Source organism: Barbatula barbatula, assembly GCF_947034865.1.
Source record: "Barbatula barbatula genome assembly, chromosome: 21".
NCBI classification, from domain to species: domain Eukaryota; kingdom Metazoa; phylum Chordata; class Actinopteri; order Cypriniformes; family Nemacheilidae; genus Barbatula; species Barbatula barbatula.
In genome coordinates, this window is record NC_136784.1 from 10,245,399 (window position 1) to 10,389,577 (window position 144,179).

The window sequence follows — 144,179 nt, forward strand, 5'->3', positions numbered from 1 at the left end:
TCACATCATATTTATTAACGTTGCGGGGTGTTATATGTGGTACCAAAGACTATTCAGAAATAAACGTTTATCTGTAGATGTTTTGGAGTTCGCCGCTGTTTTGAGCGGGGTGTGAGTGATGCTCTGCTGCCCTCTTGTGTTCAGATTGCAACTCTTCGGTTTGTAGTTATGGAGTTGAGAATTGTAGGAAATGTAGGAAATGTGACATTGTCCAAACAAGTCAGTCTCTTGATTAAAAGTATTTATTTAGAATATAATTTATTCAAATTTAAAGAAATACATTGTCATCAATAAGCATATGTGAGACAAACTCAAGACTGTACTTAGAAAATATTTGGTGTGTTTGTGTGTATGTGTGGATGGTGGTGTTAACAATTTAGTGAACAATTTTCACATTATTAATCAAATTCAAACACAGTGGTATATATTAACTAGATTTGTTTTGAGTGTTGGAAACTCTTAATGGATTTTTATTACTATTAAAGATGAAATGTGAAAAACTATTCTTTTCTTCAGGCAAGCCAACAGCCCTGTACAGTATTTTAACTTCCGGCACAGAATCGACCGCTCACAGCAGCGTCTGTGATCCGCTTTAAACAGGGACAACTGCATCTGCATCATTCCCTTCCACGTGGAGCCGCAAGTACGTGAACACAATAAGATGACCCCGAGTACTGATGCTGGTGCAGTGACACAGCCCTCTCATGTTCATCTGTGTTCTCCTGCTCCCATCAGGAAATGTGCGTATTGCCTGTAAGAGACCTTTGCTTTTTCACACACACCCTTAAGGTTCACCTAATTTCCAAGGTTTCCAATTAAGAGAGCCCAACATCTCATTTCCTTCTGGGAAGATTTGTTCAGAAGGGAATATCAGAATACAAACCAACACAGAATTATAATCACAGTCATTTGCATAGAGAAATAATGTGGATAATTTTGGCATTAATGCTTCATTTCCCAGGATGTTTTACAGATGAGGGAGAACACCTCCATTCAAACACACGCACACACACACACACCGTTACACAAATGCAATTACGTACATTATGCTAATGATATAAACTAAAGATTCATGTAGATGTATGCGTTCATGAAAGATGCATTCAGTCATTAGTCTATTCTGGTTTATGCAAATATCTGTGATGTGTTTTAAAAATGCTACGCTCTCATCTGTTGGATAATCTGAACTGTGATAAACATCATGAAATATGTAACAGCAAGGCATCTGATGCAATGTAAATAACTTCGGCACCATGACTAAATATGCAGTATGCTTTGTGGTATTCGTATTCTCTTTAAGATCTTTAATAGGTATTATTGAAATGTTGAGTTCACACAATGCCATGAAAATCAATATAAATAGTTCATTTTAGAAATCACTATATACAATATATAAACAAGACCTGTGCTTATAAAATATCCTGCTCTTCCTCTTCAATGTGTCTAGGATTTCTGGGACAACAGCAACAGCATCGCCTTCTGATCCAGTGCAGTAATCTCCTCCTTCGTGAACCTAACCCAGCGACTGCCCCTCGGATCTGTGATTCTGCTCTCAGTCCTTCCTGTCTATTCTCTTCCCAGACGTCCAGAGTAAGCTCCGCCCTTCCAGTTCCTTCCACCTGCTGATCTCTACGAGTCGGTTCTTCTTCTTTCTCCATCATCAGTGTTTGAACGGCTCTGTCAGTCACCCGTCTCAATCTGTCCATCCTCCCAGCTCTATCACAGATGAGGTGCTCCATCCTCTCCAAGTGCTGTGTACTTGTTGCCGAACCTTCGCTGCTCAACTGATTTATTTCCATCAGCAAACATTCCCTTATTAGAATGATCTCCTTCTCTCTTTCCATGATTTTCAGTCTTTCTGTCTCGTGTTCACGCTGGAGGGCTTCATTATATCTCTCAATCTCTGCTTTTCTTAGCTCCAGCTCAATTCTTTCTCGTTGCATGCCAAGCTTCTCCAATTCACTCTTATGGATGTCTTTTAATCGGTTTTCTAGTTCTGTTTTCATATCCTGTATTCTCTTTTTCATTGAGTCGATTTCTTCTCTCCGAGGTAGAACACCTCTATCTATTGTTTCTGGCCGCTCTTTCTGATCTTCAGTTTGTGTCTCTTGACTTACTCCTTCGTCTTCATGTGTATCAGTGTCCAGTTGAGTCTTTACGGTCCTCATCTTCTGTTTTTGTATGGCGGCTTCTAATTGCACCAGTTCACACCTTTTGCCTTTACATGATTGTGTTAGATGATCTGACTCCTCTCTGAGTCTTTCGACCTCAGCATAAATATTCTCTAGACTCTTCCTACGCTTCTCGATGCTCTCTGTGATCTCTAACTTTGTTTCTTCTGCATCTCTACATTCATCCCTCGTTTTTTGCAGGTCTGCCTTTGCTTCATCAAGCTCAAGGATGTTGGTTTGTATCATTTTCATTTTCTTCTCGAGTATCACATCATCTGGACTTTGTGTAAATTGAAGTGCTTCATGTTGGGTGTAGTCAGGTTTGGAAGTTTGTGTCTCTGCATTCGATTGTGTTGCTCTCTTTCTTGTGGGACTGTGGTCAAGATCTGTCTTTTCTATGTCTGAGACGTCTTCAGTGTCTTGTACTTCTGAGAATGTTTCATGTATAATTTTTTGGGTTTCCTTCATCTTCTTTTCTCTCTCAATCTCGAGTATCTCCTGTTGTAGTTCAGTTTGCATTTGTTGAAGTGACTCATTTTCAGCCTCAACTTTTTCCTTTTCTTTGTTTATTGTCGCCATAGTCTTCTCCAGTTCCTCCATGTCTCTCTTGAATGTGATCTTAATAGTCTCTATTTCCTTATTTTTCTCCGCCAGGATGTTTAACAGCACCTCGTTGTCTTGTGTAAGTTTAAGCAGTTTTTCCTCATCTCTTGACCTCTCATACATGGCTTCTTTCATTGTTCTTTCAACATCATCTGTCTTCTTTTCAATCTCATCTGTTACATATGCCAGTTTCTCTATCTTCTCCATTGTGGTCTCCATTCTTAAATCTTCTATTTCCTTCTTTGAATATTGCCTACTTTCATGGCTCTCTGTTGGTATTTTAAACATACTTGAGTCTTCTGTCTTTTTTTCAATAGAATCAGTAGGTTGTGTGTCTGTGGCTGCAGTTTCTTTTTCTAATTCTTTTTGTCTTCTGTCCTCTTCTTTCTTCATGTCATCCAAAGATGTTTGTGTTTCAGCATGTATTAATATGGTCTTCATCTGTCCCTTTTGATACATCAGGAGAACATCTGTCTTTGGTTCCTGTACCATTTCTTTGTCTATTGGAACATCAGCATCACTCTCTTCTGCTAAGGGTTTCATGTGAGCAATCTGTTTCTTTTCTTTAACTTCCTTGTTTAACATCTCCAGTTCAGATATCTTTCTGTTTGTTTGCTCTGTGAGACTTTTCAATTCCATTTTATGCTCGAATATTTGGATAGCCATGACTTCTATTTCCTTCTTTGTTTTAATTTTTTCTTCTATCTTTTCTTTCATATCCTCATTTTCTTTCTGTATCAGATCCTTTTCCTGTTGCAGCAAATATCTATCATGTTGTAAGCTCTGTTTGCAGATTTCATTATTTTCCTTCAATGAGAATAATTCATCTCGATCTTTTATGATACAATCCTTTTCATTTTCAATGATCCGCTTGCTGTGTTCGATGTTCTCTCTGTCTTTTTGTAAATCATCTTTAAGCTTCTCAAGTTTTTGCTGTTCCCTCTGCACATTTTCGTTTAGGATCTGTTTGGTCTTATCAAGCTCAGACTTCTCTTTCTTAAGCTTCTCTCTGTCTCGTTCAATGACTGCCATGATGTCTTCTGCTACCTGTTGCTGTTCATCTAACATGGCTTTTCTTTTTTCAAGCTGGCATTTCTCTACATCGACTTTGTTTTTCAGTTCTTCTAATTCTTTCCTTTGTTTCTGTAGATCGACCTGTAATTCTAGTTTAACAGCTGTCTGGTCTGCTTCAGTGTCATCTTTTACTGTTTGTAGAGTAGCTTGGATCTGCTTTTCTTCCTCCATCATTGTACTTTCTACTTCTTTTCTCTTACTTTTAATCTTATCTTCAAATTCATCAAGCTCTGTCAACAAATCTGCCTTTTTCTGCTCCATTTTGTGCATCTCTTTTTCAAACATCTTTCTATTGTCTGACATTGCTTGTTTGATCCTTTCTATCTCAACATTTAGACTTTGCAGTTCTTCCTTACGTCTCTTGATTTCTTCACTTCGACTGTCAAGATCTTCTCTTTCCTTTTTAAAATGTTGTGCCATTTTTTCCACTCGCTCCTTTTCCATCTCAGTCCTGGTGGTTTGTAGAATTCTTTCCATCTCTTGTTTTTGCTCTCTCTCAAAATCACTTTGTTTTCTTTCTACAACGTTCTTCAGCTCCTCAGTCTCATCCTTCTGTTTCTGTACTTTTGTTTCCCACTTAGTTATCTTCTCTTTTTGGAGACGCATATCTTCTCTTTCCTTTTCCATTTCTGAGATTAGTCTCAATACCTCAAAATTCAATTGCTCCAAATCTTTTCTTTGACAATGAATGTCGCTCAATTTGATTTTAAACTCCTCTTGCTGTCTTCTGGTTAATTTTTCTAGTTCTTCCTTTTCAAATTTGATCTCTGTCTTCATCTCATTCCTCTCCTTTTCCAACCTGAACTTGGTGTTTTCTATGTCCTGTCGTTGTTTTTGAACCTCGTCTTCTGCAGTAACTTGTTTCCATTTGTTGTCCTCTGCTACTAAATCAATCTCTTCTTTTTCTTTTTGGAGTTGAATTGCTATAGAGTTCAACTTTTTTCTCTCTCTTTGTAATTCCTCTGTAATTTTCTCAAGATCAGTTTTCTTTTCTTCAATCTCAGTCTCTTTCTGCCTGAGTTCATTCCTCCTGTTTCCTAGTTTCTGATTTTCAAACTCAATCTCTTGGTTTCTTCCATCTAACTTGGAATGCATCTTATCAACATGCTCCATCTTTCTATCAATTCTCTCTTTCATGGTTTCAAAATCTTGTTTCTCTTTAAGTAAGTGATCCTTAAGGTCTGCAATCTCTTCTATTTCATTTTTCAGGATTTTTTTGAGTTTGTCTTCCTCGTCTTGTCTGGAAAATTCAGTGTCAACCTGTGCTTCATCCAACTTTTTGCTTTCTGGTTCTTTTAAGGTATTTTCCATTTGTTGTGTTTGCTCAACCTTGTGTTGTACCATTCCAGTCTTTTCCATTTCATTCTTCATTTTTTCTAAGACTCTTTTCTGAGTTTGAATTTCATGTTCCATATGCAGCAGCTCATCTCTTCTCATTCTCAAGTCTTCATTTTCTTTTTTAATTTTTATTATTTCATCCTTGGCTTCCCCCAGAGTTGTCTTATCTGCCTCTCTCTCCTCCATCTTGAACTTTTCAAGATCTTCTAAAGCCTTCAACCTAACATGCAGTTCATTCCCCACAGCCTGTAATGCAGACACAATTTTGTCTGCTTCTGTCTTTTCTCTTTCTAGAAGTTGGCAGTTGTTATCCAGTTCTGTGTTTTTTCTGATCAAATCAGCATTCATCCGTTCCAACTCTTCCTTCTGTCTCTTGGTTTCACTGAGGATTGATTCAGTCTTCATTGTTCCTTCCGTCATTCGCTGCATTTCTTCTTGTTTCTGTTTCAGCTGATCCTTGTCCTTTATTATCCCTTCCCTCATGTTCTCAATCTCTCTTTGCTTGTTCTTGAGGTCTGCATTGAACTTCTCTATTTCCTCTTCCTTTTTCTTCAACAAGTTCTGAGCTTCATCATACTGTTCATACTGCACCTCTGCATCGGTTTGCTGTGTTTTTGTTTTTCCAAATCTCAGCTGTTTCTCTTTATGTAAGTCTACTTTCATTTGCTCCAGTTCAATCCTGTCTTTCTCCAACCCTTCTTTTATTTTAACTATTTCTCCCCATTCAATGTCAGTTTGATTCCTCATTCTGCCAATTTCCTCTTTCTTCATCTCTACCTCATCCAGCTCTTTTTTTGTCAAACTTTTAACATATTCCAGTTGGTCTTGCTTTATTTTAATATCCTGATCCATCAGTTTGATCTCATCCATCCGTTTAGTCGTCTCCTCCACAATGTTTTTAAGCTCCTCCTGTCTTTTGAAAAGTTGGGTTGTCATTTCTTCTTCCCTTTCCTCTTCTTTTATGACTACTTCCAATATGTTCTTTGTGTCCTCTGCTCTTCTTAACATGGGTTTCTGCTCGTCTTTGTCAGTCTCAATGGTTGGTTGGATAAGCTCTAATTGCTGTTTTTGTGTTTCCAGATCAGCCCTCGTTTTATCCAGTTCATGTTTTTCTGAATCCAGTAGTGTCAGACGCATCTCCAATTCTTTTCGCTTATTGTGAATTTCATTGTGCATTTTTTCAACCTCCTCTCGCTCTATCTTTAATGCCTCCTTCTGGTTCTGCATTTCATCTTTGTCAACCGGCTGAAACTCAAACTTTATCTCTTTGGTGTCTTCCATGTCTCCCTTTCTTTGTATTTCTGTTTTAATCAAATCCAACTCCTTTCTTTTCATTTTTGTCTCATCTGAGATGGTTCTCATTTCTCCTAGCTTTGCTTGAAGTTTGACTTCTAGGTCCTTTATTTTCTCCTGTTTGCTCTTAGTCTGTGCATTAAATGTTTCAATATCTTTCTTCAACTTTGCTTTGGTTATTTCTAACTCAGATCTATCATTTTCTATATTTTGTCTGCAGATAGCCATCTCTTCACATTGTTTTACTAGAGCTGCTGTTTGTTGTTCCAGATGTTTTTTCTCTCTTTCAGTTCCATGTCTCATTTTCTCAACTTCTTTCTGCTCTCTCTGAAGATTAGTTCTTGTTTTTCCCAGTTCCATTTTCTCGATCTTTAGCATCTCAGTAAGAACATCAGTTTCTTCTGTCTCAAATGCCAACTTAAGTGTCACGTTGCTTTTCATTGTCGAAGGAGACAATGCAGTGTCCCCTCTGCTTGCCTCTATTTCTGCCGCTTGCTCAATTTGGAGCTCAATATTTTCTTTTTGTATGTTCAGGCTTTTTTCCATTTTCTGATGAGTTGTTGTCTCTACTGTTTCTTTTGTTGTGTATTCCTTATGTTGTTTTTCAGTAATCATTTCCTGAGGGAGTGAAATGTCTCCTGTCTCTTCTAAATCAGACAGTAAAGTTTGTGTCTTACTTACTAACATGACTTCCTGTCTCTTTGTCTGTAGTTTGCTCTCCATCTTTCGAAAAGCCTCACTCTGACTTTCTAGGATCTTTTTGTTTCTTTCTAGCTCCTCCCTTTCTCTTTCAATCTCAGATAGGTGTTTGCTTATATCACCTCTTTCCCTTTGCATCAGTTGTCTTGGAGAGACAAATTTGTCCTCCTGATGTGCAGTCGATCCAGGTATGTCAAGCTTCTCAAGATCAAGCTCCTCTCGCTCCAAGTTGGATTGAATTAATTTTTGTTCCTCCATTTGTTGTCTGTGTGTTTCAGATTCAATCTTCATCTTATCCAGATTACTGCTCTCCTCTTTTATGGCTCTTAAACGCTCCTCCAGTTTTTGCTTCTGTTGGTTGATGTCTGCCTTTTCAGTCTGTAACTCATCTTTGACTTTCTGCATTTCCTTTTGAAGAATTTCCAGTTCATTCAACTTCTTCATTATGTCCTCTCTTTCCTTCTCTAATTCGTCTCTTTGTCTTGAGATTTCTTCACTCTTCTGCTCAAGAACTTTCCTCTCTTTTTCAATTTCTATTTGACTCATCTCTTCGTTTTCTTTGAGTTTTAATATTTGAAGCTCCAAGTCTTCAGCTCTTCTCTCTAGTTCTGTCTGTTGTCTTTCAATGTCTCTTCTCTCTTTCTTCATGTTCTCCTCCAACATCTCTCTCAGAATCTCATCCAATCTTTGCTGTTGTTGGTTAATCTCAGCAGCTCTCATCTCAAGTGTGGCTGTTTCAGTAAAAACTTTGTTTCTACTTTCTTGAAGTTCCTCTTTCTCTTTATTTATTTGTTCTTGCAATAAGTCCAACTCTTGTCTCTTTAGGTTTATGTCATGTTGTTCCTCTTCAGCTTTGGTCTTCAGTTGCAGGATCTCAGTATTGAGCTGCTCTAAACCTTTTCTTTCTTCTTCTATTTTTGTCTGATTCATTGTTTCATCTTCTTTCTGTTTTCTGTCTTGAGCCTCAAATTCATCAATTCTCTTCTGTAACTCTGTCCATTTATCATGTATTTCTTTCCTCTCTCTTTCCAGAAGATCTCTGTTAGTCTTCATCTCCTGTTTTTGTTCTGTTATATCAGTACTCATATTTTCTAAATCCTCTTTTCTTCTCCTTGTTTCCTCAATGACACTCTGAATGTCCTTTTCTTCTTTTTGTAGATAGGCTTTTATTTCTTTCAGTGTTTCCCTCTCTGTCTTTATTTCCTCCTCCATGTATTTGATTTTTTCACTGTCTTTTTGCAGTTCAGTCTTTATTTGAGCCACCAATTCCTTTTCATCATTGATCTTTTTTCTCTCAAGTTCAATTTCATCTTGCTGGAGTTGTATATGAGTTCTCTGCTGTTCCACCTCATCCATTAACCTCTGTTCTGTTTCTTTCAGTTGCTCTTGTTGTGTCAGTATTTCAGACCTCATCTTCTCCAACTCCTTTCTTTCCTCTTCAGTCACATTTTTGTCATCATCCATTTTCTTCTGTTTAGTATCTAATTCATTGTTTAACTCTTCAAGCAGAGATTTCTCCATCATAAACTTGATTTTCATATTTTCATTGTCAGCTTTTTGTTTCATGTTTTCTATTTGCTGTTGGTCCAATTCATCTTTCATTCTCCGTATTTTCTCTTTTTCCTTTTCAGTGTCATCTTTTTCCCTCAAGATTTCATTTCTCTTTTCTTCCAGAGTTTGTCTCTCTGCCTGTATTTCAGCCCATTGTTTTTCCAGGTCTGCTCTCTTCTTCTTTGTTTCCTCTGTGATTTGATCAAGTTCAACTTTCTCACTTTCAAGTTGTGCTTTCATTTTAGCATTTGTATTTCTGTCTGTCTCTATGTCTTCCAGGACTTTCTTAATATTTACATTCATCTGCTCCATCTCATCTTTCCTTTTCTGTTGTTCACTGTCAAAATCCTCTTTCAGTTTATTCACCATGTCCTTATTCTTATCGTTTTCTTGTTTTTCTCTTTCTAGTTCCTTCTTTAGCAGATCAAGTTCTTCCCTCTCCATCTTTGCTTTAATTCTTATTTCCTCCATTTGTTCATTTTGTATTTCAGATTCAATCTTCATGTTATCCAGATTACTTCTCTGCTCTTTTATGGCTCTTAAACTTTCCTCCAGTTTTTGCTTCTGTTGGTTGATGTCTGTCTTTTCAGTCTGTAACTCATCTTTGACTTTCTGCATTTCCTTTAGAAGAATTTCCTGTTCACTCCACTTCTTCATTATTTCCTCTCTTTCCTTCTCTAATTTGTCTCTTTGTCTTGAGATTTCTTCACTCTTCTGCTCAAGAACTTTCCTCTCTTTTTCCATTTCTATTTGACTCATCTCTTCGTTTTTATTGAGTTTTAATATTTGAAGCTCCAGGTCTTCAGCTCTTCTCTGTAGTTCTGTCTGTTGTCTTTCAATGTCTCTTCTCTCCTTCTTCATGTTCTCCTCCAACATCTCTCTCAGAATCTCATCCAATCTTTGCTGTTGTTGGTTAATCTCAGCAGCTCTCATCTCAAGTGTGGCTGTTTCAGTAAAAACTTTGTTTCTACTTTCTTGAAGTTCCTCTTTCTCTTTATTTATTTGTTCTTGCAATAAGTCCAACTCTTGTCTCTTTAGGTTTATGTCGTGTTGTTCCTCTTCAGCTTTGGTCTTCAGTTGCAGGATCTCAGTATTGAGCTGCTCTAAACCTTTTCTTTCTTCTTCTTTTTTGGTCTGATTCATTGTTTCATCTTCTTTCTGTTTTCTGTTTTGAGCTTCAAATTCATTAATTCTCTTCTGTAACTCTGTCCATTTATCATGTATTTCTTTCCTCTCTCTTTCCAGAAGATCTCTGTTAGTCTTCATCTCCTGTTTTTGTTCTGTTATATCAGTACTCATATTTTCTAAATCCTCTTTTCTTCTCCTTGTTTCCTCAATGACACTCTGAATGTCCTTTTCTTCTTTTTGTAGATGGGCTTTTATTTCTTTCAGTGTTTCCCTCTCTGTCTTTATTTCCTCCTCCGTGTATTTGATTTTTTCACTGTCTTTTTGCAGTTCAGTCTTTATTTGAGCCACCACTTCCTTTTCATCATTGATCTTTTTTCTCTCAAGTTCAATTTCATCTTGCTGGAGTTGTATATGAGTTCTCTGCTGTTCCACCTCATCCATTAACCTCTGTTCTGTTTCTTTCAGTTGCTCTTGTTGTGTCAGTATTTCAGACCTCATCTTCTCCAACTCCTTTCTTTCTTCTTCAGTCACATTTTTGTCATCATCCATTTTCTTCTGTTTAGTATCTAATTCATTGTTTAACTCTTCAAGCAGAGATTTCTCCATCATAAACTTGATTTTCATATTTTCATTGTCAGCTTTTTGTTTCATGTTTTCTATTTGCTGTTGGTCCATTTCATCTTTCATTCTCCGTATTATCTCATTTTCCTTTAAGATTTGAATTCTCTCTTCTTCCAGAGTTTGTCTCTCTGCCTGTATTTCAGCCCATTGTTTTTCCAGGTCTGCTCTCTTCTTCTTTGTTTCCTCTGTGATTTGATCAAGTTCCTCTTTCTCACTTTCAAGTTGTGCTTTCATTTCAGCATTTGTATTTCTGTCTGTCTCTATGTCTTCCAGGACTTTCTTAATATTTACATTCATCTGCTCCATCTCATCTTTCCTTTTCTGTTGTTCACTGTAAAAATCCTCTTTCAGTTTATTCACCATGTCCTTATTCTCATCGTTTTCTTGTTTTTCTCTTTCTAGTTCATTCTTTAGCAGATCAAGTTCTTCCCTCTCCATCTTTGCTTTAATTCTTATTTCCTCCATTTGTTCATTTTGTATTTCAGATTCAATCTTCATGTTATCCAGATTACTTCTCTCCTCTTTTATGGCTCTTAAACTTTCCTCCAGTTTTTGCTTCTGTTGGTTGATGTCTGTCTTTTCAGTCTGTAACTCATCTTTGACTTTCTGCATTTCCTTTGGAAGAATTTCCAGTTCACTCCACTTCTTCATTATTTCCTCTCTTTCCTTCTCTAATTCGTCTCTTTGTCTTGAGATTTCTTCACTCTTCTGCTCAAGAACTTTCCTCTCTTTTTCTATTTCTATTTGACTCATCTCTTCGTTTTTATTGAGTTTTAATATTTGAAGCTCCAGGTCTTCAGCTCTTCTCTGTAGTTCTGTCTGTTGTCTTTCAATGTCTCTTCTCTCCTTCTTCATGTTCTCCTCCAACATCTCTCTCAGAATCTCATCCAATCTTTGCTGTTGTTGGTTAATCTCAGCAGCTCTCATCTCAAGTGTGGCTGTTTCAGTAAAAACTTTATTTCTACTTTCTTGAAGTTCCTCTTTCTCTTTATTTATTTGTTCTTGCAATAAGTCCAACTCTTGTCTCTTTAGGTTTATGTCATGTTGTTCCTCTTCAGCTTTGGTCTTCAGTTGCAGGATCTCAGTATTGAGCTGCTCTAAACCTTTTCTTTCTTCTTCTATTTTGGTCTGATTCATTGTTTCATCTTCTTTCTGTTTTCTGTTTTGAGCTTCAAATTCATTAATTCTCTTCTGTAACTCTGTCCATTTATCATGTATTTCTTTCCTCTCTCTTTCCAGAAGATCTCTGTTAGTCTTCATCTCCTGTTTTTGTTCTGTTATATCAGTACTCATATTTTCTAAATCCTCTTTTCTTCTCCTTGTTTCCTCAATGACACTCTGAATGTCATTTTCTTCTTTTTGTAGATGGGCTTTTATTTCTTTCAGTGTTTCCCTCTCTGTCTTTATTTCCTCCTCCGTGTATTTGATTTTTTCACTGTCTTTTTGCAGTTCAGTCTTTATTTGAGCCACCACTTCCTTTTCATCATTGATCTTTTTTCTCTCAAGTTCAATTTCATCTTGCTGGAGTTGTATATGAGTTCTCTGCTGTTCCACCTCATCCATTAACCTCTGTTCTGTTTCTTTCAGTTGCTCTTGTTGTGTCAGTATTTCAGACCTCATCTTCTCCAACTCCTTTCTTTCTTCTTCAGTCACATTTTTGTCATCATCCATTTTCTTCTGTTTAGTATCTAATTCATTGTTTAACTCTTCAAGTAGAGATTTCTCCATCATAAACTTGATTTTCATATTTTCATTGTCAGCTTTTTGTTTCATGTTTTCATTTCTCTTTTCTTCCAGAGTTTGTCTCTCTGCCTGTATTTCAGCCCATTGTTTTTCCAGGTTTGCTCTCTTCTTCTTTGTTTCCTCTGTGATTTGATCAAGTTCCTCTTTCTCACTTTCAAGTTGTGCTTTCATTTCAGCATTTGTATTTCTGTCTGTCTCTATGTCTTCCAGAACCTTCTTAATATTTACATTCATCTGCTCCATCTCATCTTTTCTTTTCTGTTGTTCACAATCAAAATCCTCTTTCAGTTTATTCACCATGTCCTTATTCTTATCGTTTTCTTGTTTTTCTCTTTCTAGTTCCTTCTTTAGCAGATCAAGTTCTTCCCTCTTCATCTTTGCTTTAAGTCTTATTTCCTCCATTTGTTCATTTTGTTTTTCAGATTCAATCTTCATTTTATCCAGATTACTTCTCTCCTCATTTACGACTCTTAAACTTTCCGCCAGTTTTTGCTTCTGTTGGTTGATGTCTGTCTTTTCAGTCTGTAACTCATCTTTGACTTTCTGCATTTCCTTTAGAAGAATTTCCAGTTCACTCCACTTCTTCATTATTTCCTCTCTTTCCTTCTCTAATTCGTCTCTTTGTCTTGAGATTTCTTCACTCTTCTGCTCAAGAACTTTCCTCTCTTTTTCAATTTCTATTTGACTCATCTCTTTGTTTTCTTTGAGTTTTAATATTTGAAGCTCCAGGTCTTCAGCTCTTCTCTGTAGTTCTGTCTGTTGTCTTTCAATGTCTCTTCTCTCCTTATTCATGTTCTCCTCCAACATCTCTCTCAGAATCTCATCCAATCTTTGCTGTTGTTGGTTAATCTCAGCAGCTCTCATCTCAAGTGTGGCTGTTTCAGTAAAAACTTTGTTTCTACTTTCTTGAAGTTCCTCTTTCTCTTTATTTATTTGTTCTTGCAATAAGTCCAACTCTTTTCTCTTTAGGTTTATGTCATGTTGTTCCTCTTCAGCTTTGGTCTTCAGTTGCAGGATCTCAGTATTGAGCTGCTCTAAACCTTTTCTTTCTTCTTCTTTTTTGGTCTGATTCATTGTTTCATCTTCTTTCTGTTTTCTGTTTTGAGCCTCAAATTCATCAATTCTCTTCTGTAACTCTGTCCATTTATCATGTATTTCTTTCCTCTCTCTTTCCAGAAGATCTCTGTTAGTCTTCATCTCCTGTTTTTGTTCTGTTATATCAGTACTCATATTTTCTAAATCCTCTTTTCTTCTCCTTGTTTCCTCAATGACACTCTGAATGTCCTTTTCTTCTTTTTGTAGATGGGCTTTTATTTCTTTCAGTGTTTCCCTCTCTGTCTTTATTTCCTCCTCCATGTATTTGATTTTTTCACTGTCTTTTTGCAGTTCAGTCTTTATTTGAGCCACCACTTCCTTTTCATCATTGATCTTTTTTCTCTCAAGTTCAATTCCATCTTGCTGGAGTTGTATATGAGTTCTCTGCTGTTCCACCTCATCCATTATCCTCTGTTTTGTTTCTTTCAGTTGCTCTTGTTGTGTCAGTATTTCAGACGTCATCTTCTCCAACTCCTTTCTTTCTTCTTCAGTCACATTTTTGTCATCATCCATTTTCTTCTGTTTAGTATCTAATTCATTGTTTAACTCTTCAAGCAGAGATTTCTCCATCATAAACTTGATTTTCATATTTTCATTGTCAGCTTTTTGTTTCATGTTTTCTATTTGCTGTTGGTCCAATTCATCTTTCATTCTCCGTATTTTCTCATTTTCCTTTAAGATTTTAATTCTCTCTTCTTCCAGAGTTTGTCTCTCTGCCTGTATTTCAGCCCATTGTTTTTCCAGGTCTGCTCTCTTCTTCTTTGTTTCCTCTGTGATTTGATCAAGTTCCTCTTTCTCACTTTCAAGTTGTGCTTTCATTTTAGCATTTGTATTTCTGTCTGTCTCTATGTCTTCCAGGACTTTCTTAATATTTACATTCATCTGCTCCATCTCATCTTTCCTTTTCTGTTGTTCACTGTCAAAATCCTCTTTCAGTTTATTCACCATGTCCTTATTCTTATCGTTTTCTTGTTTTTCTCGTTCCAGTTCCTTCTTTAGGAGATCAAGTTCTTCCCTCTCCATCTTTGCTTTAATTCTTATTTCCTCCATTTGTTCATTTTGTATTTCAGATTCAATCTTCATGTTATCCAGATTACTTCTCTCCTCTTTTATGGCTCTTAAACTTTCCTCCAGTTTTTGCTTCTGTTGGTTGATGTCTGTCTTTTCAGTCTGTAACTCATCTTTGACTTTCTGAATTTCCTTTTGAAGAATTTCCAGTTCATTCCACTTCTCCATTATGTCCTCTCTTTCCTTCTCTAATTCGTCTCTTTGTCTTGAGATTTCTTCACTCTTCTGCTCAAGAACTTTCCTCTCTTTTTCCATTTCTATTTGACTCATCTCTTTGTTTTCTTTGAGTTTTAATATTTGAAGCTCCAGGTCTTCAGCTCTTCTCTGTAGTTCTGTCTGTTGTCTTTCAATGTCTCTTCTCTCTTTCTTCATGTTCTCCTCCAACATCTCTCTCAGAATCTCATCCAATCTTTGCTGTTGTTGGTTAATCTCAGCAGCTCTCATCTCAAGTGTGGCTGTTTCAGTAAAAACTTTGTTTCTGCTTTCTTGAAGTTCCTCTTTCTCTTTATTTATTTGTTCTTGCAATAAGTCCAACTCTTTTCTCTTTAGGTTTATGTCATGTTGTTCCTCTTCAGCTTTGGTCTTCAGTTGCAGGATCTCAGTATTGAGCTGCTCTAAACCTTTTCTTTCTTCTTCTATTTTTGTCTGATTCATTGTTTCATCTTCTTTCTGTTTTCTGTCTTGAGCCTCAAATTCATCAATTCTCTTCTGTAACTCTGTCCATTTATCATGTATTTCTTTCCTCTCTCTTTCCAGAAGATCTCTGTAAGTCTTCGTCTCCTGTTTTTGTTCTGTTATATCAGTACTCATATTTTCTAAATCCTCTTTTCTTCTCCTTGTTTCCTCAATGACACTCTGAATGTCCTTTTCTTCTTTTTGTAGATAGGCTTTTATTTCTTTCAGTGTTTCCCTCTCTGTCTTTATTTCCTCCTCCATGTATTTGATTTTTTCACTGTCCTTTTGCAGTTCAGTCTTTATTTGAGCCACCACTTCCTTTTCATCATTGATCTTTTTTCTCTCAAGTTCAATTTCATCTTGCTGGAGTTGTATATGAGTTCTCTGCTGTTCCACCTCATCCATTAACCTCTGTTCTGTTTCTTTCAGTTGCTCTTGTTGTGTCAGTATTTCAGACCTCATCTTCTCCAACTCCTTTCTTTCCTCTTCAGTCACATTTTTGTCATCATCCATTTTCTTCTGTTTAGTATCTAATTCATTGTTTAACTCTTCAAGCAGAGATTTCTCTATCATAAACTTGATTTTCATATTTTCATTGTCAGCTTTTTGTTTCATGTTTTCTATTTGTTGTTGGCCCATTTCATCTTTCATTCTCCATATTTTCTCTTTTTCCTTTTCAGTGTCATCTTTTTCTTTCAAGATTTCATTTCTCTTTTCTTCCAGAGTTTGTCTCTCTGCCTGTATTTCAGCCCATTGTTTTTCCAGGTCTGCTCTCTTCTTCTTTGTTTCCTCTGTGATTTGATCAAGTTCAACTTTCTCACTTTCAAGTTGTGCTTTCATTTCAGCATTTGTATTTCTGTCTGTCTCTATGTCTTCCAGAACTTTCTTAATATTTACATTCATCTGCTCCATCTCATCTTTCCTTTTCTGTTGTTCACTGTCAAACTCCTCTTTCAGTTTATTCACCATGTCCTTATTATTATAGTTTTCTTGTTTTTCTCGTTCTAGTTCCTTCTTTTGCAGATCAACTTCTTCCCTCTCCATCTTTGCTTTAATTCTTATTTCCTCCATTTGTTCATTTTGTATTTCAGATTCAATCTTCATGTTATCCAGATTACTTCTCTCCTCTTTTATGGCTCTTAAACTTTCCTCCAGTTTTTGCTTCTGTTGGTTGATGTCTGTCTTTTCAGTCTGTAACTCATCTGTGACTTTCTGCATTTCCTTTTGAAGAATTTCCAGTTCATTCCACTTCTTCATTATGTCCTCTCTTTCCTTCTCTAATTCGTCTCTTTGTCTTGAGATTTCTTCACTCTTCTGCTCAAGAACTTTCCTCTCTTTTTCCATTTCTATTTGACTCATCTCTTTGTTTTCTTTGAGTTTTAATATTTGAAGCTCCAGGTCTTCAGCTCTTCTCTGTAGTTCTGTCTGTTGTCTTTCAATGTCTCTTCTCTCCTTCTTCATGTTCTCTTCCAACATCTCTCTCAGAATCTCATCCAATCTTTGCTGTTGTTGGTTAATCTCAGCAGCTCTCATCTCAAGTGTGGCTGTTTCAGTAAAAACTTTGTTTCTGCTTTCTTGAAGTTCCTCTTTCTCTTTATTTATTTGTTCTTGCAATAAGTCCAACTCTTTTCTCTTTAGGTTTATGTCATGTTGTTCCTCTTCAGCTTTGGTCTTCAGTTGCAGGATCTCAGTATTGAGCTGCTCTAAACCTTTTCTTTCTTCTTCTATTTTGGTCTGATTCATTGTTTCATCTTCTTTCTGTTTTCTGTCTTGAGCCTCAAATTCATCAATTCTCTTCTGTAACTCTGTCCATTTATCATGTATTTCTTTCCTCTCTCTTTCCAGAAGATCTCTGTTAGTCTTCATCTCCTGTTTTTGTTCTGTTATATCAGTACTCATATTTTCTAAATCCTCTTTTCTTCTCCTTGTTTCCTCAATGACACTCTGAATGTCCTTTTCTTCTTTTTGTAGATGGGCTTTTATTTCTTTCAGTGTTTCCCTCTCTGTCTTTATTTCCTCCTCCATGTATTTGATTTTTTCACTGTCTTTTTGCAGTTCAGTCTTTATTTGAGCCACCAATTCCTTTTCATCATTGATCTTTTTTCTCTCAAGTTCAATTTCATCTTGCTGGAGTTGTATATGAGTTCTCTGCTGTTCCACCTCATCCATTAACCTCTGTTCTGTTTCTTTCAGTTGCTCTTGTTGTGTCAGTATTTCAGACCTCATCTTCTCCAACTCCTTTCTTTCTTCTTCAGTCACATTTTTGTCATCATCCATTTTCTTCTGTTTAGTATCTAATTCATTGTTTAACTCTTCAAGCAGAGATTTCTCCATCATAAACTTGATTTTCATATTTTCATTGTCAGCTTTTTGTTTCATGTTTTCTATTTGTTGTTGGTCCATTTCATCTTTCATTCTCCATATTTTCTCTTTTTCCTTTTCAGTGTCATCTTTTTCCTTCAAGATTTCATTTCTCTTTTCTTCCAGAGTTTGTCTCTCTGCCTGTATTTCAGCCCATTGTTTTTCCAGGTCTGCTCTCTTCTTCTTTGTTTCCTCTGTGATTTGATCAAGTTCCTCTTTCTCACTTTCAAGTTGTGCTTTCATTTCAGCATTTGTATTTCTGTCTGTCTCTATGTCTTCCAGAACTTTCTTAATATTTACATTCATCTGCACCATCTCATCTTTCCTTTTCTGTTGTTCACTGTCAAACTCCTCTTTCAGTTTATTCACCATGTCCTTATTCTTATCGTTTTCTTGTTTTTCTCGTTCTAGTTCCTTCTTTTGCAGATCAACTTCTTCCCTCTCCATCTTTGCTTTAATTCTTATTTCCTCCATTTGTTCATTTTGTATTTCAGATTCAATCTTCATGTTATCCAGATTACTTCTCTCCTCTTTTATGGCTCTTAAACTTTCCTCCAGTTTTTGCTTCTGTTGGTTGATGTCTGTCTTTTCAGTCTGTAACTCATCTGTGACTTTCTGCATTTCCTTTTGAAGAATTTCCAGTTCATTCCACTTCTTCATTATGTCCTCTCTTTCCTTCTCTAATTCGTCTCTTTGTCTTGAGATTTCTTCACTCTTCTGCTCAAGAACTTTCCTCTCTTTTTCCATTTCTATTTGACTCATCTCTTCGTTTTCTTTGAGTTTTAATATTTGAAGCTCCAGGTCTTCAGCTCTTCTCTGTAGTTCTGTCTGTTGTCTTTCAATGTCTCTTCTCTCTTTCTTCATTTTCTCTACCAACATCTCTCTCAGAATCTCATCCAATCTTTGCTGTTGTTGGTTAATCTCAGCAGCTCTCATCTCAAGTGTGGCTGTTTCAGTAAAAACTGTGTTTCTACTTTCTTGAAGTTCCTCTTTCTCTTTATTTATTTGTTCTTGCAATAAGTCCAACTCTTGTCTCTTTAGGTTTATGTCATGTTGTTCCTCTTCAGCTTTGGTCTTCAGTTGCAGGATCTCAGTATTGAGCTGCTCTAAACCTTTTCTTTCTTCTTCAATTTTGGTCTGATTCATTGTTTCATCTTCTTTCTGTTTTCTGCCTTGAGCCTCAAATTCATCAATTCTCGTCTGTAACTCTGTCCATTTATCATGTATTTCTTTCCTCTCTCTTTCCAGAAGATCTCTGTTAGTCTTCATCTCCTGTTTTTGTTCTGTTATATCAGTACTCATATTTTCGAAATCCTCTTTTCTTCTCCTTGTTTCCTCAATGACACTCTGAATGTCCTTTTCTTCTTTTTGTAGATGGGCTTTTATTTCTTTCAGTGTTTCCCTCTCTGTCTTTATTTCCTCCTCCATGTATTTGATTTTTTCACTGTCTTTTTGCAGTTCAGTCTTTATTTGAGCCACCACTTCCTTTTCATCATTGATCTTTTTTCTCTCAAGTTCAATTTCATCTTGCTGGAGTTGTATATGAGTTCTCTGCTGTTCCACCTCATCCATTAACCTCTGTTCTGTTTCTTTCAGTTGCTCTTGTTGTGTCAGTATTTCAGACCTCATCTTCTCCAACTCTTTTCTTTCCTCTTCAGTCACATTTTTGTCATCATCCATTTTCTTCTGTTTAGTATCTAATTCATTGTTTAACTCTTCAAGAAGAGATTTCTCCATCATAAAGTTGATTTTCATATTTTCATTGTCAGCTTTCTGTTTCATGTTTTCTATTTGTTGTTGGTCCATTTCATCTTTCATTCTCCATATTTTCTCTTTTTCCTTTTCAGTGTCATCTTTTTGCTTTAAGAAGGAATTTCTACTTTCTTCCAGAGTTTGTCGCTCTGCCTGTATTTCAGCCCATTGTTTTTCCAGGTCTGCTCTCTTCTTCTTTGTTTCCTCTGTGATTTGATCAAGTTCAACTTTCTCACTTTCAAGTTGTGCTTTCATTTTAGCATTTGTATTTCTGTCTGTCTCTATGTCTTCCAGGACTTTCTTAATATTTACATTCATCTGCTCCATCTCATCTTTCCTTTTCTGTTGTTCACTGTCAAACTCCTCTTTCAGTTTATTCACCATGTCCTTATTCTTATCGTTTTCTTGTTTTTCTCTTTCTAGTTCCTTCTTTAGCAGATCAAGTTCTTCCCTCTCCATCTTTGCTTTAATTCTTATTTCCTCCATTTGTTCATTTTGTATTTCAGATTCAATCTTCATGTTATCCAGATTACTTCTCTCCTCTTTCATGGCTCTTAAACTCTCCTCCAGTTTTTGCTTCTGTTGGTTGATGTCTGTCTTTTCAGTCTGTAACTCATCTTTGACCTTCTGCATTAGTTGCACCTCCAGGTCTTTTATTCTTTTTTGTAACTCTGATTTTTCTTTTTCAATATCCTTTCTCATTTTCTCCAGAAGATTTTTTTCGGCATCAATCTTTTGATTTTGCATTTCCATCTCAAGGACAGTCTTTTCCAGCTCACTCCTCTTCTTGTGTATGTCCTCCATAGTAGCATCACACTGTTCCTTCATTAGTTTTAAGTGGGACTCCATCTTATCAATTGTCTCTCGCTCCTTCCTGATCTCCTCAAAGGCAAACTTTATTCTGTCGGCATCATTTTGTACCTCATCCTTCACCTGGTCAACCAGGTTTCTCTCTTCTTGGAGTTTGTCCATTTCAGTTTGGATGTCTTGCTGTTTTTCATCTAACTCAGCTTTTATGAGTTCTAGCTCTCTTGTTAATGTATTGATCATGTTCTGCTTTCCCTCTACGTGTTGTTTTTCTTCCTCAAGTTTACTCCTCATCTCATTTAACTCACTTCTTACTTTTTGTGTCTCTTTTATACTTTGATCTATTCTTTGCTGCAGCTTGGCTTTCTCACTGATCATTGTTTGTTTTGTGGTCTTCATTTCATCACGTTCTGTCATTATTTCAGCTTTAAACAGGTCCAAGTTATTCCTCTGAAGTGTCACATTTATTTTCTCTTTTTCAACACTTTTCATCTGAGTAAGGAGCTCTCCCTTCATGTTCTCCAGATATTCTCTTTCTTTCTCTATCTGACCTAATTGACCTTGAATCTCACCTTTCTTTAGTTCTATCCAAATCTGCAGATCATCTTTTTTCTGCTTCATTTCTTCCTTTTCATTATCAATTTCTCTACGGATCTTCTCAAGCAACTCTAGGTCACTATCATGCATTTGTTTTTGAAAATCTAAATCAGTTTGCATTTGTTGGAGTTCGCTCTTTTTCCTATTGGTTTCCTCAAGAACATTATCTATTTGTTTTTGTTTAATCATAAGCTGCGAAGCAATTTCATCCACGTCCATTTGTTTCATTTCAGTTTCTCTCATAAGCTTCTTCACTTCCTCTTCTTTGTTTTGTATGCTTACCTCTTTTATCTTAAGAGCATTCTGCATGTCTTGCAGGACTCGTCTTTCAAGGTCAATTGACTGAATCTGATTATGCATTTGATCTTGCAGTTGTTTAATCTCTTCCTTGGATTTCTGCAGTTCTTCTGCTAAATTAAGTTCCTGTTTATTTTTCAACATTTTTGTCATGTTCAACTCCAACATCTGTTTTTGTTCTTCTATTTCAGCCCTCTTTTTTTCCAGATTTTCTCTCTCTTTAGCATTTTCTTCCCTGGTCTTATCATTGTCCTGCCATTGGTTAAGTATATCAATCTGCTGTTTCTCAATGTTGGATTTCTCAATAATTAAGTTTTTCTTTATATTCTCATTTTCACCTCGCTCATTTTTTAGCTCTGATCTTAACATTTCTATTTGTTGCATAGTTGTGATCAAGTAATTTTTTTCCTTCTCTATTGCTTCTTTTTCTGCAAGACATTCATCCTTCATATACTCAAAAGCCAGCCTTTCTCTTTGTACCTCTCTCTTCATTACTGAATCAAGCTCTTTTTGGTCTAACCTTTGCATTTCCAGGTCTTTCTTTTCCAACTCAATTTCATTTTTAATACTTTCCATCTCTCTCTTTTCCTTTTCAAACTTCATTTTAGTATTTTCATTTTCTTGCATTTGTTCTTTCACCTCCTTCATCATTATATCAAGGTCCCTATTTTTCATCTCACTTTCTTCAGACAACCGGTACACTTCTTCTCGTTCCTTTTGGAGTTGGGTTTTAATATCTTTAACTTTTTCTTTCTCTATCAGGTTAACCTCTGTTATGTCCTTCATTTTCTCTGTTTCCATCAGCATCTCAGCTTTTGTTTTTTGAAGCTCATCTATGGCAAATTGAATGTTTTGGTTTTCCACTTCTATTTCTTCTTTTTTGTGGTCCAGTTCAACCCTGATTCGGAGTAGCTCTTCCATTTCTGTGTCAATCAGATATTTCCTTGTTTCAAGTTCTCTGTGCAGTCTGTCGATCTCATCCCTCTTTTGCTCTAAAAGTCTTACTTCATTTTTCATTCTCTGCTTTTCCCCCTCAATTTCCAGCCAACATTTCTCCTGATCTTCTCTCTCCCTCTTGATCATATTCTTGATCTCTTTGGATTCTGCTTTGATCTGTTCAAGCATTTTCTGTTCATCTTGTAGATTTTGCTTTTCATATCTTAGGTTTTGAAGTTGCTCCTCAATATATGTTTTTATTTTTTCTATATCTTTATTTTCTCGATCAATCAACTCTTTTTCTTTCTGTACTTCTTCGATTAGCTTTCTAAAGTCATTCCTTTCTTTCTTCAGTGTTTCGCCCATTTCAATTAATTGTTGTTCTTGTTCTTTAATTTCAGCTTCCTTTATTTCCAGTTTCATTTTATTCTCTTTCTCCGTGTTCTGAATTCTATCTTGAGTCTGTTTCAGCTGTTGTTTTTCATTCATAAGCGTTTGCATTTTGTTGTCAAACTCATTTTCCTTTCCCTGTAGTTCTGTTTTAAGTTTGTCGAGTTTCTGTCTTTCTGAGTGCAGCAGTTCCTTCTCTTTGTCAACTTCATTTCTCTTGTTAAGAATATCCATCATCATGCGGTCTTGAGCCACTTTTTGATTTTCGCACTCTTGTATTGCCATATCCTCATTTTCTCTATGTTGCAAGATTTTTCTTTCCAGTTCCTCCGTTTCCCTCAGCAACTCTTCTTTCCTTAGCAGCAGGTCAACCTTTTCCATTTTAAAAGCATCTTTGTGATTTATTAGTTGTATTTTGTCATCTTGTAATTTTGCATTCATTTCATCAAGATCTTTCTTCTTGTTCACTATATCTGTAAGATTCTTCTCTATATGCTCCCTTTGAATCTGAAGTGTCAGACTGAGGTGTGTTAATCTATACGTCTCACTGTTGGCTTCTTTTAAGATGCTGTCAGCGATGTCTGATTTCTTCTGAAGCTCAGCACGGGCATCTTCAAGCTGTGTGTTTTCATTTTCAATGCTTTTCTTCATGATATCTAACTCTTTTGTTTGTTTTCTCACATCAATTGTTTCTCGTTCAATCAAATCTCTGTCTTTGCTGACCTTCTGCCTCATTTCTTCTAGTTGTTCTTTCTCTCTGTTTAGATTACTCCTCATCTGCTCTAGTTTCTTCTCAGTTTTTGTGGCATTTTCGAAGTTTTCTTCAAGTTCACTCCTCTGCTTTTCAAGGTCAGACCTTATTTTCTCTAGAGTTTTACGTTCTGTCTCATTGGCTTTCGTGGCATTCCTCACCTCATTCATTTGTTGACTGATTTCAGCTTGTTTGTCTTCTAACCAAACCTTCTCTAATATCAAAGTTTGTCTTACAGATTCAACATCATCTCTCTGTCTTTGTAATTCACCTCTTTGGATCTGTATCTCTTGCATTTCATTTTCATTAACTTTTTCTATGTCTTCCATTTCACTATGTATTTCCATATTAATCTTCTGCAAAGTTTGATCTCTCTCTTCTAGCTCATTCCCCTGTTCCTTCAGTATCTGATCATTTTCCTTTATTTCATAAGTCAATGCTTCTAGTTCAGTCTTTTTCTGTTCAAGGAGGGATTTTATTTCTTCCAAAGTTTGTCTTTGGTAAAATATATCTTTCCCCACCTGTTCCAGATCTGTGTTTTTTCTAAATAGTTCCTCTTTGACCCTTTGGAGCTCATGCTTTGATTCCTGAAGTGCTACTTCTTCAGCGTTCTTAAACTCTTTAATTCCTTCTTTGCCCATGTCCACCTTAACCAACTCTCTCTTTGTCTCTGTATATTCCCTTTCCAGTTCTTCTCTTTCTTTCTTCAACATTACCATCATCTTTTCTTCATCTTGTTGCTCCTGTATAAATTCTTCTCTCAGCTTCTCCAATTCATGTTTGTCCCTTCTCATGGTTTCTATCTCTTCTCTAAGGCTTCCTAGATTTTTCCGTATTTGTCCAATATCTTGAATAAGCCTCTGTATCTCAGATTTGAGTTTTTCCTTTTCATCTGTCTCAGACTCACTTTCCTCCATCCTTCTCTCCATGTCAACCTTCAGGCTCCACACCATCTCCCTGATTTTCACGACCTCTAAAATCAATCTTTGGATGTCAGCGTTTGTACTTTCCTCATCTTGTACATTTGTAGTTCTCTTCACCAAGAGTTCCAAATCATTTCTTGCACTTTGAACATCGGTCCTTAGTACTTCCAGCTCTTGTCTCTCTCTGTTAATCTCCTCTCTAACCTTTTCTATCTCACCCTTTATTCTTTCCATTTCATCCCTTTTTCTTATTACTTGTTTCATTTTCTGATCCAGATTCCTTTTTTCCAGGACCATCTCAGACTTAAGGACCTCCAGCTCTGCTTTCTCATGGGTCATCTTATGAATAATTTTTTCAAATTCTTCTCTCTGTCTCTTTATTTCCATCAGCTCAACCTCTCCCAATGACTTTTCGGTGTCCATTTGATGTTTTAAAATGTCAGATCTTATTTTTTCCAACTCTTCCTTCTGATGTATAATGTCTGATATGCTCCTATCAAGTTCAACCTGCTGTTGAATCAACTCTGTCTTTATCTCTGTGAGTTTGTCTGTTTGTCTCTTAACTTCTTCTGCCTTTCGTTCAGTCTTATCAGTAGTACCATCTTGTGGTTCATCCATACTCAATGTTTCCATTTTCCTCCTTACTGCTTCTGCTTTCTCTGTGGTTTCTAGAATCTCTGACTTTTTCTGCACGTCTTTTTCACTATTTGATCTGATCTGCTCGAATTTAACCATTTCCCTTTTAATCTCTCTCAATTTTTCTTCACTTGCTTCTCTTTCTAGTGCTAATTCAGCTTTTAATGCAGTGATTTTGTCCCTCTCACTTTGCAACTCATCCATCTGTTGACTCTGTTCCGCTGCTTGTACCTGTAGCTTCCTTTGCTCATCTTGGATTTCTTGCCCTGTTTTATCTCTCAGGTTTTTCATCTCTTCTTTCTGTTTCTCTCTTTCTGCCAATAGAAGTTGTAGTTCATCAAATTTCACTGTTACTTCTTTCTTTTCCTTTTCAATGGCCTCTTCCTGTTTAAGCAAAGTCTTTTTGACATCCTCAATATTATCTTTTTCTTTTTGTACATGATCCTCCATCTGTTGTGTTGCCTGTCGTAAAGCCTGTCTGACTTTTTCTATCTCAGCTCTTGCCTCCTCTAGATCTAGTCTAGATTTTTCAAGCTCAGCGGCATAGCTTTCCAACTCATCTTTTTGTTGTTGAATCTTGGTATGTGCTTTATCAATATCTGATCTTATGTTGCTCTCATCGGATTTCCTTTGAGGTGCATCTTTCTCTCTCTCACTCAGTATCTCCTCCATTGACGTTTCCATGTCATCAGTTTTCCTTTGAAGTTTCGCTTTAACTTGCTCAAATTGATCTCTTTCATCTTGCATAGTGTTTTGTTGGTATTTTATCGCTTCTAGTTCTTTGCCCAGATTGGATTTATTTTCTTCAATATAGTCTATTTCTTCTTTCAGCTGCTTTCTGGTTTTCTCAGGCATTTCCTTCTCATCCACAAGCTCTTTCGTAAGCTGCTCCACATTTTCCATGTCTTTCTTTAACGTTGCCCTCAGATTAACCTCCAACAGCTGTCTCTGCTCCAACTGCTCAGTCCTCCAGCTATCCAGATCTAGCTGTTGTCTTAAGATCTCCAAATTCATCTGATCAAGTGTTTCTCTCTCTTTTTGCTGCTCTCTCCGTATGGTGTCATTCTTCTCAGATTGGATAATGCACTGTCTGTTAAAATCTTCTTTGGCTTTTTCCAGATCCAACCTTTCCCTTATAATCATCTCTTTGTCTGCAGCAGTGACTTGTTTTTGTCTTTCTGTCTCAGCTTGAATTTCAGACATGATGTCGCTTTTCATTTTGGTTTCTTCAGCTAGACGTTGTCTCTCTTTTTCCAACTGTCTCTGAATTTCTAGCTTTAACTTTTCCATATCTTCTTTCTCATTTTGCACCTCATCGTTCTCATTCTCAAAAGCTTCTTTCTTGATTCTAAAATTTTCTAAATCTCTAACCAACTCTGCTCTTTTTTGCTCCATATTGATTCTTTCTAGCGTTATACTGTTTTTGATGTCATCCATTTCCTTTTGTTGATCTTCAAGTTCCATTCTCACTTTATGTAGTTTATTCTCTTTGTATCTTATAATTTCCCTCTCATTTTCAATATAAGATATTTGTTGCATGTTATTTGTATTCATCTGCTGAAGAATTTCTTTCTCACTCAGTATCTCAGCTTTTCTTCTATCTAGATCTCCCATGGCTTTGCATATTTCTTCCTTGGTTTTTTCCAGCTGAGATTTTTCTTTTTGAAGCAGGTCTTTGTCAGTCTGAATTGCTTTCCTTTGCTTTTCTATCTCATCATATGTTCCATCTGGGATCTCTTTACTTATCTGTTCAACAGGACTAATTTCATCTCTTTGTTTTTGTGGTTTGCCTGTCATCTCTGTTAGCTGCAATCGTTCTTTCTTTGTCTCCTCAGTTAGTTCCTCAGGATCTTCAGTTTGTCTTTGGAGGACAGTTCTCATTTTCTTTAGCTCTTCCTTCTCATTTTGAATTAATTGTTTCTCCATTTTTATCTTCTTAAATTCATTTTCTATATGTGCCTTCTTTGTCTCCATAATTTCAAGATCTCTGGCCACCAGCTCTTTGTTTTTGTCAATGAGATGTTGTTCCTCAAGTAACTTTATTTTCAGTTGTTTGTTATTCTCCTTCTCTGTCTCTAGAATGGCAATGTCACTCTCCATATTTCTCTTTTGTTCCATCAGTTCAACTCTTTCTTTTTCAGTGTTGGTCATTTCTGTCTTTGTGAAGTCCATGAGCTCATCGACCTCTCTCTGTAAATGATCAATGTCTGTCTGTCTTTGGTCAAGCTGATCCATTTCCATCACAATGATGTTCTTCAGTTCATCCATGTCCTGTTGTTGTTTGAGAACACATCCCTGTAGTTGTGTGAGTTCACTTTCTCTGCGTGACAGATTTTGGTTTTCGTTTGTAATTGTCTCCATTTGTTGTGAGACTGTCCCCCTCATTACCTCAAGATTGTCCTTTCGCTTCTGTATCTCTACCATTGTCATCTCATTCTTTCGACCTTCTTCTGCAAAACATTCAAGTGCTTTAGCAATTTCAGTTTTGGCGTTTTCAAGATCAGCCTTCTCCATTTCACACTCTTCTGCTTGTCTTTGTTGATTGTATTTCTGTATATTCATCTCCTCACTGTGACGCTGTATGCTCCTCATCTCTTCTTGAAATTGAGCTTTCATTTCTTCTAGATTCTGTTTTGCAATCTGAATATCTTGCTTTTGCTGTTCAATGTGATCGGCTTCTCTTTGTATGGTAGCTCTCATCTGTTCCAACCTGGCCCTCTCTTCTTCAACAAACTGCTTCTCTATGTCATACTTGCTATCGAGTGAGCCGAGTCTTTGGCTTTCAGTGTCTGTACTTGATGCATCCTTAAAAAGGAGGTCAGTTTCCTGCATTTGCTCCATCGTGGCTCCTTGTCTATCAGGATAATAAACTGCCTTTGCAGCCTCCACTTCACTCTGATGAAGAACCAGCACTGCCTCTGACTTCACAAGAAGTCTATCTTCTGATGTCAGCTGATTTTGTTCTTTTACACCCCTTTCTCTCATTCTCTCAAGTTCATCCTTCTCCATCGTTAACTTCTCCCTTTCTTGGTCAATGTTCATACATTCTCTTGATATTTTCTCTCTAATCTGCTCAATATTTTTTCTCTCTTGCTGTGTCCTTTTCAGTGTGATCTCATTTTGTGCATGCTGTTTTTCAAGATCTTCCTCAGCGTGAGACATCTCAGCTTTCTTCTTTTCCAGTTCAGACCTTTGCCTTTGTAGTAAACTTTGTTGCTTTTGTATTTCAATAAATGTGAAATCCAAAACGTCTCTCTTTCTTTTTGTTTCCTCAGTTAGATTGTTGATATTTTCTCTCTCTTTGTGAAGTTGAGCTGCTTTTTCTTCCAACTTCTGTCTCCCATGTTGTATCTCCAGTTTTAACTTCTCAAATTCGTTTTCCTTTCTTTGCATCTCAGTTTTCATTTGTTCCATCACTTCCTTGTTATTCTCAAAAGCTTCTCTCTCAAGTTTGATGTTCTCTAAATATCTGTCAGCATGAGCTCTTTTTTGTTGAAGATCTTCAACTTGTCTTGTCAACATTTGCCTGTCATTTTCGAGTGATGTCTTTTCAGTCAATACATCTTTCATGTGGAGATCAAGATTTTCACTCTTCTTTTTCAGTTCATCCATCATATTCTGTTTTTCCCGGACCATTGAGGCTCTTTCATGTTCAACACTCTTTCTTTCATTAACTGTGAATTGTACAACATCATCTTTCTCTTTTTGAAGTTGTGTGGCCATTTCTTCCAACTTTTGTTTTTTATTTAGCATTTCTCCTTGACGCTTTTTGATGTCATCAACTTGTTTTTGCAGATCTAATTCCATTTGTGTTAATTTGTTCTTCTGGTCTTCAAAAAGTTGTTTCTGAAGTGATATCATCTCTATCTCTTGAGCTAGATTAATTCTACTTTGGTCTATATGATATCTTTCTTTCTGAAGCAAGGTTTTGTTACTTTCAATTAATTCCTTTTCTCTTAGCAAGTCTTGCTTTAGAAGCTCTAAGTTGTCAGTCTCAATCTTCTGAGAATCTTTGAGATTTTCCACCATTTTCAACTTCTCTTCTTCAACCTCTTCTTTATCTTTATCCAGTTGGCTTCTTTCATTTCTCATTGATTCCATAATGTCATTCACTTCAGTCTGTTGTTTATCTAGCTCAAGCTGTCTTAGATTAAGCTGACTTCTTTCCTTTATTATACTGGCTCTGTCATGATTTATTTCTCTTTGCTGATTCAGAATTTCAGCTTGTAGTTGCTCAAGTTCATTTTCTTTTTGTTTTAATTGTTCCTCTTGATTTTTAATGTCATGTATTTGTCTTGAGATGTTCACACTCATCTCCTCTAGAGTGTCTTTTTCTTTCTGCATCTCTGAAAGTGTGATCTTATTATTTTCTCTTTGCGCTGCAAGTTTCTTTTCAAGATCCTTTTTGGATCTTGCAATTTCTTTTTTAGTTTCCTCTAAGTCTTTTAGTTCTTTGTCAAGCTTGTCTTTATCACATTCAAAGATTTTCCTTTTCTCTTCAATATTAGTGTTAATTTCATCCCAGACCATTCGTTTTCTGTTTGTTTCCACCACAAGTTTATTGATTTCATCTTTTTCTTTTTGGAGCTGAGCTGTCATTTTCTCCATTTTCTGTCTTTCATTTTGGGTTTCTTGTTTGAACTTCTCAATCTCCCTTTTCATCTCAGTTTTCTCCTGTTCCATGAGTTTTTTCTCGTTCTCAATAGATTCCCTCTCCAGTTTGAGACTCTCCAAATCTTTTTCAATACTGGCTCTTTTTTCTTCTATATCCTTCATATCATTCTTCAGCACTTTTTGGTCAGAAGTGATTATTTGTTTGAGGTTTTCCATTTCACTTTGTTGATCATAAATCTCTTTGCGCAGTTTTTCTAATTCATCTTTTCTGAGTCTTATATTTTCTTTCTCATTTTCAACATGGTCTTTTTCTATCCAGATGTTCACTCTCATTTGCTCAAAAGTGTTTTTTTCCCTATATAGATCTTCCAGTGCAGACTCGTGTGCAGCTTGCATTTCATTCAGAATCTCATTCTTTCTCTTTGTCTCTTCGGTGAGCATGACAATATCATCTCTTTCTTTCTGAAGTTGTGCAGACATCTTTTCTAAGTTCTTTCTTTCATTCTGTGCATCTTTTTTTAGCTTTCTGATACAATCAGATTCTATTTGGAACTCGTTCTTCATCTCTTGAAAATCATCTTGAACAGCTTGTTTTTGATTTTCCAGATTATGTATCTCTCTTTCTAAAGCTGCTTGTTTTTCTTCCACATCAGTTGCATCTGCTTTTAGCATTTGTTTCTTTATCTCAATTAATTCTTTTTCATTATTTAGTTCACCGACCAAGAGCTTCATATTTTCCATTTCAGTCTCCAGTTGAAGATGTTGTACCATCATTTCAGACTTCTCTTTTTCAAGATTGGCCTTTTCAACTGTAAAAGATTCCATGATTTCATTCTGCTTTCTCTGTTTTTGATCAATATCAATTTGCTTTTCTACAATCCTATCTTTTTCCATTGTCAATGTTTTCCTCATGGCCTCTATTTCTTCTTGCTGTTTGTAAATGAGGGCTTGGCGTTCTTTCAATTCATTTTCCTTGAGTGTCATTTTTTCCTTGTCATTTGCAATGTCATCCTGTTGTTCTGAAATACTGTCTTGCAGTAGATGAAGCATGTCTCTTTCTTTCTGGAATTCTGCAATTGTGATCCTGTTCATCTCTCTTTCTTGAGCAAGCTGGTTTTCGAGATCCTCCTTTGCTTTGCTTATTTCTGTCAAAGTTTTCTTCAGATCCAGCAGAGCTCTCTCTTGCATGTGTTTATCAGTCTCATTCGCTTTCCTATGGATTTCTATTTCCTGATTCATGTTTTGTAGGTCCACATTTTTCTTATCAATTTCCTCAGTCATTCTGTTCACATATTCTCTGTCATTTTTAAGTCTGGTAGCTGTTTCTTCAAGCTTTTGTCTTTCTATTTGTGCCTCTAGTTTCATTTTCTCAATCTCATCGGCTTCTCTTTTTAGCTCAGCTTTTTCCTGCACTAACTTGTTTTTTTCATCTTCAATCATTTGTTTTTTAAGTGTAATGCTCTCCAACTGTTTAACTAAATCCAGCTTCATTTGCTCTAAATCATCCATATCGCTTTTCATCTTTTTCATGCTGTTCTCAATTACTTCCTTTTCATGACAAAGCTTCTTTTGTAGAAGATCTACCTTTTCACTCTCCTTTTTCAGCTCGTTCCTAAAATCTATCTCCATCTGAGCCCTTATTTCATTTTTTTCCTTCTCAAAATCCACCTTTTCCTTCCTTAAATGTTCCTTTGTATCATCTGCGTCTTTTTTCTCTTGATATATTTGGGCCTGTGTGTCTTTGAGTTTGCTTTTCTCCATTGCAATAATAATCTTCTGATCATCTATCTCTGTTTGTTGGTGCTGTATTTCCATCTGCAGTCTTTGCAGCGCTGCTTGTTTGTGTCCTACTTGTTCCTTATGTTTTTCTAATTCATATTTTTGTCTTGAGACGTCCACCTTAAGCTGCTCAAGTCTGTCCCTCTCTTTCTGTATTTCTGCCAATGTAATTACATTATTTTCTTTCTGAGATTCAAGCTGCTTCTCAAGATCTTTGGCTCTTGTAGTCTCTGTCTTTGTTCTCTCCAGTTCTTTTACTAGAATGTCTTTATCAGATTCAAGAATTTCTCTTTGTTTTCTTAAATCTGCTTCCTCTTCTCTGATCCTTGCGACACTCGTCTCAACATTTTCTTTTTCTTTTTGTAGTTTGTTTGCCATTATGAAAGCACTTCTCCTATCATTATTTATCTCCTGCTTCATTTTCTCAATCATTTCCGTTTCTTTCAAGAGCTCAGCTTTCATCCCTAGCAATTCCTGCTTTTCATTGTCAACAGTTTGCTTCTGAACGTATACGGTTTCAAACTCCTGTGCCAAGATGCTTCTCTTATGCTTAAGGTCCTTTAAATCTCCATTCAATATTGTCCTGTTCTTTTCAATTGTTTCCCTTTCTCTAAGAACATCTTGTTTCATCAGCTCATTTTCCCTCTTCAGTTGCATTTGCATGTCATTCAACATTTGTCTTTCCTCCATGATCGTAGTTTTCTCTTTCTCAAGTCCGTCCCTGTCTCTCATGATTTCATTCTGAATCTCTTCAAATTTTTGTTGTTCTTCATACATTTGTAAGGTGCACATATTCAGTTCATTTTCTTTGACTCGTAATGCATTTTTCTCTGTGTTAATATCATTTTTCTGTTGTGAGATGTTTATCTTCATTTCTTCAAAAGACTTTCGTTCAGTTTCTAGATCTTCTTTTGCTCTATCGATCTCTGTTTTGTTTTTCTCCAATACAGACTTCTGTTTTTCAACTATATGTTTTTCAGTCTCAATAGCTTGATTTTGTTTTTCGAGTGCTAGGTACATCTTATCCATTGCCTCTTTTCTTTCAACTTCTTTTTTTTTAGTTTGGTCTGCCATGTTTTTTACTTTCTGTTTTTCATCCAGCAACTCTTTCTTTAATTTTTCAATTTCTTCAGCCTGTTTTTGAAGCTCAGCTCTCATCTGCTGCATATCTCTCTCAAAAGATTGCCTCTGAAATGTTACGTTTTTCAATTCATCGAGTATTTTTGATTTATTCTGCTCAATTTCTTCTCTTTCCATTTCCAGTGATTTGATTTGGCTCTTAAATAATTCATTTTGATCAGTTAACCTTTTCCTTTGGAGCTCCAGATCTTCACAGTTCCTTTTAATCTCTTCTCTCAAGTTTTTCTCCATTTCTTGTCTCTCCACATCCGAATATTTCTGGGATTCATCTATTGTACCTTGCAACCTCTCAACTTGTCTCTTTTCTATCCCCAAACGGTTCTTCGAGTAATCTGTTTCTTTTCGTTGATTTTCAGTCTCTGCTTCATTTTGTTGTAGTTCATTTTCCCTCAGTCTTAATGCTTCTTTCTCATCTTCAAGACTTTGTCTTTGTTTTGAGATGGTTTCTTTAATCTCCTCAAGTTTTTCTCTTTCGTTATGTATCTCTGCCAGTGTAATATTGTTTGCTTCTTTTTGCTTAGCAACTTTTTGTTCTTCAAGATCTTTAAGTCTAGACATCTCTGCCTTTGATTTTTCCAGTTCAGACTTTTCCTGTTCTAGCATATCTTTTTCAGACTTAATTGCCCACCTCTCTTTCTGAATCTCTGATTGTATCTCATCCATTGCTTCAGACCTTCTTTCGATCTCCTCAACAAGTCTATTGTTATGTCTGTCATTTTGAAGTTGGTTTTCCATGTCTTTTACTTTCTGTTTGTCACTCTGAACAGCTCGCCTTAAATTTTCAATCTCACCTGCTTCTTTTTGCAGGTCGGCTTTCATTTCCTTCAGCATCTCTGTTGCTTTTGTCTGCTTTTCTATATCAGCTTGCATTCTGTCTAGTTCTTCTCTTTTTCTCGTTGTCTCTTCTACAAGACTGACAATGACGTCTCTTTCTTTTTGAAGTTCTGCTGCAGTCTTCTCAAGTTTCTTTCTTTCAGCTATTGTATCTTGTCTAAGCTTTTCAGTATCTTCAGCTGCTCGTTGCAGGGCAGCTTTCATGTTCTCCAACTTTCCTCTCTCATCCTTGATACTTTGTCTCTGTAATTTTATCTCATCAGTCTCCATCTTCAAATAGATTTTCTTTTGTTCCAGATCTTCTATATCTCTCCTTAAAGTTATTCTCCAATTATCAATAAGTTGCTTCTCATCAAGTACCTCTTTTTTTAAAAGTTCCACAGTTTCAAGTTCTTTGTTTAATGCATCTCTCATATTGCTCTCTTTTTGATCTTTGTGTTTCATTAAAGCAGTTCTCTCTCTGTCAAGATTGTCCCTTTCATTTTGTGTGATTTCCACGATGTCATCTACTTTTTTCTGCTTCTCTGCTATTTCTGCTCTGCTTTTCACAAGCTCACTGTTTTGTATGGAGATAATGTCCTTCAAGTCTTCAATCTCATTTTGTTGTTTCTTTAGTTCGGTCTGCATTTGCTGCAGGCTTATATCTCTTTGCTCAGTTTCTCTTTTTTCGTTCTCAATAGCATCCATTTGTTTTGAAATGATTTGCTGCATCTTCTCTAGAGCTTCTTGTTCTGTTTTAATATCCTTTAATGTAAACTCATTCTTTTCTCTCAGGTTTTTGACATGCTTCTTTTCATTTTCAATATCTGTTTGTATTTTTTCGATATTGCACCTTTGTTTTTCTAACATGTCTTTTTCATTTTGTATTTCCTGTCTTTGCTTATCTATTTCAAGCTGCAGTTTCTCTAATATCTCAGACCTTCTGTTTGTCTCTTCTGTAAGATGTACAATATTCTCCTTCTCTTGTTTAAGCTGCACTGCCATTTTTTTCACCGTCTGCTGTTCTTCCTGTGTCTCTTGTTTTAATCTCTGAATATCATCGGTTTGTTTTTGCTGCTCAAATTTCATGTTTTCCAATCTTCTCTTTTCTTCGTCAACCATTTGCCTTTGAGAGTCTATGTCCCCTGGATCTCTTGCCAAACTGGCTTTTAGATCAGCCTCCATGGTTTGCTTCTGTTCTTCAATGTTCAGTTTAATTTGCTTTAGGACATCTCTTTCTTTTTCTAATTGTATTGTTATGATCTCCTCTTTTTCTCTATTTCTTAAAACTTGAGTTTGTAGGTCATCCCATCCCTTCTGTATACTTATCTTTGTCTTCTCGAGCTCGTCTTGTTCTCTGCCGAGGGCATCTTTTATTCGATCCAGCTCTTGTTTTGTCAGCTCTTGTTGTATCTGTGTGTCTGCTGTGCTTTTAGTAGCGTTTTTTAATATAGCTTCTCTGTGCAAAAGTTCATCCTCTCTCAATCTTAATTCTGCCACTTGTCTCTCTATTGAACTTTTTTGTGCAAGTATGTCTTCTCTAATATCTCCCAGAGCTTGTCGCTCTTTATGCAGCTGCTCCATGGTCAAAATGATATCATATTCTTGAGTTTCAACAGTCTCTTTTATTTGTGGTTTATGAACACCGTCTAGTCCATCAGTTTGGACTTGAACATCAACATGTCTAGTCTCCTTCATTGTTGTACATTCATATTTCTCTCTCTGTATATTTACTTTAATCCCATCCAGTTCTTGTTTTCTTTGATTCAAATCTTGCTTCTCTTTCCATATTGTATCTAAGTTTCTTTTGCTCTCTTCCTTTTCTGATTGTAGTTTCTTCTCCCAGTTTTCTAGATTGGCTTGTTTCTTTTCCATCTCTTTTTCTTGCTCTCGCAGTTTGGACATCTGCTCTTCAACGTCATCCTTCAATGCTTGTATTTTTTCTTTTGACTTCTCTAGTTCATATTTCTCTATTAAAATTATTTCTTTATACTGTTCTAGTTCTGTTCTTTTTGTCTGTATACCAGTCAAGTTGGGTTCAGGGTCATCTGATGTGAATGCTTTAATAGTCCTCAGATTTTCTGTTGCTGTGGCCTCTTGGCTTTCGAATGTGGTGATGGCTAAATGAATCTGAAATACATTTTGCTGATTGAATCTCTGTATCCCTGTGTCAGTTTTGAGAGACTTCAAAAAGTAGTTTAAAACCACTCAGCCATTAACTACATGTTTTTGTTTGTTATATTTAAAGTTTCAAAATGCTTGGTCACATACAGTAGTACATATAATTCAGTGCATGGTATTTCCAAAAATCGAACGTTTTTGATTGTAATTTTTTAAATTACTTGACAATAACACTCATGTTATTTCTCCAAACCACATTTCACTCTGCAATTTGTCACATTACAGAGCTAAAAGTGCTTAAACTTAAACATGAAAGTTATAATTTCACCTTGACTTTAAGAAAGATACCATAGTTGCTGATAATGTTGATAAAAGAAAACATATTATGAACCATTTGCCCCCAAGTGAATGTAAGTAATAACTTACCGCCTTTTCTCGAGCAAGCTGTTCTTTCTCTTTCTTTATTTCTTCTTTTGCCTGTTCTATGTCCTTCAATTTCTTTTCCGTACCCTCTTTCATCTGTTCCACCCTATCATTCTCTTTAATGATCTCCTCCAACCTCCTCTCCAGCTCATCTCTTTGTCTCTGAATCATAGATTTCAAGAGTTCAACTTCATCTCGTTCCCTCAGTATTTTTTCTTCCCTGTATTCTATTTCTCTTTTCCTTCTTTGAACTTCAAACTTCAGCAGCCTCATCTCCTCCTTATCCCTCTTCATTATTTCCTTGTTTTGCTCCACCTCTTTTGTAAGACCTCGCAGCATTTCTCGAATGTGTTCGATTTCCAAAATGAGCCTTTGAATCTCAGCATTCATCTCCTCCTGGTCTGCTGTCTCCATCTGACTGCCTGCCATCTTGTGTTCGATCTGAAATTTGGTATTTCTCACCATTTCTCTCGTTGCCTCGATCTGTTGTATCAGGTTGATTAGTGTCATGTTCGTTTGTTCTGAATCTCCCTCCTCCATCCTAAATTTAAACTCCTCTCTCCCTCTTTGGATTTCAGCTTTGACCTGTTCCATTTCATACTTCTGCCTCTGTGTCTCCCTCCTTTTACATTCCATCTCTTCTTTGGCTTGTTTTATCTCCAACTTCAGTCGTTCCATCTCGTCTTTCTTTCTCATGGTGAGTTTCATTCTTTGGTCAAGTTCTCTCTTTTTCCCCTCCATTTCTCTTTTGATCAGCTCCATTTCTCCAATCTCACGTTTGGACCTTTGCATCCTTTCCTCCAGCTCCTGTCTTTGTCTTTGTATTTCATCTTTGACCCGCTGCATTTTGTACATCTCTAATTTGGCAAGCTCCATTTTCTGTTCAACATCCTCTTTTTGTTTCAAGATCTCTGCCCTCATCAGTTCCATCTGATCCCTTTCGTTCTTTGCTTCGGCCATCTTGTTCTCAATCTCGTCCTTCTGTCTTTGCAGGTCTGCTTTCATTGTTTCCAGTTTATTTATTTCCGTCCTCGCCTTTTCTATCTTTCCATCAATGTTGCCCTTCTGTTTCTTAAGCTCCACCTTCATGTCTTCAATCTCCACCATCTCCTTCTTCATTGCCTCCATTTTCATCATCATCTCCTCTTTCTCTCGGTTTACTTTCTCTCGTTCCTCCTGTTCTCCATTTTCAGCCTCATCCCACAATCTCTCAATCTCAGCCCTTACTCTGTTAATCTCATTCTTGACTTCCTCATACGTATCCATGCGGATCTTCTCTAGATCTTCTCTATCGTGCTCCATGTCCTCTCTCATACGTCTCAATGTGTCCTCTGCTCGCTTTGTCTCCTCCAACCTTTTATTGAGATCCTCTCTCTGTTTCTGGATCTCGTTCATGAGAAGCTCGGCTTTCTCTCTGTCTTGTTGTGCTATCTCTTTGGTTTTGTTTGTGGTTTCTTTATCTGTAACTAGCTTCTGTGTGATTGACTCAAGTTCTTCTTTTTGTCTCTCCAACTGAGCACTCTGTTCAACATTATATCTCATCGCCTCATACCTTATTTTCTCAACATCATTCTTCTCATTCTGGACCTGAAATTGAGTCTGTTTGAGCTCTGCTCTTTCTAAGTCTATCTCAGCTGAACGTTTCTCTTGATTCGCCTTCTCTTTCTGCAGAACTGTTTTCATTTGCTCTATCATTTCTCTCTCTATCTTTGCTTCCTCCAGCATCTTCTGCAAAGAGTGTTTTTCAGAATATCTCATCTCTTCAAGCTCAAGTTTGGTTCTTTGTAGCTCTGTATTCAGTTGCTCTAACTCATCTGCTTTTTTATGAATTTCATTTCTCTGCTCCAATGTCTCTGTTATGGTTTCATACTTTCTTTTTTCTAAATCTTCTATTTGCTTTTTTAAGATTAATTCAGCCTCCTGGACTGCAAGTTTGGCTTGATTCACCTCGTCTTTTTCTTTTTTTGCTGCCATGATCTGGTTTTCAATTTCAGCCCTTAAGTTTTCGATTTCATCTGCTTCCTGCTTAGCCTCATTCTTGTTTTTCTGAATCTCTTCTCTCTCTTTTTCCACTGTTTCTTTTATTTTTGCTAACTCCTCTTGTTTAGCTGTAGCTTCAGCCATCTTTATATTCACAGCCTCTCTTTCCTCCTCTGTCTGAACTTTCATTTTGTCAAGATTCAGATTCCAATGCATTAGCTCCACTCGGCTCTCCTCAATATTTTGTTGGGCTCTCTGGATCTCTTCTCTTAGTAGTTCCAATCTTTCCATCTCATGCTGGGTTTTTACTCGAACTTTTACTTCCTCTCTCTCTGTTTCCTGCCACCTGCTCTCCATTTGCTCCTTAACCCTTACGATTTCACCTCTAATAAACTTGCACTCTTCCATCTCACTTCTCACCATTTCTCTCTTTCTTTCCAACTCCTCCCTCTCCCTCTCTAACTCAGCCTTCATCTCCTCCATTTTCTCCTTTGCTTTTTGGGTCTCTGCAACACTTTTCTCAATATTCTCAATTTGCCCTTGAATGTCAGCTTTCATTTTTTCCATTTTCTCATTTTCCTGCATTGTGACCTCCTGGCTATTCTCAATCTCCTCTTTGGCTCTAATGATCTCATGTCTAATTCTCTCGAGCTCCTGCCTCTCCCTTAGCATTTCATCTTGTCGTCTACATAAGCTGTTTTTTTCAGCCTCTATTTCTGCTTTGATTCTTTCTGTCATGTTCACGTCTCGTCTGGCCTCATCTCTCATCTGAATGCTTTCTTCCTTCTCTTTTAGAATCTTTGCTTTTTGTATATCACTTGCTCTTTGTATCTCTACTCTCAACCTCTGCAGATCATCTCTTTCTCTCTCAAGTCCAGCTCTTTGCTCTAACTCCTCAGTAACTATCTCATATCTCCTTTTCTCCATTTCCTCTGTAGCTCTCCTAGTACTATCCCTTTGTTTCTCAAGAATCTCCTTTTCTCTCTGCATCTCCATTTTTATATGCTTCAGTCTTTCAGTGTCTCTTTTTGTATCCTCAGCCCTGGTTTCCATTGAGCTGATGTGAGCTTGAAGGTCTAACTTCGCCTGTTCTATCTTCTCCCATTCCTTTTTGACCAGCTGTCCATTCATGACTAACTCCTCTCTGTCAATCTCAACCTTATGCTTCAACTCTTCCAAATCTTTCTCTTTTTTCAACACCTCTTGGCATTTCTGCTCAATGAGGTCCTTTTCTTCAAGAGCCTGAGCTCTCAGCTGTCCCAGTCTTTCGTTCTCTTGCCTTGACACTGCTTTATTTCTTTCAACCTCATCTTTTGCTCTTTGAATCTCATCTTGCAAATATTTCAGCTCATCTTTCTCTCCCTGTATTATAGCTCTCTGTTCCAGCCCTTCCTTTTCTGTTTCATGCCACCTTTGCTCCATTTCCCCCTTCATTTGCTGTATGTCAAGTTTAATCTGCTCGAATTGTTCTCTTTGTCTCTTGATATCACCCTTTCTTCTCTCTAGCTCATTTTTCTCCTTTTCTATTTCTGCCTTCATGCGCTCCATCTGACTTTTTGCCTGCTTTGTTTCCTCAATCTTCATTTCTATCTCATTAATCTGAACCAGTATGGCGCTTTTCATTTGTTCAGTATGTTCTATTTCCGACTTTGTGCTTGTACGGTTGCTCTCCAGCTCCTCCTTCTCTCTCAGAGCTTCGTATCTGAGCATCTCCAAATTCTGTTTCTCCCTCATGATTTCATCACGCTTTTGTTCCAGGGTGATTTTTTCTATTTGGAGATCAGACCTCATTTTCTCTATATGTTCCCGTTCTCCGTCTATCTCTTCTTTACTCTGACTCATTCTTTTGTGGGTGTAGTCCAACTCACCTTTCATGTCACTAATACATCTCTCAAGTCGTCTTTTCTCCATGGTCATCCTGGCTATTTCATCTTGCTGTCTCTGCATTCTCTGCCTCATGTTGTCTATCTCGCTTCTTTCTTTCTTGGTTCCTTCCCAGAGTTTCTCTATCTGTTCGATGGCACGCATTGTTTCCAGTCTTCGTCTCTTCAGCGAGTCTTTTCTCTTCTGGATGTCACTTGCATGTCCGTTTTTGTCATCATGTCTTCTTTTTTCTCCGGGAGAACTGGGTGGACTACCCATCTCTGTTTGAGTGTGCTTGCTGTTGCGTTGTATCCACTCTGCAAAAATAAAATTATTTATATGTTAATATATTAAAACAAAAACATCTTCATATAGTAAAAATCTTATTGTATTGTGTTGCATGGAAAAATATGGTAACACTTTACAATAAGGTTGTATTTGTTAAAGTGGCTGTATCTCAGACAGTTTCTGCATATCTCATGTTAATCTCTTGAGTACTTACAGAATAGTATCCCACCCTTCAAATATCAGTAGATATATGATCACATTTATAAAAGACAGATACAGCTGTACAATTATTTCCCAAAACATACAACGTGTGTGGAGGGGGGGTAGGTGTAACTAAAGCATGTGCGCACCCATTGCCAACAAAACACAGACATCTGGGGCATGTTCAAGCTCAAACCGGTGCGCAACGTTTTGCCTACGAACGACACGTTTGCAATGGTGATTAAAGGGTTTGAGATACGTTTTCTCTTGTTTTGCGGGTGTGTCAAGAATGTCAGCCCAATCAGCAGTAACCTGTATATAACCCACGCGGTATTAAGGATACAGCTAGCACAATGGGTCCAAGTAAAGTCGTTTAAATGTTTCACTGCAGCTCGGTATATGCAACAATTGAAGATATTAGAGGACATGTTTTTTTTGCAGTATTTATACCGATTTCATCAGGCTCCGCAAATCTTTTAAAAAGAACACAAAGAATGGCCTTCTCAGCTGCCATAGTTCAAATCTTGCGTCATCACAACAGGGTTTTCAACCGCACCACAGTCTACGTTTAAAAAACATTTTGCAACGTTTTGTCGGGGGTGAATGCAGCCCAGTTTCACTTCATGTCCGGCATCTTTTAGTGCTGTGACCACTCCAGCTATCAGTAATAAACCAGTGTCAGCAATCTCCAAATCCAGTGTTATGTCCACCGTTTATATAACATCCATCACCCAAATGTGGTGAACAAACAAACACAGCTGAACTTCTCGAACATAGTGCTCTCTCTCTCTCTTTCTCTCTCTCTCTCTCTCCTGCACATAAGTGAAAGTGACTTGTGCGCATGCTCCTTCTCCCACTCACCTTGGTTAACGCGTGGGTGTGCTGCATGCTTTTCCGGGAGAATTGTCCAATAAGGGACTACAAAAAGGTTTTACGAAACAGATTTTCATGTTCGAAAATACATTTCTGAAACTATACGAACGCTGGGCGAGTGTATCGAGCACAGAAATACTTCGTCATACGTCCAACTAATTTTTTGACAAGTTGACCATGTCAAGCATGAGAAGACAGCACGTTTAACATTGTAAATAAGTTGGAATGCATGACACACTGTTGCACGGCAGCTTTAACAATTAGTGAATGCATAAGCTAACTGTAATAAAGTTCGTAAGAAGGGAAGGAAGGAGGCGGGAACCGGCGAACATTCAAACATGAAAACTTTAATTAAATAAACAATAAACACTGACGTAACTGACCGACAGCCACCTCACGGTAGACTGCCGGCCATAAAACATACACAAACTAAACACAGTTTCGGGCCCGGTCCTCTCTCGTCAACAGTCCTGCCGAACATCCTTTTAAGCTCCCAATCTCCTCCGTGATAAGATGCGGGACCGGTGCGCGCACAGCTGCTTCCACTTATCACTCACGCCACCGGCCCCGCGTCACGGCTCTCGTCCCGCCTTCCTCACCACACTAACATGCTAATAATGAACAACTTTTATATAATTTGTTAATCTTAATTGATGTTAATTTCAGCTTTTACTAATACATTTTTCATTAATTCGAAATAGCATAAGAGTGAATCAATGATGTAAGAAAAATATTTTGAAGTTCCCTGTTAATGATCACGTTTGCTTTAAGTTCACCAAAAAAATCTAACCTAGTTCTTGAATCAGCTCAGGTTCCGTCATTCTCAGGATCAGATGGAAGGATACTCTGTGTCGGGGTGGTTCTCTATCCAGAGCCTCAAACAGGAGCCGCATCGCTTGCTGCTGGGTTGGAGCACCCTGCACTTGTCGAGCTGCGCCTTCATGGATCAGACTTTGGGAAATAACCGCCTCTGCAATTTCACTGACCCGTGTTGCCCTCACAATTATCACATCCTTAAATTCTGTCAGGAAGTCCCCAACTGTTGAGTGAGAGAGCATATGCAGAACGTATTTATAAAAAGTGCATCACAATCACAATACATAAACTTTTATTATGTATGGCAGAACACTTTACCATAGTCTCTAGTTTCTGCCATGGCTGCTTGCTACATGTGTTTTGCTGGAAGTGTGATCTAAAATGTATACAAATAAATTATTGTATTTATTTTATAATGAAGAGAATCAAATGCAGTGTATAGTATACAACCATATTTTTTTTTTAAATAAATGTTAATTTAAAAAAACTTTTTATTTTGTGTAAAAAAAATATTCTACATAAGCATCTTCCGAAAACTATCCTGCTGTATTCTTAAACCTTGAGAAAATAAGTTTGTATGATAACATGTAAAAAGTATAGTTATGTTTTTAGTTATTTTATTTTATTTTACCCATGATTTCTGGAACTTGAATGGTTTGAGCTTTTTGTTTTTAAGCTCTAGGAGAATAAAAAAATTTTTGTGGTCGCTGCAGGAACTCTGCGATCAAATGTACAAATAATATATATATATATATATATTATACAAATTACAAATTTAGGTTTTGTCCTAATATTTTATCTACAATAATGAGCGAAAAAAACAAAAGTAAAAAAATATTTGTATAATTTATTGTAGGCCTATATTAAACATGTGTAACACAGCACAATAAATCATTGCAAAAATTGCACATAATGAGGGTTAAATACAGGCTTTATAATCTTAATTCTGTTAACTTTTATATTTGCATTTCTTTCTCAGGCAAGTAGGATATGAACAGTATAGCTTGGAAATATTATTTGTAGAAGTGAAATGTTATAAAAATGAATTTACCTTATGTGGCGGATTATTTCTGTGTTCTGATGGTGGAGTCACTTTGAAGTGATGACAGAAAGTGTGAGCCGTATGAATTTGTTCATAAACAATTTTATCTTCTTTTCGCACATGTGTCACATAGTCTACGTGAAATGCCTCAGCTTTAGGTTTCCTTGCATTTGATTGGCTGTATGAATTTGTCTGGTCTTCTCTGATAAAAGCGTTGCACAGGTCCACCCGTAATATGGCGTCATATCAAAACCCTACTGCAACACACTGTACTAACTTGTTTGGCATATGTAATGTACAACCCTGGCATGGAATGCAACTTGTAAAAAAACAAATTAAAAACAATTATTATAGGCTCTTAAGAGTTCGATAAATCGCAAACACAATATTTAAAAACTATGTTAAAATAGGTTTTATTAAAAGATAAATGCAGATAAAGCCATATTAAACGCGTATAATATTAAAATATGCCCATTAAAATGCAAACGAACAAATAGCAATCTAAAACAGTCATATGTGTTTTGTTGGGCAGAGACTGTTATTATGCATTGTTCTTATGGACTTTTATATTGACTCTCTTCCGGTCTAGAGAAACGCAGAGCCGGTGGAAGGTGCAGGCTGTGATAGATCATTTCTCACTAGCGCGTGTCTTTAAAAACTGCCAAAACGTCTTACGCAATGAGGTAAACATGTTTCTACGTCTACTCGATTAACATTAAACCCTAAACTGATAACGCTATATGCAAATGTTTGTAGCAATCGTGGCTTGATTTTTGTTACTATGTTAGCCAGCCTGATTCATTGCATGTTAGCATATTGCTCTGTTAGCCGTTGTGGTATTGGTTGAAATAAGATGCAGCGTATTTGATAATGAATGCATGCGTTATAATCTGTTCGAGGGTACGTCACGATTAAATTCTGTTTATTCGTTGCTTGTAAAATACTGTGTAACTATGTCGAATCTGTAGTTGTAACGATAATTATTTTAATGATCAAAAGAGCGAGTGAAGCAGGCAATGAATGAGCATTGATATATTAGCAGTGATGGTTCAGTAGTAGTAAACATTTGGAATTCCTAAAATATCAATTTATAATTATGTTTGTCTATATTGAATTAATATGTGTAAGTTTGACCATAATTTGCTTGTAAACGTTGTATGCTTGCTGTAATCTTCCTTTATTTATTTTTCTTTCTCCAGAGGAGATCGTGGCAGGGGGAGGGGCGGGCGGTTCGGCTCCCGTGGAGGATTGGTCCAAGGGTGAGCTGTCTAGCATATATATATATATATATATATATTTGTATGTTTACGCAAAATGATTTAGCCTAACATCACTGCCTGTGACTTTTGCACATGCAGTTACCGGCCGTTTGTTCCTCACATCCCTTTTGACTTCTATGTTGTAAGTGTATTTCTTCATTCTTTCATGTCATTTGACTTAAAAGTGGTGTCATTCAATATAGTCTGTAGTTTGTTATAGTATTGTTATTTATTATAGTGTGAGATGGCCTTCCCCCGAGTAAAACCCGCCCCTGATGAGACTGCTTTCAGCGAGTGTCTGCTGAAAAGAAACCAAGATCTCTCTCCTACCTCTTCTGAACAGGTACATTTACCAGTGAATAAACGAAATGGCCAAACGATAAATCCAGTGAGTTCTGTCCAAGCAAACTAAATTATATATCATGAGGAGGATTTTATGGCTCTGTAGGCTTTTCACAATCACCTCCCATGCCTATTTCGGCGAATAATATATATATATATATATATATAAAACAAAGAATTTACATTTTATCTTTTCTATCATTTCTATCCTGCAGGCTTCCATTTTGTCCTTGGTCACGAAGATTAACAACGTCATTGACAACCTAATTGTGGCTCCTGGAAACTTTGAAGTGGTAAAAAACATTTTCAGCAAGACAGTACAATAAATCAGTTTTTGGAAAAAACTTTTTTTTAATCAATGTCTATGATCCCATTTACAGCAAATTGAGGAAGTAAGGCAAGTGGGCTCTTATAAAAAAGGCACTATGACAGCAGGACACAACGTAGCAGATCTTGTGGTTATCCTGAAGATCTTGCCAACATGTAAGTCTCATCATAGCTAGTATAAGTCAAGTATATGGTGATTTGTGGTGCAGTAAGGGTAATTTGTGAAATCTTTAATGCTCTTAACTTTTATTTTGCAGTGGAAGCTGTTGCTGCCCTCGGAAATAAAGTAGTTGAGACCCTGCGTACACAGGACCCTTCTGAGGGTGAGTGTGGAATGTATCCTGTTTTGTTAATCTTCAAAATCGTGTTACAGCTTTTCTCACTGAAATCTTCACCAACCAGTGCTCTCCATGCTGACCAATGAGACTGGTTTTGAGATCAGCTCTGCAGATGCCACTGTGAAAATTCTCATCACCACAGTCCCACCAAACCTGCGCAAGCTGGACGCAGACCTACACCGTATGGCAACCTTTAAACACACATATGTTTTGTGATCCTTGAAGCATGTAGCTTGTTAATCAGTCTCTTCTACTTTAATAGTGGACATCAAGGTTCTGCAAAGTGCTCTGGCTGCCATCCGTCACGCTCGCTGGTTTGAGGAGAATGCCTCCCATTCAACGTAAGCACCCACTGCTTGACCTAATGTCAAATGTTAATTGCACATCCCTTGACCTGTGACTCAACTGTTGTTTGTTTATTAGCGTGAAAGTTTTGATCCGTTTACTGAAAGATCTGCAAGTCCGATTCGCTGGATTTGAACCACTCACGCCCTGGATTCTGGATCTGCTGGTGAGCATCAGTATAAGAATTAAACTCCTACTTGCTGTCTCTTCTGCATTGTACCGGATGATTAACTACTGCAACACTACTTTGTTTGTTCGTAGGGACATTCAGCTGTCATGAACAACCCGTCCAGACAGCCCTTGCCACTCAACGTTGCCTACAGGTAAGCCTGTGTGTTTTTGCTTTAAATTGATTTATTGTCGTTTCTTGTATGTACGTACATCAACCTTATTGTAGGTTGAGGTAAAGCCATTGTGGGTATTGCAGGCGATGTCTTCAGATGCTTGCTGCAGGACTTTTCTTGCCTGGTTCCGTCGGAATCACAGATCCATGTGAGAGTGGAAACTTCCGTGTGCACACTGTCATGACTTTGGAACAACAGGTATTGTAGATGTGCACTATTGCATATTTTTAAAAATAGGTTTTCTAATTGATATTTGCCCGCAGGACATGGTGTGCTTTACCGCTCAAACACTGGTTAGAGTTCTGTCTCATGGAGGATACCGCAAAATCTTGGGATTTGAAGGAGATGCTAGTTGTAAGTGTGTGAATATGTTTCTGGATTTCTAGTATCCCTCTAGTAATTCTGCTGCTAAGATCTGATGTTTTTGTCGGTGCAGATCTCACCACCGAGATGTCGACCTGGGACGGAGTAATTGTTACACCTTCGGAAAAAGCTTATGAGAAACCTCCCGAGCGCAAAGAAGAGGAAGATGAAGCTTTGGAGGAAGGAGGAGAAGGGGAAGATGAAACCATGGAGACCCAGGAGTGATCCTGTTGTCTAAATGCTTTGGCCACTTTGTATTTAATTAGTTTTTCTTACAGATCCTTTGTCATCTCTTACCGTCAAGTCCCCATTAAATCTACTTTTGATTTTCCCCTCTGGTCATGCCATGCTAAAATGAAGTCTATGGTAATTGTCACCAAAAGGCCATTGATTGTCCCTTTTTTTTTCCTCACTTTGCCTATTCTAATACGGTTATGACTACAAAGGGGACCGAAAGATACTTCAATTTGGTTTCATGTTTTGTACCTGTGGTTTGTTGTTTTTATCAGTGAATTAAATTTTTATTTCCTCTTACTGTCTGATTTATCATGTGGTCTGAACACACCCCACACTTAAGCCCTAATTTAAATTAACACTGCTATGAAGAAACTGATGTAAAGATTAGATTCAATATTGTACGTTTTCCATAAATAAAGTAAAACTGAATAATTATTTTGGCATTCATAAGAGGTTAAGGTTTGCTAAGGTTTGATTATTGACAAAAAATGAAATAATTCGGAAACTGCAATTATTTTACCTTGCTAAAATAGCTTTATAATTGTTTATAGAAAATGTTTACAACTGTTGACAATATTACATTCTGTGTTTAGTTTTTACCACATCACAGTGTGCCATCTCTCTGATGTAATGCTAGCAGACATTGAGCTGTATAGTGGCAAGAAACAAAAACAAACTATAGACTAAACATTTGATCAATCTACATATCACCTCTGGCCTCCAGCCTTTGTTTCAACAAATCAGTAAATGTTTGATTTTTTACAAATTTAGAAATAAAATGCCAAAAAGGGTGAAGTTAATTTAAGCTATTGCAGTAAGCTCTGCCTGGTAAAATAAAAAGCATAGATACAAAATTAACATTTAACCTTGGCACTGTATCAAACATATGTGTTTACAAAAACAGGCAAATAACAATTACGCCCTTGAAAACAAACTCTAACTTTTTCATTTTGTTTTCTTTCCTGGCATGTGATTGATCGCAACTGCTTAACATTAGTGGCTCTTTTTAGAAATGTCCCGTTATCCTCCGGTCTATTTTCTACATTAGCAGCAATAACAAACAGAATCTAAACAGGGTGACTTTTATACATTATTAACACCCTTGAGAATACAGAATAGATTTTCTCAAAATAATAATCGCAATATTTTCTCACTGTATCTGAAATCAATAATAATACCAGCAATCATAATAACAATCCATGGAATATTAATAGGCTATTAATAACTTAAATCGCAACAGATATATTTACTGTAAATAAAAGACAGAATGTGAGAAGGTATTTGTAATTACACAGTAATTGTTTGTAAGTCTATGACCCATGTAATATCCAGTGATCAGTTATGCGGAAGTTTAGAATCCAATGTAAGGTCTACATCACAGTGCCCCAATAACACACACAGCTACAAGCTCCTCTGTGCAACTAAGATAATTATTTATCACTTATTCTAGTTAAATCTGGTTGCGGCATATGTATAAAGGCTACACATCATGTTCGCCAACGTATATCAGACTTGTTTTTTTATAGATTTGTTTTGTTTAAGCCATCCATACTTATCTATAGAGACTGTTGACAATCCACATACCTGGGTCGTGTTGACATGGGGTTCAACACATCCCAGAGTTACATCGAAAAGAAAATGTGAGTTAAAATATCGCAGTAGACCTTCAAATGTTGATTCCTGTATCAGCAGGTGCCTGAAAAGGTAAACAACTCACCCATCAAAAAACTTGAAAATGGGGAAAATGTTCAGTCTTTCTTGAAATGTCCTGTTGGTGTATCAAAAACATATGGCCCTGATAAAAGATACTAGAAATTCCAACTCCACATCACAAACAGTCTGCAAGTGTTTTGAGAAGGCAGGCGTCCTTCACAGTGGAAGAAATAGTCTGTTGTGCTTTTCTGTCTTAATAGACTTGCTGCATCTACAAAATGGGACATTTGAGCATAATTACAACTGTTTTGAAGCTTCAAATGGACCTGGCTCTACAAAGGAGTTCAGAAAAAGCTATGGATAGACAAAAAAGAAATGCAAAGAAAGTGAGATGTGAGAGGTACAGTCTATTTACTGCATACATATGAATGACAGTCTGCATAGTTGACTGTCATGTCTTAAGAAAAACCAGTGTGATACAGAAATGTGTGTGTAGTCATTCTAAATAAATATTATAGATAAATACGCCTGTCCTCTTTCTAGACACGGGATAAGAATCTACAGTTTTGATAGAGTTTGTTCTTTTATATGGATTAATAACAGCATGCAGGTTACATTGAAACATCCAGTGTGAGGTGGTTATTAGCTGGATTAGGTGGAACAAATTATATTAACAACACATATTGTGTGTCATATTTCATATTGAATATAATACTGAACAGGTTTTGAAAAAAAGCCACACATAGTGCTCATGTTAGGCACATGTAGATAATCAAGATTTAGAAAAGAGATTATATATGTTTTGCCCGTGGACAACATGGCAAGTAGTCAACTATCTCTTGTTTTAAAATATCATCCAGTCTATTTCAACAAGCTCACAATTCTGCCCAAAGTCCAACTACAACACTTAAGTCCACAGAGCTACAATCTCTCTCTCTTTCTTAAGACTCTTTCATAAATATTATTATATTTAACACCACTTTAGCCTATTTCTAATCTAAAAATGTACTTCATAAAATATACATATCCCAATAAAATATTTCTCATCTTCTTCCATGGTTAGACATACCCAAATATTTCATTCTTTTACGTTGTATGTCTATAAATGTTTCTGTTCTATATGAGCATATACAAATCTCCACACAAAAACTAACACTGTTTTAGTAATATTCAACAAATTCATTCTCTTTTGGTGTAAATAGGCTATTTATCACAATTCAAATATATATGAACCCCTGTGTGAGAGAGAAGGAAACAAATATAATGGAAAAAGTGATTTTGTTTGAGTAATTTCATCCTTCTTCCAACAAAAATTGACAAAGAGTAAAAAAAGAAATTAAAGCACTCATCCGAAGTGCCGAAGCTACATTGATTTCACGGATGATGGTTTTCATCTGTTACAAAAAAAGGCAGAGGGGTGAAATGAACAAGACGCTTAACCTCCTCTCTGAATGAGCATTCTTCAGTGTACAGGTCATGTGTGAAATTTAAGATTGTCTTCTTCACCCCCTGGATCCATCCTGCTGCTGTTTTGCTGTTTGTGAACAGTCTTGTGATGGAGACTGTCCTGTTTTAAATAGCTTCACTGCATGTTTTTTCTTTCATATTTTTATAAGTTTGCCAGTTTTCCAAGGGGTGTCAAGAAGCCTGAATGCATTTGTAAAATTGCAATTGTAAAATGATATTGCAGTATAGGCTACAGGAGATGAATCTTTCCCTGTTAGAAAATACTTTTTCATCGGACACGTGCGCCTTGCCCGAAGTAAACTTTCCGGTCTGTGTGTTTGGCAACACAATCAAATATTTTATATTAAATTTTTATATAAATATTAATTTATATTGTTGTATATTGATTGTATTAAATTAAAACGACTCAACCATTATGTATTCTTAGGAGAGGTCTATCGGAAGTTAAGTTTGGGCAACATAACATTTGTTTATGTTGTTGTCACTGAAGCCGTCTATACTGAAAACGTTGCCTTCAAGAGTTTTACAACTGCACTGCTATGACATTCAGTAACAGACCTCCAAATTTACAGATCTAGCCTGAGCTTTCAGGATGCATTACTCTACTCTGGCCACAAGGGTGGGCTCGTGTCACAGTGAAAGGGCGACGTTTACTAGACGTTCGCCAAACTGTGGAAACGATTAGGAAACACGTACAGTACACAACAGTTACGAGTTTTCTAAAAATATCAAAAGGTCTATTATTTAAAATAATACCGTAGTTTAAAGATCCTCTCAATAAATGATATTGCACCCGTATGTGTGTTAGTGTGTTAAACAGTCCTAAAGATATATTATGTTGACGTAGAAAAGTCTCAATCTTTAGCCACGTGGTTGTGCTGGATGAGCCCTTTTAAAATATTAACATTTGCTCAAAATAAACGAATAAATAAAAAGTGTGCAACTTCACATCCAAAGAGAGAGATCTTCATCTTTCCATTTGAAAACTGGCCCCTGCACTCTTTTGTGACGTCTGTGCAAAGGTGTGAGGCAGGAAAGAGTTGCTCTGGTTGTCCAGGGGCATCTCAGAGTCTCGTCTGCGCCTCTGTGATGTAGATCTCGATACTGTCTGCACTCTCCGTAGCAGAATTCTGACGAAAAGAGGCGGAGCGCTTGGTCTGGAGCAACCTGCGTCGTGTCTCCAATTTCTGACGGTCTCCTATGTCCAACGATTTCTCCCGTTCAGGAACGCTACGCCCTCGTGAGACCACCAGCATGCCTGCGCTGCCCCCAACCACGGCATCGGAGGCGCTGTCGGCCCGCAGGCTAGCCGTCACACCACCAACCGGTTTCTTTGGTAATGGAGGTGGAACTTTCTTGTCCTCCTAGGAGGAAGAGTGGGGAAGTGGCATGACAATATGGAGGACCAGGGAAGGATGCAGGGAGGCACACACGAATAAGCAGACGATGTGTCGGAAAAAGGATGGAGACCATGACAGGTGCAGCGTTTAGGACAGCGCCATGAAGATGCAAAGTGATATTGGATTTGTGTATTTAGGATGTGACACAACATTGTGGAAGCAGCGGACAGTGAAAAGGAAAGAAAACAGAAAAATTAGTAATTACACCACAACAGAGGTTAAATAGTCGTTAGGTTTTAATATTCAAAAGCAAACAGCTCTCTTGGCAGTAAATCAGCTGTTGGTTGGTTTTTCAGAACATGCATGTCTTTGTTTTCTCTACAGTTTAGTTTCTTTTGTGGCTCTGGTGTTTAGTTGATGAGAGAGAGTTGTGGGGGGCCAACACATGAGGAGATCTTCTGTTCACTGCTGTTTTGGCACTGGAGTGGAACTGTGCAATGACCGGAGCAGAGCGCATGTCCACTCTCACCTTCTTCTCTGGGAGCAACCTCCAGCCAGAGTCCTTCAGCCGCTGAAGGTCCTGAAACTTCACCCTAACATCCTCAATGGCCAACTGCAGGAGGTCCCAGTAACTGGCCAGATCCTGTGTGAAGGGCTGAGGGTACGACGAGGGATCCTACACGTAGAGAGAAAGATATATAGAAATCTTGAGAGTAAGGAAGTCAGATTCATTCTGGTGAATGACCTTGATCAGATGATTCATTTTATAGAACTGGTTGTTTTGTGTTGTGTTTCGTAGCACAGTAAATAAATAAAACTGTCTATTGTCTATTGCAATGTTTATGAGACCGCATTTACTTCTGCATTTTGACATTTCATTAAAATGTTGAAAAAGGAAAAATAAAGAAATATAAACGGCTTGGCTTGATTTGCCTTTTTATTAATAATTATAGAACGTAGATATAGATAGATTAATAGAGAATACTACTACTACCACTAATACTACTATTAATAATAATTATAATAATAATAATAGCAATGATTATTATTAGTAGTAGTAGTAGTATTAGTAGTAATAGCAGTACAATTACTATTGTAATATTTTTTCTTATAGATAAATAAACAGATAATAAAGATAATAATCTAGTATCTATAAATTAATAAAATAAATGGTAACACTTTAGTATAGGTGGCAATTCTCACTATTAACTAGTTGTTATTAGCATACCTATTATTGGCATATTGGCTGTTTATTAGTAATTATAAAGCACATATGCTGCATGACCATATTCTACATCCCTAATCCTACCCAATACCTAAACCTAACTACTACCTTAATAACTATTAATAAGCAAAACATTAAGCGTTTATCGGAGGAATGGTCATAGTAAATGGTTTGTTAATAGCAAGAATTGCCCCCTACTGTATACTTAACTGTGACCGTAATGTGTTCATGTGTGCTAAAAAAGAAAATAGGTTATATTTAGATTTCTTGTGGACCTTAAGTTGAATGTAATGTCTATATGGATATTTCACAACACAACACTACACCAAGGTAAAAAATATAATTAAAATCTGGTGAACCATCTAATACCTTTGCACAGATAAATATACATTTTAAAGCACTCACCACACTCTGTTGGCACATCCTGAAGAACTGTTGAACTCTCTGAGACATGAGCATCTGTGCACTGCCAACAGCGCCTCTGATGAGCTCCAGCACTGAACCAAACAAACACACAAATCAGAGGAAAGAGGGAGGAGTAAAAACACAGTCAGTATATGTATCAGCAGTCAGACAGAAGAAACAAAGAACTGTACTGGGAACAAATCTTACAAACAACCGATTAACACAGGTGTTATTTCTCATCACGCCTTACACCTGAGAAATCAGCAGGCTAACCTGACATCAATGCATAATAGAAACCAACGTCTTTATTTCCCACGCTGACGTCCCCAAAGCCGTCTCTTCTGTTCCTCCTCACTCACCTTCCTCTGGCAGCTCGTTTGTTTCTGCCTCTCTTTCCATGTTCTGGCACCATCCCTCCATCCTCTCCACCTCCGTCTGCAGAAGACGGAGGAAAAACTCCCCATCCCGTAAGCAGGGTGAAGCTCGGCCCGAATCTGGGAGACTCCGCGGGCCCTCGTTCCATCCTACAACTGCTCGGTCGGGGGCCAGTGGCAAGGGGGAGTGTGAGCGGGGTAAGGCCCTCAGTTCTGGGGGTCCAGACTCAGTGGTGGTGTAACCGCTGTGGTAATCATCACGGTAAGCCCACTGGCCCTGCGTGTGCACCGTACGGTACTCTGCAAACTGACCGGCTGACTCTGGTTCGGATGAGTGGCGCTGAAATGAGCAGCCGAACTGCAGGCCTTTGTCCTGAGTGGGGACGGTGAGCACACCGAAACCCTCGGTTTCAAGGTCAGCCTGGACACTTGCGGTTACACTGTTGGAGCGCTTGAATCGGGCTCGTCTGGAACAGATAACACCAAGATGATAGTTGACATTTTGGGATTAGCAAAAGCGGTGATAAGCAATGTCTGCTGGCTTTACTGTAATATGAACTTTAAACTTTTTTCGGAATATTTTGAAATAATTCAAAAGTTTAGGTACACTTGACTGAATTTATGTTTCTCATGATCATAAAACCCTTGTACTAAGTACCCTTGAATGTTTTGCAGACAAACATTGTAGTAGCGTAAAGCTAACATGTAGTAGCCTACTCATATACAATGATTGTGCCTGAAGAGTAAAGAAGGTTTCTTTGGACACGCACGCTGGCCCCAAGGTCTGTGTTTGGTTAAAATATAACTAATTATTATTTTTTTATTTTATTTATATTAATATTTATTCATATAAATATTTGACTGTATATTAATTAGGGCTGTAAACTATGACTTTGTTACGTTTATTTTGTCATCCTTTGTCTAGCATGACATTATATAATCACTCTTATTCATGTAAAACCTTTAAACCATTTAAGCTTTGTTTGAAACACTTGCTTTGACGCATTCAGTATATAGATAGACAGCTTCCAGCTTGGGACGCAGCACAACCCAACAGCAGTCCCGTCTAGTGTATACAGCGGTGCCGTTAAAGAAATCGGTTGTTTCTACATTAAGTTGAAGATTAAATGTGAAATTATTAGAATGTAAAATATTAGTTAAAAACATGAATGCAATGTGCCATTAATCGTGATTTATCACACACAAAACTACTGAACAGTTATTGATTCTTTGCAAAGGTCTACTGGAAGATAGGATTGGGCGACATAATGTTTGTTTATGTTGTTGCCGCTGAAACTGTCTATATTCAGAAATATAAATTTCTTCTACTAATAATAATTATTAAAATTATATTTTCCAATACATAATATGTCAACATTTTTAGTGGTCTTAAAGGTAACATATTTTTATGTAGCTTTTTAAATAACTATACATTTCCCATGCATTCAGTTGTGATATTGTATTTATTTCATAGCATACTTTGCTATTTTCTTTAATGTGGGGAAACACATAAAGAAGTTACCAAGTAGATGTGTCCAATTTGAGATTACACCAACCATTAGCCACTCTGTTGGTCTGTTTGAGCCCAGATTATTGAAATATAGGCAAGTATTAATGAGAGAAAAGAGAACGAACGAACAAATTTAAAACTAATTATGGAAAGTCACAGTACAACCTGGCAGACATTGCACCACAGTTAACAACACATGATTCAGATCATTTTGCTTATTATTTGTGTCAGTATAATAAATAAAAATAGTCAAACATTTTTTGGATGATATATGATCCCAATGAAACTCAGTGAAGCTCTGTAGCGGCCCAAAAAATAGACATGGCTAATTAATGATCACAAGACACAAATACGTTATGTGCATTTGTGGATGAATGACATCATTTCACAAGTGGTGCCGTGTTGCGTAATCACTGCCTAATTATACCCTCTCACCTCACACACTGTTCCCAGCACATACACCCCCTGTGTGTGTGAACCTTCCACCTGCACCTTTTACTCATCTAACACTTTGACACATTCACACCCCATCCGCCTCAGAAATAAATCCATGACTGCTGTTTCACCAATTAGAAGAACAAAGTGAAAATCTATAAGATTTAGGATATTAGTTTTGAGGCAGTGCTTATCTACTCCAAAAAGTTGGAATATTATATTATAATATTAGCACTGTGCTTCCGAAACCTTGCATGTTTAAATTTGCAGTCTCTCCGGTTTCAGAGCATTGATGTACTGTATACAATGCATTTTCTTTTTCTTCCCGCACATGCTATTTTTGTAGCTCAGTTGGTAGAGCGTCATGATAGAAGCACAAAAGACATGCAATTGATTCAGGTTGATGTACGGGAAATGCACCGAAAATTGTTTGGGGTTAAAGTGCCTGCCAAATGCATATAAAAATGCAAATATTGATGTTTGGCCTAAAATTCTCTCTAAGTATAAAAAGCTCTCTGCCACACCATTAGAAAGATAGTTATCACAAATGTCTCTTTGGAGTTTCAGAAAAGATCATAAAACAATGGCTACGTTTATATTCACCCTCATAATGTGATTATAATAGGATTTTGGCAATTTTGCGATTACACTACCTCATGTAAACGCAATCATTCGAACTAAATAATGCGATTAAGCTCATAATCTCAGTAAGCATAATCGAAGTAACTTATGTGGCACGTTAACATGCGCCACAATAATGTGATTATTTCCAATAATTAGAATAAGGACTTAATTGCAGCAACATGTTTACATGACACACCTCTTTGCCTCCCGTTTACATGAAAGGTTTTGTGGTGAGCAGGGCAGGACGAGAGCCGTGTGGGAAAGGCAAGAGGGTCCTCTCTCGCACTTCACTGTTGTCGCTCCTCTCTTATGCTTCCTGAGCTCCTCCGTGAGAGATGCGAGACCGGTATCACTCACGTGATCGGCCTCTCGCCTTTCCCTCACTGCTCTCGTCTGGACGTTAATTTATGTTTTATTATGTTTGTGTGAATAATGCTTGCGTTTTATTGTTTGTTTTACATATTAAATCTTACGTTACGTTCGCCGGTTCCCGCCTCCTTTCCTTTTATGGATCCGCATTACAGTTTTATTAGTCTCTTTATTTGCAATAATACATGTTACTGGCTATCGTTTTAATATATTTGCATTCTGTATGAAGGTAAGGAGCAGAGACTGCCGACAGCAAGTTTTGTTGACGGTAAAACATTGACAGCCATGCATGAATTTGCGCTTAAGGTGCGTGACAGAAGTACATGCGCACCTTGGTCAGATCAGCACAAATGCGATCAAAGTGTTTACATGCCTTCTTATTATAATTAAAACTGGCGTACGCCACATATGTTTCTTCGATTATGCCTACTGCGATTATGAGCTTAATCGCATTATTAAGATAGAACGATTGCGTTTACATGATATTGCCAAAATCCTATTATTATCGCATTATGAGGGTCCATGTAAATGTAGCTATTGTCACAAACTGACCTCAGATGTGCCAAGTCTGCAATGAAAAGTCAAAACCATTTAAGATTAAATTAAATTAAAGCAATTACAAATTCATCTGGGACAGATGAACAGTATAGAAAATGCACAGTACACATATTGAAGTAAAAAAACCTGCACAAACATCATGTTTTAAAATGCAATGTCACAAAAATAAACAAAATTCTAAACGATCTTCAAACATTGATAATAAACAAACAAAAGATATCAACCTCTTGTCATCTTCCACTTGTACTCCAATAGAATGAACCTCTCTCAGGACTTTGCCTTCTGGGTCTGAATCTGACAATGTCTCTGAGCTGTCCACCTGGAAAACACACAGAGAGACATTTAACAAAACATGGAATGGCGCGCAGAGTGATGCTCTGAGCAGTGCTCCCGGCACAGTGCCCTGTCATACCTGTACTGCGATAGAGGGTCTCCACTTCCTCCCTCTCCCTTCCTGTTTGAACTCCTCTCCCCCAGTTAAAGCTTTAGCCAGGGACATACTGTTTTGCGGCAGGGAGACAGATTTTCCCAGGCTGCCTCCAGTCCGTTCTCTGGATCCCCTGGGTCCCTCCAGCAGGTTATCAGCTGAGCTGCTGTGTCTGGGTTTCAATGGAATGGGGCCACCAGGATAGCTGATGTTCTGAAGCGCCCTGCCATTCAGGCTCTCTGCAGAGTTACTGCTCTGTCTGACCCGTGCTGAGCCCCCGTACAAATAGTGCATGCCCCTGGAAGTACGGCCACCGGTGCTCTCCGTCAGGTCAACTGAGTTGCTGTGCTGCCTTGGACGAACCAAAGCAGGCTGGCCTGTGCTCTGAAAGTAAGCATCCTGGGTGGATTCAGTGCTGCTCTGGGCGGTCACAGAGATCATTGGTTTGGACATACGTGGGGGCAGAGGAGGTGGGCCTTTCCTGTATGGGAACACTAGACAGACGAAGGCAGACATTGTTGACACCAGTTGTTTCAAAGATAAAGGGCTGTTCTGTGACATTCATTACAGTAAGAATAAAACAAGCCTTTGAGATAACTGAGGTCTGTGCTGAGTAAGGTAAATTGTTAGCTTTAATAGCAGGCAAGGAGAACAAACAGGGGGGGGGGGGAATTATGATGTACAGATTAAAAAAAATCACAAAAATTGCCTGAGGACTCAAGAGCTATCATTTATGTAGCCTAGACAAAAGGTGGGCACACAAAACACATAGAGATGGATTTATTTTGAAATGTTCACTTATATGCTGCTGTCCTTCTGAAACCTTGCATCTCCATACTTCACAATTAAAATGTTTTGCCATAAATCATTATTATTAGTCACCCTTTATGTGTTTCAATGGGTTTTGCAAATTTCTAATCAATAAAATAAGTATTAAAAATTGCTTGTCAACTTTGACTTTTTCCATTTCCTGAAAAACAACGAATTTTGACATACAGTATGATTTTTCGGAAGAACAGCGACAATATACTATTTTACTATTTTATAGTTTGATTGATTGATTGCAGTGTTTACAACTTCAAATTATTTAAGAGACTAGAGATATAAAAAATTATTGATTACAAATCTAGAACATTTTAAATCAACTTTTCATTTCAATAAAGTCAAATATAATTAAAAATTAATATTATATAGTTTTGCTTATACGTTCACATAAATTGCAATGTTATGTTTATAAAAATGTGTCTATAAACATGATATGCATAAACCACCTATTAGCAAACTTTCATGTTAAAAGTTTCTAGTTCTGGATGAAGGTCATATCACATATTCCATTTTCATGAGCAAAGCTGACAGATTTTAGCATTGTGAATAATCACTCTAGTACCCCTGGAGATAGTACAGAGAACTGCAAAATGGGAAACAATTAGGAGAAATTGTAAGTGTGCATCGAAACATACGTAATGTCTATATATCATGTCTATATAGAGACGATAGAAATGTACACTGTGTATACATTAAAGCTTAAAATCCCACAATGAGAATTATCATTCCAAAGCTTGGGAGACATCCTTATGGCTTAAGTAACATCCACATGGGCACGCTCACAAGCTCTTGAAAGCAGACACATTAAATTCGGTGGGACACACTGTGAGATTAAAGGAGTTTCAAAAAAGCAAGCCTAAGCTCTCCTTCCATCTCTCTCCTCATCCCTCTCCAGAATGTCATGAGTGTTGCCTTGGGAAGCTGCAGATGGATGCTTTTGACACTTCACAAGGGCTTTAAAAAATCTCCTGTGAGATTCTTTGCTATAAATGAGGGAACAAGAGACAATGGAAAATGACAGAAAAGCCATTCACATGATACAGAGGGAGTGAGAAGGAATAAAATATAATTGCAATCACGACCGCTGCGTTGAGATAAAATGCCCTCGTGGGGATTCAAGCGTTTTACAGTGTTCACAACATAACACTTGTTTACAGTCTTCATATAGTGAAAGATGAAAGATATAAACAAAGCTGTTTGGATCCAAATCCCTTGGCGGAAATCTGTTTCTCCGGTAATTCTTAGAGACTCATCCAAAAACTCATTAAGCCACTGAACTAATTACTGTGACAACAACTCTGATGACTCACCTGCCTCGCCCTTCAGGCTGCCCAGTGGGCCAGACATTGAGAAGACAGAAAGGCAATCGTCGTCTTGGGAGCAGCCGGCCTGAATGGCCCGCACATAGCTGTGACTGCGGGTTCGAAAGCATCCGGGCAGATCTAGAGCCTCGACAGCCTGTGATTCCATCTCTCCAAATAGGTTCAACGTATCTCCCAGCTGATGCACACATACACAGCTGGTATCAAGGTTATACTCTACATATAGACCATGATGTTGATAAATTGAATACACACAGTAATTTTAATATGGAACATTGTTATTTGTGGTGCTTGCTTAAGAAAGCATTGCTATTGTTCACACTTATGATTAGTCATTATTCTTTGTTTGTCAGTCCGATTCGGATTGTACAGCTAATTGAGGAGTGGTGTACCTCTACTATATAAAAAGCAAAAATAATGATGATCTCAGTCATTTACATTCATGCATTTGACAGACGACATTATCCGTAGTAATTTATAGTACAATGCATTCCAGTTATACATTTTCACAAGTTGTGAGTTTCTGGCAAATCAAACTATGACTGTGTTGTCGAAGATAAACAAGAGACAGGAGGTGAGCATGCTATACCTGAGAGCTGGTCAGTGAGCGGGTGTAACTGCGAGAGCGGGCATGGCCTTTAGGTGTGGTGCGGCTGTTCGGGTAACCATCTGTACACTGTTTACAGGAATACCTGAGGAGAGAATTGCTCCATTAAACATCCAGTGAATATAGCACAGTAAGCATATTATTATTATTATTAATGTGGGTAATACTAAGCATATTGTGGGTATTTTTGTCTAGCCATCATAGGAACATTTTTGGTTTACCAAGGTTCGATTTTGCCACTGTTGAAAGTATTTGACATATCAGTTTTTAATATTAATATAATTGCTTGGGCATTAATTGTAGTTTACAATTTTATTGCAGTATTCAATATTTTTTTATTGTTATTCCTAATAATGTTTAGTACAGGGGCGTAGCAGTCATTTTAAAAGTGGGGGGACAGCTGTCAGGTGATGTGACCCTCAAAGCCATATTAACATATTATGCACATCATTTACAAAGTAAGTGCATTCATGTTCGTTTAATACATTTTAAATAGAATACTAATTGGTGTTTTGCGGCACCCTTGTGGCAATTAGGGAAATACCATAATAGCTTACAGGAACCTGTACGGCCCTGCTGAACGGAACTACAATATCGGTAACTGAGGGTTGCTGGCAGTTCGTCTGGCCTTGGGTGAGTGGTGTCACTGGTTGGAGAGATCAGCGCAGCCCTTCTTGGTCTGGATGGATCATAAGAATCTGGAGTATGTCAGTTGGCCAAGAGGTCCTCTTCCCATCCCCTTCTGCCCATGGTCACACATTACTATGGACTTTGTAACTGGCTTTCCCCCTTCCAGGAAACTGGTGGATGTACGTCACCGGGGCAGGGGTTTTCAGTGCCTGGTAGACTGGGAAGGTAATGGTACATAGGAGTGGTGCTGGGTGCCTTCTCGTGACATGTTGGTCCGGTTGTTGATTGTGGACTTCCACCTGAGACGAGATGAGCCCCCTCCCTAGCGCCCGGTGGAAACCGGTGGGGGGGTACTGTTGTGATATCGGTCACGTGGGTTCTCTTTCTGTCACTGTGTCTGTGTTTCAGTGTAAACCCTCTGATCCCTGTGCTCTGCTGTTTTGGCAATAGTCTAGTGCTACAAACTACCTTGACTTGTCTAGTAGTATTCTTGGTAATTGCTATGATTCCCAGAAAGCATTTTGTCAGTGTTTTCCGTAGTTGATCTGTCCTGTTTCTTCTCTCTGCATCTCTCCATTTCCCGTTGCCATCCTGGCTTGCATCATTCTCCACCAACTGACATCACTTTCTCCACAGAGGATTTGACCTCCTGCTGGGTTTCCTCAACCGAGGTTCTGAGCCGTCCTACGCTGGGCATTGTCCGGTTGAGCATCCCTCCCTTTGCTCTGCTACATTCGTCTCTCCGGTGGGTCGAGCTTCTCCCCATTGGTTGTCCTGCTCCCACCGTTCCAGTGGAATTTACTCTCTTGGACTAAAACGAACTGTGGTGTGTGTGTGCCTAATAAAGATCCTGTATTTTCCCTGCATATCATCACATTGATATACTCAAATTTGGAAAAAAACTGCATGACTTAGGACTTTGAGACCACTGTGGACATCTATACTTTATAGTTGTGAAATAAATATATTTTATTTGAACATATAATTATTTCTGTTGCTCTACACATGAACAATAACTTTTATCTTAATTTTTCACATTTGGACAAAAAAGGGTCTTTCAGAAACAACAAACAGAGGAAACAGAGGAGGTTAAATGAGTATGCAGATTGCATTGAAACACTTTTATACAATGGACATTTGATAAAAATATATAAATAAAACCACAATCAATGTATTTACAATGTCTAAATACTATCAAAATTGAAAAGTTAATCAAAACTTCCAAACTGAATTTTTTGGCTTCGGCCTTACAATCGAAAATGCTCCCTTTTTCTGACAAATCTCACCCATGTACATTCTGGAGAGGTCGAGCAACTGTCCTACCCTCTCTCTGTAATATAAACGCATGGTAAGATAAGTATTCGGCACAAACAACTGCTTTATTGGGAAAGGATAATTCTACTCCCGACAGGAGGCGACAAAAGACTACATAACCGAATATCAGTTGTTTCATTTAGCAGATGATTTAATCAAAGTTGGAGAACATTTAACATACTGTACATTTGATGGTGAGTGACGTGACAAGGTTCTTAACAGGTTCTAATGGCTTTTGTCGCTTGGCATAATTGCACCCGCTGCAGTAGGTCAAACGTCATCATAATGTGAAAATTCCATCGCATGATTCATTTAATCGCGACATAACACATATGTGTTTGAAAAAAGGACGTAATCGTCCTTTTTTTATTTCTTTGGATAATTTTGCTTCCGAACAGAGGAATGACAGAAATAAGATTTGTATCTCATGACAGAGGCGCCAGAGGGCTTGTGATTGGATGAATGTTACTTCACTGAAATCTAAGTAACAAGCCAGAGAACAAGTGCGGAAATATTGGCGATTGGTCAAAACATTTTTGTCTTTGTGAAGTCCATGAGCTCATCGACCTCTATCTGTAAATGATCAATATCTGTCTGTCTTTGGTCAAGCTGATCCATTTCCATCACAATGATGGGGACCCGAAATTACGGGGGACAGAATCACCTGTTTCTAAAAGTGAGGGGGACACGTCCCCCGCGGCTGCTACGCCCCTGGTTTAGAAGTTACTTATTGATTTTAAGTAGTTCTTTTAAAAAAGGTAAAATGGTTATGTAAAACAATGGAAAATATATAAATATAAAAAGAAAAGCATCTTCACAATTTAAGAAAATAAATGAACATTTTAAATAAATATATAAAAATAAATTTATATTTAATCAAAGAATTAATTATTTAAGTATTTTACTTTGTAAGCTAATGTGATTTACTGTACTGTAACAAACAAATATGCTGATATGTCATAAAGAATTATTTACAGTATTTTAAATTGCCCATTGTAACAATATTGTACAAATTATTTTACCAGAATATACCATATTATTGAATACCGGCATAAAACTAAGTGTAAAATCACAGCGCACATGCATGCAATCCATTGGCTTTTTCATTAGTCTTTGCATATGCCTTTGGATGCTTGATTGTGTTTCATTAAGTTTTCCATTCAAGTTTAAAATGAACTGAATCAGAAAATGAAAGAGACTGACTTAGATGTGGTGGAGGAGCGCTGGTCCATGCTGATGGAACGGCGGAAGGCTTCTCTCTGGGCGATGAGTACTGATTTTGGTGAAGCTTTGGGGCTGGTGTCAGACTCGCCGCTGTCATCGTCCCCCATGGCCTTGATGTAGCTGCCACTGCGCATACGTCTGCAGGGAATCTCTCCACCACTGTCACACAGGCCGCCACCACCCCATTCATCCGAGGGCACCTGCAAGAGTTAAGAGTCTAAGCATCATTTTTTTGGGCCGCTGTATACATACACCTCACAGATATTGGAGGAAATACAATAATAATGTATATAAAGATTTATGTACGTCTGAAATATTAGAGCTGTCTTATTGGCAGGTGTGGTAGCCAGGGGGAATACAGGGTTGAATTGAGGCCAGCTGAGAAAAGTGAAATGTGACTGGCTGATGGGATGAAAGGCACCAGCTGCACATTTAGACCTGTCATCATTCTCAAGCTTCGCCCCACGGCAGGGGCACGAACCGAGCACAGATGTGCAGAGATAGCAGGTTATGGAGGAGAGAGGTGAAATTACTTATTTTCATGAACTTTACTCTCCAGAGCCATGTCCTTTTTTTGATAGTATCGCTGTGTAGTAGTTCTCTCCTATCGTATTGGCTTTCTATCACATGTTTTGTACACATACAATAATAAACGGTGTCTTACAAGCAATTGTGGGCTGTCCAGCTACTATAAGGGGGCTAGACATTTCATATCACCACAAATAACTCTTTCAGTCTACAATGAATTGGGATATTGGTGAGAAGCCAGTATTGACAGCTGAATGTGCACTCTTAATACTTGCTGTACTCTACACTGTTTTATCACATATTCACAGTTTGCTTAATATTCGGCTCTCATGGTGAAGAGATAAGCGTATTGAATTTCTCAATTAAATGTCAAAAGTTGATAAAAGGTACAAGCACAAATGCTAGGTCTTCAATGAGCTCAAAACGCATGGGTGGACTTGACAAGTTGTAAAAATATCCATAGACATAATGATTTTATTATGTATAAACTTTATATGCTATCCCTTAACCCTCACCCTAAACCTAACCCTCACACAAACCTTGCATCATTTTTAAAATCATAAACATAATTTTAGTTTGATTTGTATGCTGTTTTTCTTATGGGAACAACAAACCAAAATGTCAAAAACTACTAGTATTACTATATTTGTGTTGGTCCCCCCCACCGTATGATTTACCAGGAACACACACACACACGCACAAACCATGCCTTATCTTTCAAATGACAACTCAGTGGGTATTTAAAGGTCATCTCTTTCAAAGGATGCGTCTTGATCTCTCTATCCATCTCTGTTTTTTAAGCTCCGCCCCATCATCCTCTTTCCAATACACACATGCACTTACACACACACTGACAAACCCATACACAAAATTCTGTAAATTAACTGGTTTCGTTTGAAGCATCTAAACATCCAATATATCTATATTACCTGTCTCCACAGTGCTTATATTTTATTTTGAGACTCTTTCATTGCTTCAAGTAAAAAAGGAAATTCGTGTAAAAATAATTTAAGAAAATAATAAAATATTTTTTATTTAATTTCAAACATTTCCTTTAAGATTACCAAATAACCTTTATCCCTCACAACCTGAGATATTTTATCCTCTTTAACTCCCTATAGCCTGCGCATACACTCATTATATCGACACATTTCACTTCCTTTGCCCCCCTGCTAATTGCGACACAGATCGGTTGACGTGTTACAGAGTATTCATCTGGTTCATCCCCTGTCTTCAGATTAAATCATGTCTGCTCTCCCATGATGAGTCCCTGACCAAGCTGAAACCCAGCTGGGGTTTTTTGTCTCCCGGGGCTCAGGGGAGATGAGTCAGCTGCTCTGCCTTCAGCTATAACTGTTGCAGATTACACAGAATCCTCAGGACAATATGAGCATTATTCACCATCTTACACAAAAATCATTGAAATTCTCAATTAAGGTGGCAGCCATTAATTTAAAGGGATAGTTCACCCAAAATTGTAAATTCTGTCATTGTTTACTCACCATTTTCAAACCTGTAGCATTTCTTTCTTCTGCAGAACACAAAAGAAGATATTTTGAAGAGTGTTGGTAACCAAACCACAGCCGTACCCATTGTTAGGTTACCAACATAATATTAACATAAAATACCCTAAGACGTCAAACATTATGCAAAATAATATGACAGATAAAGTGATTGATTGTCAGGTCACGCACCCCTTTCTGGAAAAGCGACACTGTTTTGAAAACAGCTGAGCTACTGTCACGCTACTTACAAAGGTTCAGTCGGTGAGCTGTCATAAGTTACTTTCCAAACACTGCTGTCTATAATATTGTCCATTGAAAGTAACTGGTAATAGAACATAGTGTGTAGGAAGTGAATGCAAGTTGACTGGTTGTCTTGCTATGACAAATTAGCAAAACAACAGTGGTGACAGACCAAATGTGTGTGTATCACGGTGAAGCTGATGTTCTGTGTAATTGGACCTCTCAAGCGCTAATATTACAGGAAGTTAAATTAGTGTAGGGACGAGACCTCCCTGCATGCTTATGTCGCCCTGGGCAACAATTGCACAGATTGCCAGAGACGGCACAGTTAGTGATGTCCATCAAACAACACAGATTCCTCTTTCTCCCATTTAGGAGGCCCCGAGGACGGAGCGACCATGAGGTGGTGTGCACCTGATGCTTATTATGTAGTTTGAAGCTATTAAGCAAGCTACATCACATTCAGATCATAGTTTTATTCCCTAAGTTCAGAGGATAAAGGATAGTGTATAGGAATGAAATTAAAGATATTTTCGACTTCACGTTCACGTCTCCTGAAGAGGTCTATATTAGCACCATCAATAAAAATAAAATAAATTATGCTATTAAAACTTTTAAAACTCAAAATTACTTTTAAAATGACAGAGATCAATCCAACCAATGAATCTTAGAACTCCCTAAGTAACAACTGTGTCAGTTGAAACCTACAAAAAATTAATTTCAATGGGAATTTTATGCTACGACGTGAGACCAGTCCTCGTTGCATTACCAAGAGGTCTAGACATGATACAGCTAGCAAATTTCTTTTTAATAACCACTATTCAGCAAGCCATTGGAAATACCACTTTCCCCTACGCAGCATTACATTTACCTTCCATGACATGATAACAGAACCCTATTTTAGGCCCCCCCAGACACTTTTCTTCCTTTGTATGTGATTTTTTTCAAAAAGCTGCCCAAGTCATTTCATTGCGGACACTGATTTCACTTCGCAGGTTAAACAGGTGACATTTCTTTGTTGCAAAACACAACGGGATGCACACAAAACTGTAACTCTGTAGTCTGTATTTTACGAGTGGCGATAAACTGCATCTAACCATTATACCTGTGCCGCACAACCTCGTTGAGCTCCATCCTGTTACCTTAGAAACCATACGTTGACACTTGGTAGGAGAGCTCATGGGTGGTACTCGGTATGACCTGGCCGAAGAAAATAATCCTCATTTAACCTACTATCAGGTCAGATAAAGTCTCCCCCCACATTCATGAGTGTTTGCTTCCACAAATGTGGACGGATGTCCTCAGCGGGTGAGTCTGAGAAGTGTATATGTGAGAAGAAAGACAAGACACAAACGTTTCTGATTATGTGCTTTTCGGTCATTACATTTTAGTTTTTTGACTTTCGATATCGCTAACATCGTTCACTGTTTCATGCAGGCCAAAGGCTAATATGTTGTTTTCCAATATTCTTTCCTGCTTTTATCACCTTCTAACAAAGATTCGACTGAGGCTGAAAGTGGCGTCAGCCTCTCATTCTTCACAGCCAGCAGCTGATAACAAACATAATCATCAGGTTATTTTTTTCTCTCACAGTGAGAAATTGTTATTTAGCGCATAGCTCCATCTCCGCAAACAGAGTAATTCTTTTGAAAATGAAATGAATCTGCAAGTCAATAAGGGGTGGATTGATTGTATTTGAGAACATAGACTCCACATAAATTTTGAAATCTCAGTGGAAGCCATGTTGGGGTCATTGCGTTTTATAATGGGCTTGCTTGTTGTAAAGGTCTCTCTCTCTTGCTTCCTCTCTCTGTTTTTCTTGCACTCTTGATGATTTTCCATTCCTGCTATTGTTTTAATACTGAGCAAATAAAAAATGTGTCCTAAACCTAATAAATTCTGCGTTTTTAATTAAAACATGATTCAGTATGTTTATTTAGCCTCCACCAATGAGATCCCCACAGATTAGGTTATTTCAGATTTTTCTATCGTTGTGAGAATCCTGTTTCCAGACTAAACCTGACTAAACCTGACCTACATATCTTTGCTGTCCTTCCGAAAACCTTGGATGTCCGAATTTGCTGTTTTTCAGGAAATAGAAAAACACTGTATTTTGTAAATTATTAAATATTCTATTGTCAAAACATTTTATTGTCAAGATATTTTCAAAACGCAGTGACAAACATATGAGTGACTAATAAAAACGATTTATGCTCAAAAAATCTAATTGCAAAATATATAAACACAAGGTTTCAGAAGGACAGCAGCGATACACTGTACACACAAGCTTACCTGTAGATAGTGGAGTGATCGTTCCTTCATTTTCGGATCCATGGGAACCAATGCCTTTTCGTATCCTCCTCCTGCGCCTCCTCCACGAGAAGATGCATAGGCCTCTCTGGCCTGACTGACCATCATGGCCGACCACGTGCTTCTCTTCAGAGAGTGTCCGCTGTCCCCTGCAGACATGGCTATGTTGGTGCAAGCCTGGCACTCTCCTGGAGGGGGTCCCTTAGATTTCCTTAAGGTAAGCTCTTGGATGGCCGCATCCAGGGTCTCATGTCCGGTGGGATATCCCCGTGCTCCCCTACCCGCTCCCACCAGAAAACTGCTGTCGCTGTCCAGGTTGTCATCGGAGCTCCACCAACCAGCCGTTTTGCTGCGATGGCGGGAGCCACGTGACTCATGGCGAGAGTCTCCGCTTTTGCTGCGTTCCCGGCTCTTGTTACGCCGAGCAGAACGAGACTGGTGTGTTCCGGAATAATGGTGCCCGCCACCGTCCTCCCCTCCACTGCGCTGCCCCCTTTCTCTATATTCTCCCCCACGAGTGCCATTGAACTCTCGTTTGGATGGAGTCTCCAGCGAATGAGACTTGGCGAAGAGACGTTGAACCGAGTTGACCAGATGGCGTATGCGACTTGGACTCTCGCTGCGTTGCTCTCCGCTGGCTGCGCGTTGGTACTGTAGAGTATGGAAGCCATCAGGGTGGAAGGGCAGCTGTTTTTCAAACTGGTCCAGGAGGTTGGGTGGAATGCGGTGCATCTTTCCCCCATGGCCATGTCCTGTAGAGGATAGGCACTCCTCACATGTGGAGTCATAGGGTGGGATTGGTTGACTAGGGTGTGAGCGGGGGAAAGTACCTCCACCAGATGGAACCATCGCCAGGGGTTCAGGGGGTCCACCAGGCGGGTAGTAGGGGTGGTCGTTGTGCCCCTGGTAGTGGTCGGGATGGTGCATGTAGTCCCGTGAAGTTTCGCAGTCCTCGGGCATGCAGTAGCATGGCCCAGAAGAGTGTTGTGATAGACTACGGCTCACCTGGTTGCTCTTAATGGCCGGGGCATGGTGGGCCGCCCGGGCCGAGAGGGGGCGCTGTGGGCGCGACAGGGCTGCGCCGGAGTCAACTACAAAAAGAGAGATACAGAGAAAGCATTGATGAGACAACTGAACAAAAACTTTCAACATTCATACCGAATTATACTAATTCCTGGCTCATGTGAATTCTAACAATGTGACAACCACAACTCAGTTAGCTGACGATGCAGAACAAGCACGCTTTTAAACGCCTGAATGTAGATGATGGAGGATGGGCAAACACTGTGTAAAATGACTCTATCAATTTATCATTCAATTCACCCTTAATGCTGTGCTGGAGTGAGTCATTGTGTCACTATCTCTCAAAATCTGTTCATTTGGCAAAGCAGGATAATCTCTGCTGTTTCAACCCATAATCTAGTTTATGTTCATAGCTGATAAACCTCCTCACTGTTTCACAATTAAATTAATGCCCATGCTGTGATTTCGATAAAACAGAAAAAAACTGCCTGAAAGGGAAAAAGCTTTTGCTAGTCTAGCAGGGCTTGTCAGCTGGTTGCTTTCGGTTTGGTCTGGTCTTTGAAGCAGGTGGTGCTATGGCAGATAGATGTTGAGGTAATCATTAGATGAAATTAGCCTTTTACTTTCAATGATCTAAATTTGCACAGCTAGCCTGGTCCTTTGTGTCATGATATCATACTGTACAGTAGCTCAAAGTTATTGTTAAATACAGGCAAGTGCTTGTGATCTGGTAATGACACAACAGATCAAAATGAAACATACAAATATTAACATTATAAACATTACAAAATAGTGCCCAATAATAGAGATGTTGTGGAAAATATATCCCTCACTAATTACTAATTAAAGGGATAGTTCACCTAAAAATCATCACGTACCCACCCTCTTGTCATTTTAAATCTGTATGACTTTCTTTGTCCTGCAGAACACAAAAGAAGACATTTGAAGAATGTTGGTAACCAAACAAGAAAGTCATACAAGTTTTTGAAATAACAAGATGGTTAGTAAATTAATTTAAATGTTTGCGTCCTTATTAAAAAATCGCCCATATCCGTGTGTGTTTGAGGTTGCAAGAGAAACAATAACTTGCATTCAAAAGCTATATGTTGCATGGTGCTGTCACATCTTACAGCAGGAATAACATAGAGTCTGGATTTTCTTGTAATTTAGTAGAGCCTGCGGACAATCAGTGTCACTCATTGCCACTTCAGGTGCCAGTTGGCCTCCATTTGCCTCCTTGAACCTGACATGAAAATGGAGATTACTGGAAACAAAAAAAGGGCATGAAACCTCATCATTTCCAATCTGCCGGTCTTCAGCAGCTTAGAGTCTCTCCAGACTTTGTCTCTCTTCATTTCTCCCTTTTCCTCTCTCGTCCTCTATCTAGATCTTGCTTCTGACCTACTTCTTTCACTCTAGTTTATAAGACTGTCTGTATATTTCATCGGCAGCTGTTTAAATGCCATTAGGCGTTTCTTGAGTTGTCTCTCCATCCGTGACTTCATGCCAATCTTTATTTCTGATTTGCATACTCACAGAATTTTGGTACAGCGTTGCCAACACATAAACATCGCCTAGCCATACAGAGCGATCATAAAAACATTCATTCATACACGATTCTATTCTATTCCATTCTATTATTTCATATTGTCTGAATGTGTCACCAGTAGCCTACTATAAAATCTGGTTTTGGTTTCCTCTTGCCTTTTCCTCCTTAATGGCTCATGGTAACAGCATCTCATTCAGGTCAAAAACACGAGGGCTGTCACACCAAACTGGCTTGAGTATTGACTTACCAAAGAGAAAAAAACTACAAAGCCAAAAATACAGTTTAATGGTCAACAGTCATGAGAAAATGACAATAATATCAGGCAGTAGCACATTGGTCTTTATTACGAGTAAGCGGACGCATTCCAAGCCCTGTTGTCTGTTCTGGCAAATGGTATTTAAATGAAACTCTTTCACTGCTGAAACAATGCTGCTGATGTGAGACTTCCGCACCGCCAGCTATGGACGCATACAGTGCCTTCATAATGGCGCTGGACCTGCATTTCCAACAGTGCTAAATAAAGCTGGGTAATACAAAGAAGCAGATGCATTCCAGGCTATTATAAAATATTATCTTATTCTCACATAACCTTACACACAAGTGATGAGCTATTCAGCCCAACGAGCTTGCAGAGATATCTCTCTTTAAATATTTAGAACTGTTGAACAGATAGAGTAGGGCTTTGTTAATTTTCTGTAATTGGATTGGGAGGTTGTCATGATGGAGGTGAGAACATTGCAGAGCCGATAAGAGAAAATTGAACAATTCACTTTAGAACTATTTAACAGTAGGGGGAGAATTGTTGACCTAGATGAGGTATTATGCATTGTAATTCTCCGTTTTCACCCAAGAGATATTTTAAACAGAAGCAGATATCTGCATTAAACATTCCACAATATTTTATCTAAACATTGTACCCTGCACATCAAGTGTCGAGTTTTGCATGAAAAGACCATTTCCAGCGTTATGGATTTTACATTTTCCGTCAAAATCTGAAATATAAATTCTCAGAGAAGGTATACCAATATTGAACCATCTGTTTATATTTTACCAAACTCCAGATGACAGAGTCCACACAAGTTTTCTATTTTAAAAGAGGAAAAAGGAACATGCGTTAAGGATGTGGCAGAAAAGGTGCATGTTTTTAAGAGACAACATACTTATGTATTATTTCTGTGAATTAAAATGCGCAAACCAGAGCAATAAATGGAGAAGGGATGGCTCTTTTAGAACATAAAATAATTACTATATTTACATTTTCGTGTGCCCATTTATGAGAAAGATGGATGTGACAATTCACTTACCTGACTATGGAAAACTATGCTTTAAAATCTTTAAGAGTGACTTCATATGGGTGTTTAGACCATCCAATATTGATATCAGTATGGTGAAAACCTATGTTAAAACTAGATTTATGTATTCTAAAGTCTATATTTACATATATAGGATTTCCCTTTTCAGTTCAACAGAAATTATTTAAGGTTATCTTTAAATTAGCTTCCCCATTGGTTGAAGAGAATTGTTACTCCAGCCATTGGATAAGAAATGTGTCACGGATCGTGGAAGGGAAGAACCCAGGTGCAGGCAGACACGGGGATGAAGGGGTTAACAAAAGACTTTAATAAATAATAAAACAGAAAACAAACACCCACGAGGGGTAAAAGACAGTACACAATAACGAACACTACAAACTGAAGACTAACACTCGACAGGACTAGCAAATACAAACACTAAGACTTGACTTGAGACGGCTTCAGGTACACGGTAACAAGACTGGCATATGAGTACATCCCAGGAAACACGTACCACATACAATGAACGAGCACAGGACAATGAACACGAGGATGTTTTATAGGGAGACAGACAAAGGATAATTAACAATGGGCAGGTGTGGGTAATGAGACACAGGAGGAAAGCAATACTAGGAACGAGAAGGGCGGGGCCAATGACGAGACTGGAGAGAACACATATCATGTCCTGATTGAACATATGTTTCTCTCCACATAAAACACGTGGGTCTGTCATGATTCTGCCCCTAGACCAGAAAACCAAGACAAGATTAGGCAGAATCATGACAAAATGCATGATGAATTTAATGGCTTATTGGTTTAAAAATATTTGCATTTTTCTTTCCTGTTACAAGCATGCAGTAATAGTGAGGCTTTCATTGTGAACTTGATTTTCTCAGAAGAATAATACTTTTTATTCCAGTTCCAGCATGTGAAGGTTAAACGACGGCAACGACATCAGCAACAACATCAGCAACAACGATGAGAGTTGCTGGCCACATGGTGCACTGACAATAACTTGCTCCTTAACACCAAAATGAAGAATCTTATTGTGGACTTCAGGAAAGAGTCAAGATGCACACATCAATGGTATGGCTGTTGAGCTTGTCTCCAGTCTCAAGTTTCTGGGGATCCACATCTCGGCGGACCTGTCCTGGACAACCAACACCTCCAGCCAGGTACTAAATATGCAATAACTTCTCCACTGCACTTTCTTATATAGCTTTTGTCCATAATTTATTTGCAGTACTCTATATACATTAAACTACTTTTATAACTGCTATAACGTATCATTGTATATACCCATTAGAAAATTGGGTTTATATTTCCTATTATAGTAACTGCCACCTGTATATTATGTTCATTTTACATACCCATCGGTACTCAACTACTTCCATAATACAGTTTTTTTCCTGCACTTATGCAACCACTGTATATCCTGCACTTGCTGCTATTGCACTTCTGGTTAGACAAAACTACATTTCGTTGCCCTGTACTTGTAGTTGAATCGAATCGAATCTAAACAGGAAGCTAGAATACGGTTTTAGAGAGATAGCAAAGAAAGAAAGGGGGATATCAAATGTCATCTGCTACATTCAAGCAGTTTTTGCTATAAAATGGTTTGAATTTGTTGACTTTTAAGTGCAGGTAGCAATCCTGATTCTTCTAGGTGAAAGGCACTGATGTCTTTTTATGTTTTTCGGAATTCTTCTCAAAAAAAAATTGCCCACAAAAATTCAGATGTACCTGTATAGTCTGGCTTTGTGTACAAAGTTAGAGCATTACACACATTCCCTCCACATGAAGGGTTTTGATATAAGTCCCTCTCTTTCAAAGAGATAAGCTCCTGCCTCATCCCTTCCATACTCTGCTCTGGCCTTCACATCAGCATGGACTGGAGCAGATAAATTGGAATTCACACCCTGAGACCAGACTCTCTCTTTCTCTCTCCCTCTCCCTTCCCACACTTTATTACCCTTCTCTGCTCTCTGCAGGTGAGACTGAATGTTCTTGAGAAGGATCTTTGAGATCCTGTGCATCTTAGAAAGAGAAGTACCCCAACAGGGCAGGATCGTGAACAATCAAACCAGACATGTGACATATGGCAAAATGTTCTCAGGATCAAGGAGATGAATCGACCTATCCAGCCCATAGCATAAGTTCTGTTCTCCATTGTGCATCAAATGGTTTGAATTAAAGTACACAGATTATATAGAGCATTTTAATGATGCAAAGATGCAATGGTAATCTATAACAATATGTTTTTGTTTGAACAATTTAAATAACTGTTTTAAAGCAGCTCTATCTCTCTCTCTTTCAATACCTCTAGACATTGGCAGCCCAGGGTCCAATATGAAAGAGGTTGGAGCAAGTTATCAATCGTTCTCCAGGCAGACGATCAAAGTCAGACAGAAAGCTGACAGAAAAAAAGTCAGATCTGCATTACAAAGCAAACTTTGCTCCTGCTCTGAAGTTTCTACCACCTCATCCATTTCAAATGAGTGTAACTCTGTTCCTTACTCTCTAATACACTGTATGTACACCTACAAGCGTCTTCTCCTTTCAACACAGAAAACGGGAACAAAGGGTAGAAGGGATAAGCGAACACACCCAATCCCCCTAGCCCTTCACCCGGTGAGGCAGATAGAAGAGTCAACGCTGTCGAAGACAAATGGAAAGTGCTAATAGATTTAAGTTCAAAGTGAAGGTCAAAAACTAGGCAAAATGGAGGGAGAATATGCGTTGGGAATTGGAGGGAAGGGTTATGTTTGAAACAGCATTATAAACAGAATAAAAAAAGATCTAGACTTCATTTGTCAAATACGTTCACTGAGTAAAATGCTGTATCCCACAATGCAATGCTCTAGACCTGACTTTTCATTTCCAGTATGCCAAATAAAAATCAAATGAACCAAAAATAATCTTGATTCATTATTTGATTCAAGACATTTTACACAAAAATAGATCAAAATGCAAAATAACCTTTAAAGTTATTTCTGGCTGGATGCCTATGACTGAATTAAAATGCATTATGAAGTGAGATCATGTGACAAAAATGTATCATACTGATGTTTAAATATAACGCCTGCAGTTTCACTTCAAACAGAAATGATACGCAACCACTTAAAAACATCCTCTACAAACTGCATGATGTGACAAACCCATAACCACGTGACCGGCCCGTTTTGCTCACTTTGATCTTTTCGCCTGTTCTAGGCTCGTGCTTTGGTGTAGACGTGTTTAATATTCATACACACACCCTCTTTCTTCTTCTCTGTCATTCGTTTTCTTTCGATCCCACACACACACGCTGTTATGAGAGCACAATGAGCCCAGGTGCTCCTGTGTTAATGGATGTTTTGCTCATTATTCATGCTATGGGCATGTGCACTATTAGCGGTGTGAGTGGGATGGAGGGTTGAGAGGGTTTTAAACAGCCCTCTGCTCTTTTTTACTGACTGCTTTACTGAGCAAACACTCATTCAGTAGTGTCGATACAAGGACGCTAAGCCACGTCCCCTCTCTGAGGTGGATTGAATTGTCCTATCCTGTGGTATTCAGATTTACTCCATCCAAGCCACTCGGTCTCCTGAAGTCCAGCATGTCCCTGCTCACACACAAAAACGTGTGTTCGCTCACGTACAAATCATCTCTGTGTTGCTAGGCTACACACTTAACTAGGTTAGTTAATGTACAACAGGGACCATTTTCATAATGATTTCATGTTGGGTTTTGCAATTCAGAGATTTCCAGTAGTCCTGTAATTGACCAAGAACTGACAAGTCGATGAGATTTCTGCTTATGTTTCCTAAATGTCGCAGTTGTTTCTCACATTTTTTCATGATCATTCTTTTCATTGAGTATTGCCGTGAATGTTCCCTAAAAACAAGCTTTTAGTCAGGTGAACCTGAAACCAGTGACACAAGTGTATTTAAGTTTCCCTTAAACCCTTATATCTGAACATCAGATATTTGCATACTTTGATATTTGCTTATACATCCTGTTTTAGTGATAGTTCACCCAAAATTAACTTTCTGTCATCATTTCCTCAACCTCTTCTCATTTCAAACCTGTATGACTTTCTTGCTTCTGCATAACACAAAAGAAGATGTTTTGAAGAATGTTGGTAACCGAACCACGGTGGTTACCATTGATTTGCATTTGGTTTTGTGTTCATACAATAGAAGTGAATGGGTACCTACATTCTTCAAAACATCTTCTATTGTATTTTGCAGAAGAAAGAATGTCATACAGTTTGAAATGACAAGAGCCTAAAATAAGATATACTGTGTATAAATATCTATCAGAAATCCGATACTTACAGAAATCTGTTCTCGTGTGTTTACATGTTCAATAAACCAGCTGCGCAAAAAACAAAAACAACCTGTTTTACAGAAAAGTGACATGTTTTTCACACGTATACAACATTTGTTTAACATGTGCAAAAACATCAGTGAACATGTGCATGTTGTAATAAGCGAAGAAGGTGATCACATATGGAGACGTATCACCACATGTTGCACATGCGATCCCATGGGTTTTTACATGTGATCCCTTGGGTTTCACAGAAATTCACATGAGATTCACACAAATATGTTCCAAAAACACATTTCACATATGATCACATGTTTTTTTGCAAATGTGATTTTCGTGTGTTTTTTCTGTAAGGTTGCAGAATTTTGTTATTTATCAGGTTTCTCTCATGAATTTATGTCACTGCCTACAGTCTATCTATCTATCTTTCTTTTTGCAATTCATCCATCAAATGGTTGAAAGAGATTTTGAACTTGACAGATTGAATCTATTGCTTTGGATTAAAGCTATTTATGACATTTCCCTAATAATAAAAGAAAATGGTTACATGTTTACATGACCATACACATCACCAGCTTACTAAGCATAATCGAAGTAAGTCTGTGCATGTAAACACATTATCAATTCGACAGGCAACAACCAAGAAATGTCCAAGAACTGAATCCGAGTGTCTGTCTATGCATTAAATTGTATCTTAAATCAGAATCCTTTGATGTATATACACTGGCAGTAAAGTAGGTTAAAGGGTAGGTAAATGTTAGTTATGTTCTCTGTGCACGGAAGCTGAAATGTGAAAATGTATTGTATGTGAGCTAGAACCACACTTTACATCCAAATTCTTACAAATGATAATGGCATTATTGTATTCACACAAAGACACCCATGGCATGCACAACAATGTGCCAGTAGTGTATAATAACCAATAATTGTATTACAATAATTGCCACACAGTTTGCCCATACAGCTGACATACCACATTACTGGTGGTTGTAGCTTGGAAAAGCCAACCAAATAAAAATAAATTGCGACAACTGGCACAACTGGCTTATGACCAGACTGACAGTGTCAGCATTTTGGACTGCTGTTTCCTTAGTTCTGCCACTAGAGGTCATGTCACTCACCTGTGGTCACTCGTTTGTGTAATTATCTTCACCTGCACCTTGTTTCCTCTGTGTATTTAGGTTCTGTCTTTGTTATACTTTGTTGCTTGGTCTTTGTATGAGATGTCTGCCTGGTGCATTGAGTTTAAGGATTGTTTGAGAAGTGACAAATTGTAAGATTATTTTTTGTTTAAGTTATTTAAAGAAGTGCTTTGCATCTGTCTTTTGTTTTTCTCCCCTCGCGGAGATTTTGTTTTCCTTTTTATACCTCATGTGGAGAAGAACCTTTGTTGGCGTTTTGTCGTCTTTCACTTATTAAACATTTTTATTGAGACATCGTATCCGGTGTTTCTATTGGATCCTACCCCTGCTTTCTGGTGGCTCAATTGTATTACCGCCTAGCGATTACACCAGAGACCCGCGTTCTAGGCCGGGTTCTGACAGACAGATGACCTGTGTAATCATTCTTGTTTATATCAATCTGTTGTCTACATGCACGGGACATCAAATATCTGCCTGTATTGTGTTTCCAAGTTAAGCGTGTAACACGGTTGTGTTTACATTCTAAAAAATTCCGTTATCAGCCCTGCGGTGGAAAATGAAACCATTTACGTACCGGGTGGCATGAAACAGCACAGAGTGGAACGATTAAGCAATGAGAACGATTCGGTTCGATGGTGGAAAAGCGATCAGTGTTTGCAACTTGCTGACAGATTAAAGAACTGTTAAACCATGTGCAAATATACAATGCTCTGCATTAAGGCAGACAAGCCATTCTGGATGTTGGGTGGGCAACTAAAGCAATATAATAAACAACTCAAATACAATTTTCCAAGGACAAATCTCATTTTGCTATTTTAAATGTGTGAAAGCAACCACTGCAACACACAGTAGTTCACTCAAATATGTTTACCAAAGCTGTCAACCTTAAGTATGTAAACTTACAAATCAAGTTTCTTTAGTGGCTCGTATGAAAGCAACGAAGGGTTTTAAATACACACAGCAGGAAGAACGGGGTGTTTCAGAGCTAATCTGTGTTTAGCAATGTGTAATTACTACACACACACACTCTGTTCATTCGGTGATAAGAGACTCACTGGAAGTCCACTAACAGAACACAGATAACATACAGATCACTGTCACTGACAGACTAAAGACAAGCAAGGCTATTAGACAGAATCTCTCTTAAGCTTCACTCAAGGACGACAATAAACTCGATCTAATTACCAGCATAATGAGCCAGTTTACCAGAACACATCTGTACCTTAACATCCCTTTAAACATGCACACCATCAAGATGTTTCCAATGTATTGAATCATATTTTAATAAAGTACATTGATAATCTCGTCCCTCTCTTTTTCTTCCAGTGTGTTGTCTTAAGTTAAAAAATGGAGAAGTGTCTCATTTGTACAACATTTTACACCTCAAATTGACTTGGCACTTGAATGAAATGTCTTTTACGATTTTTTTAATCTTTTAATCTAAAAGGTGTATGGCTTCATAACCAACATAGTAAAATATTTTATTTGAAAACTTTTATATTGAAAAAATCTGAAAAAGCAACCAATAACAGCCCATAATAGATGGGAACTCCTTTAATGCCATTTAAAAAGCTTTCCATTTCAAGAAGCTGCTTGAAAAAGTCTAGGCAAAGGATGGCTACTTTTTAGATGTTAAAATAAACGTAGTTCGTAATTCACAACAATGTTGAAAGTTCTGTTATTATATAGTTTTGATGTGATTACTATTATTCTAAAATGTAAAATAAAGAATGAGTAGCCTAAATGATTAAAACCCTTTGAACCGTAATGTCTACACTGCATATATAGTAGCCTATATAACTGTAACTGCATATAAAGAACAGGCTCACAAATATATTGGTGTTCTTGACTGTGGCTCTTATCTTTCAGATTACTTAGTGCTACTTATTTCCGTGCACAAGATTTCTGACAGCTTCAGTTCCGTAGTGAAAATCAATAGACATACAGATGTACTCTAGTTGAAATGCTATCCATTCATTACATCGGATTCAATAAATCTCTAGCTCTTTCTCTCCACACATTTTGAGTCCTCTGCATTCTTTTTGAGTACGCAGAGTAATATAAAAAAATGTGAGGCTTAGAGAAAAGATGGCTGAAGGTAAGTGAGAATATAAAGTCTTATTAATGGACGCATGCAGGCAGTCCGATGTCATATCTCTTTTGGACAGCTCCCACATGACAGTATAAAACATTCTGTCACAATCTATGCACTCGAGTTTGGGATTATAAGAAAAGGCTTGTATGAGTGAATGCTTTACTGAATCTACTGTGTGGCACATGGCCAAATGTATATGTGGGCACCTCTTAACACCTTTTGGGTGAATGCCGACATCAGTGTCAGACTTGGTGCTGATAAGCCATTGTCCAGCATCGAGCAGAAAGTCCTCCCAAGGAAGAACCAACTTCATATTAACAGATGTAAAAATTTTAAAAGAGTATGATGCCTTTATACAAGCACACATACAGTCTTTGAACTGCATGGTAATTCTGCGCATTTCCACACCCGCACGCATACACAGCAGCACACACCCTACAGTTCTATATCAGAACTAGGTCACTGCTTCTCTGGCACACTCAAGTATGAATTTCTGCATAATAGCTCTGCGTGCTCCACTTTTCATCGCTTGTCCTTTTCCCCTCCATTTCAGTGTGATAGTTTTACCTCCCCTGATGCAGATACACAGACATACACAAAAGCATATTAACAGACAAACATGTAATAACCCCCTTTAAGTGACTAGCTGCCCCTGTAAAAGCTCTCTTCTCAAGTTTCTAATGAAAGATTACAATATTATGCTCAGGAGTCAAAAGGATCGATTCTATCATGAATAAATAAACAGAACCGCTTCATCTGGGTATTTCTGGAGCGCTTGTATGAGCCGGGTTCTGCAGGACTGAATGGCCTTTCTGTTGTGGCCTTTCAAATGTATAAATAAAAAGAGTTGGAGCTGAAAGCATTTGTCAAACTATTAATCGGCAGGGGTCCAAACGTGTGGAAATGAAAGGGCATTGAAAAGGGAAGCATTAGTGCTTAAAGTGGGTGAAAAATCAGTGCTGGCAACCCCTTTGTTGTCCAAGTATATGTAAGCAATAAGGTATGATGGTCTGTGCTTTCTCGTGAGTAAATCATGTCTGTGGGGTGTTGTTAGGCCAGTGTGAAGTTTTTATAAAATGGTTACAACACTATACAAATATTAAAGCAAAACAAAACAAAAAATCAATGCAACTTTCATGCATTGAAATGACTGGAAGCCTTCCTTCAGCTGGAAAAAAGCAAAAAACTATTAAAAAAAGGTTTTAAGAGCTTGGTTCAAAAATAACGCATTACTCTAATTAAAAAAATCATGTTTTTATTGTGTTTTATTGTGTAAGTTAGCTGTATTTTTTCATTATGGCTCAAATCAATACATTCCAAATGCAGTTTGATTGATATTAATTGGACTGTTTTCTAATCTTGGAACCAAACTCAAAAATGTTCTTACATATATAAATACATCTTAAAGATATTTGTTTAATATTTTAATTCAGCTATACATGTTCTGGTGGTTGTATTTTGTTTAAACATTTGTGTAGTGGAACAGACTAAAATTGAAGGAAGCTCTTCTGGACCAGCGTTGGATCAGGGTTGCTTACGTCTTCCAAAGTGGTCTGTAAACACAGATAAAATATATATAGAAATGTGTTTTATTCAAATAATAATAAAAAATCTAAAATAATGCCAATATGTTGTTGTTTTCTTTACTTTAGGAACTGCAGAACAAATTTCACATAAAAACTAATTATATTATTATAGATGTTATTATTTTCATATTAATCACAAACAAAAAAACATTCAAGACAAACTATCTTCGTCTAGTAAGAGCTATACAGTGCAGACTTGATACATACAGCACTTGCAATTGATATGAGAGCTCTTTACATTCAAATATTTCGCACTATTGAACAGCCAGTATCCTCCGTACCCAGCCCAACTGAATAAACAGTAAGAACTGTTTTCCCCTGTCGTTCACGCAATTCCAACCCGCATCCCTATCTCCTCTGCTCTTAATGAGCGTTTATGTGATATCACAGATGTGCCATAATAGGTTTAAGCGTGAAAAGCGAGAGAACCCAAGAGATTTCTTATTACCAGATCCGCTCTAGAGAGATATCCAGCTTAGCTGCCACTCACCAGCTAAAGAGCTGCAATCTAAATTCACCGCAGCAATGAGGGTCACAGGTAAAAAGAGCTTGCATTTTAGAGACAGGGATGCATTTACAGGCACACGTGAGTGTGTATATGTGTGAAAGAGACAGAAAGGTGTTGAGATAGAAGTGATTTAGTGTGTGTGTGTGTGGTTGTGTGTGATTGAGCTGTGTTAGCACCACAGCTCTATGTTTAATGCCAGTGTCGCGCTGTGTCTGGATCTTGTGCTTTATAGATCTGTGTGCCTAAGCAGGAGGAAGCTGTCAATCACAAAGTCAACACAGAAATGCTAAAGGCTTTTAAGCGTCACACGCAACAGAGAGACACAGGAGGAGTCGATCTTTTCTTGCTTCTCTGCTGGAGCCCAAATGGTAGGAAAATGGCGTAGAAAATAAGAACAGAATCTGAGCATATAAAGCTCTAACACCGACAGATGAACTCAAGGTACATACAGATAAAACACATGTAGTGGATTGCTTTTAGCAGATAGAATAACACCATTCTGTAAAAAAATGTTTCATACAGGTAACTAAATATGAAAATACGGTTTTATTGCTGTCAAATGATATATATATATATATTTGAGAAATAATTCGATGTATTCATTTATATTTACCAATAATTGAAATTATATATAAACTTTAATAAATTGTTACATTTTTCTTAAATATATGTATGTGTATGTGTTTATAAATACAAAATGAATATGCACAGTACACATACTGTATATTATGTAAACACTTTTATTCTGGACGCGATTCATTGTTTGACAGCCCTAGATTTCTATTTTGTGAGATTACTCTATGATTCCTAGACTTTTTATAACAACTTTTAAGAAATCTCCTAATCTGTCTCACACTACGAAGACAGCCGCAGAGGTGAAGCAGAACCAAACGGGACAAAGCTTCATTTTCTCAAGCAATCACATTGCCCTTGGTTTGAGAAATTCAGATATAAAAGGAATGATCGTAATGATCACTGGCCAGCATATTGGAGCTTTATGCCTCCGTCAACAAAATGTAACACACCTTGGCGGTCTGAACTGAATCTTAATGAGCAGACGGTATATGAAGAGGATGAACGTGGTAATGTAAGCTAAAAGGTTGTTGGTAATGGGGAGGATATTCAAGAAGGGGAGAGGCGGAAATATATTTGGATGCTGTCTCGGACCACAGGGCTGTTAAGTTGTGTCTTTCACGGGGGAGTGAATTCTAATCAAACCAAACAGCTTGTCATCGCACACTCATCATAATCTAATTAATTGCAATCGAAATAATGATGACATTAGCCTTCTGATTGCATGGGTATAAATTCTCAGAAAAGCGCCGACCTCAAGTCGCGAGGGGCTTCGCCGCCATCTCTCTAGATTTGAAGTGGCTGGCCGTGACGTGTTTCCTTTTCTTGAACTATCCCCCAAAACAAACTTTTGCAGAACGATTACACGTGCCCATTTAAGATTGAAAAATTGTCATTTTAATTCAAGGCTGTTCCATATCGTGCCATACACTGTAGGTCTTGAAGCTCTAAGAAGCACATACATCCATAATAGTAATGCACCGATATATCGGCCAATAATCGGTAGCAGTCGATAAAAGCAATATTTCACAGTATCGGCTATCAGATGATAGTTAAAAAACAGCTGCTGAACAGCGCCAATATATCCTGTCAATCAAAAGTGGATGGGAAAATCCAATGAATTTGTGATAAGGAAATGTTAAGAAACATCACCCGTTTGATGTTCAATATTAATAGTCATTACATGAATTGATGACATTCAGAAAGTTAAGAAATAGTATTTTAATCTTTAAAACCGGTATCAGTATCGGCAGATATCACTGGCTTTCGGTATCAGTGGAGAAATTTAGCATTACCATAAATAATACATAATTCATGTGGTAACACTTCAGTATAGGTGGCAATTCTCACTATGAACTAGTTGTTATTAGCATACTAGCCTATTATTGGCATATTGGCTGTTTATTAGTACTTATAAAGCACATATTCTGCATGAACATACTCTACATCCCTAATCCCACCCAATACCTAAACCTAACAACTACCTTAATAACTATTAATAAGTAACAAATTAAGGGTTTATTGAGGAAAATACCATAATTAAGGGTTTGTTAATAGCAAGAATTGCCCCTGTACTTAAGTGTTACCATATGTGTCTTTTGAAGTGGAACAATATGCTTGTAATAGAAAAGGATTACAATTTTGAGCTTTTTTAGCGAATTATACATTTCATATTCATAGAGATAAATGCAGTGAGTTCAAATAAGCTGTGTCTTGTGACTAGTTGTCATTTGCCTGTTTTGTCACATGATACCCAAGATTTGACATTAACATAAAATTATAAAATACAAATGTATTAATTTGTTTTAAAGTGAAATAAGCAAGTCTTACACATCTAACATGCCATGTGAGGGTGAGTAAAATCTGAGAGAATTTCAAAATTTTGGTTCCTTTATATCTTATTTCTTTGAGCATGTTTTAAGGTGCTGAGAAATAAGAATAAGTCTTCTTATGGCTTTTTCAGAGTGAAAGGGATGACCTCACCTTTCCAGTGATTGAATTTATCCTAGTCTTCACAACATCACTACTAACACACTTAATGATTCCACTAATGTGGCAAAAATCTCGGCTGTCAGTTGGAACCACTGCAGGAAATTATTTCTTTTCAAGCCCTTCATTCGCAAAATGCTCTATAATGCCATTCCACTGCCTTACTACTAAAGGTAATTTTATATAATGACTAGTGTATTCAGTGGCGTGGAGTGGTGCACGAAGCAGGGGAGCGTTTCCCAAACAACGACATAACTCGCTGGTTAACCACTATAGTACGATGCATCGTTGGGGGAATTAACAAATATTTCCCGAAACCGTAGTAATTCTGTCGGAGATCAATTATTTAAACCAAGTTGGTTCAGCAATCTAGTTGACACCACACAGGTGGTAGAGTAATGACACCTACTAATAAATAAGTTCAGATCGAATTAATGTGAAATTCTGGCTGTAAATAACACACATTGCATTAAAGGACCACCTAACTTATCCTATTTTTGTCATCTGTCATTTCACAATATGTATTTCATTTATAAGTGTGGTCCTACGTCACTCCGCCCAGGGATTCCCCAGGGTCCTAGAGCACGCACATCACACGTATACGCATGTATGCGCAAAAAACAGTGCTTCTATTTTGCATGTTACTTGCTTACTTTGATCAAAAGCTTGATGCATGTATGTCTACATGTCATTATAATAAGGAACGATGCTTCTAACCACAGCTTTAGACCTGTAGTTCAAATCACGCAACTTTGCAATGCTGCTTGCGACTGATCGTTGGAACGATGGTTTTTGGGAAACACTTAATTCGTTGTACTATGCTGGAACGACGGAACTTGCGACCATAGTTGTTTAACAATGCTTTTGGGAAATGCACCCCAGATCAGCAGCACACATCACTATAAACCCAGCACAGTCAGATGATAAATGCGGAACATTTACCCTTCAGAGCACATTCATTCATTTAATCCCATACAGCTGAATCTTGTTCTGACTGTGCAGAACAATACAATAGACCTAGATTTTCACAATGCCTTCATTTCAATACGGTTCAACGAGATAGACTCTTTTAATTGCTACAAGGTGAGTCCACAATTGATTCAATTACACAGATAAAGTTGTATTGTAAAATTCAGTATTTTACAATAACACAGAAAAACACACAAAATATCTTATTTGATAAAGCATTCAATGCATCTCAACAGGATGAGCGCAATAATGCTTCGCGGCTCTCGAAATCGTTGATTTCTTATCTTAACAAAGAACACACAGAACAAGCTAAATTGGGTTACAGCAGTGAGATGAGAACTTAGAAGCAAAGTCTATTTAAAAGTGAATGAGATCAGCATTCTGCTGTCCATTAGGATATTAGCTTTCAAGATAATCTATGCTACCCCAGACACAGAAGAGAGCCAGAGGTAATACACATTAGTTTGAATAAAATTACTTCATCTTATTCAAAACGCCATACAGTGATATCCAACCATTCCTCTCTATGAGTGTTATGTCTACAACTGCTGTATTGTTAGGATTTAGGTTTATTAGTGGATTACTGAATGATTTCCAGCACTGTCAAAATCATATATTTCAAAACCATATATCCACTTTTGTTTTGGTAACATGTAATACATTTAAAGTGAATTAAAAAAGATAGAAAATCACTTATTTACGTATTTACCAAACATGCTGTGTGGAGCAGTTTGTCAGTTTAGGCCGGGCTACAAACTACATCGCAAATTCGATGCAAGGGGACTCGATGTGTACTATAAAAATAGCTCATTCTGAGATAATAAAAGCATTACATTTTGTAAGGTCTTTATACACCTGTGAAGACATAGTTATATACATTATATTGCATTCTGTCAATAGATACTCCTAAATAATACACAAATGACCTTAAAATCAATAAAAGGGACAGCACAAGGTTGAGTTAAAAGTAACACAAAATATGTTGTAACAAGACAAAGAGATGTGTTCAGGACAGGTTGTGTTGTTTTTAACACAACGGTTTTTAGAGTGTATAAAAGTTGATATTGTTCCTGAACTTTAAATTGAAAATTATGATCACTGTTTCTGTTTCTCTGTTACAACAAATTGTGTTCTAACAATATTACACCGAATTGAAAAACATGAATTTAAAGTAAATCAAATCCAAAGTCTTAGCCGAAAGGGAACACTAATCGCATCATATTCATATTCAATCCAAATGAAATCATACCATGATGCATACAATATTGTATTTTGCATTAAATAATTATAAGGACATTTGAATGCAGTTGAACATATTTAGTTACATCAGTGATCACTGACCATTATGGTTGACTGAAAGCATGGATAAATACAATCAAACCTAAACCGCCTAAAATTATACTTTCAATATATGGTGCTTCTTTACTTGGCTATAAATTACATCATATTTCAAAAAATTGACTTTCTTCATTCAGAGAATTGTAGCAATATTTAGCTCCAAAGACTTGTTTGCCTTGAATTTGTGTGCACTTAAGTACAAAGATTACACATGTTAACAGAAGGAAAACATTCAGGTGAATTTATTTCCAGTCTAAAGATCAAATAATTATACAACAAACATTCTGGCATGAGACCTAAAGGCTTTTAAAATAGATCCTGCTTTGTAGAAATAGGCAACATCAGTCTAAACTGTCCTTTGAGAGCTCATATTCATGCGATATAAAATTTAATATTTAATTTGTGCTTTTATCACTAAGTATCTTTGATGTGTTTTTAACTCTCTGTCTGCTTTTCCTTTATACCGAGAGACACAAACACAACTTATAAACACAATACATGTTTCAAAAAAGCCCCCGGACATTTTGGTGTTCGGCACTGTCAGTATGGTCCTGCCTCAGCCCATGAGAATGTGGGGCAGCCCCAGGCATCCTACGATCCTCATATCCACAGTTGGTGATCTAGTTTTGCAAGCATGGACACATGGGATCTGTTCATAATTTATGTAGAACCCCGGAATGTCTCCACAGTGTGCTGTGGATCATCTGTGAAGCCTCAACCACAATGGTTTCATATGGCCTTAAAGGGGGCATTTCATGAAAATCTGACTTTTTCCATGTTTAAGTGCTATAATCGGGTCTCTGGTGCGTCTACCAACTCAGAAAACGTGAAAAATGACAACCCAGTAATTTTGTTTATATGAGCGTATCTCTGCAAGCCTGTGAGAAAACGAGCCGTTCAGAATTAGCTCCCGTTCTGAATGTGTTCACACATGACGCTGCCGCCATTTTTGTTTTCGCAAGTGACATACGTGAATTAATTCCGACATCATAGCAAAAAAGAAAGCAGAGCAAAGCATGCTAACTGTTCCGTTGTTAGCTGCACAGAACAGCACAGAACAATGTACCCAGGCTCACAGGAGACAAGAGAGCAATGGATTTATTTAGATTTCAATGGAAATCATCCAGACTGAACGGAGCAAAGCTGCAAAGACGTTGTAAGTACCTGTATTTTTTAAGTAAGACCTCAGTGACCCGTGGCAACTTCAAAGTAGGTAAAACGTCACTGTGAAAAGTTACTCATTACTCATTGAAAGATATGTGTATGGCTTTTAAACAGCAACGGGATTGTCCCGTGTAACGTTACTTGCACTTAGAGAAAACGGATGCGTTTTTCTTGAGTACCTTCACTTAAAGAAAGCATTGTGAATGTCATGATCCTGCCTCTCCTTGTCTTGGTTATCGAGTCTTGTGGCAGGATCATGTCAGTCCCATGTGTTTTGTGTGGAGAAAGAGCATTGTTTTGGTTTGAGAAGCCATGCTCTCTCTCCGGTGTCACGTCCTTTAGTCCCGCCCCCTTGTTTCCCCGGTTAGCGGTCCATTAGTGTTAGTCTTGTCTCCAGCCCTGGTCCATCCTTCCCTTAGTGTTTCAGTCCCCTCACCTGCCTCGTGCAATCCTCCTGTTAGCTTTCCCTTAGTGTTTCATCCATGTCACCTGCCGCCACTCTCCCTGTGTCATCAGTCCTTGTTAGTGTTTCCCTTTATCAAGCCCCAGTTTCCCTCCGTCTCTTGTCGGTTCATTTTGCATTTTGCACACTTTGCACATTTACCCTTCGTCTGTCTGGATTACCCGTGTTCCTGTTCCCTGGACTCAAGTTTGTGGACTTAGTTTGTTTTTCTTAAGACCTTGTTTGTTTTGTTTCCCTTGTGGGAAGTTTTAGTTTTCAGTCTTGTTTGTGTTCATGTTTTCCCCATCGAGGGTCTTTATTTTGGACTAAAGTCTTGTTGTTCGACACATGTCTGCCTGCGCTTGGGTTCTGTCCATAACCATAACAGAATGAACCGACCAAGAAGAACCCAGCAGGCAGCAGTGTTTGCTGCAAGGTCCCGCCAGCCTCGTCCCCTCTGCAGCATTCGCCAGGATAACTCCGACCTGGTGGACTACCTTGATAGGTTTCTGGAAGCTGCAGGAGAGGTGGTCCTCGGAGAGGAAGGAGGTGACCGCAGCATTCATCCACGGCCTCAGGGTTCCCCTTATCGCCAGCGGAGACGAGGAGGCTGAGACCGCTGGACTTCGAGGGTGTGCTCAGGTTTGTCATGAGCCGACCGGAGCCCAGGGTCTCAACACATCCGTGTTTTGCATCTCCGTTGGGCCCCATCCCTGAGGGTCTTGCCCTGAAGCTCGGGGTGTTGACAACCACCGCGCCCTCACCCTCTGCTCCACCACCAGCTAGCCTCCGTGGTAGGCGTGGACGGCGGGAGTCGTGGGACTCCCCGTCCGACTCTTCCAGCACGGAGATAGTGGGGTCCCCCACCGCCACTCTGCAGCCGGCCACACGTCCTGTGAGCCGGTCAAAGAGGAAGAAGCAGAGGAGAGTGGCACCATCCGGTCCTGCCCAGCAGCCGGTATCCAGCCCTGCCCAGGCGTCAAGTCCGGTGGTCCTGTCAAGTCCGGTGGTCCCAAGTCCGGCACCCAGTCCTGTCCAGCCGGCCTCTCAGCCGGTCTTCCTGTCATGCCCTACCCCTTCTAGTTCCTCCCACTCCAAGAGAGGTATCCCTACCATGCCCAGGCCTTCCTACCCCACCCCTCCGCCCAGCTCTAGGAAGCAGGGTCCTGTCCCTCCTAAGTCCCCACCCAGTTATCATGTTCCCAAGTTTGTGCCACCCATTCCACCTCCCCCCTTCCCATTGATGTTTATTTTATTGTCCAACCCCAATCCCTTTTTAGTCATGTTAGCCCTGCCCTTAGTGTTTTCTGTTCTGTGTTTATGGTGTCTGTCCTCCTGTCTGTCTGTCTTGTCATGTTTAGTGAGATCTTGAAGAACTCCTGGAGGAGTTCTTTAAGACGGGGGCTCTGTCATGATCCTGCCTCTCCTTGTCTTGGTTTTCGAGTCTTCTGGCAGGATCATGTCAGTCCCATGTGTTTTGTGTGGAGAAAGAGCATTGCATGCTCTCTCTCCGGTGTCACGTCCTTTAGTCCCGCCCCCTTGTTTCCCCGGTTAGCGGTCCATTAGTGTTAGTCTTGTCTCCAGCCCTGGTCCATCCTTCCCTTAGTGTTTCAGTCCCCTCACCTGCCTCGTGCAATCCTCCTGTTAGCTTTCCCTTAGTGTTTCATCCATGTCACCTGCCGCCACTCTCCCTGTGTCATCAGTCCTTCTTTCTTGTTGTGGCGTTGGAAGCACAGGCTCACAGCCCTGGCTGCGTTATCTGCTGTAAAGGGGGTGGAGACTAGCAGCTCATTTGCACTTAAAGAGACACACACCAAAACAGCGCGTTTCTCCTCACATGCAAAACTGGGCAATTAGGGCATGGTATAATAAAAGATCCGCGGTGTATTTTGAGCTGAAACTTCACACACACATTGTGTCTAAAAGTAGAAAAGATCTCTCCTTTAATGGATGAATTAAATGCTTAACAGGCACCATAAAATCACACATAGTTTGGACACAAGATGAATATGATTAAGATATCTAAAATATCTAAATAACATGCGTAAATGGATGGTAGATGGATAGCTCAGTGCATCCTGAAGGCTGATACCCCTGGGGGTTGGAGAGAGAGGGGGAAATACATGTGATCCAGCCATATGTTTAATTCATTCAACATATGTTCATGTCTCCATCAGAGGAATTGCTTAATTCTGTTTGCCGGGTGAAATAAAATGTACTGTACTTTTCGCTGTTTTTTAGGAATTATTTTGAAAAAATTAACTCATGATACAAGGTTTTCACAGAGTCTGAACTACTCGTTTTTTATAAACATGATTTTAAAACATGTGCAACACATCTTTAAAGTCCTCCATCAAAAATTGTACGTTACTTCAACTTGCCTCCAGAAACAGGTATAAAAGAAGCATAAATTACAGTAATTGACTTTCCACATGGAGAGATTGGTACACTCTATAACAGCGCAGGTCTGCCAGAGGTCTGTATGTTAATTTCAAATAATTACAATTTCTTCACGTTATTATCTTTACACATAAAGCTTTATGGTCTCTGAGCCCAAGGAAAGAAAGTCAATCTCTACAGAACATTAGTGTTAACTCTAATGCTCAATGTAGTCAGTCAGTATCATCTCTGAATCATCTCACGTATAAATCGTTTTCTCTTAATCACTTTACACAGTATATAATCTCATGTGAATCACTTCCCAGAAACATCTGAGACCATTTGCAGGCTATAAAGATCCATCTTACATCCAAAACACCTTGAATAAAATCATCCTCTCACATACCCAGAACAATCATTGCGGAACTGAAACTAAGTGAACTGAAACGTACACTCACAAACGCAAATATAAATTATTTTGCTACAATCTTTTGGATTACAAACACTGTGTTAGAGTTTGGCTTTTGTTTAAAATACTATGAAAAAATATCTTCAAATGAAATAAAGTGCAGCCAAATGATGACCAGCCACATGGATGCAAGCTGAAGAATGAACAAGTTTAGGTAGATTTGTGTTTATATTGAAAAGGAACCATTAGTGAATTGCATCAATGCGTATATTAAATGTATGCATAGACTATTTCCGTAACACAGTCAGCTTTTATAAATTCTGCATCAGAACTGTTTCAACATCCTAAGTGAAACAGAAAATGAGTGATGGATCAAGAGCTCTCATGAATCCGTGAGAGGATGTCGGTTCAGGACTATGCTTACATCCTTTATTCATATCTTCAGACCAATTATCGTCATCTATGCTTTTAAAGTATATAAAGGGTTAATAAGGGGAAGATTCTTATTAGCGGCACAGGAAATGAGGTTGAAAAGAGAGAAAAGAATATATAAGAAAGCAAAGGAGTTTATCTTGAATGGTGCAATATTTGAGGTGCCACTTCAGGCACCACGATTCTGCAGTTCATCTCTTATTCAGTAAAACCAAGTCTTCAATCTCTGACCTGAAGATGCTCCAAAGAGCTCAGAGAAGAGTGGTTGCTTGTGGATGTGTGTGTGTGTGTGTGTGCTTGTTTTCCTACAAGAGAAGAGCTTGAGAGAGAGGGTTGACTTGAAAGGTTTCTTTGACATTGGAATTTATTTTCTTTGTTCCATGTTAGATCATACTGAAATACTGTATTGAACATGAATAAAACATTATTTCTGCTTCAAGGTCACGATGGTTATTTTGTCTTGTTTACTCAAGGTTTGGAAAGAAATCGTCATGGGAAACACACAACTGAATAACTATCTTCATGACATATCCTACATTTTACAGATGGAGTTTTCATTCATGAAATGATATGTATGTTAAAGTGATAGTTTACCCAAAAATGAAAATTCTGTCATCATTTTCCCACCCTCTTCCTTTATGACTTTCTTTCTTCTGCAGAACACAAAAGATGTTTTGAAGAATGTTGTTAACTAGCCCCTATTTACTTATATTTGATGGACACAAAACCAATGCAAGTAAATGGGGGCCAGATAATAACATTCTTCAAAATATCTTCTTTTGTGTTCTGCAAAAGAAAGTCATACAGGTTTGAAATGACAAGAGGGAGAGTAAATGATGATATAATATTTATTTTTGGGTGAACTATCACTTTGAATGTGATTCCATACATTTAAAAAATCAAGAAAAAGGTTTGCAACTAAAATGAAATGAAATCAGCCAATTTGTTAAACAAAACATATGATCATTTGTTTTGACTTTGTGCAATGGAGCATCCAACCAACAGGGGGCACAATTAGAAATTGGGAGTATAACATACTACAGTCAAAAAGTCGAGGCTGCTTTCCCTCTGGCAGTGTGTGTGTGGAGCAGAGAGTAGGCAGAGACAGAGAGAAGTGTTATACATAATTCACGCCATTCTCTGAGTATTTTCGGATTACTGTGACAGATACATGACAGAGTCCCTCAGGAACCCAGCTAACACACACGCATTCACTTGCGCACTCCACATCGACGCACTCACTGTCTCTGACGGCAGAGAGGAAACAGTTGGAGTACTCCCACGTGACATTTAACACACTTCTCCAATATCACACATTACGCACAACATCGCAATGCTGTGTCAAAGTGCTGCTGCTGACTGTACACTACACACAGCAACACACACTCCCACAAAAACACATTCTCCTACATTTTCATTTTCTTTTTTACTACAGTGTGTCTGTGTAATACAGAGTTTACATTTTGTGTCAGTGTGTTTGCGTGATTTCTTTTTAGTCAGTGAATACCCAAGATGTGTCCATGTACGACAGGGTTGGGAACCGCAAACCATTTTTTATTTAGTAGTAGGTCCATTTAGAGAAAAAGAAAAAGGATGGTTTTATACTTTTTTGCTCCGGTCCCTGAATGTATGAATTTTTCCAGTGATGTGTTTTTATGGCACTATAGCTAAAGAAATGCTTTTAGGTTTTTGCTGAGTTGCGCATTTGCAATCTGATTCAATAAAGACAACAAAAATAACACATCTTTCAGTTGAGTCCAGTTAGAGAATAAATGACTCTCGTGAGTCGTTTCCTAGGGGATTGCCAAGAGACACAGATCAATTAGTTATTAGTTTGAATAGTCTACCGAATCATTTACTGACTGAATCAATGATGAAACATCCTTAACTTAATTATTGAACCTCAAATAATTTTCATAAGGTTTTTTAATTGTCATACATGTAGTTCGGAGCAATTACATTAAATGGCAATAATTTAAAAAAGTTGTTTTGTTCTCATTTTCTATTCCTTGTTGTTATGTAAAAATTGATTAAAGGGCTATTTCACTCAAGATTGAAAATTCTGATCATCATTTACTCACCCGCTTGTCATTTAAGACCACATAAGAAGATATTTTGAAGAATGTTGGTAACCAAAAAACGGCGGTACCAATTGACTTACATTGGTTTTGTGCCCATACAATAAAAGTGAACGGAAACCAGCATTCTTCAGTTACCAACATTCTTTAAAACATCTCATAAATGATGATAGATTTTCAGTTCAGATTTCATTTTGGCCTAACTATCCCTTAAACAAAACCATTAAAAGATAATACAAACCAGAATCATTATAGTTCCTGTGATTCCTATTCCCAATGTGAGTGTGCATATGTATTTATTCTTTATAACTGTATTAGATGAGTGTATGAATCTGTGAGTGTTTTTGTACATGCAAGTTACGTGGATCAGCTGGAAATGTGACCAACCATCACTGCAGGAGAACACACACGAAGACAAAAATCTGCCAGCACCCTTAGGACTCAAAACAACTCATGTGCAAACACATACTTACACATGCATTCTCATTGCACATTCATTCATGTGCAAACAGTGCAAATGGAATGCTTAACAAAGTAAATTAAGGTACAACTGATTGTATTAAACGATTGGTGATAGAATCCATTATGGCCGCCTGACTGAGGACTAAAATAATTAGTCCTTGACTCATTCTTGTTCTTCACCGAACTCTTAAACATTTTCCATTATTGCGTTTGGTTGAGATGCTTATTTTGTATGGGCTGATTTGGAAGGGTGATTCATTTATCGTTGTCTTTTTCTGTGTGTTTGAAGCTGTGCGCTGATGGTTGGTTGAATAGATGTCAATTGCTGAATGAATTATACCAAGCACTGATTAAAAAACAACAGGAGAGAAAAATTAGAGGAAAGAACGAAACATTCTCGTTGCAATCAGGAATTCTTTCATAACAGTGGGAGCTTCATATAAAAATGATTAACTGTAAGCTTCCCTTTCCCAGAATTCAGCACATACTAATCTAGCGCCCACAGATAAACAGATCCGACAGATCAACAATGGACAGATAATTAACCCCAAAGTCAATTTTGTAATTTATCCCGAGACCATCACAAGGTTTGACACATCCGAGATATCGTGATCCAAGATTATTGAACTGCTTCCGGAAGGTCCCACATCTAATTCCTCACTGCAGTATGTAATTATGTCACACATGCAGGGTAATGGGCGTCTCCTGCTTTATCAGGAGAGGTTTAAGGTGTAATTAGTAAGTAATTGAATATGTTGCAATGATATTCTGATAACTTTATTCTCTGACAACAGCCTTCACTTGTTTGTTTAGTTATTTGTCAGCTGAGGACCAAGGGAAATTTTGAGAACATCTTTATGTCCTGGCCCTGCAAATCCGTATAGGTCTGGTCATTATGGAGGGAGATATACTGGTTAGATTTTGAACGACAAAACTCTGACAAAAGGTGTTTGTGATTTGTGGGTTATGACTTTTTTAGGCTTTAGTTTGCTAAAATTTTAACTTTGAAAATGTTTCTGTTTATGGAAATCAATTCACATATTTGCATTAAAAAAGTTTAGGTAAAAATTATAATATAAATAATTATAATATAAAAAATTAAATAAAAATAAATTAATCTTATATAGCAACTAAACGCTGATTTAAGTATTGATAAAACTACAAAGAAAACTCTGCTGTGTTGCTGTTATAAACCCAAAAACATTATTTATTTTATGCACATACAAACGAATGAAATGGACGTCTTTATAGTACACAACTTCAAATGGAGGAAAACAAACGCTTCTGAATAATACTGTTAAATAATATCATTTATCTTGGGGCACTGAGATATTTTTAGCAGGTGAATTTTCATTTGTATATTTGTCAGTCTTACAAATGAGAATTATATAAGCAGAAGAAATACAATACAAGTACCTAATTTGTCTACGCACTAGCAATACATTACTAGAGCAGTAATGCACTTTTTCGACAGACTGAAATGTTGTATTATTTTACATTTTCAAAGTATGCTATTAGTAAACAGTGCAAATGTTCCTGTCGTAGAATACATAAACATGACAATATTAACCTTGACAACGTTAGTAGCTTAGGATGAAAGCGTCTGCCATTTGCCTTTAAAAAATGGTTAATAATGCTGACTGAAATGTTAATATAATATATAATATATTACCAACAGAATCAACAAAAGAATGAATCTAGAATCATCACGAAAAGGCAAACATCTGTACCAGTATTTGCAGGAAACAACAATTTAAGGCATCAAAGTCTGATATCTCGAGTGGCAGAACCGTGTGTCAAAATCTCCCACCAGACTGATAAACTAGAGAGTGCTTTTGTTCTCTTACCCCCGAAATGATGGATCACTTTGATTAGGGCTCAGCAGTTCACAACATTTCACATCTGAGCGGCTCCTAACAACTTTGATTTTCACAAGTCTCATGCACTCACACACACACATACACACAAACAATGTGAAGTAGGTAGAATAAGATAGATGTTGAGGAGCTAAGACTAGACAAGCCCACACATCAGGATAAAGAGATATATAAATCATCTCAGAGAGAGAGAGAGGGAGAGAGAGAGAGAGAGAGAGCATCAGTAAAGCAATTAATTATTCTCGTTGGAATTAACGAAGCACCTGACAAGAGCAAAATAAATGAAATAAGACGAGCTTTTATCATTGACAAGAAGGAGAAGAAAAGACAAAATAGCCGCTAAACACTACTACAAAGACCAGCTTGAATTCATATTAATTTCTTTTCGTTTCGGTTTGGTTTATGATGGTTTACAGTGGCCAGCTGGTAACCACATATATAACAAAATGTAATATAATATAATACAACATGCATTTAGCAGATGCAATGTGCAGAATATATAGTGATAATAGCCATAGCGACACCATTTGAAAGCATTGGCTAACATAATTATTGACAAAACATTTATAACTAAATATTCATTTCCTTTATCATGCAAAAAAATACTGGTTTACCTGCATAGTCTTGCTGGTGAAGCTAGGCAGAAGTGTAATAAACCAAGCAGGCAGACAGGGAAATGCTGCAGAAGAATCATATTTGGCTCAGACTTTTAGCACAATGCTTACATAAGGGTTACAGAGTATTAGCAAAACATTTTTACACCCCAAAGAAATCAATGAAAGAACGAGATAAAAAAAGAGGAAAAAATATGTGCAATGCTAGTCTTCTCTCTTGCTTGTCACAGATAAACCAAGCTGAAGGGATGATAATAAAGAAATACAATCAATACTCCTGCATTCGCTCTTTCTAGCCCTGCTCGAAAAAAAAACATCTTCATTCAGGACACCTCATTCCCTCTGTCTCGCCTTCTCTCCCTCTTTCTGCATTTGTGATACAATGATTTGTTTAAAAGACAAGTAAAAAAATAAAATGGCAACCGAAGGCAAAGTAAAGACAACACGGCTCCTATTTACAGTTTACCATGTATAATACATACATGGATGTACATCCGTAATACACCTTACATCCATAAGGTTACAAATGAGCACATTATCAATGAAAAAACTACCCTTTACAGTATGAAACCCTCTAAGTACTGCACAGGTAAGTTTAAGTGTCTAATGAATTATGGGGGTTAATCCATAAAGAGACAAATTTGGAAACAAGCACACGTAGATTTATGATACACAAACTTGAATAAAAAAACAAAAGACATTTACAATCCCAACATATAGTGTTACCGTATAATTTTTTTTGCATGGCAATGATCTTTATTCTTATAGGACCTATGTACGCTCTTAAAAATAAAGGTGCTTAAAAGGTACTTCAAAGCGATACCATAGAAGAACAATTTTTGGTTGCACATATTGGCAACGAGTGTAGCCAAAAACATGCTAAAACACACACAACACATCATGTCATGGGGCCAATGTAGTCCTCTTACTCACTCTATAGTGAATGTGAAATGTTTAATTGTTAAACAAAGTATTGCAAAGAATAAACAATAAAGCAAAGATGAGTTTATTACTCTGGGGTCTGATGTACACAAACAGGTGCGAAAACTAAAGTCAATCAATTATACAGAATCTCCAGTTTATAGATGAGGTGTGTTAATGAATTGTATGGATGAGACTGCAGAATTAATGGAATGTATGTATGTTATATTGTAGCTCATAATGTGTAATATGCCAAACCATAACATAGATTAACTCTTTTATAACTCATAACAAACACTATAGGAAAATTGCTTAGTTAATGTATGTGTTCTGTTGATCACAAAATAAGATACTTTAAAGAATGTAGGAAAGCAAACAGTCCTGGGGCACTTTTGACTATTATTGTCATTTTTCCTACTATTGGTAGTCAATGGTGGCCAACAAGTTTGGTCAACTGTTTGGCTACAAGCATTCTTCCAAATATCTTTCTCTGTGTTCGTCAGAACAAAGAAATTGATACAAATTTGGAACAAGTTAAATTATGACAGAATTTGTTTTTGGGTGAACTTTAACAGAGGTTTACTTACAAGCAATATCCTATATGGTTAATATTTGTCATTTAACTGTTAATTAAAACATTTATGTAATACTAAAAAAAACTATGAAAAAGGCAAAAAAATCACTTTAATAAACATAACATATTGTTTACTTTGAATAAAGTTTCAAAAAAATGATTAGGGTGTCAACCGATTATTCATATCCAGAATAAAATGTTGTGTTTACATAATACATGTTTCTGAGCTGTGCATATTTTGTATTTATAAAAATATAAAAGTCAATAAAAATCAATAAACAAATGCTAAAATGATTTTGTTGAGTACACACATACAGTATTATATAAACACAAACTATTATTCTGAATGCGATTAATCGTTTGACAGCGCTAATTGCTAATTGTATACGGTATACATTGCATATGTATTTGGGAGATGCACTTGGTGAACACAGTGCAAGTCCAAAGTTACATTTTTAACCAGTACTGTATGTGCGAACCCGCCATGACCTTTGCATTCCCTATGCAATGCTCTACCTGCTAAGCTATAGAAACTAACTTGAAGCATACATGTAAATGATGTTAGCAGGAGAGCAGAAAGTGATTTTGTGCAGGTTGTCAAACTTGCTCGAATTCTTAATTATTTTTTTACACGTTGTGCAGACGTCATTTAAAAACCATTTAGAAGATTAACTTCTGTAGACAATTTACTGCTTCATTTTTATAATTCATATGGCACATCTATTTTCGGCATGATGTGACTGATATATAAATGTATCCATTGAGAAACACAAGTCCACATCTCTACTCTGGTCTGTTCTTTGTTGTCTAGGGAATCACATTTTTCCTTTCACAAATATGATTTTGCCTGGTAACCAAGGTGATCTGTCACACATCACATGACCTTTTTTGCTTCAAGAGTTCAAGAGACTTCTAGAGACTATTGTAGACACCTTGGTTAATAAGTTGAGGGCAGCAGTTTTCTAATTATTGTTACCATAGTAACCTCACACCTGAATCCGAATTAGACATCTTATGAATATTATTTGTCTCTGTAAAGTCTTGTGTGTTGGCAACTGCATTTCTTAAACCTGTTTTCTTATGGCTTTGTGTCATTTCAGGATTTCATTTCTAGGTTATCACTGGCTCTCCAATATGGTTATCTCTGCATTTCCTGCTTTCCGTCCTATATAAATCGTATCATAAAGATGACTTTCAGCTTTGCGCTATTTCTAGTAGGGAACTCATCATCAACAAATACATCTTATGGCAGTCTTGTGGCAATTCTTAAACTCTGATATTCAGCAATCCTAGCGACTCTGTTAACCAAGAACATATCAATATCCACAAGAAACCGTCCGACCTCTTGTATGCAATAAAACATCTGATCTCAAACCCTTGGGAGGAGAAGTAATTGCATAGACACCTTCTCTCATTAACCTATGAGTGCTTCTTCAACATCTTCACCTCATTAAGAGTCATCTTGTTGCTGCTTGGTTGTCTCATCATCTCTTTTAAGGAATGTAAAATCATCTTTGTTTGTCTATTGTTTTTAATGGACAAAATTAAGATTAAATGAAAACCAAATTCAATTTTAGTGCAAGTTTCCTGCATCTCAGATGTTCTTTAGAATACGAACCACAGATGCCGTACTGTTTCAAGAAGTCTCTTTAATGTCACAAACTAATTTGCCAAGTCTTCAGTCAAGCCAATATTATTATAGATTAAAATATTATCAATAGTATGTATAGTCAAAGTTATATATGTTTATTCGTTTAAAGGGATTGTACACAACACAAAAGAGGATTATTTAACGTAACCAAACAACAGTGTTACACATTGACTTGCATTAGTTTTGTGTCCATACAATAGAAGTCAACAAGTACTGTGGTTGTTATGTTACTATTACTCTTTAAAATATCTTCTTTTATGTTTCGTAAATAAATAAGGTTTGAAATAGCATGAGGGCGAGTAAATAATGAAATAATTTTACATTACATTACTATCCCTGTAATGTAATGTATTGCAACTCCTAATGTATTTGAACTGTTTCATTTTCATCTTGTGCTATAGGCTCTATGCACGCAGGATGATGGCGTACGTCCGCTAAAATCTCAGCTAGCTAAGCCACTTCCGCTCTCATTGGGCTGAGGTAATTTTTCACCAAGTGATGAGGATATGTTTACTAAAAAAACTTTGACAACACTACACCTCAGCATTGTTGAGCACCTCTGCGATCAAGCCTCAAGTAAGTGCAAATATTGTCTTAGTTTTTTATCATATTTGTGAATGTAGCTTGAAACGGATTGTCTGAAGCTGTTCCCCTTTCTGGTTGTCGACGTATGATGTAGTGTTTTAATAATTTGACTCAAGTCATTGACCATAATCCTATGTGCATCTTGAGTGAAAACTTCATTGTTCCCTATGGACGCTACATGTGCCGGATGTAACTGAGCGGACTGAGATAAAATGCAGAAGCGATCGTGCATAGAGTCTATTGCTCCTCATCCGCTTTATATGAAAAGTAAAACATTGACGACTCTATCAAATTTCCTAAGGTACGAAAGAGCAACCTCTGAGAGATTACATTTTCCTCTTGGTATATTTGTCAAGTCAATTTAGTAGAAATGGATTACATACGGAGAAAATTATCTTAATCTCCTTGTTTTGACAGGCTCCTACATTATATCTGATCAATGTTTACATTTCAAACCTTGATGAATTTCTCACTTTTGCGCACCATCCACAGTCCAGTAGAGTCGAAAAGTACAAATACCAAGTCGTACTACTGCACAGCACAAAGTGTTCCATTGTTTCACAATATCCATATATTACTTGGTTGGTCTTCTGAGATGCCAGCAGTCAAATACATGATTAACCACAGTGAACAGATCTAAAAGTCTGCACTAAAATTACAACCAAATGACAGCGAGAGACAAGCAAAAAGTACTGTAATAAGCATCATCAATCTGTGTACCAAAATAAATAGTTTGTTTCAAAATGCTCTTCTGCATTGCAGGTATCACTGCTAAATCTGTACTTCCATTCTTTCATTTGTACTATAGCTCTGGAACAAAATCATCTCTTCCCAGAAGTGGACAGCTACCCGACATAGAAGGTCAGAACGCTCCCATGCCATCCTGGTGCCATGAAGGTCAGATGTAATATGTGTTTGTCTGGGATGGTTTGAGCCAGTGAAGAGATTGAGAATGTTAGCCAAGCGACTGTGTTTGACAAGCCGCATACTGATCGGTGCTGAGAGACCCCTTTTATATCTGGTGTTAAGATCTATGTCGGAAAACCAGATTGCAGGTGGACAGCACCAAATGCAGGTTTGAGCCGGCACATTCAACTTCTCTCAGAAGTCATAAATGAATCAAGCGTAACATTTGAACGTTAAAACTCCTTTTTTTATTAAGGACTGCAGGTAAATAAGCGTAATTGGGAATCGGAATAAACAAATTAAGTGCTTTAGAATATTTTCCTTTTTTTTAACTAATTCATGGATAACAAGTCATATTTTAGAAATATGCATGCTACTGTGACTAAACATCTTACACATAATATTGGATTAACCATTACAGAAACATAAAAAATTACTTTGGTACATAGTATTAATTTAGGAGAGCTGTGGCACAAACCTTACACCGGGTGGTGGTCTACTACATTTGTTAAGCCCTGTATGTTACAATCAGGTGTAAATGGCTACATCTTAAGATCACTTAAGATCATATAGCCTACCATGCAGGTGTAAACTTTTACAAAGAGTGATTCACCACCTATTGCTTAAATTCAAAATAGATTAAACAAATAGACATCTAAAGCGCAAAAGCGGGAAAGCATTTGGCAAATATTTCTATATAAATGATGAAATTTAAAACTAAATATAATGGCTTTCTTTCATAAGCACAATGGCACCCAGTGTGTAAGCTAAGAAAATGGGGAAAAAATGTCTTTTACAAAACGTGTTTTGACAGCTTAATACTGTCAGCCTAAAACCCTTTCATTTCATGCTCCACGCATTATTTTCTCAGCATGAAGACTGTACACTCCAGAAACTGTTAAACTAATACAATTCAGTCATGTAAAATGTATGCATAAGCACGTGCAAACTGGCTCATAATTGCAGCCTAGTTGATGTCGCATTAATATTTTGTGCACAGTTGATCTTACACTTGCATCTTACTGACTTGCTTGTTTGATATTTCGGTACCTTAATCTGTCCTAAAGTTTCAAACAAGCAAGTCAGTAAGATGCAAGTGTAAGATCAACTTTGCACAAAATATAAATGCGACATCAACTAGGATTTAGGAAAAAAATTGTTGTTTATCGTAATAGTTCACATAGACAGAATACAGTGATAAATCAGCAAATGTCATAGTTGTTACTTATACAATTACACTTTATACGTTTCAATATCAAAGAGCTACACAGAGTATACCATCAGTTATTTTGAATTCATAACAACATTTCACGACCCACTTTTGAAGTCTACAGCTAAAAACGTTTTTCGACTGTTTAGCAAGTAACATTTGCAATGAGCGGGCATTACAGCAAGCTATAAAAAGAAATAACAACCATCACTGCCAATGGCTGAAAGACCTTTTTTTTATTATTATGATTATATATCATGTTGTCTCACTGCAAACAGGATACTAGTTATAGTAGTCTGCATCGAAAGGTAAACTTCGGAAAAAGCGGCTGAAAGCTAACGTGCGTTCTTGAGGCAGATAAACATCTTTGAAAATCCTAAAGATAGCTCATAAAGCTGTTGTTAAATTGAGTGCTGCTGTTTGGTGACCGTTGTGCGATGCAGAGTGACCTGGATAGATGAATCTCTTTCTAAAGCCACGCTGCAAAGTGTTTCCATTGATTTTTGAGCTCAGAGAAACAAACAAACGTTTTGTGGTTAAGGAATCTAGGTAGCAGGAAAAGAGGAAACTAGGACTGGCTACTAACAGCAGTCTTATATCTCAACTGCCCATTTGACCAATAACCCCACACAGATGGACACAGAATAGAAATGTGTTCTCAGGACAACCATGACCCCCACCCAAACATTCAATTCACAGACATTGTTTTGTATAACTGCATGTATTGTGTTGATCAATCGCGTTATCCATCTCGATTTTCCTCAAAAACGACCACACATCCATTCATGTCATGGTCCACATCCTATTGTTCTTCCATCAAAATGACATAATGCTTGTACTGTACATGGTCTCTTACATTAGTGAAGTTCCGCCCTGTATCCCCCAGGCTTGATCACCATGACATGTTGATTGGGGACAACAGCAGAGGTGAGACTGAGCATGCTCACAGCAATGGACCTACATGTACAAGCATCAGCTAATGAGGATGAATTACTCATCCAGGTCAGACAAAGGTCTGTCTCTATGCCTCTACAACAGACAAATGACAGGAAGTGGACTGGAACAAAGCAACAAAGTATAGGAAACACACATGACTACATAAAAGGGACGTCTGAATTCGAACCGGTAGTTGTATCAGCTCCAAGACTGACATCATCATAATGGTAAAAAGGTGAAAAATGACAGCCTGGTCAACCAGAAGAATCAACCTGTTTGTAGTGTTGTCTTTGTGACTCAGAGGAATGCAACGATCGTATCTGAACAGCATTCACTGAAAGCGTATCAACCAATGCAGAACCTGATGAGGAGCTCTCATAAAGAAAGACTTTTCTTTTGTAGTATTTGAGGTCTGAAGAAATACAGAGCATATTTTGTTATATTTCTCCCATGTCTTTTTTTTGCAAGTAAAAAACAATATTTCTTTGAAGCTTGGAAGAAATATTTTGAGTAGTTCACAGAATCAAATGATCGTTTAACCAAAACATACCTATAAATGGTACATTTACCATTTATACATGGTAATCTCTTAATTTTTTCTGCAGCTTTACATCATTTTATTAATCTGAAACCTTGTGATTAAGCACAATCTGCTGTCTCTTTTTAGTATGCAGTTTATTAAGTTTTATACATGAGGCACAAGGTCTAAAGTCTATGGAGCTATCAAATAAAGCAAACTAATTCTAGCTCAAAAGGCATTAATGAAATAAGCCTTTTTACAAAAGCCTGTTTGCAGGCTTTGTTCGTAATTATACCGTACGTTCGGAATGTGTGTTTAGTCTTAAATCTCCACTAATAATGAATAAGAAATGTAAACAAAAAGACTAATATCCTTACATTATATCTATTAAACAGACAGAAAAGATACACATGTCATAGATGGGCATTTTTATGATAGGTGATGCCAACATAGCCTGTTTTATTGTTGTGATCTCGCACTACTGGCATATTAAATGAATCAAACCTTCTCAATGATGTTTAAAGACCTCACTCAGCAAACATACAGTAAGCAGCCGTCTCTTGTGGCACAATGTCAGCTTCATGAATAATCGACAGGCCAGGATTGAATAATGCAAAATCTCAAGTCAACACCAGCTTCAACACCATCAGTCCCATAATGGATAACCACAATATCACACTTGCCCCAAAGCACCATGGACCACATGTCCAGCAACAGTATATTCAATACACTGAAACTGATGAATAGGTTTATTATAGACCAAAAAAATTGTCAGGCAACTCTCTCTCAGACTCTCTGCACATCAAAGATCAAATAATGAAAAGAACAGTTTCAAAGAGCATTAAAGGAACAGGAACCTTTGAGGAAAGGTTTTTTGGGGGGCACTACAATGACATTTGTGTAATCCCAGCCAGGCATTTGCTAGAAGGTTGAAATTGAGAACGGCTTTCCATGAAGCCAGAGAGAGGCGGTTTTCAAACGCGAACCCAGGGAATTAACAGCTCTGCATGTGCATATGGCTGCAGTCGGAGATGAAATACTCACTGCCTCCTCATGTGGAAATGGTGCTTCATTATCGGCAGAGAGGAAACGGTCTCTTCACTGAATACACGCTGAACGCTTCTGCTGTCTGCAAACACTCACAGATTCCAATCAGCAATCTAAAGAGAGAGAGAGAGAGAGAGAGACAGAGACAGACAAAACCAGATTACATTACAAAACATCAATGCTTGTTTGTTTTTATATTCCACATTTTTTTTTTGCTGACATGCTTTAGAGGGAAACATTGTCTCTTTCAACAATGAAAGCATTTCACTGGCTTGCACGAGTTTATAATGTGCCAAAGATGAGGATTGTGTTTAAACTGTCTCATGCATGCAAAAACTACCATCCTATGATGTGTTTCCAGGCTGGAAAAAATAACACATGAGGAGAAAGTAAAAATTATGGGAAAAATAACAAGAAAAGAAAAAAGCTTATTTGGCTATGTATGTCTTGCAGGTACACTGGGCAGCTTTTAGAATGCATGACATGGTTTGGAAAACGCTGAGATACATTGAGTCACGGTAATGGACCATGCAAGGTGGTCTGAAGGGAACCTCAAGCAAGCTGTTTACCCTCATTACAGTGCTTGCTTTGAAACCAAACTGTGAGGTTTACATTTGGCACTGTGATTTATTAAATGCAATCCTTGCTCGATGCTCTAATGGATCTGAGTCGCATAAAGAAGTGCTTAATATGAGAAATCGCAATAGATGGTTTACATTACAACAGTGGAAAAGGAAAGAAAAAAGAAAATGATGCAGCACTAGATGTGAGGGTAAACTCTGAGCAGCGTTCTCAGCTCCCACTCCCAGTGATTCGAGAGTGCATCCTGAGGCAGAATAATTAGAACACAACTTTTCCATTGTTCTAAAAAGGCAACGGCAATCAAAGAATATAGGTCACCGTAGACATTTGTGCTACCACGAGTTCCTTCCGAGCGTGATTATAAACTCAAAAACTCCAGGAAAACAATTCGTTTTCATGTGTTTGTTGGTTCGGTGGATGTCAGCGTGTTTGTGCAGAAGGGTGCGCAGCGTATCCAGATGCATGGGCTCCCTGTGTTTGTGAGAGCCAGTTTTTGCACCATTAATGTTGAATAATTCTGATTATGTTTGACATAGTTTGACATTTCATTTCTATCTGGTCGAGAACGAGACGAGTAAACAAATGAGGGAGAATGAAATGAATTTCTCTTCTGCCCTTCCTGTTTCTGACCTCTAAATTTCAGCTGGATCATTTTCGCCTTTTTCCCCCTTTACAGAATGTCCTTATGCTGCAGACTACAATAATAAAGGAACAAACTTTGCATTACCCATCAAAAAATCTAAACTCAGGAGTGACAAAGTTATACAACAGCAATGTGCAATACTGACAGCATGAACAGACACATGAAAACGGTGATTCAAAACCGAGGTTATCAAATGAAAAATGATCGTTACCCTTTGTCTACACAACAAGAAAAGCAAATAATGTCTTTCCGAGACCAAATGCCAGTTTGCTTCTGACACTGTCCTTTCATCGCTGACCCACAGCCAATCCGACACAGGTGACTGTACTAATGCAGTATTCATGGAGTCCAAGGTAGGTTATAACCCTGCATTGAGAGTAAAGGCAGTTCTGCGTCCTGTGCTCTGCTGCTGGAAATCAGTTCAGGTCACCTGCCACTGCGGATGTTTATGCTAATGTGATCAATAGCTCGCTTCTTTTTGACTCTCATTTGTTTTGCAGGGCACTAATGAGAGACTGCGGGATTTTTTAAATCAGAGGTCAGCTAAACTATCGGGATTTCCCTGAAGACTGAACAAGATGTACCAATTGTTATCAGGGGTGGAATGGATAAAGTGCTGACTCCTCACGATGTACTGTTCCATAAAGTATGCAGTTCAATTTCAATTGTAGTGTACACTATAGTGTGAACACCCTGATGTCCTGGCTCCCATCAGAAAACTGCATGCACCATATACACTCACTCCCATAATCTACTTGACCCGATGCTGATTTATAAAAGGAAAAAAACTTTGACACAAAGCTGAACCCATCTTCCATTTGGAGAACGTATTTTATTATAGAAGTATATTGCTCTGCTTGAATTACATTTTATTTTACATAGGCAATAGTCGTCTTATCGTTCATCAAGGACATTGACATTTTGATTTGACCTCCACCATCTCATCTGACCTTTCTTAACCAATCATCTGTCAGTATGCGGTGGACATTATGTCAAAGGTCAAGTCTGTATGGAAATTATTCAACACTGCTTTATTCAAGTGAAAAGGGAGTCAATTCAGTTCATTGGCCTGGCTACAAAGGATTACAACATTGGCAAAGCATTACAGACACTGTGAAAAATGGTTATGAAATATATGTAAAAAAAGACAGTTAAAGTACAGAAAAGTACAATGTCTTGTTCTCTCAAAAGTAATGCGATATTGAAGTGTGCAGATGCAGAGGTAAGCGCAGGAAGAAAAATGGGCAAAAAATATGTTTGTAGTTAAATAGACGAGGGATGTGCATATTCTCAGAACACATGGCAGATGAGGGTTTCTGCGTCACTGACTAAAGTAAGAGAGTAATATAATAGTATGAATTTGCAGTGTATGTGATAGCTAAATGTGTGTTTTTGTGCCTGTGGACCCAGGTGCGTCCTGATTTTAATGTTCATGCTTGTGAATGACAGTTCAGTAGAGAAAATCTGCTAGTTTTTATCGCTTTCTGTCGGTGTTTGTGTGTTATGTGGTTTATGGGTGTGAGCTACATTCTCTCCTGTTGTTTATACGCTTTTGCTGACTGCTTCACGGTGCTTAAAGACAGACGTGCATGCTCCCAAACCTGAGGAAGATTAATATTTAATACCCAGACAGCTTTACATTCCAACCGCCTGTTTTGGTATTTCACCTATCTTTTCTCTCTCTCTCTCTCTCTCTCTCTCTCTCTCTCTCTCCGTGTTCTCATTAAACACCATTTTATTAGACATCGAACAGGAACAAGTCCAGACTGTCTTTCAGTACACTGTCCCGTTCAGTGTCTATCTCACCTCTAGCTCCATTTTCCCACTGTGTGATAGGAGAGAATCCAAATTTCATTTCACTATAAGTTGAATCCCAGTACAGCCAAACTGTCAACTGTACCTCACTACTTCAGTGGCTGGTGTTTCTACTGAACAGAACTGCAATGCCAAATTAACTCTTTGGAATTGCTATAAAGACCGACAGGTACCCAGAGAGAAAAAAGAGAGAGAGAGAGAGAGAGAGAGAGAGTCATAGTCTTATGGGAGAAAGGGAATGAATGTTTAGCCTCACTCTCCAAGATGGCCCAATTATGTTGCAATTTTAGTCCACTTTGCTGAAAGTCTGCACAGCTCCGTCCTGGCAAAGAGGACCTTTAATGAATATCAACATGCTCTACCGGAGCTACTTTGATCTCAGGGATGCAGTATGCACAAGTTTTTCTGGAATGCAGTATTCAGAATCTTTGGGTCTTTTACATAATCCCTGTGTTTATAGGGGATGAAATATACAGATCATACAGTATATGTGGGGTTTTCATGTTTAATCGGGACTACTCCTAGACATGATTTTTATACTGTGTCTCAGTGGTTAGAGCATGGCGATGGTAACGCCAAGGTCATGGGTTCGATCCCAGGGATTACACATACTAAAAAAAAAGGTATATTACAATGCAATCTAAGTCACTTTGGATGAAGTGTCTGCCAAATGCTTAAATTTAAAAGAAAATAGTTAAATTTGAATTATAAGATGTTTTGTCCCAAACAAATGTCCCAATAAACTTAAAAATGACTGCTATTTGGCTTTGTGGGGACATTTGGACCACACACACACTGCCTGGATTAGTCAGTTCTGTAAGAAAAAACTGATTAACACACATTTGTTTTATAACCATTCCAGATACAAACATCTATTGACATCTGCCAATAGAAATCTTTCATCAAAACATAATCCACACACATTCATCTGATCTAGACTACCTACCAATCAGATTTCTTAGTTTGCTGTAGCATACTGTATTTTCTCATCTGCACTCCTCATTTCTCTTGTATTTTCTGACTATCTTATTACTTCTTAGGTTATGAAAAGTGCTCTGACAGTGTGAAGGTAACTACAAACAGAAATCTGAAAAAAATCAAGCCTTGAATGCAAAGAGCTCACTTTTTCTACCGCCTTCAAAATTATCATCCGCTGTGTTGCAATCACAGGCAGGCAATTTAGGCTGCGACAAAGCAGCGATTTAATAATTTTCCTCTTTCCACATTGAATACGCCCAAGCTCCATCAGCAAACACATGGATAAAAAACTGCTCTTTCTTTTCAGAAATTCAGTTTTTACACAACTAAATCTGTTTCACCCTGCCCAACGGAAGATATCAAATGTTTGCCATGAGACCCAATTCAGTCTTTACAAGGACATACCTGCAAATCAGCAAAAATATTGGAAATAAAGGAATTCATTCATTATTGTTTCCCACTTCTTCACATAAGAAGTATACCACAATCTTTCATTAATGCCGATTTCTTAGAGATACCTTCCAAATATTTGGTGAGATGTCCCTTCAATTGTGAGGCGCTAGACTCCTTTGTGGCTTGACCTTGTGTGGGTGCTGGATGGTTATTTGATGAATAGATTGTGTAGGCATTAGTGACAGAATATTGGAAATCTGACACTTCGGCTCAAAGCAGGTGAAGGCTTTGGCTCACAACGTCAAGGAGGGTTAACAGGTCGCTTAGAACAAGTGGACAAATAGTCCCAGCTCCCAGCACTCTGTGTAGAGAAAATCAAGTTTACATTTATGGCAGTTCTGAACAACTTATTAGTGCACTGTGAAAAACCTCTACTGTGTTACATCTCTATAATAATGGATAACATAAATAAAAATGCATCTGAATGTCCAGTATCAGGTATCAGTATCACATATATGTGCATTCTTTTTGGTTAAGTGCTACAGTAATACCATGCTGTGGAGTGTCCCCAAAAATACCTTGGTAGAAAAGGGATATGCATTTAATACTATGGTATGTCAAAGTATATTACCAAATGAAACAATCATGCACCAAATCGATGTCATTGAAGAACCAAAAATTGTTCCACAAAAAACGGTCAGTCCAAGGTTCGTTAAAGAACCATCTCTATCTTACTTTTTATAATCTGAAGAATGTTGGATGTTAAAGGTTGTTTATGGAACAATTCAGACAATGTCGTAAAGCACCCTTATTTTTAAAAGTGTGTGTAGTTTCTTGAGTTTAGGTCTGAGACCTAAGCTAATATACAGCGGCAGAAAACAATACGAGACCATTTAAAAATTATTTTACCATTCATAGGTATGTGTTAGGTAAAATTATCTTTTGTTTCATTCTGTGAACAATATTTCTCTCAAATAAAAAGAAATAGTTTCTATTTGCATTTATTTTTCAGAAAACGAAAACTGGACAACTCAAAATATTAAAAAAGTTTCCCACCTCAAATACTGCAAAGAAAACAAGTTCATATTCACTTTTCAGCAATGCAAGAGTAATATTTGTACATGTATTTAAAAGCTCAAAAAAGATCACAGTTTTTATAACTGTACAGTTTCCATTTGTCTTGTCATGCTGTCAGTATTTCATGCTGTTGGATGAATTTATCACTGCTGAGGTTTGATTTTGTAGAAACACAACAGCCCCTGTTTTTTCCCCTCAATTTTTTCTGCGGCTGTATAATCAATATATCTCTTACATGGTGACCAAACAACAGAGAAAAACATTACACCATTGAAACACTACCACAAGAACAGCCTAATAAGTGTGTCTTCTCAGTTGTGCGTGTGCAGATTTATGATAATACAAATACAAAAGGTCGTTATGTGATTAATTCATAAAGCCGTTGTGGCATTTAAATGTAAATGCATAATGTTCTTTTTGTATTTGCTCTATGCTGGAAACAGCCAGTGAAAACATGCCTCACCTGGCACAGACATTAGTTTCAAATAAAAAGATTATTGGAGAGAGCTCTGGAGTAGTCCATCCATCTAAACCCTCCCAGCTGGCCTGATCACCGCACTACATCTGTACACAACTTCAGCAGAGAGAGAGAGCTTTGGCGGAAACTCCGTCACGCTCTGATGTAGTCCGCCCAGCCTGCTGCTCTCAGATTTGCATATTTGCATATGTTTTTGTGGCTAATTACAGATTAAGGTGTCTCAGTATGGTCCGCTTGATTTAACGTTCTACAGTGATATGCAGCTTGCTGGAAGAGCGAGAGGAATTCAGTAATGAGTTTGGGAATAACAGTTTTTACTTTTGTTATATCAACACAATCAGATATATAAAAATGTGGAAAAAAAATTATGTGTAGATAGAAAATTGGACTATACAGTGTCCAAGCTTGAAGACGTCATGTTTTTCTGCCGGGCGTAGCGTCTGTACAAAGTCCATTCTCAATAGGGGTTAAGGCATGTGTGTTTGAAACTGGCGAGCATCTTTAACCCCCTTTAACGGTTGCTTTACAAAATTTTTCTCACCCGTCTAATAATGGAGCAATGCCGTCTAATTGGAACAACTGAAGCATGGTACGCTGAAAGAATAAGCTCTGTGGAATATGGAGAAGTTACAAACCGAGGCTACAGCAGGGAATCTGCACTAAGTTATTATTACTTCATAGTCAGTGATTACCCACCATTGGCGGATACAAAAACACACTGAGCTAAAAGTCCTGGGACTCATTAATTCTCCAGGACATGTTTTTGAACTTAATGCTTCTCATGCTTTTCGCTTGTAAAACTCTTTCACTCTGTGAAACGGTCTCTTTTACCATGTGAAAACAAAGGCTGTCGGTATCCTTGGGGATGTTGACAGGAGCATATTGGTCCGCTTTTAGGGAGCGTATAGAGCTATTGACCATACTCTGCCCACTTATTGCAAGTCAGCATGAGGTGAGCCAGGAAGCTCTGAGGCTTGTCAATACGGCTGATACAAGCAGCAATAGCCAAATGATGGATTGGTGTTATCTATCCCTTCAATCATAGCACCAGGGAAGTTGTGGGGTCTGTAATAGAATATTAAGCTATATACGGTGATCAACCGGACTCTCATAGCCAGAATTGATATATTATTGGCAAGTAGTCTGGTCCATTTTGCAACAACCACTTAACTGGTTTTAATGTACCATTTAAAGGACCACTGTTTAATTTTTAGCTGCATCTAGCAGTGAGGTTGCAAATTGCAACCAACGGCTCATTCCATCCCTCCCTTTCAAAGCACTACGGAGGCAGAGAGAAGACTAAGATGTCGTCAATTTTCCGTGTCTTTACCGAAGGAGATGGCGTGTTTATGACTCTTTTAGGGCTACTCTTGAAACAACATGGCGACGTGGCAACAACATTCCATGCAAGAAGACGAGCATTCACCATTTACAACTGACCCCTTGTTGAAACCCTATTAAAATAACACATCATTAAGGTCATTAAACAGTGCTTCAATATAAAAGTAAATACTATGCCATAGAATATGGAATACTGTCTACCATCCCCAGCATATCCATATTAAAAAATACAGAATTTTATTCAGTTTGAAAAGCAGTATGTAATTAATGCATGACACTGTAGAGAAAGGGAAATGTTGTGTTATGGCCTGACTCTTTTATCGCCTCATTAATTAAGTTCTGTTAGCATCTTGCCAGAGGCCATTCAGCATGACTTCTTAACACTAGATATAGCCACCCATGACGGGTTTATGATCATTAACACATACTCATCATTCTTTCTTTCTGAATCCAGTGGCTTCTGACACCTGACGATGCTTAAAAATGGAAAGTCGATTCTCAAATAGCAGAGGATGAAATTCATGTGTCTTAAAGAGCAAATTAGCAGTGCTGCACAGCGTGCATATCTTGGCATTTGGATACAGGGCTCGGGGCACATTTGTGACATGAGTGGGAGATATGAGCAATTAGGATTACTGGGGAAAACATGGAATTTAGCACACCAAACAAAAACCAAAGTAAATCAAATAATATCACAGAGAAAGAAAGCGTTTTATGTGGTGTGGGCATATACGTGGTGTGCATTTTTCTTCGTACATTGCAAATGAAGACAACAAACGTATTCCTCCGTGGTTTCTCTTTATGTTCTCTAATTATTGTTTAAATGGAACAGTGAAACCATTGGGGCATAAACAAACAGCTAATGTACCAATGATGAAAATGAACATAGCAAAGAATTATGGGAAATGTCAGTGACGTAAATGTTTCGTTTGACATGCAACCCAGACCAAATGAGACAAAACTAGCTGTGTTTGGTCAGTCAGATGCCTCATTATGCGGGAAGTTCTTTGCCTCAGTCAAAGGTCTGATTAAAGCAAGGCTACTGTACACATAACAGCAGTGCTTCAAATTGAATCAATAAATATGCACAAGTGAGCTATTTTTAATTTGTAGCCTTGGCAGCAGTTTTGGGGGTTCGCAATGATGTAAGCAGAAATGTCAGTCAAGCATTTCTATGACAGTCTGCTCAGGATGTAAGGGCGAAGTAGGCATCCTCACAAGAATCATTCTCACTAGCACCTGCTCTGTATGGCTTTTGATGTGTGCCCACATCACTTCAATGCCTCTGATCTAACCCCCACTGTAAGAGGAAAGCTAGAGAGATCTTAAGACACAAGACTCAAAAGTATTTGACAGATATATAACTTACGATGAATAGGTTTGTTATTTTGTTCACTTTTGTAAGCCACTTTTTTCGACAAAAGGATATAAACGTAAATAGCTTTAAAGATATTCTCTACCCAAAATGCTATCTTGAATTACCCCCATCCACCCAAGTTGTTCGGAAAACCTGTAAAAATGTCTTTGTTCTGTTGAGCACAGTGTACAGGTTTGGAATAACTTGCGGGGCTTGAGGGTGGAGTAATGACAGAGCTTCAATTTTTGATAGTATCCCCTTAAAATATCCATCTTCGAAAAGCAATAGTAAAACTGATTGGCAGAGAAAGCGTGGCTGGTTGAGATAGTTAAGATATATGGTGGGGACACCAGTACACCCATATTCCATCCATGGTGGTGACCGGCAATTTTCAGACGGTTTAAAATGATTGCAGAAATGCATGACGTAATGGGAGAATATAAATGGAAGAGAATGACAAAAGGGGACATGAGAGAACAGAAAAGGGAACAGAAGGTGCAGTAGCTTGTCTAACTGTAAAAAGCGTTCAAAGAATGAAAGTGGTGTCTATTCTTCATCTGCAGTTTTGAAGACTGCGTTGAGGAATAAGTCATCTTCATGGCCCTGTGACTGACATATACAAAGATAACACTTACATGACCAGTAAGGTATTCAGAGTTGTATTGTTAGCAGAATGTAGTATACTGTACAATGTAGTTTGAACTGTTCAGTTTTCCTATTATCTCAGAGTATGATATTTTCTTCAAATCGCTCATTTGTGCAATATATAAAAAAGCATATTGAACAACACTCTGTATCAGTATACTTGGTCACTGAAAGTCATACTAAAAGAGTGGGCTTGTGGCTGTCCACCATCCGTGCGGCAATCAGCGGCAGGTTGAAAATGACATGACATGCTAAAGTGCGTTTACTCATTTTGACAGTGGATGTCAGAGTTTAACCTAAATAATTTAAGTTATTTAAGAGTTTCTTCTGCAGAACACAAATGACAATGTTTTGGGGGCAAAGTATCACTTTTAGAAATTTAAGTAATGTGACTGAAATATTCTAGTCACACTGCTTCTGTGAACTTGAGTTTCATAATTAGGGTCTCTGAGACCCCAATCACAAAAAAAACTTGAATAAACGGTTGACACCTCGTGCTCCTCTCTGCTCTGTCATGTTCTCATTATCCCCCTCTCAACCACACTTGATTCGTGTCAGCCCTAATTAAACGCGAGAAGAACAAACTCTTCATATCAAATCCATCCTGTGAACAGAGTTTCTATCCAATCACAGCCTGTAGTACCAGTGCCTGCTATTTTCACAGTTACAAACACATACGCACACGAAGATCTGTCAATGTGGCTTCCATATGACTTAATGAGTCTTTTTGATACGAACATCTCGTTTCAAGAAATATAAGCGCCTAGTTTTTCATGAGACTGTGTTAAAGGAAAATGACAAGCAACAGATTAAAGGCAACGCACTGCCTTTGCCAGCAAAACCCCAAACCTTAGTTTGTGAATATTTATGCAAAAAGGAAATATGCAAATAGCAAACTTCTAACCAGGCAGCTGCATAAATACAACACATCTGCACTGAAAATCACGCCTTTGGCATATGTACACGTGGGAAGCTGAAATTATTTAACATCTTCAACTCCAAACATGCAGCATTGAACCAGAATCTAATACCATATTCATACCAAGAGGCTCTTTGAAATACATTTAAAAGATCTTTCTCTCTCCCTTCACTTGTTAAGCCTTATTTAACAAATGCTCACATACTCCATCCAAAAAGCATTCATATTTTATGATGTAGTTGCACAATGTCTCTTTAGTCACATTGCAAATGAGATACACATACTTAAAGGGATAGTTCACCTAAAAAGGAAAATACTTTCATTATGTACTCACCCTCAAGGGCGACGAATTGGGCAGGGAACTCTATATTCAGGGAACACTAAATTGTCCCTACCAATAATTTCGACCAAACAATGAATCTATATTTAATTATAACCACTGATGTCCCTCTGTGTCTTGTGTTTTGTACTTATTACTTATTTTATTCAACATTTATTTATCCAGTAATCATTAAATTTAAACTTAAAATATTCTACAACCGCATTCTGGCCGGATTTCAATGTTTGCGCGTGTCTCCCGCGTCAGCAGCACCTTGCGCATAAAAGCACTAGTATTTACAGCAGTTCCTGCTGCAAGTGCCACTTTGGGAGCATGTAGCGCGTGGCCGAACAACCACCGGTACAGTATAGCGACTGAAAGTTCACATTACGTTATTTTAAATACATTTACAGGCAAACCTCTTCGAAAACAGATTATCTGTCTCTTACATATGTGCAATGTAAGCATAAAACATGATGTGATTATGTAGTTTTAACTGTTTCTCTGAAGGCTATGAGGGTTCAGTCATGGATGAAGGATGATTGACAGTGTGAAATGATCGCCACCTCTGCTAACACAAGCACTAAAGCATATATAGAAAAAAACACAGCTCTTTACTAAAAGCTATGACAGTTAAGAAAACAAAGCAAACATTTTTTGCAATTACTGTAATGTGAGTTTACACATCATTGAATAAACATATTGTTTTTTAGTGCATAATATAATTAATTAAAATAGAAGTTGAATGTGTTTCCTAAAGTACAAGTTGATTTTGTGTTAAGGTGAATAAAAAACTTTTATTCTGGTATTTATTTTGATTTTATTCTGGTAGTATAAACTTTAAGATCATATTGGCTCTTTAAATAGCTTTTAATGTATTTAGCCACAATTAGCAAATAGCTTGAAGTCTAGCTAATTACTTGACTTGTTTACCTATAAATTATGAGCATCTTGTAGCTTGTAAAGTTACAGTCACAGAACAGCTTCCACAACACCACCAGAGGATGTGTGCAGCAACCGGCATTGTCAGCAGTGCATGTAGAAGAAATAGGAGGTGAATCAAAGGGTTGAGAGGGTACTAAAGTGTAACATGCTTGTCATGTAAATCTTTCAGCAGCAGAAAACGCACAAGCTGTAAAAAAAACACCCAAAGGGAAACCAAAGGGCCCTCAGGGGACCAACCAAAGACAGATCCACTCAATCCCACAGGCATACAGGTGAGAAGAATACAGCAGGATGAAGTAATCCTACACAACTAAAATTCTGCAATATGACAGAATACATTCGAGACGAAGTGAAGTGTAAAAAGCTAGAGGGATAAAAAGTTATTGAAAATAATGAAATAGGATACTTGAGCAATCAAAGAAAAATATAAAAGTCTGACTGGGTCATGTTTGAGTGCTGCAGAGTGAAAAGAGACAATGGCAATTTGACAGATTCGACAATTGGGATTGAAATGAGGGATGATGGAGGCGGGTCAGAGGAGAGTGTTATTCTGTTAGCCAAACGGTTGAGACGTAATGTCAGTGCACTATCACATATTGTTAGATATCTTAACTGGTGACAAGGATGCAATTAAATCTGTGAAGTCTGAATCATATTTAAGCTTAACAAAGTACAAGCCTTGGTTTTTTATTGCAATAAATGGGAATTCTGGTTAAACCAGTAGCATCATCTTCATTCAAACTTTGAAAAGCACATCATCCATTTATCCCACTTACTAAGGTTGATATCCACTTTTTTATGTTACTTATACCATGTAAATAGATGTCTTATTGGAGCGCTCCAGTCACGTAGATAAGTCCGCCATCTTGGAATGGTCCATCGACAAAAATGCCACAACACTTCCACAACATCCAATATGGCGGACGACCTACATCTATACATCTACCCATCGAAATAGCTGCTAATGCGCCTGAGATGTTTGTGTATTTCAGGTCTGACTGCATCCACACATCGAATAGTTATGAGTTAAGATCATTTAACAGTTAAGTGAGCCACATCACATTACACATCTAATAGATGCACTTTGCTACTGAGTGAAAGCGAATATTAATGATGGAAGTTTTACGCATCAATAAATATAAGCAATGCTTTTAGCGGAAACAATCCACCTTCAATTAATTTTATAAATATAATGAAAACTGACTGCTGAGTGAGGTGGTGATAAAGAGGTCTGGTTTTGATGAACAAAATGCATTAGCTGGCAGTATCACCATTCTAAATCCCTCTGCTATACTTAGCTCCAAGAAGCACTGAAAGCAGATGAGGATAAGATTACATTAGTGTCAAAATCAGAGAGTGTGTACGCGGAAGTTAAGTGTTTTTGTCTATAAGCACGTCTGAAAGTAGGGTAACACACATACATACACACGTTATAGTACTTTTTTATTGGGGCCTGAACTTCTGAAGCTGTAGGCTGTAATAAAGCTTTCCATATGCACAAAATGTGTCATTTCTATCCAAATACATTTAACAGTAATAGTGTTTCAATGTTAAAATACTTTCTACTAAGCCAATTTAATATGCAGAAATAATAAACCATTCGAATGTTGATTTAAATTAAATGCGCAATGTCCTTTCAAAACATTACTTTGTTTGTTTGCATAACCGGTATCCATATACTGTAGCGACACTGACTGAACTGTTTGTTTATTGCAGATTTGTATTTTGAGAAAATGGTCACTTTTGCAGAAATTACACACTTCACCCTTTAAATGGCTCCTTATAAAGTCAATTATTCTTAGCTCTGTAAATCAAAGTCTTAGAAATGTTTGCACAAATACTCTAAATGTTTAACATAGATGATTCTGAAGCACGGAGCTTCAAATAGAGGCTGTGGAAAAATAAAATTTTCAGTCCCATCATGCAAGTGCCCACTCAAAAGTGGGTCAGTTTCATGTGGCCCTATAATGAGATGTCCTGTAATTTTTAAGCTATTTGTATGACTTTCAGCACATTCTTGTCCTCAAGTAATGGATATTTGACGTATGACAAATACATGCATTATTTTCTTCTCATTTGCTCTTGCTCTGACAATAAACTACAGGATGATGTGTGCCATAATTGACAGACTCACCAGCATCGATTAGCTGTGATGTAATTTTTTCAAGCCTTCTCACACAAAATCTGTTTTTGGTTACAGAATGGAGAGCAGCTGAAGTCACAAAGAACTCGCTTGTCATTTTAACAGCTGTAAATGCAGTGCCGTTTGAGTAAAATCACTTTATTAAAGGGTCCACATCAATCATAAACCTCTCCAGGTAAGTGTGAAACATGTTTTAGAAATTGAGAAGCTGGTGGGTTGACTCATAGATAATCTATTCATTATTTTTTGGTCAACTATTTGGCCGTGGTGACACATCCAACATTGCACCCAAATCAAATGGGAATAATTGGGAAACTGTGTGCATGAAACACATTTGAACCCTGGCACTGGGTGGACATAAAATGCTATAGAGACTGAAGTTCAAACAAAGCATGACTGGAAAAGAGTGAAGTGAGAAAAAGAAAAGGTCCCCAAATCCCTGAGTAGTCATGTGTTAATGCATATCAAATGCTACCTTTCCTTGTAATGTTACACTTTATACAGCGGGTCCAAATGTCTGAGCAATATAATATACAAAACTATGTCTTCAGAGGTGCATAAAGACCTTACATAATGAAGCGTCAAGTTCTTATTCCCTTAGAATGAGCTATTTCCATCTCCAATCCTTACACCCCAGACCCTCTTGTATGGAATTCTCCATGTTGTTTCAGTAGCCCTAATGGACAAACTGCTCTACAGAGCGTGTTTTGTAAATACGTTATCTCCTTCGCCAAATAAGTGAAAACAAGACTTAGATCTGTGTCATCCACAGTTATGCTTCGAAAGGGAGGGGTGGAGTGAGCCTTTGGTTGCAATTCACCACCTCACCTCTAGATGCTGCTGAATTACATACACTGGACCTTTCATAGTTTGTTCCCTCAATTTTGGAAAAATCTGTTCGTTCATTGATTGTCTAAAACTCCCTGCCACTTGTGAACAGGTTCACCATCACAGTCTGGCCTTAATGGTTTCATGCTCATGATTTGTTAGTCAATAAACATCATCAAATTACATGTATTCATTTGGCAGACGCTTTTATACAAAGTGACTTACATTTCATTATATTATACATTTGTTCCTAAGTATGTCCAATCCCCTGGGATCAAACCCATGTCCTTGGCATTGTTGACGCCATGTTCTTACCACTGAGCTACTGGAAAGGATGGCTGTCCACAACAGCAGCTGTCTTTTATTATTATTATTAAAATCATTTCTTAAAACTAAAATGAGAGAATTAATACAATTATTAATGAGAGAATTAATCAAATGTGGGCATCATTTAAATAAAATGAGGTAAGATTCAGTGGCGGCTGGTGAAAAATATTCTCGGTGGGGCTGTGCCATACTTTTTTGTTTCCGTAACCATCGCAATAAAATTTAACACAAACTGCAGGACAGCAGTGCTCAGTGAAATAGTCAGTAATTATTTAATGCCAATATTAAAAAGTTGAGGCATTCGTACACAAAAACATAAACATCATGATGCACAAACACAAGCCTTTTATTTGCATTTAAACTGAACTTGTAAACAATTGACTATTTCTACATATAAGTAACATCTTTTGGAAAGGCTGTTGGTGCCATTGGTAGTAAATAGGCAACACAATATGCATGCTGTCAGAACAGAGTGGAAAGTGGACAATAACATTAAATTATTATAAAGTTTATAGGAATTCTTACACTGTATAAAGGATGTATAATATAGAAATGGATATCAAGTGGCTGAACTCAAACCTTTGACTGGGTCTTGGAGGAGTAACGTCCGCGCTCGCCATTGTCGTTTAGTAAAAATGGCGCCCCTAGAGCCCAGTCCTTATTTTATCAGGGCTTGGGGCGATAAAATGATCGCCCTTCTTGGATTCTATTTAAGAACGCTGATTGGCTAAATTTTATGTCATACATTCAAATCTTAAATTAGCAATTGGCTTAACTGCTACATAGATCCGCCTCCTTGGGGCGCTTTCTCTATCGCCCCAGAGCTGATGAAGCGGTCAGACAGGCAGAGGAAAGGTTGCAAATATGATTTTGTATCATATTTTACATGTATTACTGGGTGCATTCCATATTTAAAACACACAAATATTGACATACTGATGTTTTTCTCATTATTATTACTATTTTTGTTTTAATTGTTTTCATTTTTTTTTGTGGCTTAAGGGGGGCGGCGCCCTAGCGCCCTCTATTGGCCGGCCGCCACTGGTAAGATTGTAAAAAAACGTGAGCATGATTTACCTAAAACGAGGTCAAAACTTGCTCATGTATTAATAAACCGTGGGAACAATCTTGTCATGTATAGGGCTCGGAAAAGAAAGGAAAGCAGACATATGTTATACTGTTTTGAAACTGCAAACAAACTCATCCCAGAAATTAGACCTACATATTACAACCATCCAATCAAACATATAAAAATACACTTGACCTTAAACAGACTCACACCGCTCTTCGGAGAGGCAGCTCTCATCGACTCGCCATGCAAAACAATACAAGAACCCCATGAATGAATGCAACATCCCCGTGCAACAATATCAAGCGATAACGAAAGCCTTTTTTGCCTGCCAAACAACACTGTGTGTTGATAGATGGGGCAGAGGCAGAATGGGGACACTGCTTATAGCTATGGCTGATGGGAGAGTCAAGTACAGCTGTGTGATCAACGATGCCTGGTGTTGTGCCCACATGAGCATGCAGCGTACACAAACACCCTTCTATTTAGCACACCTGCAGTAAGCCCCAGCTCTTCACCTTTAGATAGACAGGAGACGATATTTCAGACTTGCAGGATGAATGCGAAATGGAAGATATGGATGAATCTAATAAGATATGCTCATGTGACTGGCAGGAACATGGAAATGTTATTATAGAGCTCTTATGATTTGGCTGTAATGAGGTAACGGGTTCATATAGATTTTTTCGCTAAGGGAGCGCTGTGCTGTTCACAAAGCAAAAACACAGTTTTACGAGATAAGAGCCCTCTGGTTCTAATAGTTTTTGTAAATTGCTTATGTACTGTAAGTGGTGTCTGTGTTTATTTTATTTTTTTTAATTAGGAAGACTCTTGTGACTCATGGGTCGATTCGCAATGTGTTCTGCCATATGAATACAATACAAGTTTTTTTTAAAATCAAAATCGACAGGAAGTTATTATGAAGATTACTTAAACACCTACAGCTTCACAGTGTGTGTACTCTAGCAAAGACAATGATTAAATTATATACACAAAACTCAGCTATACTTGAATTGAGTGTTTGAATAAATGACCCGTCACAAATCTCACAAAAGCCCTCTTTTGGGCAATCTGCCACACAGGTCTCGAGTCGTGACTGCTACGGTTGACAGGCAGTAACACTGTCTTTATGGAAGCTGGACGCCGATGAATATCTTGAGAAAGCACTTCACTTTTATGGCAGTGTTTGTTAGCATACTCTGCCGTGCTGTAATTTGCTTACAAACAGCCTGATTATCTGTCTCTGCTCAGTTCGTCAAGAGATCAGACGTTGGAGTCTCATTACAGAATGACTCAGTGGATATGCCTCGGTTCTCCAGATGCAGACACACATGGGACAACGCAGCCATCAGAAACGGAATAGAGATACCGTTTGATGGTTTATTCATTGTGAGCACCGTCGCACACGTTTTGTTGCAGGTCAAGTGTCTGAGCACAATAGCAGTGACGCCACTTATACAAACACCTGGAAAACGAAACCGGTTTAGCCGTGTTCACGGAGATTATAGAGAAAATCTCAGTAAGAGGTTTAGGTTGTCTGGAAATGGTCAAATTATGAGATGGCAGGGCCCTGTTGACCCCCAGGTGTTAACAGCCATCTCAGGTGAACCTTACATTTACACTTATTAACATCAGTTATACATCTCCTGTCACCATAAAATATTGGATTTTGTTGAAAAGGGGGGTTGGGTTTTATGCAAACATTACTTCTCTGAGTCATCCTTGAGTCGGTTTCGGTTAATTTGTATTAAATGTAGGATTAATTCAATCGTCTTTTGTAAATAAAATATATTTTCTTACATATTAACTGTTAATATATTATTTCATCCATTGTATATTTGAAAATATATAGAATTATATGTTGTTAATATATTACAATAATAATACTGAATAATACATACAATAGTTTTATATATGCAATATCTTAAGTATTAAAAAAAAATATAAAAATTTATTATTGAATATTGTTGCTGTCCTTTCAAAACCTAAGATGTCAAAATTAGCTGTTGTAGGTAAATAGAAAAAACACTGAACTTTTTAAATGATTAAATACTATGTTGTCAAATATTGTTGGTTAGATATTTACATAATAATAATAGCTTGCCTGTAGCTCAGTGGGTTCGATCCCAGGGGATTGCACATAGTCAGAAACAAATATATAGTAGAATGCAATGTAAGTCACTTCGGATAAAAGCGTCTGCCAAATGCGTAAATGTAATAATTTATGACAAAAACTACACTCACAAAATATGTAGATACAAGGTTTCAGAAGGACAGCAGCAATAAAGTTGCAGTCTATTTGCATATGTTTTTTTGTTTAGGGTCTAGAGCTAACTTGATGAACCTTAAAGTTCTGAGATAAATATATTATTTTCACTCTTTTCACTTTTTTCTCTTGGTTCTGGTCCATTAAAACCAGAAAGTATACCGGAACAGAAAATACAACGTTACTACCATAGTAATGCCACTGTATTCTTTGAAGCTCCTTGGAGTATGATGCTGCCTCCATGGCATATGAATTCAGCAATGAGTCACCACTATCCTATTTAACAAAGATTTCATATTGTGTCTTTAAATTTGTCCAAGCAGTTTGGCAAGACAAAAAAGCATAAACATTCCACAGCATACTGGAAATCCAGTTCTGTAGACACCCCACCCCAGATCTCTACAGGCAACTGGCTTTGAAAACAGAGGGGATCGATTTTAATTGCATGTTTGAGGGACTGTGGCGGACGGAAGGAAGACAGAGAGTAATAGAGAGAGATGATGAAAGACTACGCCTGCAATCGTTATGGAATAAAAGATGCTTCAGAACATCATTTCTGACATGGGCATGACTGCAAACACGTATAGCCTAAAGAAACGACAGAAATACATGGACCACCTGCTGCTGACTCTATCTTTACAATGGCGGCCATATTCGATTCTCAGTCTAACTTATCTTTTCCTTCGTTTTTTGCTTTTGTTTACTCGCTCGTCCTTCTACGAAGCCTATGCTTCTGTCATTTTAATTTCTTCCTTTGGCCTATGGTTGGTCGGTCTTGCTGTGTAAAAAATACCATAATGTCTGCAATAGCATTATGCAGAGTCGTTCAGGAAAAGCCTCTGGTTCTTTCACTTTCTTCATATATCAAACAAAACAAGTAACGGTACATATCAAAACAATAATAGCAAGGGAGTATGATCATCCCAAGACGGCAGCTCCACTGCAACATGCAACAAAGGGCGTGACGTCAGCTTCACATTCTCTATTGTATATCCCTTAACAACAGGCCTTTAAGGCCTCATTTATTCACCTTCTTGGCATTTCAAACCTGTATGACTTTCTTTCTTCTGCAGAACACAAAAGAAGATGTTTTGGAAAATGTTGTTAACCAAACAATGGTGGTCCAGCCATTTGCCATATTGAGTGAACAAACTTGTATCATTTAACTGAAAGGCGGGACTTATGGCAATTCCAGCCATGGTATGTGTTACTTCGACGTTTCGCTTTTCTGCTCGGTTGACTCATAATAATTCCCTGCCAGCTGTTGTAATGAACAGAGACACTGTACTGATGTCAATCTCATTACTAGAAATTTCAAAAGCAGGTGTCACAGGTCAAGGGCCCAGGGCACAGTCTTGACAAGTCTAAGTGAATGAAGTTACAGCACTCGTGGGCACCTTAGAACAGACACTTATAGCAGCATGAAAGAGCACCATGTTATAATTGAAAGAGCAGTTACTGGCCAGTGTACAACAGCTAGATCTTAATTCCAACATTCCTTTGACAGCTCATTCTTAAAGACAGATTGAGTCAGTACAGAATGGATGCAGCTTTGACTCAGTTAATACCTGCGATTCTCTCCTTTTACAGGCATGGTGGTTTGTTATCTGAAATCAAGGGTGGTTAAGAGATACTCCATGCTCCATGCACCGCAGCTCTGATAGACCAAAAAATCTATATGACACTACACCAGTCACATCACTGGTTGCCAGGCAATTTGCTGAACACTGTTGAAAATGATCTCCCTGCAACAGCATCACTCCACACAAGCACTTCACTTGTAGAGACCTCAGATCAGGTTGTAGGTTCTAAATGGGCAACCATGTGGTTTGGGAGCTCAACAAGCCCTGCGCAATTTCAGACTGTGACACGTCCAAATGGCAACCCGAACTTGAAAATCATGTTTCTCTTCACATCTGCTGGATTCTGACGGATAACTATATGGTTAAATATGATAACCATATTTGTCATGTTTGATGCATCGTGCCTTTTTCTCTGGTCTTTTTAACCGTTTCTTGTTTTTTTGTAGGTGAAAGCACAGGGACCATCTGCTCTACGCATGCTGTTCTGATTGAGCCCTTTTACTGAGTCCCATTTCCTTTGGTGCTTCATAGCACATCATCGCATCATGTTACCTTTATTTTGTTTCTTGCATCTGCCTCATTTACTCTGCCACACCAGCTGCGCGGATAAGACAGGTACTGAAGGATGCTTTGTAGTTAACAAGAATTAGCACTTACTCTTTCCTCAATGTCTTTTATTTTGAATGTCGGACTTTCTTCTTCAATTTTCTCCATTAATGGCATGGTTCTCTCGCTAATGCTGGGATAGAGAAATGGCCAGCCTAGCCAGATATGTATTTTATTTCAAAGTAAATGCATGAGGCTTCGTTCTCCTTTTTAAAGATGGATCATCTTGTCTCCTTCAAAATCAAAGTTATAGGGTCCTCCAATTTAAAGCTACAATAAAGAACCATGATGATTATCAGAGGTGACACACTTGGATAAACACTGACGGCTACAAACATACTGTTGATGAAATAATCCACTCAAGTGCTTTGTAAATGTACTTTAGGCTACTTTTTTGTACACAGCTCCAAGTTCTTCAAACTTGCCTGCCAAACGTACATCTTTGGCAATTGCATCATGTCTCAGTATTTTTCACCATCTGTCCGTGACTGCTGCATTATTTAAGACAGCATGTAAAGCCTAACTTTTAAAAATACATATTGTATTCTTGAATAAAAATTCATCACCTGAATTCGGTCCTGCTCTGTGTGCAGATATTTTGTACACATATAGGTACTTTTATACCCCTTTAAACACCACAAAGAATGCCAATCAGATTCCCTATGTTGTGTTTGTTAAGATTGTGGATCTTACATTATATCGGGATCCAGGTCAGCAGTGCAGAAGTTGTGAACCCTGGTGGACTGGTTATTTATTCTCTTTGCTTGTAATTTCGACATGCAGTCCTACTATATTCTCAGGGGAGGGTGAGGTCATGGTTGCTTCTACCCCCCACACAACCCAACAAGTGGAAAAAAGAGATTGATCCATATGATATGGCACTCAGAAAGCCTTGACTATTGATTGAGGTTCCATTTATGACACTACATCAATCCAATATGACCTATCCCATAATCCCACAGCATCTTTATATTATCTTTAGTATAGCTCTGGGGAGATATACAAAGTAAACGGTGCCAGATTCATACAGATGAACTCAATCAAGACCAGGACCAAACTCATAATGTTGAAATAAATCACAGTTTTTATGAGACATCTAAAAATAAGAATCCTGAAATACAATCATATTTTTTATCAATCATACACTACAAAATGCTGGGATATTTTCAAAGCAGACTTGGGTTAAAAAGTGACAAACCCAGTCATTGGGTTAAATTAACTCAGAAAATGTTTATTTGACCCTACAATGAGTTACTATAACTCAGCATTTCGGGTTAAAACTACCCAGCATGTGTAAATATATAACCCAACGGTTGGGTTTGTCCTTTTTTGACCCAATGTCTTCCTGTAATGTGAAACCTCGAGATGCAACAGATTAAAAATTTTACTGCCTGCATGTAGATCACCCAAAACAGATTAGACTTTTTTACTAAGCATGAGACCCTTGAGAGAAATGAGGCCTTTGGCTTTTAGTCAGAAGCTTTGGTCATGTTCAAGTCTTTAGTACAATAACACATAGCTATTAAATGTCTTTCAGATAAAAACATTCGGTTAAGAACTGAGCTTCAGGAACTGATGTCTACACGGCTGTTTTGACATTTAAAGTCTGATGACTGCACCAAATTAGACAAAGCCTAGGCAAACCGATATAAATTATCACCTTGCCAAATCAATGCTGTAGGGGGTGGGAATACTTAACCAAACCAATTATTAGACAAACGTTTGTCAGAGTTTGTAAAACAAAGAGGAATGTACTGTATAGCAAATACTTCAGCAAGGTACTTCTTGTTCTGACTCCAACCTCATTTCAGAGGAGACCGGTTATTAAGGTTTAATCGCATATGAGTGATGGTGAATTGAAAAAAAGGGTTGAGTGATTCCACAGCCACATATACGCTAGACAAAGTACTTCTAAATGAGCCCGGCTAATTCAATAAGACCCCACTGTACATTTAATAAAGCATGGAGTGTGCCGAGAGAACGTGACTGGAGTGAGAAACCACCACATGTGCTTGCGCATGTGCACGTGATGTGTATGCACACATCTAAAGTAAAGACAGAATGTATGTGCAAGTAATGGTGGATATAAAATGAATGATGGTTTTGTTTTAAATCGGCCCTAACTCACACAGTTTCTGTATATCTCATGTTAATATTGAGTACTTGCAGAATAGAATCGCACCCAAATATCCGCAGAGTCTTTAGTTTGATCAAATTTTTAAAAGACAGAAACAGCTGTACAATTATTTCAGAAAACATGCAAAGCGTGTGGGGGAGGGGGGGGGGGGCGGAAATATTACGTAATACGTCCAACTTGTTTTTTGACAAGTTGACCATGTCTTATCACAGTTTTCATCTGTCTTGTCCAGCTGTCAGACTTTCACATTTCTGTTGGACGACTTTGTCATTTTTATTGTGTTAAAATACAACAAACACTTGATTGTAATAGCCAAATGCATCTAGATATTCGCATCAATTGAAAATTTGCAATGGTCCCGTTATCTTTTCTGTGCTCTATATATATATATATATATATATATATAGAAATCTCTACATCATTAGCCTATATGCTGTAGCATTACATTTTCTGTTCACAGAAATAGCCAAACTACTTAACCTGTACTGTACAACAATGACAAAACTGCTTATTCCTACAAATGGTTTTGCTTCTAAAAATCTACATGACTTCTAAAATAGCAGCACTTCTTATCTCACCACGGAGAACTGTAGTTAAACTGCTTCACTATTTGTAATGACGCTACTGCCCAACGCTGCTAATTATGACCCGCAGCTAATGAGAGAAAAACTACGTTAATACGGCATTGGCATGTGTTAGCACGGCATTAATTGGGTACGCACACACCCGTACAGTTTGCGAGAGTATATTTCTGCAACGCTGCCCCAGCATATTCCAGATGGCAACAGAAAGAAAAAGTCTTGAATTAATCAGACACTGCTAACGTTTTCAGTCCTCGTATCTTGGAGAGCTTAATCCTCACAACTGTGCAGGAACCTCATCTGTACTCACAAGAGTAGTGTGACAGAAAGTGCGTTGAAACATACGGAAGAAATAAAGATAATTGAGCTGCACATTGCGCTGAATAATTTACACAAAGAGGAAATGAAACAAATACGCAAGCAATGATGCTGAGGGAGTGGGTGTACTGTACAGTATGTGTGAATTGTATATGAGATTCATTTCAGGGTAAAGTGGGCCGTGTAAACAACAACCGGGGTAACCAACTCTGATTATGACATAATAATGCTCATCTTTTTCAAATGGCCAATTACAGTAAAGAAAAAGAAAACCAGATGACCCCTAAAGCTACACACACAGTCACTGAATGTAAGAGATACAGCAGTGAAAACACATGGGAGAAGGGTATGCATAATGTAACTCTACTGTTCAGTCCGAAACAATTTGACATCTATTAGAGAGTGCAGATGACCCTGCCTCTAAATGTGCCTGCCTCTAAAAAATATTTCTATTTTTGCTCCCCGGTCGCAACGCAAATCACTGTAGCCCATGGTTGGATCAATAGTGCTGTACTGTAACCGATCTAGGAGTCATTATGGGAGAAAGGAATAGAAAACGTTTAGTCTGAATTACTGATTCAACTCACTCTAGAGTGCAATCGTGGTGACTGAGACAGCGGGATAGAAGAAAATAATGGTACATATAGATTTAAAAGACAAACAGACAGATATTTAGACAGACATAAGTATAGATATATTTAAAACATTGGTTCTCTCCACTGGGAGGGAGGTGGTGCAAGACGGATCCAGGAAGGCCACTGATTTTGGAAATGTATACATTTATCATAGATTTTATGCAATCAAACATCAGAAAAATAAGACCACCAATCAAAAGTATAAGTTTAAGATTATACGTTGTTATATGGGAGGGGGATGCAAAGCAATGGCCTCTACACAAAGGGGACCTTACAACTAAAACATTTGAGAACCACTGATTTAAATAAGCAGACAAATAAATAACGGATGGATGCAGGAGCATTTCTATATTAGGGGAAACTTTTTCCTGGTTTGGGGGGCTGCTGTGTTGATTGATAACTATGCATAGCCATAAAAGTGAATTAGCATGTCTGAAAAATTGTGGATGACTTATGTCTTAACAGATACTGTATATCAACCTGATCTCACATAAATTCGTAACTATTTTATGAGGGGGTTTATTCGTATGAATTCGTACATTGTGTATCGTACAAAAACATACAGTTACTAGAAAAAAAGCAAAACTGAAACCCCTCACCTTTACGTCATTGACGCAAAAGCAAATCGAACTAAAATGTACAAATGAGATCATACGATTTCATACGAAAATTAGCCACAGCTTAAGATAGTTACGTTTTGCCGTGATGAAAACGTGATGATTTTGACTATGAATGGGGATGAAGGTCAAAGATCAATATGGCCGCTCTGGCGAAGAAAATCCTGTGTTCCAGTAAAAGGAGCCAATCATCAATCCATAAAAAAACTTCTTGATTTTCTGGGATGGGGCTCTACAAAATAACTTGCTTGCCAACCTGTGCACATGGGTAGTTGCTGAAGCGACCTCGATTTACAATTAGGAAACAAAAGTTATGATACAGTTGATCTCTTTAATCGTTGATTGTACATATGCTTTCGATAGGACTGTGGTCTTGCTATGATTTAAAAAGATACCTTGAGGTGTTGCAAAGATGGCTGCCGAGAGGCATGACTTCCATAAATGGACTATGGTGATATTGAACGTAAAGACGGAGAAGAAATACAGGAAGTGCCTCTGGTGAAGCAGCAGCTGAGGGGCAGATGGAGCAACGTAAGATGAAGTGTGTTTATTTTGTGAGTGTGGGTTTGCCGATGTGCTCCACAGTCTCCTGGCCTGCATCCTCATCTAAAGCTTCATGGATCAACACACTGATTCTGTATGAGCTTCCTCCCAGTTGTGTGTGACCTCAACAACAATACACACGCACGCACGTACACACACACACACACACACACAGCCAAATGCTTTCAGAGGTTCAAACACAATCACTCTATCTGTCCACTAAGCTGAGTCATAAATGGCTAATTGTAATCATTGTATCATCATTCAGAAACATCTAACTATTGAATTGCAAATTATGATCCGAAAGGAACCAACATTTTCATTCTCTCTGTCACTCAGATGGGACACGCATCCAGTCTGTCTGGTCCCATGACAGCACAAGGCAGTGCACACTGCAGCTATCAAGTGAACATCTGTCAGATTAACTAGACAGTGATGCACATCTAGAAATGCACATCTATACTAATGAGGTAAGTGCAGACTTATTTCAGCTCTCCTGCTCCCTCAGCACTGCTAAACCAGCAACCTCTTGGCTCTGAAATGAGTTAAAACTAGTTTTTACTGAAGCTAAGGTACTGCTGAGTCATTTCGCTGGGGCCACAAATGCCATGGAAGAAAGAAATAGAGGACCGAAATTGATCACCACATCAAGCACTTGGAAAAAACAGGAGAGCCGGATATTGATATGCTGTTTGTTCTGTGCTTTACTTAGGCTTTGTCAGTGAAAGTCCACTCTGTTCTTTTCAGGGAGTGACTTTTTAATGACATAAATGCAGATCCACATTATCCAGCACCAGCATTTGCAAAATGGTGTAAAGTTAAGTGTAGATACACAGACTTACACAGTCTTACAAAGTTAAGTGTAGATACACAGACAGAATTCTGAGCTGAACATCTGAGGAATGGATAAAATAAACAGTACTTTGACAGAAAGTTGTAAGCTTAGAACAGCCAATTATTTGGACATCTTTGTGGTAGAGCGCTCTTTGCTCAACCAGAAAGCAAAGATAAATTCGCTCGAGGACCTGAACAGGTCAAGAGGCCAGTTTCATCTCACAACGTTTCCATAAATCTGCCCTTTTAGAGCTCATTTGGTGTGACACTTTTCATGCAAAAATAAATATTTAGTTTTGTCAGTAATGGAGTGGGTGGGCTATGCGAATGCAAGCTGATTTTAATAGACATTGACCTAACTGCATAAAAAAATCAAACAGTGAGGCAATTGTGTGCATGACAAACTGAATGATGAAAGGGAGAATAACTGATTACAGAATTATAATTTTTGGGTGAACTATCGCGTTAAATCATAGTATATAAATTGTATAACTACCAATACAATATATAATTAGCACACGCTGAGTTTATACTGTATGCATAATTAATAAACTAAGATTTTTTTTATAAATTATAATTAAGGTGTTCTAAACAATGTGCAAACAGCAATTCAAGTTTTTTGCAGCATTATTATTAAGTGCAAATAGAACTATTGCGAAATAATAATTGTTGCTTTAGGTGACAGATAAGATACATTTATAAATCAGGGCAATTTTTTTTTAAAAAGTGTAGCTGAAAATTGTCAAGTATCTTAAAACATGCACAGGGTCATGTTTGAAAATTGTGTTTTTTTGTGTGTGTGCATTTTTAATTACCTTTGTTTTACAATAAAGAGATAGTTCACCCAAAAATGAAAATTCTGTCATCGTTTACTCACCCTCAGGTTGTTCCAAACCTGTATCAATTATTTTTTAATGTGGATATAAAGTATGATATGGATGAAAATTACATTTGTGTGAGGCATTACTAGTTATCATTGTTCTTCTCACATTTAGGTTACATTCTGCAATCTAACTTGAGTTCCCTTACTGTCGGTCTCTCGCCGTTTTGTCGAGACTGACAGAATGGGGTTTGACTTGAGAACCTATCATCTCAGAATATTTTGAAAAGGCCAATAAACTTGGCGAATGGGATGCCATGCCAGACTACGCTCCGTACATACGGATATAAAAGGGATGATGCCCATCAAAGAGCATATTTTCTAAAAGAGCATATTCTCCTACAGCGCGCAAATGTCGCAGGCAAGTCTCGCCGCTGTAGTCTTGGGTCCAACGCCCAATCTTAGAGTCAGATCCCTGCATCACATGTGTCTCCCAGCATGTGCCGTTCGTGGATACGACATGTCCGCATTGCGAGCACAAATCGATTACGGTATTGCGGTTACGGCTGGCTGTATAACATTGTCTGCTTCCTGCTCGACAGAAGCTGCTTAGCCAGCTGCGGCAGTGAGTGACGGTGGTGATATGTGGGTTCCTGTTGACGTAAATCCGTCGCAGCCATTGCCGCGGAGCGTCCAGGCCCCGTTATGCTCACTGAAACTGTCTCCCATTAGCGTCGCCAGGCTGTCCCAAAGCGGGAGGATGAAATTTCGATTGACTTCCAACTGTCTGCCTCTTTGACGGTGAAGAGGCAGACAGAGGGCATCCTCCCTGCTGTGACCCGGCCCCCTGTCGAGGTCCTGGACGGAGTCTGCATGCCAGCAGCCCTGCCCCTCTGTACCTCTGCCCCCAGTGCCCCTCCTCAGGCGCCACCCCTCGGATGGAGATCTTATGGAGGGCACCAAATCCCTGCCAGCAGCCCTCCAGGAAGTGGCCCTGACAGGAACCACCCAGGGAGACCCATGACATCGGGCGCAGCTCCGGCCATGCCATCTCTGTCGAGCCACTTTGGGAAGGGCCTTGCCAAATCCCACCTCTAGCCAAGGCTGCTCTTGTCCCCCCCCCCCTGGGGAGTATCCTCAACTACCTTGATGACTGACCTATCTTAGCTAACTCGCAGGATCTGTTGTGTATGCACAGGGACCTTGTGCTCCGGCACCTCGACCGATTGGGCCTACGGGTCAACCAGGAAAATAGCATGCTCTCCCCTGACAGAGCACCTCTTATCCTGGTGTGGAACTAGACTCTGGTACCATGCAGCAAGCCTCGCGAGAGCCCCAGTCAAGGCTCTCGCAACTGGGCCCTTGTCAGGCAGCGATCAGCGGTCCCCCTTAAACACTCAGAGGCTCCTGGGGCATATGACCTCCTCGTCAGCAGTCATGCTAACCATTGATGCATATGAGACCACTTCAGCATTGGCTTCAGAGTCAGATTTTCTAGAGAGCGTGGAAGAGGAGCATCAAGTTCTGCTAGTTGCGCCCTATTGGCCCAACCAGACTTGGTCCTCGGAGGTAACGCTTCTGACGGCCACTTCGGGTTTGGTACCTGAAACCAGACCTTTTGGACCTCCATGTCTGCCCCCGGACAGGAGATCATGAGTGACCTGTTCTGTTCGAGCCCTTGGAGAACCGGATCTTTCTCTCTCATGATAAAGACGGATCTCCTAATGCGCTGGACTCCATTAGGAGGGTAGGGGATCAGCATGCATTCTCCGTGTCCAGCGAGTGCCTAGAATTGCGGGTACCCCCACGTGGGCTAGACCCCAGCCTATGCCCCAAGTCCCCACCACTCCCTCAACCGGGGTGTAGCCTTCTCGTGGGCACTGGCTCAGAGCCCCTCTCTGGCAGACATTCTTAGAGCTGCTGGTTGGGCTACGTCCAGCATTTTCGCACGGATGTAGAACTGGTGTCGGACCGAGTCTTGAGTAAGACCAATGGTCGGTTGGGCATACGCCTGCGGAAGCGCCAAGCCGCTCAGCGTTGTGTCTAAGTTTGTTTTTTACAAACAATGGCTCTAGGCTGCGTTGCTCTGTGCTTCCGTGTTCGGGGTGTGTGACCCCCTTTAGAGCTGCAGTAACAAAGTTTTCGGGAAATGCAACCCTGATCAATACAATGCTCAAAAATAGGGCCACTTGCATATGCAATTGACTTCAATCATCATGCTCGATATACTGTACATCTTTTAAGAATCTTTCTTTGAAATAACAATTTATTTAGGCAGGACAACTGGTAAGTTTCTGTGTCTTTAACCTGGTACAAGTGCAGCTGTGATTGTGTTGAATGTAGCACTGCAGGTGGTGTGATTTGCAGATGTAATATCACTGTGCTGAATCTCCAAACTCACTCTCGACGCTCAACTGAACTCTTCACCACGACACACTTTCATCTCCTCACAAACATCCTCATTAAATGCAGAGAAATGACACAGCCACAATCTGTAGACTCAAAAAAGAGACAAATATTTTTCATTATATAATCCTTTACAGAAAGTTAAGAGGGTTGTTTGTCAAAAGAACCGCCAGAGCAGTTGCTTATACCGTCACAATAATTTTATCTGTAAGGCGGCTTTGACTGTTCCAATTAAATTACATTTACAAAAGAAATGAAAAGCAAATTAATTGTGTCTTGTATTCTCGATACTTGGTCTTATTGTCTTATAAGTCATTTCTTCTGTCGACTATGCCCGTTTGAGAAAAAATTTAACGTTTCGACACAACACAATTCATCAAGCATCCTAACACAGAGAAGCTAATATTAGCTTTAAATGAGATAAAGCTTTTAAATAGGTCTTTGATATCTCTCCAGCAATAGAACATTAATTCTGAAGTCACACATGCTCAGTCAAGCGCAACAGAAACGTCACTGATCTCAACCCGACATACACCACACTTCCATTAACTGGAGAAATGGACAAATTTAATTTATTCTCTCACTCTCTAAATGGCTGCAGTGCCTCACAATAAAAAAATTAATTATTCTCTAATTCTCAAGACTTTCAAGAAAGTGTTGTACATACAGCCTATTTATTCATATGCCATCCAGTTATTGGGGAAGAAACAATTATTACTTTTTTGTAAGTTTGTTTCCTCGGTTTGTTTCCTCGTTTTAATAACTTGGTGAACTTATGAAAAGAAAGCCATCAAGAAAGTCAGAAAAAGAAACAAGACTCTTAGGGCCAGATTTACTAAACTAAAAGAGCGCAACATAAAAAAAGCGCAGATGGGGTTTGACATTTCAGCAGGTCATTTTCTTACAAGGCGCATAAACTGTACAAAAACAATGACGTAATATCTTATTCACATAATGCCTGATCAATCTACTAAGAGCAGCGCCAATTTGCGCTGGGTTTAAGACATGCTTTTTTGGCCGTTAAATAAAGCCACAAATATCAGCACAATGATGAGTGCAAACCTTACTAAATTATGTTGTGTTATTTTTTTCACACCTCCCATAAAGTTTGCGCCTGAAGAGCATATGCAACAAATGCATATGCAATAAGGTCAGCCACAAAATAGCTGTGTCTATGCCGTTTCAGCGCAAAATTTTGTACTGCATGTCTTTAGAAAAATAAAGACAGTAATTTTTTTACACCAAAAGAGGTGTTTTTGCTGCCGCAAGCTGTTATCTAGCCCATAAACTTCCTCTGAAGTAAACAGTCAAAAATATGCTATTTAAAAAATAATTTCCTTCAAGGTCTGCAGCCTGCCCTTGACACTCCTTGTTGTCTGCTCACTTTTTTGACCATTGCCTTTTCTATTCCCTAGAGCAGACGAAGACATTAAGAGGACTTCATTAATACACACAATTATGCATACGCACAAACTTGCAGCACTTTAAACCGTCTGCTCTGTCCGTTCCTGTCATCATATCATTGTGAACATCATCTCTAACCTGACATGGTCCTGGAGAGACCAGCAAACAAAAATAAAACAGAATAAGTGCTGGGTCAATGAGAAAAGATGGTACATGTGGTAGATTGAAGATGGGGCCCACAAGGGCAACGCTGTCATTTTGTTTTATAAACTACCTTCTATCCAAGCATAATACAAATACCAAAATGTATCAAAGATTTTATTAGGGAAAAGACAAAGAAGTATGGATTTCACAGAATATTATCACTTGTGCTTTTTATGTGCTGTTAAAGGGGCCATCCGCTGAAAAAGGAAAATTCTGTCCTCACTCAAGCTGTTTGTCAACCCTCAGAAAATAAGATAATTTTGAAGAGGTCCAGGAGCTTTATGACCCCTAGACTGCAATGCAAACAAACTTCACAGCGCTGAAAGCAGGTAAAGACATCGTTGAAATTGTCCATGTAATTCCAGTGATTCAGCTTAAATTATATAAAGCAACGAGGATAATTTTTGTGTGAAAAGAAACAAAAATACTGTCTATATTCAACTATATTCCTGACTTCATCGCTCACCCCGGATGCACCGTGAACTTGCACGCACTTTTAGTTTCAGCACTTTGAAGTTTGTCTGCGCTGCAGTCTATGGAGTCTGAAAGCTCCCGGACCAGAATGATTTTTTTGGCCCTTTAAGAACATCCTTCATTTCTCATACTTTAAATAATAGAAACAATTTGAAACAACTTGTGTGCTCACCTTGGCTCCGAAGTCTCAAACTACACATGACAAAAACAGGTTCCACAATCACACTTTGGTTCATCTCTCTCTGTTCAAGTCTGACATATGCTTTCAGTGTACACCTGCAGCTTTCTGTCTGTATATTTCACTTCTGCGAGAACATAGTAATCTCTGTTCCATCCTGCATCTCTCTGCATGCCAAACATTAGAACCAGACTTCAGCCCAGCCGCTCGTGAAAAAAGACTAGATTTGTCTCTTAAAAAGTTTAAAACAGAAATAATCTTATTGGGAAAACAAGACATAAAGGAAAAGCAAACAATTAAGCAAGAGAGAGAGAGTCCAGTCACAGTGTGGGAGACACAGACTCCTGCCAATCATACACCTTTCAATTACCCAGCATGCCTGCCTTTGTGATTAATGAGGACCCTGTGAATCCAAAATACTGGCAACAGTGGCCTGTATCAAATAAGGGAGAAAATTATAGAGTAAAAATAGGGCTAGGTGAGGAAGAGAGGACCAGACATTTAAAAGAAAGGTGCAAAAAACTGAACATTGGTTGTATGAGGTAAGCGCGAAAAGGATAAACTAAACATTTTTCTTTTTCTCAAACCCTCATCTTCATTTTTTACTTGTTTTTTTCATCCCTTTTCTTCACTCCAAAAATATTTAAACCACTGTTAAATTAACCCAGAAAATGTTTAAATTTGACCCAACAATAGATCACAACAACCCAGCATTTGGCCTAAAACAACCCAACATACAGAAGGCTAACTTACAAACCTCCATTATTACAAAAGTATGATTATGATTGGGTTTGTCCCATTTTGGCCCAATGCTGGGTTAATAATATATAGTTCATAATTTATACTCTGTCAAAAGGACATTAAGCATTTTTAATTACCCATCAATGTTTTTAATACTCAGTTAATCATAGAAAAATTCGGTCCACGGAACTACTGGGCAACTTGAGTCAAGGGAGGATAGCATAGAAATTACGGTTAAATGGGGAGAGCGAGAGTGCCAGGGGCCGAAATGGGCACCGAAGCAAATGACAGAATGAAAAGATAAAGAGTGTGAAGGGGAGGAGATGAGGATTATATGAGATGTACAATGAGGAGAGGGGGGGGGGGGAATTACACATGAGACAGATACTGTCCATGACAGATCCTCAGGGTTGGAAGCGAGCTGAACATAGAACAAGCTCACTAACATTGTTATCACAAGTCACCTCGTCCCATTGCATCTTCATAAAAGACTACGCTGCAAGCAATTCTACTTGTTTACCACTTGGATGTTTAACCTCACAGCACGAGTTCCACTCTCCATTACTGCCTGTGGGTAATCCCACGAACCCCTGCTCTCCTGTGTCACACACTCGCCATCCCAGCATCCCATAATATTCTAACCTCAAATTGAACTTACAGTTTAAACATCCTCTAATCTTATCAATTTACCTCCAGGTGCCACATGCCGAATAACAATTGATTTACCCTTGTATCTATCTTCATTAATGGTTCTTGAGATGCCCACTTGCTTTTCCACAATACCCTTTTACTAAAGGTTCTGGCGATGTAATCCGATTTTGATTGTCCGTAATACACTGGTGACTACAGTATGCGTCAATGGCCTACAGAACAGCTCTAATATTGGCTCCTAATTGGTTTACAAACAGAGCCTCTTTGTCTGGAGAACGAAAAGTTATTGTCTGTTTGCTATCATTAGCGGGAAGTAATGTTTCAAATGAACTGGTCTCTGACCACATCTGTTAACTTCCGTCTCTTTCTTTAGGCTGAGATATTAGTCTGCTTTAAAGAGACAAGAAGCTTCGACAACATAGTCGTAACTTATTACAAAGAAACCTACAACTTGTAGCTTTCATAAAGATGCATGGAATGATCCTACACTAAACAAATGTGTTGTATTAACATAAAACGATGTACATCGGATGCTCAGCATAATGTTCAATTTGCCAAATTTATCTACATACACCACATACACATTCTACAGTAGCGCTAAACAGACAAACTTCTCTACAGAGCAGATTTCATAAATTGATTATCTCCCTTGGCAACAAAGTGAAAACGTGACGACATCTTAACCCTGTATCATCCACCGTAGTGCTTCGAAAGCAAGGGGTGGAGTGAGTCGTTGGTTGCAATTCGCAACCTCACCGCTAGATGCCGCTAAATTTCATTTTAATATCACATAATATTTATTGATCTTATACACGAAGATGTTACATTAGCTCAGTAGAGCTTAATAGAAATTCAAGTAAAAAATGTATATGCCACAACTAGAGGTCTGCACAGAGGACCTGGGACCCAGGACCCATATTGGTTCGGGTCTATAATTATACACTTTAGCTGGGTCCAGTCCAAATCCTATTACTTCGGTTGACGGGTCGATTTAATATTTTTAGAATACCTGAGTCGATAAAAATTCAGCACCGTTTGTGTTTTGTAACTTAGTTTCAACTGGTAAAATAAAGTGAAAGAAAATTCAAATGCTGAATTGGAAATTCTCTGCAGAGTTTGAACAATTCTATTAAAACACAAAACATTTAAGTAGTCCTAACTTGAATGGATTATGTAAGATGACTGAACATGAAAAAATCATGTGACAAAACTACAGTGGGCAGCTATTCAAAAAGCCATTTCGTGCATATGCATGAATATCTATTTGAGAAATATGTGTTAAAAAGTCGTAAAACATATAAACAGGGAAAAAATCCTGACTGAGGTTGTCATAATTCATGCATGAAAGGGTACATTTTTTACACCGTGAACGCACCCATTTTCTTCACCAACCCATAAACATCTTTAAATGTAGAGACAGAATGCAATTACAAAGTTTAGTTATTCATTCATAATGAATGTTTATAATGCATGCCTGGCAATATGTTATATTTTCCAGGTTCCTCAACATATTACAGCAGCCTGTTATTAAAATGAGCCGTCCATGCACCTATATTAATAAATATTCCAACGCTGTAAATATTCCAACGTGCATGGGCATGATGTAATCAAAATAAACTGTACATGATCCCTGTTTCTGATTAAATCTAATGTTTAAAACCAAGAAGGTAAAATTTTCTCTATTGTCTTTATCATAAATAATGCACGGTCCTCTGTATTATTGTATTTCAAGAGCTAAATCGACTGCTCGTGTACTGTTGTGCAGCGGACTACTTACAGGACCTCCGCTGCACAATGCAGTCAAAGCCTGCGGTAGACTAAAGCAGAAATCTTTTTCAAGTTCTGGACCGGGGACCTGCCACATCCTGCCAAGTTACTGTGAGTCTGTATGGGGCAGCGTCAAGAGAATTCCCTCTTCCATGTAAGCTTCCACAGCTTTGGAGAAGCACCAGCAGGGCTTGATGCAAAACCAACATGCAGAGGCACTGATGGATGACAGAGCTCGGTGCCAAGGTTTCCAAAATATAGTAACAGTTTAAACCTGGAACATGGCAAATTCAATCTATTTCTAAGAAAAGTAGAGAGCGCTCGAATAAATCCTGCTTATGACATTAAGTGCTAGAACTTCTCATATTCAAAATATTATCTTCCTCTGTGTGCGTCAAGGTGCAAACTACACAGCAGCAGGTGTATGCAAGAGCAATCTTAAAGGGATAGTTCACCCAAAATGGTTCACCCATTTACTCTCCCTCATGTCATTTAAAATCTGTATGACTTCTAGAAGAGAAAAGAATATATTCAGATGTTGACTCCGAATATAGAATGTTGGTAACCGAACAACATTGGCCCCCATTGACTTGCATTGGTTTTGTGTCCGTACAGTAGAAGTCAATAGGTACCGCCATTGTTCAGTTACCAACATTAGTAAATGGATTGAGCACAGAGAAATACGTTAGAGTTAGAACAAGTTAAATATTGGTTTTTCCATAATAAAAGTACAGTGTTAGGGAATCTATGTTATAAATAGTTAAATATAAACAGTTATAATTGTAATTCTCTGCCTGTTTAGCCAACATTTAGGCCAACATTCTTCAAAATATCTTCTTTTGTGTTCTACAGAGGTAAGAGAGTCATACGGGTTTGAAATGAGTAAATGTTGACAGAATAGTCATTTTGGTTGAACAATCCCTTTAAAATCTTAAAAAAAACATACCTGGCAAAAAGTAATATTGTTAATGTAACTTGATGTTGTTATACAGTATAGACCTGCTATCTCTAGTTTGAGTGGGATTTAGAATAAAAGTTATTGCATCATTTAGTCATCTTGATGTCATTTCAAACCTCTTTAACTTTGTTCCTTCTGCAGAATGCAAAATACAATATTTTGAAGAGTGTTGGTAACCAAACAACACTGGCCCCCATTGACTTATATTGTATGAACACAAAACCACTGAGACGATTCTCAAATATCCTCTTTTGTGTTCCACAGAAAAGAGAGTCATACACAGTACATACTTAAAGTGTCACATGAACATGAATACATGATGAAAATTATCTTCCCATATCTTCTACATTTTACTTTTTGATCCGTGCCGTGCCTTTCATAAGATGCCAAGAGGAAAATTATGGTGCATTTGGATTTAGCTTGAGATTGCATGTATGTGCAGACCTTGCTTTCTCTCTCTTGTAAATGAGTGTCTTCAAAAAGCCAACACTGTTAATGACTGCTGCATTTCTTATTTATGGCTGATCATTAACTTTAATATTGACAGCACTTAATTGCTCATCAAATTGAGCGTGTCACTGCTGCAGGCATGTTTCCGTGGTTATTATTCATGTAAGGGCTAAACTCCAGGCATAAAACACAACTTAGAATTGACAGGGTTTGTCTGCTACATACTGCCCATACAGTATATAACAAAATAACTACAAAACAACACTGCATGCAAAGTGGCTGAAACAAAGGCAGGCTGCTTTCCATCAGTACTGCTTTGAACAAGCTGCTAAGGATGCTATGGAGACATGCCTGCTGTCAGTCACTTTAAATCTGTGTATAGACTAAGGAGCTTCCAGCTGAAGAGTAGGGTGGGGGCATTTCAGAAGTTGGTTTGGATTTGCAAGCTGCATAAGATATATGTATTACATAGTTTCTTGTACAGTAAACACTGGCAGCAAAAAATAAAACACAATTAACCAGCGTCGTAATTCAGTACTTTGTAGCAGAAATTACATTATGTAAGATGTCTCAACCCTTCACCAGGACACCGGCATACAGAATTAGTACCCCCAGATGTAAGATCTCAGGATGCAAGAAGTGACATCAACAGCCGAACAAACTACAAGTGAGAAATGAGCAACTTGAAAGGCATGGTTAAGCTCAAAACTGCTTAACAAACCAGTGGCCTAATGAGATTCCTGTGTTCTGCTTTTCTTTACTATCTAAGTTAAATGTCACTTTTGCTGAGGAGGTACAGAATTATCCAGATGTTTTGGAAATGTTTGCCAAGCCGCTGCGATGCGGATAGAAGTTAATGAAGGCAGGGTGTCAGTGGAATGGTGGGAGAGAGAGAGACTCCTTAGGGGACACATGCTAGCAAAGCTCTGCGGTAATAAGGCTGGACTGAAGGCTCGACTCCTCCCCCCCTCCTTCAGATAAACTTGCTGATTCTCACACCCGAATTGGACAATGGGGTGCAGCTTTTATGGCGCACACAATCAAACCAAACGTAGACATGGATACGGTACACGATGCACTAACATGCGGGACAAAACGTCATACTGAAATGGTGTGAAAGATCTCGGTGGTGAGGCTATAGGGCTGTTCAAATGGATGTCTTTCATCATAATCTATATCCATTAGATTGAGTGGTTCTGAGCCTGATAGTGTTGCAGGGAAAGGGCAACACAATGCAAGAGATTGAAAAAAATATATATAAAGATACATTTATAAAAATCATAAAAAATAAAGGAAGAATAGAAAGCAGTTGCACACAGACAAACAATATTCTTGTGATGAGAAATATTTTGACAGCCAATCAAAGTCAATCTTATAGTTTAAAGGATTTATGCATAATAAATTAATAAACATAACATTTATTAACGCAATATAAAATTCTTGATAGTTTATGGTGTGAACAGGTTTAAAACACAAATTACATCAAAAAACATAAATTAAAAAACATATAGATACATTTCGCTGCTGTCCTTTTGAAACTTTTGTATCCTCATATTTCGTGATTTTTTGCCATAAATACTGTACTTATTATTAGTCACCCTTTGTCACTGGGTTCTGCAAATATCTAACCAATAAAAAGTATTCAAAAGTGCTAGTCAACTTTGAAAAAACAGAGTATATTCAATTAAAAAGTCCTTCATACAATTTCCTGAAAAACTACAAATTTGGACATCCGGGGTTTCAGCATGACAGTGAAAATATTTATCACGTTGTTTTTTTCTTTGCTGTCTCTCTTAATTTTCATTACAATTATTTCATGATTGTTTACGGATATTTGTAACATATAAATTATTTTAAATTGTCCCACAATGCCGGGTTGTTGCCATTTGTACAATGTAAACTCCCAAATAAAAACCAGTGGAGAAGCAAACCATACACACCCGGCCTCTCTCCAGCCTGCTAATACATCAATTTTTCACACGCTGTCTCTCTTGGCTTTATAACAGAGCCACGAGCGGCCGTGTCATATCTGCCATTTAGACTGCTCATACTCTCTTTCAGTGATGGCTGCATATGAGGACAGCCTTCTAACCAATGTATACAGTGAGCTACACTCTGCATAATCACAGGATTAAGAGTTTGAGCTGCCTGCGGGTGCCGGGGCTCCTGTCCGAAGCCGTGACAGAGGTTCAGTTCAGGTGGCGGAGAGTGATTGCTTGTTTCTCCTTGTTTTGTGATGCATTGTCCCCAGTCTGCTGTCTTTTCACACGCAGCATGGGTAAGACCCAGGGGCAATGACATGTGGATTAAAGAGGAGAAAGCTTCACAGGAGCTCAGCCTGATAACCTATTCCGAAGCCTCACCAATGCAGCAAAACCAGCAGTCAGCGCGATTCTGTTTATCTAAAGTCCCAACACGCTCTGTTCTGACACAGGAAACAGCAATCTCAGCAGTCTCATTATAAGGGAGATGGTGTTTTTGTGTGTTAGTTGAATCTTGTGTATCTAGATGGGTTGCGCTCCTTCATCGTGACTGTCTGTTCTGTAGGGTATGGATTTATATCTCGAACTGATATTCAGACAGTAGACAGGGACTCAATTCCTTAAACATACTTTATACTTTCATGCTGTTCATTTGATACTGTACAGTGATGACTCACTTATCCAAGACACGGTTATATTGCTAAATAAGAAACACAGCAGGAATTTATCAGCGATATTGCCACATAACATTTCATGCACCTTTGATGTTGCATTTAAAGACAATGCCACAGTCGAATATGCACTTTACTGCTTTTTATTAGCAGATCACATTAGGGCTGCTCGACACAAATCATAATCGCAATCATTTTGGCCAATATTGAGATTATTTAACACGATTACTCATTAACCTTTAAAACAACATAGAAAATAATAAAACTTGGCTTTTAAACTCTGAATTTAACAAAAAATAAATGTAAAGATATAGGAGTGCTGAACCACTGTAAAGGAAAGGGTGTGCTGTGGATTCATACTACAAGAAAAGAGAGGATCCTTGCAAAATGGAATGCGGCACAATAATCGTTTACCTCGATTATTTTGTTTTTGTAATTGATGAAGACTAAAATTGACAATTACGATTAATTCCACAGCCCTAGATCACATAAGATGATATGTGGAAGAACATTGGTAACTAAACAACGCTGACCCTCATTGACTTCCAATGAGGGTCTTCAAAATATCATCCACAGAAGAAAGTACAGCATGAGGGTGATTAATGGATGATAGAATTCATTTTACAAAGAAACAGAAAACAGATAATGTGCACATTATGGAATTCTGACATTAAGCATATAATAAAGAAAATGATATAAAAAACATTACACGCAAAAGTACTACTAAACAAAAGCTTGCTTTGTGTCTAGCTTGTTTCTAGTTTCTAGCTTGTATTTCATGTAGGTGAATATAGTAAGCAGCTCGCTTTTACAATGCATTATGGAAATTTCTAAGACCCGATAATGCGTCAGCTTAAGAAATGGCTTATTGCTTGGAAAGTTCCCTTTCTACACAATACGAGACCTGAAAAACAACCGGTGTCAATATCGAAGTGTATCCATCAATACATGGATTTCTTTCTGAAGACAAAAATTATAGCGTTTTACATGCCCAATTAGGCTTTATAAGCCCAAACACTGACTCCATAATTAGTTGTAATTTAATCTATATCAATCAATAATTGTAAATTAAATTGATATTGCACAATAAAATCACTATAGGCTTGTTCAACACTTTGTGAACATGTATTTAAGTCTGTTAAGGTAGCACAGTATAGAGTACACAATGCCCTGCTCTCTACTGAATAAACCATATCCACACTAATGAGATCTCTTTTCTAATGGTTTTCCAATGAAGTGTCTCCTCACAAAAAAAATGAATTCACAGTCACTGCAAACACACTGATATGCACACACTCACAAACATAAAGCGCTTAGTGAAAGTCCAGTGAGCTCCAACGCTGTCTGCATAAACAATAACTAGCACAAAATAGAGGCCAGGATGCAACATTCAAAAATCTTTCTCTTTCAAGTGAAACAAACAGTGTGTGTGACAGAATACATCCAGGGTTCATTTGTTGCGAAAGGATCCATTACCGGACGCTCCAGTTGTTGACTCAATGTGCTATTTGAAGGGGTTGAGATGGGTTTATACAGCGTTATTTGAAATTGAAATGCACACATAATTACCCATAAATCTCAGCAAAACAAAGCCACCAAGGTCAATGTTTCTTAACCCCAAACTATATATTTCCTCATGTACTTCTGTTTCTGCACTTTTAAATGCATGGGTTTAGAGATACTGTATATGTTTTTCATGAATGCGCCATTGATATTAATGTAAACATTGTTTTTCATTTCAATATCTTGAGTTGCACATAAATTAAATCTCTCACATTTCTTTATGTCAAACATATTTTCAGTCCTACGCTTTTTTACTTGATTTAGCTTGATTTCTCAAATAATACAACATGACAGTTTCTGTCATGAATGACAGAAAGTCATTTGATTGACAGTACAATATCCAGTGTGATTTATCTGGAAATGGAAGCTCATACGGAGGGCTGAGCGATGAAATCTGGTCTCAGCGATCATACAGACATACCAATTCCTCTGAGACCCTG

The 144,179-nt window shown here is 38.0% G+C and overlaps 3 protein-coding genes across 3 annotated transcripts; 1 reads left to right on the forward strand and 2 right to left on the reverse strand.

Moving 5' to 3' along the window:
- Positions 1–223: 223 nt before the first annotated feature.
- On the reverse strand, positions 224–42,580 carry LOC306910171 (uncharacterized protein). Its single transcript, XM_079484508.1, has 5 exons — positions 42,472–42,580; positions 41,739–41,796; positions 41,395–41,643; positions 35,403–39,559; positions 224–34,985 (listed from the first exon to the last, which is right to left on the reverse strand). Exons 2-5 carry the CDS (start codon positions 41,758–41,760, stop codon positions 1,410–1,412), a joined length of 38,004 nt encoding a protein of 12,667 aa, XP_079340634.1. The 5' UTR covers positions 41,761–41,796; positions 42,472–42,580; the 3' UTR covers positions 224–1,409.
- A 422-nt stretch (positions 42,581–43,002) lies between these two features.
- On the forward strand, positions 43,003–46,314 carry ilf2 (interleukin enhancer binding factor 2). Its single transcript, XM_079485525.1, has 14 exons — positions 43,003–43,145; positions 43,662–43,721; positions 43,821–43,863; positions 43,960–44,064; positions 44,279–44,356; positions 44,444–44,546; positions 44,648–44,713; positions 44,793–44,909; positions 44,991–45,069; positions 45,152–45,239; positions 45,335–45,396; positions 45,501–45,615; positions 45,681–45,771; positions 45,854–46,314. The coding sequence occupies exons 1-14, from the start codon at positions 43,141–43,143 to the stop codon at positions 46,003–46,005; spliced, it is 1,164 nt and encodes a 387-aa protein (XP_079341651.1). The 5' UTR covers positions 43,003–43,140; the 3' UTR covers positions 46,006–46,314.
- Positions 46,315–50,201: 3,887 nt separating this feature from the next.
- Positions 50,202–67,884, reverse strand: dlgap3 (discs, large homolog-associated protein 3; the record flags this gene model as incomplete). Its single annotated transcript, XM_079485369.1, has 10 exons — positions 66,892–67,884; positions 62,306–62,526; positions 59,141–59,243; positions 58,540–58,729; positions 56,390–56,898; positions 56,202–56,296; positions 52,467–52,948; positions 52,108–52,199; positions 51,007–51,153; positions 50,202–50,501 (listed from the first exon to the last, which is right to left on the reverse strand). The coding sequence occupies exons 1-10, from the start codon at positions 67,867–67,869 to the stop codon at positions 50,202–50,204; spliced, it is 3,117 nt and encodes a 1,038-aa protein (XP_079341495.1). The 5' UTR covers positions 67,870–67,884.
- Positions 67,885–144,179: the final 76,295 nt, after the last annotated feature.

Bases quoted from the DNA above. Each gene is read 5' to 3' on its own strand.
- LOC306910171 (XM_079484508.1), bottom strand. From the start codon at position 41,760: ATGGCAGAAACTAGAGACTATG. The intron at 41,644-41,738 runs GTAAAGTGTTCT...CTCACTCAACAG, and splicing joins GGCAGAAACTAGAGACTATG to TTGGGGACTTCCTGACAGAA. The intron at 39,560-41,394 runs GTTAGATTTTTT...TTATTTTTGCAG, and splicing joins TGAGCTGATTCAAGAACTAG to AGTGGATACAACGCAACAGC.
- ilf2 (XM_079485525.1), top strand. The intron at 44,714-44,792 runs GTGAGTGTGGAA...TTCACCAACCAG, and splicing joins TACACAGGACCCTTCTGAGG to TGCTCTCCATGCTGACCAAT. The intron at 45,772-45,853 runs GTAAGTGTGTGA...TTGTCGGTGCAG, and splicing joins ATTTGAAGGAGATGCTAGTT to ATCTCACCACCGAGATGTCG.